Source organism: Pristis pectinata, chromosome 17, assembly GCF_009764475.1.
Source record: "Pristis pectinata isolate sPriPec2 chromosome 17, sPriPec2.1.pri, whole genome shotgun sequence".
In the NCBI taxonomy this organism is placed as follows: domain Eukaryota; kingdom Metazoa; phylum Chordata; class Chondrichthyes; order Rhinopristiformes; family Pristidae; genus Pristis; species Pristis pectinata.
In genome coordinates, this window is record NC_067421.1 from 12,892,391 (window position 1) to 13,036,569 (window position 144,179).

Genomic DNA, 144,179 nt, shown 5'->3' on the forward strand with positions numbered 1-144,179 from the left:
GAACGTTTGATGTCTCTGGGCCTGTACTCGATAGCGTTCAGAAGGATAAGGGGGATCTCATTGAAACCTACTGAATACTGGAAGGACTGGATAGAGTGAACGTGGAGGGGATGTTTCCATTAGTAGGAGAGTTGAGGATCTGAGGGCACAGCCTCAGAATAAAGGGATGTCCCTTTGAGATGAGGAGGAATTTCTTCAGCCAGAAGGTGGTGAATCTGTGGAATTCGTTGCTACAGAGCGTGGTTGAGGCCAGGTCATTGTATGCATTTAAGGCAGAGGTTGATAGGTTCTTGATTGGTAAGCAGATTAAGGGTAATGGAGAGCAGGCAGGAGAATGGGTTTGAAAAAAAATTAGTAATGATTGAATGGCAGAGCAGACTCGATGGGCCGAATGGCCTAATTCTGCTCCTATGTCTTATGGTCTTATTATGCCCCCAAGTTTTAGACTTGAATCAGATGAGGCAGCTTCTCAGAATCTTGTATGTCTCAATGAGATCAAGAGGTGATCTGAACTCCAGTAGGTTTCTGCCAATCTTGCTCCATCTCCTCAAGCCAGGAATCAATCGATAGAACCAGTTCTGAAGAAGGGTCTTCAACCTCTTTCTCTTTCCACTGTTGTCACCTGACCTGCAGAGTGTTTCCAGTATTTTCTCATTTTATTATAGAAACTGTGTCACATTCACTCCAGAACATATATATTCTTAGATACAGAGACCAAAACTGCCCATAAATGCATGCAGCAAGACTTAGACAACATTTGAACTTGGCAAATAACATTCACATGACACAAGACAATGACCATCTCCATCGAAAGGGAATCTAATCAACTCTCAACTTTCAATCATATTACCACCAAAATCCTACACCTTCAATGTTTTGTAGCTCATCACTGATGTGACTGCCAACTACATAAATGCTGCAGCTGGGTATCCATCAGTGAGTGACTCATCTCTTGCTTTACCAAAGCCTTTCTATCACATGCAGGACAAGTAAGGAGTGTGGTGGAACTCTCTCTGGATCAGTGCAGCTAAAGCAACACTCAAGGAAACTCAATACAATCCAAGGCAAAACACCCCACATAAATAACATCCAATCAACCACCGTAAAAATCCACGACTTCTAACATTGGTGGCTACAGTGTGACCATCTCCAAACTGCAACATAGCAACACACCAAGCCCTACATCAACAGCACCTTCCAAACCCATGCTGCAAACCCTGTCACCTGCAAGGACTACAGGTGGGAACATTGTCACTTATAGGTCACCCTCTGTGCAACGTGCCACTCTAACATGGAACAAATCGCCATGCATTCAACTTCATGTGTTGAAATTCCTTGAATTCTCTTGGGTTAATGTAGGACTTCAGCAATTCAAAATGGTGTCACAAAAGGGATGGTGCTGACGTGCTGGTCTTGCCAATGACACTCTCATCCAATGAATGAATGAAAAATAACATGCTGTTGAACAGTTTAGGTTATATTTCAATATGAGTTTTGATCATAGGACTGCAGTTTGTCATCCTCTGTACAAACCCAAAGGACTGCATTAATTGTGTCTTCAAGGTGATGGGCAACAGGTTGAAAAGGGCGCATGAAGCTTGAATGCCAGTGTCTCAGTGGAGCAATAAGAGAATTTAAATTTATTATTTAATGCACTAATGTATCACAAAATTATTATAATCTATTGATTTTGTAACAAAAGGCCATTATTATCTCAAGCCTCACTACCTCCATAGCAAATCAAAATCCTTTACTTTTTTTAAAAGTCAAGTTTAGAAGTACTGAACAAAGATGAATGTCATCGATTAATTCAACAATACGTCTATAAATACAATCAGAAATAATTTTAGAGTCCACTCTGTACGGGGGTGAAGAAGGTAAAATGATCAGAGTACAGTGCAAATCTAATACTAAAAACTAAGAAACAACACCATCAGGTCTGACTATACAGGCCGGTGCCCTTCCATCTCAAAGAGAAAAGTCGGATGTGACTTAGTCTACGTCACTGAAGCTTTGGAAGGTTTTGATACAATAAATGCAGGGAAGCTGTTTTGTGATCTGTCTAAAACTGGGGTTCAAAAATACAAGATGGGCAATTTGAAGAAAACCTGACCACACTCAGATTTCCCAGTCCTGATGAAGGGCCCCAGGTCTGAAAAGTGAATTGTTTTCCTTTCTACAGATGCTGCCTGACCTGCTGAGAGTTTGCAGCATTTTTTGTTTTTACTTCAGATTTCCAGCATCTGAAGTTCTTTCATTTTCATTTACGACTTATACAGAGATTTGAATTCAATACTTCGTGAACAGTGTGGAAACTGGATGGAAACTGGAGGAGAATGAGGAGGAGGTCATCCACTGGTCCTGTTGAGGATTCAGAAAGGATTTAAAGCGATGGTTCCAGGGATTTTAGTAATGAGGATAGACTAGAAAATTTCAGTTGGATTCCCCAGAACAGAAAAGGTCGAAGTGTGAATTGCTTGAGGTGTATAAAATCATGACAGTGTTTGATAAGGTGTGGAAGGAAAAACAGCTCCTATGATCAAGAACTAGCAGTTAGCGTAACATTATTACAGCACCAGCAACCCAGGTTCAATTCCAGCCGCTGTCTGTAAGGAGTTTGTACGTTCTCCCCATATCTGCGTGGGTTTCCTCCGGGTGCTCTGGTTTCCTCCCACATTCTAAAGATGTACGGGTTAGGAAGTTGTGGGCATGCTATGTTGGCGCCGGAAGCGTGGCGACACTTGCGGGCTGCCCCCAGAACACTCTACGCAAAAGATGCACTTCACTGTGTGTTTCGATGTACATGTGACTAATAAAGATATCTATCTAGAATAAACAAATTCAAAGTGATTGGCAAAAAATCTAGGGATGGGCACATGGTGACACAGATATTACAGTTGCTGCCTCACAGCTCCAGTGACCTGGCTTCAACCCTGATCTCCGGTGCTGTCTGTGTGGAGTCAGCCTATTTTCCCTGTGACCTTCTGGGTTTCCTGCAGGTGCTCCGGTTTCTCCCACATTCCAGAAATGTGCTGGTCAGTGGGTTAATTGGCTACTGCAAATTGCTCCAAGAATGCAGATGAGCAACAGAATCTTGAGGGAGGGGTTGATGGGAATGTGGGGAAGATAAAATGGGTGAGTGCGGAACTAGTGCAGGAATGGATGCACGTGTATTGGTGCGGACTCAGCCGGCCAGAGGGCCTGCTTCCGTGCTGTATCTCTCTACGGCTCTATGAATTGAGAAAAAAAATATATTTTTGCACAGTTAGTGATTAAGATCTGGAATTCACTGCCTTTTCAGTGTTGTGGCCACAGATTTAATTTTGGCTTTCAAAACAGAATTGCTTAAGGTAAGAAAATAATTGCTAGACACTGGAGAAAGTGCTGGGGATGGAACTGACTAGATTGTACTGAAAAGAACCAGCTCAGGGACAATTAACTTCTGCGGTGCAGTGGGATGAAGTAAAGGGGTGGAAGGGAGATCTGTATGGAACATAAACTCTGGCTTAGACCAGTTGGGTTGAATGACCTGTTTTTGTGTAGTAACTCTGATGTAATTATAAGATCATAAGACCATAAGATACAGTAGCGTAGCGGTTAGCGCGACACTATTACAGCGCCAGCGATCAGGGTTCAATTCCCGTCACTGTCTGTAAGGAGTTTGTACGTTCTCCCGTGTCTGCATGGGTTTCCTCCGGGTGCTCCAGTTTCCCCCCACATTGCAAAGACATAGGGGTAGATTAATTTGGGTTTAAAATGGGCGGTGCGGACTCATTGGGCCGGAAGGGCCTGTTACCACGCTGTAAATAAAATTTTTTTAAAAAATTTAATTTGAAAATATAGGAGCAGAATTAGGCCATTCGGCCCATTGAGTCTGCTCCACCATTCGATTGAGACTGATTTTTCTTTTCAACCCCATTTTCCCCCCTTTTCCCTGTAACCCTTAACCCCCTTAACCTATCAGGAACCCATAAATCCCTGCCTTAAATAGACTCAATGACTTGGTCTCCACAGCCCTCCATAACAAAAAAATCCACAGATTCACCACCCGCTGGCTGAAGATATTCCTCTTCATCTCAGTTCTAAAGGGATGTCCGTTTATTCTGAAGCTGTGCCCTCAGATCCTAGACTCTCTTACTGATGGAAACATCCTAATTCTGTGCAAGTAGCTTTACTTTTAAATCAATAGTAGCACAACAGGGGCATGCAAATGCTTTCAACTTGCTTGAGACAAGCTGAGATTCTTCTTTTAGGAAATGCACATTACTAAACCTGGCCTCATAATTATTCTCAAACTGAATCACGATCCTCTCCCCAATTCCATTAAAATAGGAACCATGCAAAGAGAGGAGATAGCTTTCATCTACTGGTCTGGATCAGTTCTGACTTCATGTCCAAGTGCTGAAAAGGACAAGTTGTTCTCACATCGAAATGATGTCTTGGCAATAAGGAATTGTTATGTTGCATAGAATGACAAAGAAATATTCACTGACTACCATAATGCCATATGTCATGGGGTAGATATACCAGTGCCTCTGTTTCTCTTTAAGTAGAAATCTGTCTCCTTGCACTGACAGATGATGCACCAGAGGGAGGCAAAGCATGTTCCAGACACCTGCAATTCAAGCACCCTAGGAGCCGGAGTTGTCATTGTTTATAACTGCTATAAACTGGGCGTTCTGACCACCCTCGGGGGGCCAGGTAGGCACAGCAACCACAGATGCCGATAAAAGGAACAAGTTACTAAATTACAGTTTACATCAAAATGCAAATTATTACATGATGCAAACTTGGTGCTGTGAGTGTTTGTTTAACGGGACGAGCCCGTATACTTGTAATAGGCCTTCCTCAGGGCAGGTATAAACTAAGATATTTGTGTCAGAAAATGGATTCAAGTTCTTTTTCAAGGACTCCAGTTTCCTCCAGTTGCAGCAGCCAGAGCAGCAGAGGGGAGGAGCTAGCAGCTGTTTATTTAAAGTTGTGTCTGATTGGCTAAGTGTTTGGCTACTCAGCCAATAAAAGGAAGGTAGGGTAAAGTAGGGTGGCTGCTTTGAAGTGGTTCAGTGATACTAGAGAAACAAAGGACTGCAGATGCTGGAATCTAGATGGAAAACCTGATGATGTTGGAGGAACTCAGCAGGCCAGGCAGTGTGGGTCTTTGAGGCTTTGGTGTGAAGAGGTGGAGGCTAAGGTGAGGTTCTGGGAAGTTCTTTCTTTGTTATTGCATAGTTGGAGCAGTGGGAATGATGGTCAGGGCAGTGGTGTGTTCCTCTTGCAGGATGGGAGTTAGGGAGTCCTCCTGTGTCCCTGATGACTACACCTGTGAGAAGTGCATCTGGCTGCAGCTCCTTGCAGACTGTTAGGGAACTGGAGCTGGATGAGCTTGGGATCATTTGGGGAAACTGAGGAGATGATAGACAGGAGTTACCAGGAGGCAGTCACACCCAGGGTGCAGGTAGCTGGGTACAGGTCAGCAGAGGACAGGAGGCAGTCACACCCAAGGTGCAGGTAGCTGGGTACAGGTCAGCAGAGGACAGGAGGCAGCCACACCCAGGGTGCAGGTAGCTGGGTACAGGTCAGCAGAGGACAGGAGGCAGCCACACCCAGGGTGCAGGTAGCTGGGTACAGGTCAGCAGAGGACAGGAGGCAGCCACACCCAGGGTGCAGGTAGCTGGGTACAGGTCAGCAGAGGACAGGAGGCAGCCACACCCAGGGTGCAGGTAGCTGGGTACAGGTCAGCAGAGGACAGGAGGCAGCCACACCCAGGGTGCAGGTAGCTGGGTACAGGTCAGCAGAGGACAGGAGGCAGCCACACCCAGGGTGCAGGTAGCTGGGTACAGGTCAGCAGAGGACAGGAGGCAGCCACACCCAGGGTGCAGGTAGCTGGGTACAGGTCAGCAGAGGACAGGAGGCAGCCACACCCAGGGTGCAGGTAGCTGGGTACAGGTCAGCAGAGGACAGGAGGCAGCCACACCCAGGGTGCAGGTAGCTGGGTACAGGTCAGCAGAGGACAGGAGGCAGCCACACCCAGGGTGCAGGTAGCTGGGTACAGGTCAGCAGAGGACAGGAGGCAGCCACACCCAGGGTGCAGGTAGCTGGGTACAGGTCAGCAGAGGACAGGAGGCAGCCACACCCAGGGTGCAGGTAGCTGGGTACAGGTCAGCAGAGGACAGGAGGCAGCCACACCCAGGGTGCAGGTAGCTGGGTACAGGTCAGCAGAGGGAAAAGGAATGGGCAGTCAGTCAGTGCAGGATATCTTGTGGTAGTTCCCCTCAATATTATTTGGGATACTGGTGGGGGGGGGGTCTGACCTACCAGGGGAAAGCCACAGTGGCATTGATTTGGGCTCTGGTTCAGAAGGGAAGGGGGAGAGGAGGAGTGCAGTAGTGATAGGAGTTTCACTGATTAGGGGACCAGAGGAGATTCTTTGGATGAGAATGACTCCTGGTTGGCATGTTGCCTCCCAGGTGCTGAGGTCAGATGTCTTGGATTGAGTCCACAGCTTTCTTAAGGGGGAGGGTGAGCAGCCAGAATGTGTGATGCACATTGGTACCAATGACATAGATAGGAAAAGGGATGACAGGGAGTTAGGTAGGAAGCTGAAAAGCAGGACCTCAAGGGTAGTAATCTCTGGATTGCTGCCTGTGCCAGTGAGGGTAAGAATAGGAAGATATGGCAGGTGAATGTGTGGCTGAGGAGTTGGTGCAGGGGGCAGGGTTTCAGATTTGAGGATCACTGGGATCTCTTGTGGAAAGAATGACCTGTACAAAAGGGATGGGTTACACCTGAACTCGAGAGGGACCAATGTACTTGCGGGTAGGTTAGGGAGGGTTTAAACTCTGATGGGGATGGGAACCAGAGTGTTAAGTCAGATGATGGAGCAGTTGGTGTGAAGGTAGATACATGGTGCAGAGAGACTGAGGAGGGATAGGCAGTGGATAGGGCATAAGTGCAGTCAGTTGGATGGGTTGAATTGTCTACTTTAATGTGAGAAGTATTAAGCATAAGGGTGATGAACTTAGAGTATGGATCACTATATGGAATTATGATGTGACCATTAGAGACTTGGCTGCTGCAAGGGCAGGATTGGCTGCTTGATGTTCTGGGGTTCAGATTTTTTAAAGGGATAGGGAGGGAGGTAAGAGTGGGGGGAGTGGCATTGCTAATCAGGGATAGTCTCTCAGCTGCAGGAAGGGAGGATGTTTTGGAGGGATTGTCTACTGAGTCAGTGTGGGTGGAAGTCAGAAACAGGAAGGGAGCAATCACTCTATTGGGAGTATTCTATAGGCCACCCCATAGCCAATGGGATACTGAGGGGCAGATTTTGGAAAACTGCAAAAATAACAGGGTTGTGACTTCAACTTCCTTTGTATTGATTGGCACAAAAGGTTGGTGCAAAAGGTTTAGATGGGGCAGATTTTGTTAGGTGTCCTGACACAGTATGTGGACAGGCTCTCTAGAGGAGAGGCTGCACTGGATCTAGTACTAGACAATGAACCTGGCCAGGTGACAGGCCTCTTGGTGGGCAAGCATTTTGGAGACTGTAACCACAACTCCCTGACCTTTAGCATAGCCATGGATAAGGGTAGGAGCAGACGATATGGGAAAGTTTCTGATTGTGGGGGGGACTAATTGTGCTGGTATTAGGCAGGAGCTTGGGACCATAAATTGGGAACAGATGCACTCAGGGAAATGTACAGCAGAAGAAAGTGTGTATGAGAAAAAAGCCTGACCTTGATGTCACTTCCATCCACTCCTGGAAGTTGGTTTGCACAAACACTATCCCACAAAAGACAGTTGGAATGCCTGAAGGGGGGCAGGTGTGCAGAAGGCAGTCCTTATTTCACCTGCTGAACATTGAATGAACTCTTGTCATCTTGTTGCCCCGGTAGGTGAATGATGATGGATTCTGCCAATCTCTAAGACACGAACCACAAGTTAAGCATGATCATTAAATGTCTCCCCCAGACAAAGCCCCAAGACCCAGACTGAACCAGTGACTGTTCCTTCCTGGAATCTCTGTCTGGGGACACCCACCCATCCAGGTAAGTCAAGAAATCTCAGTGGAACTGGGATCACTTCACTAGGGATCAGCTACCAATGCATGGGTTAGGAGATCACTTGCCTTCAGCTGCCCAGCAATTGACCAGTATGTGGGCAAGGAGTCAGTGGGCAGTGAGAAGTTTCTGAGTTGTACAACACGGAAGCAGGTCCTTTGGTCCAACATGTCCATGCCAAGCAAGTACATCCATCCATGGTAATCCCACATGTGGCCCATATCCCTGTAAACTTCTCTCCATGTACCTGTCCAAATGTCTTTGTGATTGTACCCACCTCTCCCACCACCTCTGGCAGCTCATTCCATATACACATTGCCCTCTGTGGGGGGGGTGGAAAAACTTGCCCCTCAGATTCCCTTTAAATCTTTCCTTTTTCACCTTAAACCTATGCCCTCAAGTTTTAGACTCCCCTACCCTGGAGAAAAGACTGTGACCATGCACACACTATCTATTCTTATAGCTTCATAAACCTCTTTCAGCTCACCCCTCAGCCTCCTTTGCTCCAGGGAAAACAGTCCCAGCCTATTCAATGTCTCCTTATAACTCAAGCCTTCCAGTCTAAGCAACATTCCTGTGAATCTTTTCTGCACCCCTTTCCTATAGCTTGGCAACAAGAACTACACACTGTTTTCCAAGTACAGCCTAACCAATGATTTGTACAATGTAACATGACATCCCAATTACTATACTCAATCCTTCAGCTGATGAAAGTGAGCTTACCAAACACTTTCTTTGCTACTGTCTACCTGTGTCATTGCTTTCAGGGAACTATGTACTTGTACCCTATGGTCTTGCTGTTCATTAACACTCCCCAGGGCCCTGTCTCTCCCCAGTGTCCTGACCTGGTTCAACTTCCCAAAATCCATCACCTTACAGTTGTTTGAGTTAAATTCCATCAATCATTCCCATCCACTATCCTAGTTGATCTAAATCCTGCTGTAACCTTAGAACTTTCTTCACTGTTCACTATATCGCCAATTTTGGCATCATCTGCAAACTTACTAATTGTGCCTCCTACATTCTCTTCCAACTCATTAATATGCATGATGAACAACAGGGGACCACCACCAATCCCTGCAGCATACAATCTGTTGCTGGTTTTCAATAAAAAAAACATCCCTCCATTGTCGCTCCCTGCCTCCTACCACCAAGCTAATTTTGTATCCCGTTTTCTATCTCACCCTGGATCCCAGCCTTTTGGATCAGCTTAGCATGCGGGACCTTGTCAAAAGCCTTGCTGAAGTCCATGTAGACAACGTCCACCACCCCGCTCTCATCAACCTCCTCAAGAGACTCATCAAATTTGTGAGCTGTGATCTCCCATGAACAAAGCCATGCTGACTATCCCTAGTCAGTCCAGTTTCATTGACTTGGCCAAAGGTTGGCAACTCTACTGATCACACCTGAAGGAGAAAAGTAAATTCCAGCAGTGTCTGCTGGGTAGTAGGTCACACAATCTGGCCCGATACTGAGCAGCAGTCCGCAAGGCGCACAGCTGTGCGGAAAGCAGAGACGCTGCCTCATAGCTTCAGTGACCTGGTTCAATCCTGAACTCTGGTGCTCTGTGTGGAGTGAGCACGTTCTCCTGGTGACGTGGGTTTCCATCAGGTGCACTGGTTTTCTCCCACATCCCAAAAAATGTGTGGAATAGCCAGTTAACTGACCACTAAATAACCCCTGGAGATAGAATCTGGGTGAAATTGGTGGGAATGTGTGGAGGATAAAATGGGATTTGGGTAAATAGGTGCTTGATAGTCAATGTGGCTTGGTGATCACTTAAGATATTGCTGATGTTTAGACCAACAATGTGAAGATGACCTGCAGAAAGTGTATTTTGTGCAGAGATCATTGTCTAAGCAAGGTGTCATGGATCAAAGAATTTATATCAAAGAATGGAACTTGCGGGGTCAGGGAATCATTGACTGTAGTGTTATAGTCAACACAGCAGCAAGTCATAGCATTTTGTGTATCACCTGGGCTGTCGCAGCTCATTATTGATATACCATATTCGTGTTTAAGCTTTGTAATGTGGAGGGGGTGATTAGGTTTGCACAGGGGACTTGCAAGATCATAATGAAAATCTTTTATTATAGAGTTCCTTGTATACCATTGCAGCCAGTGCCAGCCTCCTTCATTCAGCTGGGAGATGATGCTGTGCAGGGCTCTCCACCTGATTGGAACAGGAAGAGGAGGCAGTTACTGTCCAGGCTTCTTCCCCCTTGGGCCATCTGGCACCCGCTCTCCGTGTTCTTCTGTGAGCAGTGGGAAGGACAAGGTTAAAGTGACCATCTGACTTTGCTGCACACTGAGGCATCCCCACACTGATGTAGGCACAGGCACATCTCCTCCCCCTCAGTCATCAGATTTCTAAACAGCCCATGAACACTACCTCATTATTCCTTTTTGCACTATATATTTTGTAATTTATAGTTTTTGTCTTTGCACTACTGCTGCCACAAAACAGCAAGTTTCATGTCATTTAAGACTGATAATAAACCTGATTCTGATCAAATCTCACCCCCCCAGAACAGCGGAGTTTTACACAATGATCCTGGTATTTGGTGTGGCCGTTGTATCTACATCAAGTTGGTGTGGTTGGAGAATGTACAGGAAAGAGATGCCAGGGAGGGAGAGGAACCAGGATGGCACATCCTTCAGGATATGTCCATCCAGGCAGAGCCACAGCTGGCTGGAGGACTGTCCTTCCACAGTCTTCAAACACTGGATGAAAGGCAAGAAGTTATTTTACTTGCTATGATTAGTATGCACTGCTTTAAAAAGGGAGTGCAAGTAATATTTGAAGTTGACAAAGGATGGATTGATTTCAGTGGTGGAAGGGCTGAAGGAGGTGGGTGTGAAAACAACATTCCAGAGAACACACAGGGGTTGACTCAGAATCTCCACTAATGTGTGGATATTACAAGGGATCCAAGTTATAAGAAGGGGAAAGGCTGGAGCCTCCAGTTCACTGCCCCCGCCTCCCATCAGAACTGTGGGTGCATACATAAATGTTCTGCAGACATATTTGATGCTCATGGCTACAGTTGGAAGCATGTTTTCTCACTGCTGCCAGCCATTTTGAGGGTATTGGTATTGGTTTATTATTGTCACTTGCACTGAGGTACAGTGAAAAACTTGTCTTACAAACCGATCTTACAGGTCAATTCATTACACAGTGCAGTTACTTCAAGTTAGTACAGAGTGCATTGATGTAGTACAGGTTAAAAAAAAATAACAGTACAAAATGTCACAGCTACAGAGAAAGTGCAGTGCAATAAGGTGCAAGGTCACAACAAGGTAGATCGTGAGGTTACAGTCCATCTCATTGTATAAGGGAACTGTTCAATAGTCTTATCACAGTGGGGTTGAAGCTGTCCTTAAGTCTGGTGGTACGTGCCCTCAGGCACCTGTATCTTCTACCCGATGGAAGAGTAGAGAAGAGAGAATGTCCTGGGTGGGTGGGGTCTTCAATTATGCTGGCTGCTTCACCAAGACAACGAGGTAAAGACAGAGTCCAAGGAGGGGAGGCTGGTGTCCGTGATGCGCTGGGCTGTGTCCACAACTCTCTGCAGCTTCTTGCGGTCTTGGGCAGAGCAGTTGCCATACCAGGCCATGATACATCTTGATAGGATGCTTTCTATGGTGCATCGGTAAAAGTTGGTGAGAGTCAAAGGGGACAAACCAAATTTCTTCAGCCTCCTGAGGAAGTAGAGGCGCTGGTGAGCTTTCTTGGCCAAGGCATCCACCTGGTTTGTCCAGGACAGGTTGTTGGTGATGTTCACTCCCAGGAACTTGAAGCTGTCAACCCTCTCGACCTCAGCACCATTGACGTAGACAGGTGTATGTACACCGCCTCCTTTCCTGAAGTCAATGACCAGCTCTTTAGTTTTGTTGACATTGAGGGAAAGGTTGTTGTCATGACACCATTCCACTAAGCTCTCTATCTCCTTCCTGTACTCCAGTTCATCACTGTTTGAGATATGGCCTACAATGGTAGTATCATCTGCAAACTTGTAGATGGAGTTAGAGCAGAATCTGGCCACACAGTCATGAGTGTATAGGGAGTAGAGGGCTGAGGACACAGCCTTGAGGTGCACCAGTGTTGAGAATAATCGTGCCGGAGGAATTGCTGCCTATCCTCACTGATTGCGGTCTGTTTGTTAGAAAGTCAAGGATCCAGTTACAGAGGGAGGTGTTGAGTCCTAGGTCTCGGAGTTTAGTGACGAGCTTGCTTGGGATTATTGTATTGAAGGCAGAGCTGTAGTCAATAAATAAATCAGTGGAGGGCGAGAATAAGAGCTTATGGTGCAAGGAAAAGGTGAAGAAATAGGAGACAGGATGGAATAGAGAACAGAAGGGAGAATGGGTCACTGTGTGTGGGAAGAGAGGGGGGGGGAAAGACCAATATCGCCCTACACAAGTCCTCATTTTGGGAAATGGTAAGTATTTAAATACCAAACATGGTGGTTGTTTGTTTTCTTGATACAAATCACCTTTTTCCATTCTATAATATCTGCTCAGGAATGTTTTGCAAGATCCCATTCACCCCAATGCTTTCCAAATGTACCTGGTCAACATTCATTTCAAATCATCCAAACTTTTTTCTGCAAATCCATGTCTATGGTTTTTTAAAAAATTCTCTTCCATTGAGAGAAAGTGTCACAAATTAATTTTTTCGTTGGAAAGAACCTAACCTTAGTTACTGATGTACTATAATATTGTTGCATTGGTGTTTTTGTATGGAGATGTCATTTTCTTAACAAATATTCCTTGATTTCACACTGTTCATTTAAGCATCAATAATGTTGGCTTTAGTTGCAACCTTTCCAAAAATTGTGATTTAAATGATACAATGTTAAAATTAGTTCAATAGGCACTTCAAATATTTATTGATGCAAGCACTGGGAATATTGATACATGTAGCAGGCTCTTTAAAGCCTATTCTGACAGGTAATTGGTTTGAGTTAAGGTGGCAAAGTTGAAAAATTACATCTTCAATTTCACAATGCAAGCATGCTTCACTGCAATCAGTTAATTACTACAAGACCACATTTCATTCATAAATTATCTACAGGTGCAACACTACTAGGGGCTCCTGCCCATTCACTTGTGTTTTCTGATTTATAATTCAGTGATTTTGAAGAAGCTTCTGTGTGTTTAACCTGGGGTAGACTCAAGCATGTTTAACTTAATTTATATAATTCAAAAAGTACAAATACTATTTAGTTTTATTGGTATTATACTGTGCCTATACAGTTCACCATATAAATTACCTTGTATTGATATGTTTGTAGAGAATCAATTACTGCCTTTCAATACCAAATTTTGATTGTCATGAAGCAATCTGTTTTCCTGCCATTATAGATTCTCCAAGCATTCCTAAAAGTATCTCAATCTCAGATCAATGTTAAAGGGTCCAATTGAATTGACTGTCTGGTGGTTTCCAAACTACTCGATTACAGCTGCTTGCAGATAGTATGCCATGGATTTGCACAGCCCCATCACAAGTTCATGACAAGCTTAGTGTCTGATGCTGGCACTTTGTGCTGGATTCCCAGTGCTGCAGTGTCCATCTATATAATCCTACACCAAGTTGTTCTCATTGATCAGACTCAAACATTCCCTTAGCTGCTGACTAATTTCATGAATATGCACATTTGTCTGTCTAAGACAACTAATACATTCTGAAAAATAAGTTTTCAAGTGGTTCTGTTTCTTTGGAAATAGTAAATATTTAAATATATCTTCACTAAGTTCATTTGGTTTCTTGATTCAAATCCATTTCATAGTCTGTGTAGGAACATTTGGTGAGATTGCCCTTGCCCTAATACTTTCAGTGTGAACCTGCTCATTTGTTTCACTTCTTCTCAAATCCTTCTCCATTTAGGATAATAATTAAGTGTTTCATGGTGTTCATTAATGACTGGTTACTGTATATATTCCATTAGTTTATATATGGGCACTGTGAGAGAATATTCAATGAAATGACAATTATAACATGCATATGTAGAGCAATACAATATGGGTAGCTGTAGAAAATTGCCAACATAGAGAAATTGGTTTATGGATAGTTGTCAGGAACGGAACCCTTGCATAACCCAGGGACTACCTGTATTTTGTCAAGATATTTCTTGTATAGGTTTAAACACTGAATTCAGTTTTCTGAATTTCTGGTTCTGCTGATCAATTTTCTGAATTAATCTGCAGATTCTGCAGCATATGATCTGGATTATCAACCAATCCTACTTCTGCCATCAGTTCCCTGCCCAGTGATTGAGACAACAAATCAGTTGCCTTATCAAACATTACAGGATGTCAGTGAACAGTCACACATTTGAATATCATGGAAATACAAAACAAAATCTACAGATGCTGTGAATTTGAAATAAAACTAAAACAAATGCTGGAAACACTCAGCAGGTCAGACAGTATCTGTGCAGAGGGAAACTGAGCTAGTGTTCAGGTCATAAACAATCTCTCTCCTTCTAACTCTCAGATGCTAACTGACCAGATATTATGCATCAGTATTTAACTGAACATCATTTTCCTGTACTAACCCTATCAACATCTGCCATGAGTATACGCAACAAATGAGCCTCCACAGAACTTTGATACAGAATTCCAAAGATTCACCACCCACTAGGTGAAGAAATTTCTTCTCTCCTCAGTCCTGAATGCTCAAATCCTTATTTTAAGATTGCGACCCTTGGTTATTTATGTTATGGCAGGCTTTAAGATCTTTTCATTGATTTATCTTCACTTGGTTTGCTTGAGCCCATGGAAATTTCACTTGTGAAACTCCTTGGAAATTTCCAGAAAGGTCTTTCCTTTTGTTTCTGGAAGGAAGATTCCAATAAATAATGCAAAGAGGAGGCTAAAAGAGAGGAATGGCACATAACAGAAACTGCCCAGTCCCTCCTGAAAGAGAGAAAGACAGAGTGAGTGCAGCAGAACAGACTTTCACAACTGAATCAAAGCTATTTTGTCATTTACTATTTTTATTCCTCCCAGTCTCACCCTTTTACTTACTTGTTTTTTGGGATCTGGGCATTGCAAGAAGGCGACTTACTACCCATCTCTAACTGCCCTTGAGGGGCAGCACGGTAGCATAGCAGTTAGCATAATGCTATTACAGCACCAGTGATTGGGGTTCAATTCCCACTGCTGTCTGTAAGGAGTTTGTACATCCTCCCACATTCTAAAGACACATGTGTTAGTAGGTTAATGTGGGCGTAATCGGGCCTGTTACCATGCTGTAAAGTAAAATTTTACAGAAAGTGGTAAGCTGCCTTCTTGAACCACCGCAGTCCTTTTGCTGGTGGGGAGAGAGTTCCAGGATTCAGACATTGTCAGGATGGTGTGCAACTTGGAAGGTGGTGGTGTGACTGTGTTTTATACAACCCAGAAACTACTAGGTAATTTATACTGGGACTGAATCCCCTCTACCCGTCAAACAGCACAAGGCTTTCCAAAGAGCACTTTATTTTGAATAAACAGGGACTGATTACAAAAATCCTGCCAAACTCCACAAGAGCTTCTGTATCCCTGCTGATCTTGGTCTGTCTTCAGCAGAGGCTACTGCTTCATGCTCTTGCATCCCCATCAAATGGGATTAGTATAAATGGGTGCTCGATGATCAGCATAGATTCAGTGCACCAAAGGGCCTGTTTCTTTGCTGTGCAACTACTGAATTCACCAATAAGGATGGCACTGTTGTTGAGGAGATTGACTTTTACCTTGCAGAGGTTGGACACTTACTCTTTTAAACATTTCCTCTTACCTCCCCTTGAATCACACACCCACCACCGAACCATTGCTTCATCTGCCCTGGAGCTTTTCCATCCAATGAACTCTAGCGATATAACCACACAGCAGCTACTTCTTTTCTAAGATTCTCAAGCATCAGCCCTGATGGAACCATTGTTTTAGTTTATTCTTGCCTCACTGATTTCTTCCCGTTTTAACTCTATTTTACCCCTCTTCACCCAGTGTCTTCAAACTCATCTGATGTCCTTGGCAGCTTTTGCATTTCTTGGTCCTAAACACTTAACCTTCACTATGATCCTCCAGTCCTTCTACACTGTCATCCACCTCTTTGAACAAAGGGCAGACTAGTTCCCACCTAACCCCATCGTCCTTGGCATGACTGAAACAAAGAGAAACTCAGTATGTCAGGCAGCATCTGTAGAGGTATAAACAATACTTCAAGCCCACCTTTCATCTGCCTGACTGAATTTTTTCCCACATTGACCAGCATTTTACTCAACTCCCAACAATTCCTTCAACTAGAAGATATTGCCAAGGTGGTATGGAAAATGTATCGTTGATTGACTCCAGGAGAAAGGAGCAGGTCTCCTTGTGATATTATAAGGCATGTGGATATGTTTATTTTTTGTGATACAGGGGACATTTTGTTCCAAAACAACTCTGGATCCATTTTTGGGTAAACTTTTACCCCCTGCTGAAATTTGTTCATTTTCAACTTTCCCTCAACATTACACGGCTCACCTACAATTCTACCATTGCCAGCACTTCTCCAGTTTCCTGCAAGGATGGTATTCCATTATCTCACTTCTGTAGCTAAAAAGATCCTCAGTAGCGCTCGTTCTAGTTCTAGTTCCCTCACTTCTGACTTCATCCCTTCCTGTCTCTCCTAGAAGGATATACTTCTGCTTCCTTGTCTAAAATTTCCACCACACCAGCCACACGTCATTCTCTGGCATTTCTTGCACCTCCAGTCTGATGTTACCAAGAAGCAAATAGTCTCATCCTGTCCTTTTAAAATTCCAAATGGATAGCCTAAATTTCCACAGCCCTTCCCACAGCAATAACAAGGAATGTAATATTGTCCCTTCATGCCGTCCAATCCCCAAACACACTTCCCAAGTACAACCTTATTTTATTTAAGATTGGGTGATTACTATGTGGAATACTTCCAGGTGGGTGTGGTGGCACGGTAGTGTAGTGGTTAGCATAACGCTATTACAGTGCCAGCGACCCGGGTTCAATTCCGGCCGCTGTCTGTGAGGAGTTTGTACGTTCTCCCCGTGTCTGCGTGGGTTTCCTCCGGGTGCTCCGGTTCCCTCCCACATTCCAAAGGCGTACGGGTTAGGAAGTTGTGGGCGTGCTATGTTGGCGCCAGAAGCGTGGCAACACTTGTGGGCTGCCCCCAGAACACACGACGCAAAAAAATGCATTTCATTGTGTTTCAATGTACATGTGACTAATAAAGATATCTTGATCCTTCAGTCACCTGTCACTTTTATTCTCCATTCCACTCAAAACTTTCTCTCTGCCTTCAGCTTTGTACACTGTGCTAGAGTTCAACACAAGCTCGAGGAACAGCTTCAATTGCAGAAGTTGAAGCTTTCCAGACTCATTAGCTGGAACTGTTTGACAACTGCAGATAATGATTGCGTTATTCACATTTACCCTTCCTCTGCCCCATTACCCCCCTTGCCTTACACCATCAGCCCTTCTGATCTTTAAACTCACTTGTCTTCCACCTTGCATCTTTCCTCCTTTCTTCCTTCTCTTTTCCAGTATCTTAAAACTTACCACATTCTAATTTTTTTCCAGTCCTGATGAAAACTCATTGACCTGAAACACCAACTGTTCCTCATTCTGCAGTTGCCACTTAACGTGGTTATTTCTAGTGTTTCCTGTTTTCACAATATAGGCTATGGATAGTTAAGCAGTAACGTTATAGAGAAAAAAAAATTAATTTGTCATAATATTCAAAGTTAAAGGTTGTCTACATTCATGATACTTACAACGAGGAATGGGAAAGTTAACCCAACAATTATAAAATTTATCCAGTGAAGAAAGCCATTGATCATGTAGGCTGCAGGCCTTGCAGTCTGGTCAAAGATCTCCATTGGAATGATCCCAGTTACTCCAGCTAAAGATAGAGGAATCATAATGGAGTTACAGTGAACCAAATAGAGCATCAGTAACTCCTTGCAATTATTCAAACTCTACTTATCACATGCAGACAAGAATGAACACCATATCACAAGACTTCTCCATCATTAGCAACACCAACTGTTGAGTTGTTAACAACATTATCTGCAGCCTTCTAGGCACAAGTTATGACATTTCTGTATCAGGAAGCTAAGAAATTTCAGTGCGAGGGTCTAGAATACATTTGTTATCAACCCTATATTGGCCAACGAGTTGGAGGAAGGAATGTTCTCAAAGAGTCTATTTACTCAGAAAACAAAATCTATTTAAAGAGCAAAGGAGAGAGAAACCACCGCTACTTCTCCCTGTAAAAGTGGAGTAATTTCACCAGAAAAATAGTGAGTAAAGGACAGGTATATACAAATTATACACAAAATTAATCTGTTACTTACTGTTATGTGGTCACTAAGCTTGATTGATAGGGAGCCTACCCAATGATCTCCACGTTGTAGCATCAATACTTTATGCAAGCATTGAATAAAATTTCCCCAAAGTGCACACCAACAGATCCCAAGTCAAGCAGGGCAAAATGGTAGGTGCCAAATGTCTTGTTTTCCATTAATCTGGTGGCTCTTGATTCAACCCATCAGCTCCCTATTTCTGACCAGAGCACCTTCAGTCACTTTGTCTTTGTATCTGAACTCTACAAGAATAGCTCACTTATATTACAGTTTTGAAGGACTCGCAGTGAGACATTAACTTTTATTGTCCTCAACACCTATTGCATTTTACCAACATTTAGAATTTTCTTTACAGGATGCAATAGTGACTTACCTGGTCCAATTCCAAAGCTTAAGATGGATGCAAAGATGCAAACCACACTTGCATATGGCATCCAGCTAATCTTGTCCTAGTTGGAGACAGATTGCATTAGTTAGACGTGCAGGGCTTATCTCTGCAAGTAAACATTGGACAGATTAGTTCTACCAGTACAACTGAAAAACATACTTAGAGATAAAGTTCATAGCTCTCAAATGAATTCGAGTTTCTTTTCTTGCAACAAATGACTTGCTCAAGCCAGACCCAGGTTTGATTCTGTTTTGAGTTGGTTGAGCCTGCAATAATTGGGAGACGTGCAATAATTAGCCTCATTATGTATAGGTTAGGGACAGAAATTAGCTGCAATTATCTCTCTAGATACCTTTCAGTAATCTGTACTCCAGCTGGCATTTGTTGGCATTGACTGGATACAAGAAAGAGCAGGAACAGACTTCCAGTTCTCTCAAGCCTGGTCTGCTACTCAATAAGATAGTGGTTAACCTAACCTTGACCTTGGTTCCACTCCTCCTACCTGTTCCTTATAAAACCCTATCCACCTCTGCTTTGAATGGATTCAATAACTCCACCTCCACAGCTCTCTGGGGTACAGAATTCCAAAGAAATAACTCACTGAAAGAAGCAATACATTATAATTTTCATCTTAAGTAGGCAATCCCTTCTTCTGAAACAGTAACTCCTGGTTCTAGATTCCACTCCAAGAGGAAATCTCAGCTTCTAGCCTGTCAATCTCCTTCAGAATCTCAGGTTCCAATAAGACTACCTCTCACTCTCCTGAAGCCCAATGTATAACCCAATTTGCTTAGCCTTTGCTCATAAAATAACACTTTAATCCTGGGAATCAATTTAATAAGCCTTCTTTGAACTGCCTCCAATACAAATACATCCTTCTTTAAATAAGGAGACCTACCCAGCACTCCAGGTCTGTTCTCACTAATGCTGTGTACTTGCAGCCCAAGTTCTGACTATTATACTTCATTCCCCGTTACAAAGGCCAACGTTCCATTTGCCTTCCTCACACTTGTTCTAACATGCTTAATGTACATAGATACCAAGAACCCTTCACGTCACTACATTCTGTGGTTACTCTGCATTTAAACAATATTCTGCTTTACTATTCTTCCGACCAAAGTGGACCGCCTTATACTCATTTGCCAAATTTTTGCCTCCTCACTCAGCCTCTCTATATCCCTTTGCAGAGTTTTGTGCCCTCCGCACAACTTGCTTTCCACCAGTACTATCAGAAATTTTGGCTTGTGAAACTATTTCTTGAGCTGCTTTTCCTCCTGCCTGATATCTCCGCAGTATTCACAGGCATGATTGATGCACTTTGGTCAAGGTATGACCCAAGAAGGAGCCAATGGCTTCAAAATACAAGAGGGGAGGGAAAAACAGTGAGGTGAGAGGAAAAAAAACAGAAAATTACCATTATCATTATTTGATGGGAATAACCAGTGAACATGGCTATATCACATTCTTTTATCTATACTTTGGCAGAGGAGTTAACCTGTTCATTGTTAATTAACATCCAGAGGACTTTCACAGGGATGCTCTGCAGGCCAATTCATAATTATCAGTGACAGCACAACAGCACCAATTTGTATTTACATAGCTCCCTTAAGTCAAAAAGCACCTTATTGTTCATAAATGGACACCAGCCCAAAGACCACAAAAGATGTGAATTAAAGGAGAGAACTCCAGACGGCACAGGGGGCAGAAAAGAGATCCACTACCTCACAGGTCCAGTGACCCAGGCTGAATCCTGACATCTGATCTGGTCTGTGTGGAGTTTGCACATTCTTCCTGTGGCTGTCATCCAGATGTTCTGGTTTCCAAAGATATGCAGGTTAATTGGTCAATGTCAATTGCCCTTAGTGTATAGATTAGCAGTAGAATTTGGAGGGGGCAGGGTTCTTGATGGAAATGTGGAGAGAATAAAATGGTTTGGGGTGTGATTAGTGTAAAAATGGATACTTGATGCTCAGCACAACTCAGTGGGCCGAAGGGCCTGTTCTGTGTTGTATCTCCCAATGACCCTAAACAGCATTTTGCGGCCACAAGTTAATGTACATCAATAAGAATGGAAATGAAAAGTGATTGGCTCTTGGTGAGACAAGGGATGCCTAGGGCAGAGTTTAGGAGAAGTCAAACAAACCCAGGCAAGAGAAATGGGGCACAGGTCAAGAGAGCCTTACAGTATTGAGTCTGGAGGTGACAAAGGTTTTGAATGAGAGTTTAACACCAGATGGACTAAGACAAAAGATGCAAGGAAGTAGGTCATCTGACTGAACACAGAACACGGGATTAGATAACTAGCCTGGAATCACCCAAGATGTCACGCTTGTGTACAAGTTCAAACTAAGGCAGTAGTTAGGAAGGGAGATAGTCATTTGAAAAAAAAATACAGATTTTGCTGCTGTGAGCAAAGATAATGGCTTTGGTCTTTCCAATGATTAACTGAAGGAAATCAATGCTCCTCCAAACCTGAATATATCAGCCAAGCAGTCTGAAAAGACAGAGGGAGTGAAGATCTGAGAGGAGGGTTGAGAGAGGAGGTGCAGAGGTGGAGGTTGGTGAACGGAAGGCACAATCGTGGAGTAATGGGAACAAGGGCCAAGGATCTTGGAAGCTACATAGTTTTGGACTGCAGCAATGGATGAGTTATCAAGATCAGACTGCAGCAAGTAGCAAAATTTTGACAAAGTGAGTTTAAGTCACTTACACTCTGATTGCAATGAGTTAGGACTTCTGTCACTGCAAGCAAGAAACAGATTCCTGCACAAACATGCAGGTGTTCCGATCTGCCACAGATGTGAATCAATCCATCAAGTTCACTGTGTTCCAGTGTTTTATTCTTGATGTAATCCAGTTGATTTCTTCCCAATTCCCAGGAAAAACACCAGCCAGTTAAATACTAGATTAAGTAGTACCATTCATTTTAATGAGAGGCAATGCTGCAAAAACCATATAATTTAGTTGTTTTTAAAGTGCTTTCTTACACAAGATGTTTTTATTTACAATAATTGTTTTATTGAATTTTAACAGTTGCAACATGATGATTAACTTTAGTTTTTTCATGTTTTGAAAGTTTATAAATGTCTGAAACATTCAGGCAGCTTGACAACTTCATCAGCAAGTTCAACCTGGGGACATGACTTTTCCAGCTGCTGGGATTTACAATCAGATGGTCCTGTATTTCAGAGAGATCAGGGTGGAGCTGAAGGTCTCTGCTCAAGATAAGAGTGACTTTAGTGGGTTGGTGAACTACCAGAAATTACGAACCATGATAAACAAATTGATTAACTTTCAATCTAAAGCACCTCATGCACAAGTTCTTTTCCTTGCTTTCCTTTTAGGTTAAATATATATTAAGTTTTATCGTCAAAGCTTCACTGTCATTGAATGCAGCTAATTAGAATGACTGAACAAACCAGAGTGCATTAATCTGAAAATCAACTCCAAGTTGCTAAACATTGTGCTGGACAGTAAAAGCCCTATACAGAGGCTGGTTCAATAATGCCTTAATCTTTGTTTTGATGTCATTCCTGCATTTAACCAACTAAAATCCATAAGAACTCTTGTAATGGGAGTTTTGATATTAACTCCATTCACAAGACTCTCCACTTCTGTCCATTTTAATGAAAGAAGACACAACATGGAAGTGGCCTCTGAAATGGGAATCACTACTGAAAATTCACTGTTTCCAACCTGATTCTCCTTTTAACTGTGAAAAAGAGACTGACTCACTTGGAGAGTCAAGGAGATGGTGAACAATATTCCACAGACAACCATCAGACTGTAACCTCCTGCAAGCAGCAGCCTGCGCCCAATTCGGTCAATGAACAGGTTCTAAAAGGGGAGAATCAAATGTTAGAACAAGTCAATAATACATCTGCTGCAAGAAGCACTTTTGGGCAAATCTGTCAGAATCTCATGTGTCATCCATACAGTAGCACAGAGCTTAGCATAAACACAAGTTTACGATTCAGCTGGACCCTATTCCTGAAGTTTGGTGCGATCTGCCATGAATCACACAGGATCTGGTGCTGTCATACAGCGTGGAAACAGGCCATTCTGCCCACCACATCCATGCTGACCAGTGGGCACCCATCCATATTAACCCCATCTTCCAGCACTTGACCTGTAGCTTTCTATGCCTGGGTGATTCAAGTGTCAGAATCATACAGCACCGAAACAGGCCCTTCGGCCCAACTGGTCGATGCTGACCAAGATTCCCCATCCATTTGCCAGCATTTGGCCAATAACCTTCTAAACCTTTCCAATCCCTGTACCTACCCAATTTTCTTTTAAAAGTTGTTATTGTACCTGCCTCAACCATTTCCTCTGGCAGCTCATTCCACATGGATACCAATCTTTGTGTTAAAAAAAAAGTTAAATCTTTCCCCTCTCACCTTAAACCTATACCCTCTAGTTCTTGATTCCCCAACTCTGGGAAAAAGACTGAGTGCATTCACCCTATCTATGCCCCTCATGATTTTATACACCTCTAAGAGCTCCTCTAGACAATTTTCAGATGCTGTCAGTGACTCTGCTTCCACCACTCCCTCAGGCAGTGTACTCAATACTCACTGGGTGAAAAAGATCCCCCTCAGATTCCCTCTAAATCTCTTACCCCTTACCTTAAGCTTAAGTCCTCTAGTTTTATCTACCTCTGATACAGGGAAAGGTTTCCTGCAATCAATCTCTTCTATAACCCTCAATTTTATATACGCCGATCAGGTCTCCTCTTAACCTCCTCCTCTCCAAGGAAAACAGACCCATCCTCTCCGATCTCTCTTCATAACTGAAGGGCTCCATCTCAGGCAACATCCTGGTGAATCTCCTCTGCACCCTCTCTAGCGCTATCTCATCCCTGCTATAGAGTGGTGACCAGAACTGCATGCAGTACTCCAGCTGAGGTCCAACCAATGTTCTAGAAAGTTGGTGCATAACCTCCCTGCTCTCATATTCAATGCCCTGACTAATGAAGGCCAGTACCCCATCTGCCTTCTTAACCATGTTATCTGTCTGTCATCTTCAAGGATCTTTGCACTTATCCACCAAGATCCCTCTGTTCCTCAATACCTTACCATTCGTGGTCTATGTCCTAGCCTAAGACTATCCTCTACACTATCAAGAACTCCACCAATCTTTGCGCTATCTTCAAACCCAGCGATCATGCCTTCTGCACCCAAACCAAAATCATTCACGTATATTATAAATAACAAGACTCCTACCACATGCATCGAATTACAAAAACCCCCATACCATCAGCCTCTACCTCCTTTTGCCAAGTGAATTTTGGATCCAATTTACCAACTTGCCCTGGATCCCATGGGCCCTAACCTTTTGACAAGGTCCCACATGGGAGGTTTGTCCAAAGGCCTTACTGAAGTCCATGTAAACCAAATCTGCTTCACTATCCTCATCAATACACTTTGTCACCTCTTCAAATAATTCAGTCAGATTGGTCAAACAAGATCTGCCTTTGACAAAGACACAGCAACTGTCCCCGATTAGTCCCCGCCCTTCCAAATGATCATTAGTCCTGTGCCACAGAAATGTTTTTCCAGTATCTTCCCTGCTACTGATGTTAGGCTCACGGGTCTGCAATTACCAGGCTTCTTCCTGCTGCCCTTCTTGAAAACAGGGATCACATTTGCTGTCCTCCAGTCACATGGCCAAAGAAGATTTAAAAATTTCAACTGGAGCCCCAGCAATCTCTTCCCTTGCCTCCCATAGTATCCTGGGATAAATCTCATCTGGCCCTGGGGATTTGTCCACCTTTAAGCCCATTAAAGCATTGAGTACCTCCTCTGTATTTATGGAGACTTGCACTAGAATTTCATTTTCCCCTTCGTTGAATCCTCCAACTACAAAGTCTGTTTCCTTTGAGAATACAGACGAAAAGTATTCACTTAGGACCTCACTTGCACCTTCTGGCTCCATACACAGATTGTCCCTAATGGCCCTACTCTTTCCCTGGTTGTTCTTTTGTCCTTGCTTATAAAACACCTTCAGATTTACCAAGACATGACCCATCAATGATGTTTCTTGACCTGACTCTGCCTTCCTCATTTCCTTTTTAAGCACCTCCCTACACTTTTTAGACTCTTGATGGGCCTCTCCTGTCTCTAGTTCTCTATCTGCAATCTGCTTCTTTTCCTCCTCTTTATCCAACCCTTAATGTTCAGGATTCCCTTCATGTAACCCTTGGATTTCACTCTTACAGAAACATATTGGACTTGAATGCTCACCATTTCTCCTTTGAATGCTTCCCATGTGCACATCTTTGCATCATAGACTGATTAGAGATCATCAACCCAGAACCTGAACTGTTTCTCACTCCACAATTACACTAGTTTAGTACAGATAGGCAAGTAACCTATTCAGAGCATGGTGTAGCCTAAATGAACACTGATATCCTTGACAGTGGTTTCACAGCCTAGGCTACAGTGGACCAATGCAGTAACCTATTATACTCTGCTGTAGACTGGATCAATGCAGTAATCTACTCACAGCTCAGGACAGTGTAGTAATCCTTTCATTGCCTGGTATGGAAGAGTATAGTAATCCATTCACAGATTTACCATGTTAGTATAACAACCCGATGTTGTACAGTAATGTTTTCACAACTGCTGCTATTCTCTATTCAGTCACTGTACTGGAATACAAGATCACTAGATAATTATGCATGAAGGCCATTCAGTCCATTTTGATTCATCTATTCGGGCACATAACCCAAAATGTAAATTCAACTGCTTTCTAAATTATTTCCTAATTTTTGGTTTTCTACTCTATAGGGAATTCTATTTCGCAAGTTGAACAATACATGAAAATTTAGTAACTTCAGGCCTAAAATTTAAATACGACCCAACAACCCAACCCACCTTTATGTGTCAGGTTTCAGATCAGGTGTATATTTTGATGCAACATTCGGGTTCAGGATGTGTCAGGTGATGCCTTGTTAGCCTGGCTCAGCACTTTATTCAAGTCATGTTAACTTGCTTTCTATTACCATGTGTGCTCTTGGATCATAGAGAGAAGCAGTGTGTGAGCATTACTTGTCTTCTGCAATTGCCTCTCGGTCAGGTTGGGTATGGAAAAACTAAGTCCCAAGGCCTGGGTTGGCATGGGTCAGACATCCACCTTTAACCGGTTTACACCCAAATTCTATTTTTGCAGTTTAATTTTACGTATTCCTGTGACTTTTGCTGTATCCCTAACAGTTATAAACCCCTGTAAGATCATCTCTCAGTTATCCCTTTCCATAATGAAAAGCCCCAGTCTCTGCAACCTTTCTCATAATAGGATGCAAATAAAACTAAAAGAACCTTAATAGAAAATGAAACATTACGCACACTTGTCAATGCAGTAACTAGCTCACAGCATCCAGTTCCAATAGTGACATATTGGATCTTTTCATCAGGAATTCCCGCAGCACGAAAGACATATACAGCGTAGTAGTACATCTGTTGGGCCAAAAGGAATTAAACTCTGAATCCAGCAAGATACAACCTGGATCTGTTAACACACCAGACTGGGTAAATAATGCACATACACAGAGGAATTGCTGTTCCCATGGAAGTCTACTAACCCTTGACATAAAGTGTGGTTTGCTCTTCCCTGTGATACACAGTGCTATACAATATATACATGCTCTGCTATTTTGAGTGTTTATATTGTTATGTATTTTGTTGTATGCATGTATGTATATTTTATATGTGTATTATGTTTATATTGTTATGTCATTCATATCCTTATCCTTTTGCATTGCCATCTTCAAACACTTGTGCATGTGAATGCCCAGTTGATTTGTTCATGCACCCCTATAATCATAGACAGTACAACACAATACAGGCCCTTCGGCCCACAATGTTGTGCTGACCTTAAAACCTCACCTAAAACTATCTGACCCCTTCCTCCCACATATCCCTCTATTTTAAATTCCTCCATATGTTTATCTAGGAATCTCTTGAATTTGACCAATGTACCTGCCTCCACCACCGCCCCAGGCAGCACATTCCATACCCCAACCACTCTCTGGGTTAAAACCTTCCTCTGATATCTCCCTTGAACTTCCCACCCATTACTTTCAAGCCGTGCCCTCTTGTATTGAGCATTAGTGCCCTGGGAAAGAGGCGCTGGCTGTCCACTCTATCTATTACTCTTAATATTTTGTACACCCCTATCATGTCTCCTCTCATCCTCCTTCTTTCCAAAGAGTAAAGCCCCAGCTCCCTTAGTCTCTCCTCATAATGCACACTCTCTAAACCAGGCAGCATCCTGGCAAATCTCCTCTGCACCCTTTCCAACGCTTCCACATCCTTCCTATAATGAGGCGACCAGACTTGGATACAGTACTCTAAGTGTGGTCTAACCAGAGTTTTGTAGAGCTGCATCATTACCTCGCGGCTCTTAAACTCGATCCCACGACTTATGAATGCTAACATCCCATAAGCTTTCTTAACTACCCTATCCACCTGTGAGGCAATTTTCGGGGATCTGTGGATACGAACCCCCAGATCCCTCTGCTCCTCCACACTACTCAGAATCCTGCCATTAACTTTGTACTCCGCCTTGGAGTTTGTCCTTCCAAAGTGTACCACCTCACATGGTAATATGGTACCATTTGACGTACATCGCCTTTCCACTTCTGTCCTTCCATGAAGCTTTATGAAATGCATTTACAAGGGCAAAGTCCTGCATCCAGCATAGGTTTGAGAAAATGAAGCTTGCATTTAAATGCCATCCATTTGAATAAAGATTTACACAGCCACTATTGTTATTTTACATTTCCAGTGTAAAACTTGCTTTGGACCTCAATCCTACTTACAGCATCATTGCCACATAACTGCACGGCACTGCCCAGCACAAAGGTGATGATCAGCTGCCTTCGGACAGTAGGGTCTCTGAACAGTTCCCATATTCTCTTTGCATTTTGACCTTCAAGTGCAGTTTGCTCTTCCAGCATTTCATCCATTTCTGCAGTCAGGTTGACATCGCCACGCAACCGTTTTAGTGCTGTAAAAAAAAAACAGGGGGTGGTGTTACTGGCAATCAGAGGGCCAATCATAAACTAGCATAGTCTGACAGATTCACCAACAGTTGCTCACTGCACTTCTCTCATTTAGTGAATCTGCGAATGCTTTACATGATAGGCCAAATCATGCTGACCCAGTTGCCTCACCCAGAATGGCCAACTGCTGTCCCCAAATGAGTAGGTGCAGAACGCCTCTACAGCAAGTTCAGCAGCAAAGCAAAACTAACAGCTTCTTGCTAAATTTATTAGCAAGTCATGGAATTCCACATGTGACAGTACACATAGACCTACTGTGGTTTAAATAGCTGAATGATAGCAAGATCCACCTATTGCTATTGAAATCTCCTCTTCCCTACAAAAAACAATCCAAGTTTTGAACATTGCAACTGTACTAGCCTTAAACAGCTTTCCATGGGGAAGAAGGTTCCAGATTTCAATGACACTTTGTATGAAGAACTGTTTCCTGATATCATCCCTAATTCTGGGCTCCCTCTCCAAAGGAAACATTTTGTCCTTATCTTTCTAGTTAACCCTTCAATAACTTTAAACAGTTTGCTTATAAAATGTTAAGGGATGATATAATCAGAAATTTAGACACTTCAGCACTCTTCATAAATTACTTCTGGTAAATACATGTCTCAATATCAGGTGACGATACACAAGAACATAAAGAAATAGGAGGAGTAGGAACCTTGCTCAAATATTCAATACGATCATGGATGATCTATGCTGGTCTCAATGCCTCCTCTATGGCAGTTCCCCATAACCCTCAAGAGGTTGCAAGAGGTCATGGCAGTAAATGCCCTTATCCCCGGTCCAAAGAGTATATAAAGACAAGTCGGTGAGGTGTCAGAGAACTGGCTGGTCCCACTGGACCCATTCGCCAATAAGACAAAGCTTTCAGCAGTAGAAAATGAAAATAGTTTTGTTTTACTGTAGTACAAGTCATGCCTCTATGATCACTGGTTAGTCCAGCTTTCTCTAGGATCCCCTAACCAAAGAAAAATAATGTATATTCTCTTCTCTTAGCATTTCTTACCCTTCATGCACAAGTTCTTGTCCTCCCTGTCGATCAGCAAGTACCTTGGGCTTTCTGGGCACCATGGAAGAGTGGTGAGTTGGATTAAAGCTGGTAATGTGCAGGATGACAGCAGGATGGGCCACAATCCTTCCCTGCCAAGTACCTCACTGCAAGCAGAATTACAAAATGACCGCACTTGCTCAAGAATACAAATAGTGCTACCAACAGTCAATCAACACGGTAGCAGCATGCACAAAGGATCAGCAACAAACAGTTCAGTTCAAAGTGTACAGATCATGTATAGCACAGGCTGCCACCTACAATCAGATAAATGAGTCAAACCATTTACTGTCATTACAGAATTACATACAAAGGAGACACAAAAGACTGCAGATGCTGGAATCTGGAGCAACACACAAGACCAGATGAAGGGTCTCGACCCAAAATGTCAACCGTCCATCTCCCTCCATAGATGCTGCCTGACCCACTGAATTCCTCCAGCATCTCGTGTGTTACATCACATACAAGGGTGTAGTTTATGAAGCAATGTTGAGGCGAGGAGGGGATGACCTTTTCATACAGTTCAATAATTTCAGACAGCCAAGGCAAGGACGTCAAGCAAATTGATTTAGATATTTTTTCTTTGTTAAAGTGATGTTACTTTAGTGATGAGATTATGAATATATCCATTAGCACTTTGGGATGCTCCCAAATTGAAGACTTCCTTATTTTTAAATATGTTGCTTACTCACCTGGAAGATTTTTAGCCTCTGGTATTGAATACCAGGTACATTGTGATAGCATCAATAAGTCTGCTGCAGGTGCTGGGGACTTGTCTATATATGATTTTTAATTCAGTGACAGCACCCACCTCTGGACTTAGGGATGTGAAAAAAAGTTGCCTGTGGTTGGAACTTGGGAGATACATGGTGAAACCTGAAGGGTTGGGAGCTGGCATGTGGCAGGCAGATCCACATCACTACAATAGTTCCTAAAATGGCAGAAATGGGCATTAGAGATGGCTCAGTTGGGACAACAGGCTGATTTGCTGCACCATGAGAAAGGTGGTGATGGGAAGAAGGGGGAGATGTTCACAGAGCTCAGTGAGCACCATCTTGTTGAAGCAAAGCCTGCACTGGCTTGCACTGTCTGCATAAACATTGTGCCCCCACGGAGAAGTCCAGATAAGAGCATCTGTGCCTGTGAACCAACAGTGCACAAGGTCTTCAGTGATTAGCTCTTCTTTGCCTCCTTCCCTATGGTCCCCATGGCAGTTTTGATTGCAGAAAACTAAATACTGAGCTTTTCTTGCACTTTTATTAAGAGTGAAGTAATGTCAAGCAAGCAGTGAGCCTTGAAGTTCTGTGGAACAGCCTGATAAAGATCATAGTTTGTATGTGATTGGTTTACTGTAAGGTGTGTTCTCAGGGAAAACAGCATTAGTAAGAGCTGGTTCTTCTGCAAATAAGCAACAGATGTCACTTTTCAAACCAGTAAAGTTGAAAATTGGTCTGGAAGGAGGCAAAGCACTATTGTTGACATCATTTGGGCCAATTTCACATTAGAACCACGCATCTAAAGCTAATGAAGATCTTAACAGGAAGTCCAGGATTGAATTCCCCAAGTGGAGTTAAGATGCCTGGAAATAATCAGAATTTTGCTTTACTTTCAACCACACGGCACATTTTCAGCTGTGCGAGAACATACTTCTAAGCTTTTGCATAGATACTGCCTGACCTGCTGAGTATTTCCACCATGGGAAACTAGAAGTTGCAGTGCTGAAGTCAATCACAAGCAAGCTTAAATCAATAGTTAAATGCCATAGTACTGACCTAGCATTAGAGGTCCAGATCAGGATTCAAACACTGTTCAGTATAAAATATATAACACATGTAAGTGTAGCAACAATCATGCAGCTGGTAAACTGTGAAATCAAAAGCATTATGAGAATCAAGTTTTAGAGGATGATACACTTTTAATGTTACCTAGACGGGAGTGTAATTATCACTTACATTGACAATACTAACACCAAAAATCAAAGAACCACACTTCATTATGTATCGATATTTAAAAAAAACACAAAAGGGTTTGAGTTGCAACCTCTAAGATAAACAGTAAATAATGGGCATGTTGAAATTATTTACAGTTTTATATTGGATACGTTGTAAACTAGATCATAATGTTCATATTGTAGAATGAGAGGTATCCAGGAGTGTATCAAGGACTGGAATGTTATCAAATGTCAAACAATTGTTAGAGAGCATGATGAGTAGCAAAGCAGGCTTCACTGCGGTTTGGACAGTTCATACATAAACCAAAGAACTTTAGGGTGTAGCTGTAGCCTTCTCAGTTCATAATAAAAAGTTCACATGTTCCAGGGATGCAAAGTGAGAGGATGTCATTTTTGGCGCCTTATGTTTTCAATCAACTTACCTGGCAACAACTTGCATTTAAATAACAATTTTAAATATAATCAAACATCTGGAGCCATTCACTGAAGTTGTTATCAAGCACAGTTTGACACTGAGTACACAAGGAGATGACAGATCAAGCAATCAAAACCTTTGCCATAGTAGTAAGCTGCAAGGAGCATCTTAAAGGAACAGAGAGGAAGAAGGAGAGATGGGAAGGTTTACCGAGCAAATTCTAGAGTTCAGGCTGTAAACACTTGAAAGGAATAAGCACAAATCTCAATGTTTGGTCCCTGGGTATAAATTTTCTTTATAAATGCATTGTGAGCAATAGATTTTATTCAGATTTTGACATTAGCATTTAGATACATTAAAGCAACAACCTCCAGTATCTAAACTATGTACAATATTGTAAATAAGGAAATGATTGAACTTACCCAAGACCTAAAGTCTGTCCGACCACTAATCCCGCTGCAGTGAATGGAGCAAATGACAAGGCCACTGTGCCTCGTACCTCCTTTGGTGCACTCTCACCAAGATACATAGGGTTGATGTTCATTCCCACACCTCAAGAAAAAAGGAAAAGAAAATTGCATGAGGTACAGACACTGAGCCTGATAGAGCTGGGCATTTCTATCTTTTTTTATTTCTAGTTCTCCCCAAGTATAACTTTGCACTGTTTAGTTCCATCCATAAACCTGTTCAACAAAGCACTAGTTTACTGCTTGTGTGTCAGCTTTTGTAAAACATCTCCACTTCTTTTAATCCTTCCTTCCCCCTGCTCCACTAAGACAAGATAATAAGATATTTATTTATTAGTCACACGTACATCGAAACACACAGTGAAATGTGTCTTTGTGTTACTGAGAATGTGCTGGGGGCAGCCTGCAAGTGTTGCCACTCTTCCGGTGTCAACACAACATGCCCACAACTTCCTAACCCGTACGTCTTTGGAATGTGGGAGGAAACCAGAGCACTCAGAGAAAACCCATGCAGACACGGGGTGAATATATGAACTCCTTAAAGACAGCAGCGGGAATTGAACCTGGGTCGCTGGCGCTGTAATAGCATTATGCTAACTGCTACACTACCGTGCCGTCCAAAGTAAGGGAACATGGTTCCTCATAGCAAGTGAGGATACGATAAGTGTCAAAAGCTATTTAACCACATGGAGGGGAAAGAGGTTACAGGCCGGTCCAAATCGGTTTTCCGCTGATGCCTGGAGTGGTCTCATTTCCAGCAGTTTCAGTGATCATGATTGTAACCAATCTCCCCAAAAGAATTTACAAAGAACATAGAACAGTACAGGACAGGAACACGCCCTTCGGTACACAATGCCTGTGCTGAACATGATGCCAAATTAAACTAAATCGCTTCTGCCTGCAACTCATCCCCTTCATTCTGAGGCCAACCGCTCTAGAGGACTTTTAAGTTTGAAAATACCATACACTGTCTTACACCTCACCAGGAAAGAGCAAAGATATGATATCTTTATTAGTCACATGTACATTGAAACAGTGAAATGCATCTTTTTGCATGAAGTGTTCTGGGGGCAGCCCGCAAGTGTCGCCACGCTTCCGGCGCCAGCATAGCATGCCCACAACTTCCTAACCTGTACGTCTTTGGAATGTGGGAGGAAACCAGAGCACCCAGAGGAAACCCATGCAGACACGGAGAGAATGTACAAACTCCTTACAGGCAGTGGCCAGAATTGAACCAGAGTCGCTGAGAAGACTGACAAAGTTAACAGCCAGATGTTTTCTCATATTGCCCTACAACAATAAAGGAAGCCATTTGGCCCACCAAGTCCAGCAATCCCATTCCCTTATTTACTTCTCTGTCACAACTCCATTCACGTCCCCCTGACCCTTCTGCTACCCACCTGCACTGGGGGTAATTTAAAGCAGTAAATTAACCAACATGTCTTTGGGGAATGGGAAGAAATCAGAGCACCCAGGATAAACCTGCACAGTAGAGGAAGAATGTGCAAACACCACACAGACAGCACCAGAGGTCGGGTTTCAACCCGGGTCACTGGAGCAGTAAGGCAGCAGCACCATCTGCTGTGCCATCTAGCCAACCATGACGAAGATATTCTCAAATCAGCTACAGCAGTGTACCCAAATTGTATAAACAAATTAGAGTTGGTTAAATTACCACAACATTTAAGTGAACTTAAGATTTCAATAACTTCCAAGAAGACAGTGGCCTTGGAGCAAGCCCCATCTCATTCCCAGTGCTATACCAGCCTACAACATCAGCGCACCTCCTTTGTAATTACATGATGTGAATGAAAACTTAATACCTCAAAACAAAAAGATACCTGAGCTTATTCCACAAAAGAATCTCCCAATTAAAATCATTTCAAAGGATTGGGCCATCTTGCTCAGCCCCATTAGCAAAGCACCAATGAATACAAAGATATTGCTCAGTAGCAGCGAATTCCTCCTGAGAGAAAAGAAATGGAAATCAGTCAGTAAAATGTGTTGGCGGTGTCACTGTGTTAATTGATTATAGCAGCAAGTTCTACTCAGAGCTAGTTAGCTTTATACTGGAAGTTTACTGGTCCTTTCATCAGAAACAAACTCTTCTGAAGGGTAGTTTGGACTCCCTAACAACCTGAAGGCTAAATGCATTAGTAATGTTGACCCAAAGTAAACCTCAATTTCATTCCAAGATCTGTATTGACTTTGTAACTGCAACCTTTTTAAGTAAAAAGGTTCTACGTTCAAATCCCATTCCATGCACTTGGGATTGGATGGCTCCACCACACCTAAATTAATCCCCAAATGTCTTCAGAAATCCATTCACCAGCCTTTCAAGACAGTAGTAAATCCTGAACTATTTTCTTCAAAGCACCTTTGTTTGATCATAACAATATGAGAAAATGAGCTGGAGTAGGCTACTCAGCCCCAGAAGCCATTCAAAAAATAACGCCTGATCTCATCTGTGCCAGTTCCCCACAGCACTCAATTCCTTGAAGCTTTTTTAAAAAATTATCTACTTCCTCTTTAAATACCTCCAGTGATCCAGCCTCCACAATCCCGAGACTCATCACTCTCAGTGAGAAGTTATTCCTGTGCAGTTTTAAATGACCACCACCACCTAACCTTGTAACTACGTCCCCGTTCAACATTCTCCCGCCAATGGAAACATCACAAACATCTACGTTGTTGTACTTCCTATGATCTGGTATATTTCAATAAGATCACCCCTTATTTTCCTGCACTCCACAGAAAATAGATCCAATTTTATTTGCCGCTTGTGAGAGGATAATCTTCTCATCTCAGGAATTAGCCTAGTAAATCTTTTTTTTGCTCCATCTCTCATGCTAGTATGCGCTTTCTTAAATAACAGGAACAAAACAGTACTCCAGGTGTGGCCTCACCAGTACCCTGTACAATTATAACAATACTTCACCACTTCTAAACACCAACCCTCTTGCAATAAATGCCAACATGCCATTTGCCTTCCCAAGCAGTTGCTGCACCCATCTGCTAAAGCTTTCCCATCCTTCCCAAGCAGTTGCTGCACCCATCTGCTAAAGCTTTCCCATCCTTCCCAAGCAGTTGCTGCACCCATCTGCTAAAGCTTTCCCATCCTTCCCAAGCAGTTGCTGCACCCATCTGCTAAAGCTTTCCCATCCTTCCCAAGCAGTTGCTGCACCCATCTGCTAAAGCTTTCCCATCCTTCCCAAGCAGTTGCTGCACCCATCTGCTAAAGCTTTCCCATCCTTCCCAAGCAGTTGCTGCACCCATCTGCTAAAGCTTTCCCATCCTTCCCAAGCAGTTGCTGCACCCATCTGCTAAAGCTTTCCCATCCTTCCCAAGCAGTTGCTGCACCCATCTGCTAAAGCTTTCCCATCCTTCCCAAGCAGTTGCTGCACCCATCTGCTAAAGCTTTCCCATCCTTCCCAAGCAGTTGCTGCACCCATCTGCTAAAGCTTTCCCATCCTTCCCAAGCAGTTGCTGCACCCATCTGCTAAAGCTTTCCCATCCTTCCCAAGCAGTTGCTGCACCCATCTGCTAAAGCTTTCCCATCCTTCCCAAGCAGTTGCTGCACCCATCTGCTAAAGCTTTCCCATCCTTCCCAAGCAGTTGCTGCACCCATCTGCTAAAGCTTTCCCATCCTTCCCAAGCAGTTGCTGCACCCATCTGCTAAAGCTTTCCCATCCTTCCCAAGCAGTTGCTGCACCCATCTGCTAAAGCTTTCCCATCCTTCCCAAGCAGTTGCTGCACCCATCTGCTAAAGCTTTCCCATCCTTCCCAAGCAGTTGCTGCACCCATCTGCTAAAGCTTTCCCATCCTTCCCAAGCAGTTGCTGCACCCATCTGCTAAAGCTTTCCCATCCTTCCCAAGCAGTTGCTGCACCCATCTGCTAAAGCTTTCCCATCCTTCCCAAGCAGTTGCTGCACCCATCTGCTAAAGCTTTCCCATCCTTCCCAAGCAGTTGCTGCACCCATCTGCTAAAGCTTTCCCATCCTTCCCAAGCAGTTGCTGCACCCATCTGCTAAAGCTTTCCCATCCGTGCACAAGAACATCTAGGTCCTTCAGTACTTCACTCATCTACAGTCTTTCTCAAAACATCAGACAAGATGATATTCCTTCGAGTGGCCCATGGACTAATTTACTCACATGGAAGAGACAAGGATCCATCTCACAGACAAGGATAAAATGAAGGCGCTACAACCAAAGTCGGGTTTGGGAGCGGGGTAGGGTGGGGAATGAGCATTGCATCAATCACATTGTCACAGGCGTGACTGCTGTATTATAGATCACCTGTACAGGTGGAACCATGTCATCGTCCAGCAAGTTATGTTTAAAGTCAATTAGAGTTAGAGAGAACTGAACAGGTGAGTATTACTTAAAGGGAACAATGTGTTAATAGGAAAGGCAGATTAATATCTATTGGATGTGAAACTTCAATGAACTATTAAAGGAAAATTGGAGTTTTATGAGCTTTGACCAGTTTTACCCCACCTGGAAGGTTTCAGATTGGATTCAGAACTTGTATCAGTCACCTATTACAGAAGAAATGTCAAATTTACCAATTAGTTACCTGCAATTGACCTTTCTGGAAAATGAGGAAGGAGCAGAAAGAGGAATATTACTACACCATCCATCCAAGTCCATTAAGGTGACATAAACTCAATACCCAATTGTCAACAGATTTTCAGAAACAACTGCTCATGGAAGAGAAAGATGTAAGGAGAGAAAAACAATGACTAACGTATGGAGGAAAAAGTCAGAGAGGAGCAAACAAATAATATCTTTGTTCCCTACAATCTAGACTCACTCTGAGCCTTAATTTACTGACTGTTGTCTGGGCACAGGCTGGATGGTTACTAGCTCTAAACCACCGAGGCACTTGTGTTTCAATACAATTTGTAACTGTAGTCTGATTCAGTGGTGCTCAGAACTGGCTTGAACTTTCTGACATGCTGTTTAAATACATGGAAGCTGTAACATTCATACCAGCCTCCAGATCACTGGTTTTCAAAGTGTGGACCAAGACCTTTGGGCTCGTTGTGGGATGGTAAAAACGGGTCACTATATCTGCTTCTTCAAATAAATACCAGTCCGCACTTTGCAGATCTTATTGAGTGTTATTGGTGAACCACTTGCTTGAAGTTGGTTAACTTTAACAAGAGTGGAAAAGAGGAGCAGTCTACTAACCCACCCTGAGGAAAGGGGTTGCTTGATATTTTACTGAGGTTGCCTGCCTCAGATCTGTTTCTCAGCGCTAGTCAGCTATCCCAGGCCTCAAAAAACCCATCTAGGGTAAGAATGCAAGAGTCAAGGATGAACAGATGAACACTGTTCAGTGGCCAGGAAGGTTGTGAGTATATGTCCCAGCTCCCAGAGCAAACTTGCTCCCCTTACTCCATCTCTGCATTTCACCACTCCAAAACCTGGACAAACTTGCTCTGAAATTGAACCCATATGTGCCTGTCCTTTATTCACAGACGTATTTTGTAGCAATTTTGAGTGTTTGCGCACATTTTCTGTTCAAATCTCTTCCATCAGGAAATTGGACAGGGCACTTACTGTCATAATTTACCCTAACAGACGTTTCATTTCCCCACCTAATTTTGTAGATCTCATGTCATCAATGTACACAACTCATTTTAATAATTTAACAACAGAAGATGCACAAACAGGCCAGACAATACAACCTTCATAAATAACTCTCAATAAAACAAGGAGTACATTCTGCTTGAAGTACTGAAACCTACAGAGATTACAGTCACTCCTTGTAATATTGTGTTTATATGCAGCCCCTGTTAAAAAGAACTCAGTGCCAGCAGCCCTCTATTAATGGAAGTGAGCAGACCCTCCATCTGTGGTCACAATGCACACTGATTGCTGGGGATTGGTGATGCATGTGCTGCCACCCTCTCTTCCTCATTTTCCACTTCTCCTAAGTTCCTTGATTCTCCTCTACTCCTGCTCTCCATTATCTCCATGGCTTCCTCAGGGAAAAGGAATGGTGTCCAGACACAACCGTGTGGAACGATGCCTCGATACCTTTAAGCCAGCCACAGAACAAAAATTCATAAGTTGCCAAGTTCTTAGTCCATATTCACCAATTAACATTTTGTTATCCCTCACTCTTCTGAATGGGAAGGTCATATACCACTCGCAGCACATAATGGTAGATTTCTCTAGGTAATATTTAACCTTAACATTCCTCTTGTAGTTCATACCTGCCAAAGGTTATGGCCATGGGTCCAGCAATAAGTGCACCGATCAATCCTCCAACAGAGAAGGTAGTTACAATAATAGTCCAGATCAACGTGATTACACCACTTTCCAAACCTCTGCCATAACGCTCAATCCACGTCTCATTGATGAACATTTGGATAAACTGTTATTTTGAGGTAAAGCAAAATACAGATTTAGTGCTGCTTCTGCAAATACGTCTATATACATCCAACTACTTTAAGCTGACTATAGCTCCGGACTCACAGTTGTTGGTGCATTAATGATAGTCAGGTTCAAGCCATACTGGAAGCTACCACCAATACAGGCAGCAAAGATGGTCAGGAGGAGACCCTTGATTTGCAGCTAAAGGAACAAAAATAAAATAGAAAGGATTACTTTCCAGCAAGGCTTATCCCAGTTATATCAACACCTACACTCAGAGTTTCACAAACATTATTGCCAAAACAACACAACAGACCAGGTGATTTGTCCTTCTCCATATTTAATATTCCCAAGTTTGCAAGCGATCAAAATTTTCAGTTTGAAGTGGCCCACTGGCTTATGAAGGATGTAAAGCCACTGATTATATGGCCTGCTTCAGCTTCATCACTCTTACAACTGCACCAGCAATGAGACTTTATCATCATGTTGTACGAGTTTGTGTGGTCAGATACTCTGGGTTACAAATGGCTTGAAATGCAGTCTCCTGCACAATGTTTAAAAATGCTACAATCAGCTGTCATTGCGTTTACAGCTTTGTTTCTTCCAAACAGGTCTAACCTGTGAAACATGATTGCAATCTGTGCTGTGAGCTTGCATTAAAGATTATTTTTGAAAGAGGAAACAGTCCCAACGTTGTCCCGATTTTAAGTTTCCACTCCTGTCTGCTGCAAAGTAACACAGTGCCACAGATTAATTCTGTTAAAATGCATTTAATAGCAGTATACTGCGGGAGAATTCTCCTCAAGCTCTCAAGTAGAGTCTTTATCGGAGGTCTCCGCAGTGCAAAGGAGCAGACAGTGATCATCATGCACACTTAATGAATTCAGCTCCACAAGTTTCGGTCAGGCCTCAGCGATCCCGAGACAGACATCGCACCCATTGTCCAACATAATTGAGTTATAATCAAGAGAGTCAAACACAGGTCTCACCCTCATTGTTTAGGACAAGCTTCCCACTCGTTGTTTATTGCACCCAGCACCCTTATTGTACAGGATAACCGGTCTGCAACCGAAGTTTCGGATACAGTAATTCACACCTATCCATTGAGTCAGCAGCTTGCGTGCTCTTGCTTGCGAGGTATTTTTCCATCAGCTATATGTATAGTTACAGTTTTTTAACCCTTTACTTCCTCACCAATGGATCAAAATGTACAAAATGGTGAGAAATGGTTTACAGTGCATAATTCCTGAAGAAAAGGTGTTCTTAAGTGTTGTCGGATCCGTTTATTTTCAAATCCGCAGGTTCTTTCAGGAGTCCAAGAATGAGCTGAAAACAACTTGGTGTTTCACAAAGTTTTATTGGAAAAGTTTAAAACAAAGAAACAGTCACAGAGCACATGGTACTAGCTTTACTACTGGGAGATGAGCCGAGACAAAAGGAACTAAAGGTGAGCTAGGGCTTGGTTGGGTGGTGGGAGGGAGGAAGAGAACAAGAGAGAGATTAACAAAAAATAACCTTTTATACCAGAGATAAGGAGGTACTCCTTAGCTAACAATAGTCCATTCAGAAAACCTATTAGATACCTGTGGCAAGATCAAATCAACCAATGCCAAAACACGTATTCACCTGATGGATAAACCAATAAACTAAGGAGTGGCCATTCCTTGTACAGCCACTTGAGGTGTATTAAACACCATACCTCAAGTATAGTGTTAAAAAACTACTTAAAACATTCGAATCCAACAGTGTGCATTAAAAAGGAAAGGATTTTGAACTCTGGGGTCTGACCAGGTGGACTGAAATGCCCTGAAAATTTTGATAACTTGAAGGGATAAACCAGGTAGAGGACAATAAACCAGTAATAGGTAAGAAAGCATTCTGAGAGACAGGATTAGAAAGACAGAGTTAATTAAGCCTAGTCAGCATGGTGTTGTTGGTGGGGGGGGTGAGCGGGAGGAGGAAGTTTGACTGAATTTTTTGAAGAGACAACAGAACATACTGATGAGGAACATACAGAACATACTAAACAAGGCCTTCAGTAAGGACTTTGAAAAGGAGTCTAATCCAAAAGGCTAGAGCCCGTGGGATCCAAGGCAAGTTGGCAAACTGGATGCAAGATTGACTGATAATAGGAGGCAGGGGCTGATGGCCTGATGGTGGAGGATTATTTTTTTGTGATTGGAAGCCTCTGACCAGTGGAGGTCCACAGGAATCTGTACTGGGACTCATGTTTGTTATACACAATGATAGGAGGTATAATTAGTAAGTTTGCAGCTGACACAGATATTGGTGGTGTTGTTGATAGTGAGGGGGGGGGGGGGGTCAGATGCTGTAGAACTGATCAACTGGTGAGATGAGCAGAACAATGGCAGATGGAATTTAATCCTGGTAAATGTGAGGTGATGCACTTTTGAGGGCTAGTAAGACTAGACCATGCACAATAAATGGTAGAGCCCCAGGGAGTACTGAGGAACAGATAGACCTTGGTGTACATGTCCAAGGATACCTGAAGGTTGCACCACAGGGGGAGAAGGTGAGGGTGGTATATGGAGTACACTTCATTAGCACAGAACATAAATGCAAGGAGGTTATGATAAAAACTTCACAAAACATTGGTTAGGCCAAAGAAACACTGTTCAGTTGTGGTCATCACACAATAGGAAGGATGTGATTGCACTGGAGAGGGTGCAGAGGTCATCAGGATGTTGCCTTGGATGGAGGATTTCAGTTATGAGAAGGGACTGGATAGGCTGGGTTTGTTTTCCTTGGGATGGAGGAGGCTTGAGGGGAAGACCTGATACAAGTATGCAAAATTATGTGGGGTATACTTAGGGAAGATGATAAGAAACATTTCCCTACAGCAGAGCTGTCTAAAACTAGAGGCATAGGCTTAGAGGAAACCAAGGAAGAATTTTTTCCACCCAGTGTGGTTGGAATCTGGAACATACTGACTATCTGGGTAGTGGAGGCAGATACTCCCACAACAGTTTAAAAGTATCCAGATGAGCCCTTGAATTGCCAAGGCATAAAAGGCTACAGACCAAGTGCTGGTGAATGAAATTAGTGTAGATGGTCAGCATGGACACATTTGGCTGCAGGGCCCATAACTGTGCTGTACCGCCATGACTCAGATGCAAACATCAGTGGCACACATTTATGAGATTGGATCAAATATTGTAAAATCCTCAAAACATCAACAGATCACATCAAAAGGAATAGGGAACTGAACAATGAACACGTAGAATCTTGACAAGAAAACTTGATGATTTTTGCTCATCTTGACTATACAAAGGAAAAAGCAACAGAACTACAAGCCCTCAGTCCCCACCTCACTCAGAACATGACTGAGCAATCGCACCAGTCCATGTGCCAGAGTCAGAAGGTACAGGATTGGACCTCGAGTACTATCATGTGGACTCCTCTATTATGTGGTCTGTGGGTGACAACAAAACCCTCCATCCTGTAGGGAAACAATCACCTTAACTAATAGTAAAAAAATGGTTGCAAAAATGAAAGCAGAATTCATATCATGGCCTGTTAGACTTCTATCCCAATCTTGTATCGTTCTAGTACTTCGCTCAGCAGTATGAAGATGTGAAATACAAAGCAAGGCCCTTATCATCTATATGCAGTTGTTAAATTTAATAGCCCAATGTGAATCTAGAATACATATTATTTAGTAAAACTTTTGCTCCAACTCATTAAAAGCAATGCCACAGGGGATCTACTGATATTTCATGACATTACCAAATATACAAGCATCTTCTACTGGAACAGTCCACTTGACATATTAAACAAGAAGGGGTGCCCCACGCTGTGTCACTCTATCAAATCTTCAGTGGTTGCACTACAGCACAGAGTTGGACTTCGCAATTACAAAACCAGATTATATAGGCAGCTATTACAATTGAAATTGTTGAAGTCATTGTTGAGTTTGAGAAGGCATTATATTGCCTAAGGTGGTTTCTCTGAACTTATGTTGATGTCCATTTTAGGAGAGAGTAGAAGGTCAAGGACAGAGAAATCAGAGTGGGAGTGGGGTAGAGTGTGACATGTAACCAGAAGCTTGGTGTTCACAATGGTGACCTGAACAGGTGTTCCACACCATACATGCCCCAACACAAGTGTGACTACATCATGAGCAGTGAATACAGTACACTAACTTGCAATAAGTCAGATAAGTCACTGTTTCACCCAGGAGGAGTATTTGGGGACTAGTGAGAAGTGAAGGACTAGTGATATGTCCCCTATTCTTGCATGGAAAAAGTAGAGCAAGAAGGGGAGAAGGCCCTAGATGCAATTGGGTAGACCGGGGCACGGTGGACGGAATAGTGCATTTGGATTTCCAATAGGAGAGGGAAAGGGAAAGCTGCTCACATCACATTAACCCTTTCACAATCCAATTCATGTCTACAATTAGCCACAGGACAACCATGTCGGAGTAAGTGTTTTCAGATTCCCATTGAAAAGGTTCCCTAGGCATCGCTCAATAGCTCAAGAATTTCACAGAGAGGCTTTAAAATGAACAGCAGAAACGTTTGGCCCATAATAATTCAAGAGACACTGGTAACTTAGTTTACAAATGGCATTTCTATATATGTTTCCTATTTCTTCTTTCTTCCAAGCATTACTTTAATATTATTCTCTGACATCTCCACTATCAGTAATTTATAGCAATTTCTATCAATAACTGTACAAATAACTTACCAGTTCCATCTATAAACTTTCCTGCAAGATAGAGTGGTAGGAAGTCAAGATCCAAGGAATTGGCAGCATCAAGGCTAAAATAGGTACAAAAGAAGATGAGAAAAGTCAAGCCTCCTTAGTTAATCAAGAGGTGAATGACCTGTTCCATTAAAGACAAAATAGCGATGGTCACTTTGTCACAAACTGTGCACTCTTGAAATAGCACAGAAGCTGATTGATGGCCTTGTTTTACCTTTCATTTAAAAATAGTTTTCCAAGATACATATCTGAACTTGTGATAGATCACAAACACTGTATCCCAACTCCGAAGCAGTGGGATCAACTGCCCTGGAATAACGGCACCTGCAACATTAGCTGAATGTGCATTCTCTACAACGCTTTAACATCCATCCAATGGGTGATAAAGAGGACCAAATATAAAAATAAGAAAACAATCGATATCAAGGTTACAATGGAACCCATAATCAAACTAAATGGATGGGGATTGAAAAGAAAGGTCTCCACTGATAGAGAAATACTAACGTGGGAGGTGGCTGTGGTTGCTTATCCTTCAATATATCACAGGCAGATCCCTCCCCACCATCGGCGCTGCCTCAAGAAGGCAACATCTATCATTACAGATCCCCACCACCTGGGCTGTGCTAGCAACGTTGAGCAGGAGGTACAGAAGCCTGAAGTCCCACACCACCAGGTTCAAGAACAGCTACTTCCCTTCAGCCATTCGGTTCTTGGACCAACCTGCACAACCCTAATCACTACTTCAGTACAGCAACACTATGACCACTTTGCACTACAATGGAAAATTGATTTTTTTAATGTTCTAATTGTGTTCTCTCTTGTATAATGTTGTATAATTTATGTTTAATTTGAGTCTTCCTTGTGAATCCTGCCTATATGATGCTATGTGCCTGTGATGCTGCTGCAAGTAAATTTTTTATTGCATCTGTCCACACATGCATTTGCGCATTTGACAATAAACTTGACTGACTCTGAAATGATATTTTAGCCACAGTTCCTAAGGACATGTCCTGGGCCCAAAGTGTATTTTGCTGCTTCATCAATTGCCTTCTATCCATCATGTCAGGTGTAAGTATTTATTGTTGAATGCACAGTATTTGGTTCCTTTTGCAATTTACCAGACATGTCCAGCCTCAGAATACTACAGAATGTTACAGAGGAGGCCATCTGGCCCATCAAGTCTGTACCAGCCCTATGTAAGAGCAGTCCAGCTTGTCCCAATCCCCACAAGTCTTTCCTTTCAGATATTTAGCCAGTTCCCTCAAATCAAATCTGACTCTGCTGCTACCTGGCAAGTTTTCCAGACACTAACCAGCTGCTGTATGCACAACACCTTTCTCATGTCATATTTGGTTTTTTTTTTGTCAATCACCTCCACTCTCTCTCCAGATTTTTGACTGTACCACCACTGGAGTTTCTCCCTATCTACCCTGCCTCTCTGCTTCATGATTTTAAATACCTTTATCATATCCCCTCACAACTCCTCTGTTCTAAGAAGAACACCACCAGGTTCTTCAGTCTATCCACACAACCAAAGTCCCTCACGCCTGGAATCATTTTAGTAAATCTCTTTAGCACATCCTACTTGTATGTTCCCTCCAGTCACATTCCATCCTGACCTACAAATGCATGCCCAATCCATCATCATTGGATCAAAGTCCTTAAACACCCTTTGCAATAGCACCATGAAGTACTTTCAACCCATGGACTGCAGTGGTTGAAGGTTAAATCACCACCTCTCAAAGACATTAGGAAGAGCCAATTAGAGCTGGACTTTTGTGGAGATTTAATTACCATCAAATACTAACAAAGCATTCATTGTAGATCACTTGGGCTTTTGAAAACTGAGGTTAAGCAAGCCTGAATTGGATATACCTCATCTCCCAGTTGCCACTCCTTTCTCCGCTACATTGACGACTGCACTGGGGCTGCTTCCTGCACCAGTGCTGAGCTCGTCAATTTCTTCAACTTTGCCTCCAACTTCCACCCTGCCCTCAGATTCACTTGGCCCATCTCCGACACCTCTCTCTCCTTTCTGGATCCCTCTATCTCCATCTCCAGAGACAGATTAACCACAGACATCTTCCACAAATCCACTGACTCCCACAGTTACCTTAACTACACCTCTTGCCACCCTGTCACTTGTAAGGATGCCATCCCCTTCTCCCAGTTCCTCCGCCACATCTGTTCCCATGATGAGGCTTTCCATTCCAGGACATCCGAGATGTCCTCCTTTTTCATTAACCAGGGTTTCCCTTCCATCACCATCAATGCTGCCCTTACCCGCATCTCCTCCACTTCCCGCACATCTGCCCTCAGCCCTCCCAGACATAAGTGACAGGGTTCCCCTTGTCCTCACCTACCACCCCACAAGCCTCCACATCCAACAAATCATTCTCTGCAACTTCCACCACGTCCAGCGGGATCCTACCACCAGGCACATCTTCCCCTCACCCCCTCTCTCCGCTTTCCAAAGGGACCACTGTCTCCACGACTCCTTTGTCCACTCGTCCCTCCCCACTGATAACCACCCCCCCTCGGCACTTATCCCTGCAACCATGCTAAGTGTTACACCCGTCCCTACACCTCCTCCCTCACCACCATTCAGGGTCCCAGCCAGTCCTTCCAGGTGAGGCAGCGCTTCACCTGTGAGTCCAAGAGTGTCATTTAGTGCATCCAGTGCTCCGTCCTCTACATTGGTGAGACCCGACACAGATTGGGTGACCGCTTCGTCAAGCGCCTTTGCTTCGTCTGCCGCAACAGCCAGGACCTCGTGGTGGCCAGCCACATCAATTCCACATCCCACTCCCACATTGACACGTCTACCCATGGCCTCCTCTACTGTCACATTTGCTAGACGCAGGTTGGAGGAACAACACCTCATATTCCGATTCCTGACGGCCTCAACATCAATTTCTCTAACTTCCAATAACCCCACCCCTTTGTCTTCCTTTATTCCTGTGGCTCCCTTCCCCCACCTTGATGACCTGCCCATCTCCTCTCCCCCATCCTTTATTCCATGGTCCACTGCCCTCTCCTAACAGATTCCTTCTTCTACAGCTCTTTGCCTCTTCTACCTATCACCTCTCAGTTTATTACATCTTCCCCCCCTCCCACCTACCTTCCCCCCTCACCTGGACTCGCCCGTCACCTGAACTCACCTATCCTCTGCCTGCGTGTGCTCCTCCCCCTCCCCCCTTATTCTGGCTTCTGCCCTCTTACTTTCCAGTCCTGATGAAGGGTCTCGGCCCGAAATGTCAACTGTTTATTTCCCTCCATAGATGCTGCCTGACCTGCTGAGTTCCTCCAGCACCTTGTGTGTATTGCCTTTGTTACAGTTACTTCTGGCTGACGCTGTCTGACCTGTACTATTTCTGGACAACATTGTCTCCAGATCTAACAACTTGGCACCACGAACAGGACAGTTGAGAGGATTAAGGACAGGAAGGATCCCAGACGAGACAAAAAGCTCCAGTGTTCAATTCAACAGGAGGCAAGACCTTCCTCCTTACCTAATCGTCAGAGAAGCACCTACTTCTTGCCTCAATACACTATTTAAAAGAAGTCCAAGAATGAAGTTAAAACCCAGGGATCCTCTCCTCTAGCCTGCTCTACTTTAAGTGAAGCAAAGCATAGTCTATTAGTTTGATGGTTCAGCATAATCTATTCACCTGTGTATGGTCCATTTGAATTTCAATTACACAATTTATTGATTCGGGCTATGGGCCCCCAGTAAGCAAACAATTGTTCGATATACACGTGTAGTAGCAGGAGAATCAAAGCCATGGACAAACTAGGGAAGAAGCCTACTGCAGAAGAAAGGGGAACTGAACCTCCAGTTGTTACGTGTGAACTGATGACAGAGGGTTTGGGTTCTTATCTACAAAGTATTCCAACTGGATAAGACTAGTGAAGAAATCAGAATGAAAAAAACCAACAGTGCCGAGTCCAATGGAATTTGGCTGCTGGATGATATTAAAAGGGCACGGGGTAAGGTTGAGAGAATGCTGAGGGGGGAGAAGAAAACTAGACGGACGTTAGCAGTCTTATCACAATTAAGAAAGAGAACGTGTTCAGTTACAAAGTACGCACAATAAAGACAGTGAAAAATCTAAAGAGCAAACCCGTGCATTAACTGAACAAGTGAGAAAACAAAAGCAGGTGCGATAGATAAGAATTGAGCTGTGCGAGGCTCAGAGACAAACTGAGACAGTGTGGAGAGCACAGTGAGGTCCTCAGAGGGGTGGTCCTGTCACTGATCCTCCGCCTATAATCGGACAATAATCCAAAGCAGCGCCTCGATCTGACGTTAGAGGAATTGCAGAATGGACATGACATGGATGCTCCAGTGACCTCTAGTGATTCAAGTGATGATGACAATGATGAGAAAATAGGACTGGCAGCCAAGCCTCCACTAGCTCCATTAAAGACCAAGCAAGTGAAACTGTGCAGGAGTGAAGACAGATTCTATGAAAGAAGACAAATGTTTTCTCACAAACCTGCTGAACCTGAGAAGATTGATAGATGGTCCAAAGAGGTCCCACATCCTTAAAAAAAAACGAGGGTTCAAAGACCTGGACTGAACTTCTGCGTATTAGGACTATATACACAACCTGCACCCACATGATGGCATCCAAATTCTGGCCACTATGTTATCTCCTCATCAAATCAGACAGTTGACGCATAAAGTTAATACCAACGTAGGAGAGGATAAGCAAAATCTAAAAGGTGGTTGGAATGCCATTAAGATGTGGTTGCATGAACAAATCCCAACACCAACAGACCAGAGATAGGTAGTCAGCTGCAAGCAGATGTATACTGAGGACATCCCTGAATATGAGGACATCCCTGAATATGAGGAATGCTTCAGAACAGTATAGTTGAGCCACTCAGGAGTTCCAACAATAAATGAAGGTAACACGGAAGGATCTGACTATGGTCCACTGAAGTCAACCTCTATGGATGGCCTGAAGCCAGATGTTACCACAATGGTTAGGTTAACAAAATCAAAATGGAATGAACCCGACATTTCATACAGCCAGTTAGTGGATATTGCAAAACAAGTGGAACATGGAAGTTCGAGTAAGAGCACTTCAGGTGGGACTACCCATTGACCAATGACAGAAGTGAGACCAAGTTCCTAAAGGAGCATGTCATTATTGTGGTAAAATGGGACATTGGGCTAGAAGTGGTATGGGCCAGAAAACAAGGTGGTCAATGAAAACAGGCTCAACCATCCGCTCCACCAATGTAGGAAGACCCTGACCTGAGAGCACACTTTCAACAGCTGACTATTGATCAACAAAGGCAACTTTTGGACGTAATTCTCACAGTCTCAAAGTCAAAAAAAATTGACTAACTTCTTCCCTGCAGTCCTTGATCAACCTAATCAAAAAATGGCCAGTTGGTACAAGAATTAATGGACGTTATACAATGGCCATCAGAAGTGGCTATATTGAAATGTAAAGGCCATTCCAAAATGGACACAGTTGGAAGCTGTGGAAATGCATTAGTGGACGAGGCAGCACAGGAAGGAAAGAAAGAAATCGAAGTCCATTTCAGATGGCGACAGGACGAGCAATGTCATTACCCAGAGTTATTGACCTCAGAGGCGCTGATATACACATTATGACAGACAGCCTAGCTGACTATTGTGTGAAACTAACCCAAGCTGTTCAGTCTGTCTCTCAACAGGTTTCCGCCACCTGGAGCGATCCAGCAGAAGGAGGACACACCTTGATTCCTGGTGAGTGGGTCCTGATCGAGAAACCACACAAGGAGCCATTGGGTGCTTGGTGGGAAGGACCCTATCAGGTGCTGCTGATTACTAATTCAGCAGTAAAGGTTGAAGGAAAAAGTAAGTGGCTACATGCTAGCCACTATCAGCGAGCTACGGTGGCGCCAAGTGAAGATGGAGACAGCAAGCACTGAGGTTGATGCGCCAAGTAACCTATGACTCAGTGCCCACGCTGCTGGGCAGCAGTGAATAAATCACTAACCAGCCAGAAGAGGTCGAATGAGGTCACCAACCACTGGATTGATTAAGTCTTATACTCAAAACTGGTACCACAAGTTTTTCTACCTCTGAATTTTCAGATGTATTGATTCAAAAATTGTATTTAGAATCAATGGGGAGACTGTTGCATTAGGGTCCAGTTTGTTGTTTTGTTGTGTTTTTCCTTGTAGTTTTAGCTTCCTTTATGCTTGCATAATCACCTGTTTGTCTGTAAACTTTTGGTAACTTGTAGTATATTGGTTCTGTATTCCTGTAGTTTCTTTATCTGCAAAGCTGAAGTGTGAATCAGTCACTGTTCACAAGTTTCTTATCTGGGACCAGTCTGGGTTTTGCAGGATAAAAAGGGAACACGTGCTCACATTACAGTTCCAGTGTTGCTCCTCTGCCTAGCTTGCCAGTGCAGGTGAACCCTGTCTGACCTGTACTATGATGAACAGCTAATAAAACAGCTGTAACCATAAGATTTGCACCTCATTCTTGACCTCTGAATAACCTTCTGGACAACATCTCCAGATCTAACAATAATAACGCAGTATGAATGTTGCAGTACTTTCATATCTAATTACTCAATAGCCACTGTCTTTCAATGGATGTGACTTTAAATTGCGACGTTGCAACATTAAGTATGTTGGAAAGTCACTTAAAATGAATAACATGTCAACGTTAATTGGTATATTAATAGGCAAAGCTCCCCATCCCACATCTTGCCATCTGTCTACGATAAACAGGGCCACATTAACAATTAAAAAAAGGCAGTACTTGGTGAGTGCAAAATGAAGTGTTCTGTTCTTATTTTATCACTAATTAGAAATAAAAATAGGAAATGCATGGAACCACAAAAGGCATTGCAAAATAAATTATTAACATGCTACAAAAATGGTGCAGTTGTTATTGAATTTGAGGAGATTTCTTATTTCCTGCAGCATTTTATGTAAATATTTCAACACTTGTGTTTGAGTAATGAATCTTAGCATTTATAACCATCCCAAAGCCCTCCAGTTATGCAGATTAGATTTAGTTACTCAATGCCCTTGAACTTTTGTCACATTTAACTTTCCCTTCCCATGCACAGACTCGCATGCTCCTCCATGTTAAAACCGCCACCTAAACTTTCCCCCAATCCATCATCCCACTGTGTTTCTTGTTACAAGGAATTTTATGCTTGTAACGGCACAGTAGGAGACCTTTTGGCCCATTGGGCCCATGCTGGCTCTCGGGGGAGCAATCCCAGTAGTCCCATTCTCCCTCCTTATTTCCCAGGACCCCTGCAACCTATTCCCTCTCACACACACTCATCAATTCCACTCTGATGCTTTATGCCATTAACTGACACTAAACAGCGAGCTGACAGTAGCCATGTGCTGTCTGTGCGGAGTTACACATTTGTCACCACAAGGCTCCAGTTTTCTCCCATTAAACCACCATCAAGTGGGAGGAAACTGAAGCACTCAGAGGAACCTCTTGTGGTGACAAGAAAAGGTGCAACTCTGCACAGACAGCACCTGAGAATCAAACTCTGGTCCCTGGAACCGTGGGGCAGTAACATTAACTGCCACTCCACCATGCAAGCGTTCTTCACTGATACATGTGAATAATTTCCAATTGTGAGAATTTTGATGAGAAGGAGGTGTTCAGTTTGGCAGAAACCAAACTACCCGCCACATGAATAAGGTAAAAAGAACCAAAATGACATAACATGAGTGAACCGAACAGAGAAACAAATACAGCAGGTTTTTCCTGTATATATAAAATAGAAATGTAAAATACAATAGCAACCTTCATTTGTTTTATTGTAAACATCATAACAATTCCTAGTGCTTCACAGAACTTATCAAACACTGAGCCATAACAATATAACAGGAGAGGTGACCAAACACCTTTAATAGCATTTCAATCGAGCAGTGGTGGTCAGGTAGAGAAGGAATGCCAGAGCACAGGGCCCAATACAGCATGTATTACAAGCCGGAACTAGAAGGGTACAAATATCCAATGGTTGAAGAGTGGATAGTGGGAGCAGAAAAACCATACAGAAATTTGAAATCAAGGATGAGAATTTAAAACAAAAATCAAGATGTTACTGGACCAGGAGTCAATTTAAGTGGGACACAAACTCGGTGCAAGTTAGGTTTATGGGCAGCACGTTTTGGACGAGGTCAAGATTATGGAAGGTAGGCTGGCCAGGAGAGTTCTGGAGCAGTCAGGGTTGAGGGTTTCAATGAGCTGAATATATAGGCAGAGGTGATTGATCTTGCAGAGGTGGGAGCAGGTGGCCATAGTGATTGAGCAGATATATGGCCAGCTCAGCTCAGGGTCAATAATGGTGCCAAGACAGTAAATGACCCGACTTTGCCACAGAGAACGATCAGGGAAAGGTACAGCTCTGTGATTGGTAAATAGAATTTATGGCCCTTTCCTCACAACCTTGGGATTTTATTTCCTTTTCAAGTAAACATCAACTACCTTTTGAAGGTTATTAAATTTAGTTCCATGACCCTTGGCATTGCAGCACATTGTAAAATGATTATCTCTGAACATATCTATCTTTAGAAACAAGATACAATAGATATAAATGTTCCTTGCCAATAGCCTCCACGTATACACTGATGCAAAAATATATTTTAAAACAAGTGATTTATATATATCCTCAATTGAAATAAATTTCATGACAGCTCGTTTCCTCTTCCACGATTGTCAAATGTAGGTACTGCCAACTAAAATACTGACATTCCAGTTTGATTAATCTATTGGAAATGGAACAGTGACCGGAATGTTTGGTCACAGGCTGCTCTCATTTGTCAATATCCTCACTGAGCAATTTACATTTGTAGCTTGTGTCAAGTGCAAAGAAAATTACTTCTTCCCTGTAAATGAACCCACATCCAAGTTAAATGTATGCACTCGGATTAACACAACCTAGGGGTTTGTTATATGCTTTGCAATGTACATCGCAATATGAGAATCTCCTTGTAAGTTAGCATGGCAAGTCCAGAAAACTCCAGAACACACAGCTGTTAGTATTTGTAGCATTCCTTACATGAATTTAGATGCAGTCTACTCAAAAGGATGCTTTTAAGGCATATTTTTAAAATTAAATTAAACCATTGTCAGGACTTGCAAACTTGTAACATTCATAGCAGCACTTAAAAGCTGGATTACCATTAAATTCAAACAGCATGGAATTCAGAAAGTTTCATATTAAAAATTGGGATCAATCATCATTAAATAAAATGGGAGGTGTTTGGAATGTGCACTAACCTTGAGCTTTGTTCGGTCTGCAATTATTAGATTCCTTGAATTCCAGTACTTAAACATGGCAAATCTGGTTCAGCTCCACTGCCAAATCTAAACAAGATTGAACAACCAACTGTGAATCTTTAAACAAAGTTAACTTTTTCCTTTAAAATCAGTGCTCAATTAGATTTTGAGTTGACAATCTATAAACTGCAGTCATGCTCCACATGCATTATATGGGGGCAATGATTCAACCTGACACCAACACCACAATGCTGGAAAGACTCAGCAAGCCAGGCAGCATCCGTGGAGAAAAGCAGGCAGTCAACGTTTCAGGTCAGGACCCTTCTTCAGGGCTGGAGATAAGAAAAGGGGAAACCCAATATATAGGGGGGAAAAGCAGAGCAGTGATAGGTGGCCAAAAGAGGGGAGGTGGGGTGGGCACAGGGTGGTGATAGGTCGATGCAGGTAAGAGATAGTGATGGGCAGGTGCGGGGGAGGAGGGGAGAGCAGATCCACCGGGGGATGGGTCAGAGGTAAGGAGGAAAAGGAAAAAAAAGGTTAAAAAAATGATCGGTGAAGAAAGAAGCGAACCATGGTGGGGGGGGGGGGACGTCGGAGGGGGGACATCACGGGGGGATGTCGCGGAGGGGAATGTTGCGGGGGGATTTCAAACAGCTTTTTAATGTAAATGATCTTTGAATTTTTCTAATGGTTTGTTAAATAAAAACAAACAATTTAAAATCCTTCCAAAATTTTTTTATAAACTTCTCAAGTAACTTTGTGCAATGGAGGAACTCGGCAGGTCAGGCAGCATCAGGGAGGGAATGGAATAATCGCTGGTTTGGGCTGAGACCAAGGACTGGAGAAAAAAAGAGCAGAAGCCAGAATAAAAGGTCGGAGGAGAGGGGAGGGGGTGAAAACAGAGAGGGGTAGGAAAACGCGAAAGGGACAGGGAAAGGAGGGGAGGGGGTGAAAACGGGGAGGGGAAAACAAAAGGGAAGGGAGGGGAGGGGAGGGGAGGGAGGAGGGGAAACGGAGGGGGGAAGGGGGGGGAGGGGAGGGGAGGGAGGAGGGGAAACGGAGGGGGGAAGGGAGGTTGTTAAGGAGGGGAGGAGGGAAATGAAGGGGGGGAGGGGAGGGGAGGGGGTGAAAACAGAGGGGAAGGGAGTGGAGGGGTGGAAAGAGGGGAGGGGAAAACAGAGGGGGGTGGGGTGGGGGAGGAGGGGAAGGAGGGGGGAGGGAGAAGGGGGAGGGAAGAGAGGGGAGTGAGGGAAGAGAGGGGGGAAGGTGGAAGGGGCGGAGGGGAGGGGGGAGGGAAGAGGGGGGAGGGAAGAGGGGGGAGGGAAGAGGGGGGGAGGGAAGAGGGGGGGAGGGAAGAGGGGGGAGTGAGGGAAGAGGGGGGAGTGAGGGAAGAGGGGGGAGTGAGGGAAGAGGGGGGAGGGAAGGGGGAGGGAAGAGGGGGGAGGGAAGAGGGGGGGAGGGAAGAGGGGGGGAGGGAAGAGGGGGGGAGGGAAGAGGGGGGGAGGGAAGAGGGGGGGAGGGAAGAGGGGGGAGTGAGGGAAGAGGGGGGAGTGAGGGAAGAGGGGGGAGTGAGGGAAGAGGGGGGAGGGAAGGGGGAGGGAAGAGGGGGGAGGGAAGAGGGGGGAGGGAAGAGGGGGGAGGGAAGAGGGGGAGGGAAGAGGGGGGAGGGAAGGTGGGAGGGAAGAGAGGGGAGTGAGGGAAGAGAGGGGGGAAGGGGGAAGAGGGGAGGGGAGGGAAGGGGGGGAAGGAAGGGGGAGGGACGCGAGGGGAGTGAGGGGGGAGGGGAGGGAGGGGGGAGGGAAGAGGGGGGGGAGGGACTAGGGGGGAGTGGGGGGAGGGGAGGGACGAGGGGGAGGGGGGAGGGAAGAGGGGGGTGAGGGAAGAGGGGTGAGGGAAGAGGGGGGGAGGGAAGAGGGGGGGAGGGAAGAGGGGGGGAGGGAAGAGGGGGGGGAGGGAAGAGGGGGGGAGGGAAGGGGGGGGGAGGGCAGGGGGGGGAGGGGAGGGGGGGAGGGAAGGGGGGGGCGGCAGGAGGGGGGGAGGGAAGAGGGGGGGAGGGAAGGGGGGGAGGGAAGAGGGGGGGGGGAGGGAAGAGGGGGGGAGGGAAGGGGGGAGGGAAGAGGGGGGAGGGAAGGGGGGGAGGGAAGAGGGGGGGAGGGAAGAGGGGGGAGTGAGGGAAGAGAGGGGAGTGAGGGGAGGGGAGGGAAGGGGGAGGGAAGAGGGGGGAGGGAAGAGGGGGGAGGGAAGAGGGGGGAGGGAAGAGGGGGGAGGGAAGAGGGGGGAGGGAAGAGGGGGGAGGGAAGAGGGGGGAGGGAAGAGGGGGAGGGAAGAGGGGGAGGGAAGAGGGGGAGGGAAGAGGGGGAGGGAAGAGGGGGAGGGAAGAGAGGGGGGAAGAAAGGGGGGAAGAAAGGGGGGAAGAGGGGAGGGAAGGGGGAGGGAGGGGGGAGGGGGAGGGAGGGGGAGGGAGGGGGGAGGGAAGGGGGAGGGAAGGATGAGGGAGGGGGAGGGAAGGGGGGGAGGGAAGAGGGGGGAGGGAAGAGGGGGGAGGGAAGAGGGGGGAGGGAAGAGGGGGGAGGGAAGCGGGGGGAGGGAAGCGGGGGGAGGGAAGCGGGGGCGGAGGGAAGGGGGGGCGGAGGGAAGGGGGGGCGGAGGAAAGAGGAGGGAAGGGGAGGGCAGAGGGGGGAGGGAAGAGAGGGGGGAAGGGGGAGGGAAGAGAGGGGGGAAGGGGGAGGGAAGAGAGGGGGGAAGGGGAGGGAAGAGAGGGGGAAGGGGGAGGGAAGAGAGGGGGGAAGGGGGAGGGAAGGGGAGGGGGGAAGGGGGAGGGAGGGGGAGGGGGAAGGGGGAGGGAAGGGGAGGGGGGAAGGGGGAGGGAAGGGGAGGGGGGAAGGGGGAGGGAAGGGGAGGGGGGAAGGGGGAGGGAAGGGGAGGGAAGGGGAGGGGGGAAGGGGGAGGGAAGGGGAGGGGGAAGGGGGAGGGAAGGGGAGGGGGAAGGGGGAGGGAAGGGGAGGGGGGAAGGGGGAGGGAAGGGGAGGGGGGAAGGGGGAGGGAAGGGGAGGGGGGAAGGGGAGGGAAGGGGAGGGGGGAAGGGGGAGGGAAGGGGAGGGAAGAGAGGGGGGAAGGGGAAAGAGGGGAGGGGAGGGAAGGGGGAGGGAAGAGGGGGAGGGAAGGGGGGGAGGGAAGAGGGGGGGGAAGAGGGGGGGGGAAGAGGGGGGGGGAAGAGGGGGGGGGAAGAGGGGTGGGAAGAGGGGGGAGGGAAGAGGGGGGAGGGAAGAGGGGGGAGGGAAGAGGGGGGAGGGAAGAGGGGGGAGGGAAGGGGGGGAGGGAAGGGGGGGAGGGAAGGGGGGGAGGGAAGGGGGGGGAGGGAAGGGGGGAGGGAAGGGGGGGGAGGGAAGGGGGGGGAGGGAAGGGGGGGGAGGGAAGGGGGGGGAGGGAAGGTGGGGGAGGGAAGGGGGGGGAGGGAAGGGGGGGAGGGAAGGGGGGGAGGGAAGGGGGGGGAGGGAAGAGGGGGGAGGGAAGATGGGGGAGGGAAGAGGGGGGAGGGAAGAGGGGGGAGGGAAGAGGGGGGAGGGAAGAGGGGGGAGGGAAGAGAGGGGGAGGGAAGAGAGGGGGAGGGAAGAGAGGGGGGAGGGGGGAGGGGGGAGGGAAGAGAGGGGGGAGGGGGGAGGGGGGAGGGGGGAGGGAAGAGAGGGGGGAGGGGAGGGGGGAGGGAGAGGGGGGAGGAAGAGGGGGGAGGGAGAGGGGGGAGGGGAGAGGGGAGAGGGGGGAGTGGGGAGGGGGGAAGTGGGAAGAGAGGGGGGAAGGGGGAAGAGAGGGGGGAAGGGGGAAGAGAGGGGGGAAGGGGAAGAGGGGAGGGGAGGGGAGAGGGGAGGGGAGGGGAGAGGGGAGGGGAGGGGAGAGGGGAGGGGAGGGGAGAGGGGGGAGGGGAGAGGGGAGAGAGGGGGGAGGGGAGAGAGGGGGAGGGGAGAGAGCGGGGAGGGGAGGGGAGAGGGGAGGGGAGGGGAGGGGAGAGGGGGGAGGGGAGAGGGGGGAGGGGAGAGGGGGGGAGGGGAGAGAGGGGGGAGGGGAGAGAGGGGGGAGGGGAGAGAGGGGGGAGGGGAGAGAGCGGGGAGGGGATGAGAGCGGGGAGGGGAGAGAGCGGGGAGGGGAGAGAGGGGGGAGGGAGAGAGGGGGAGGGGAGAGAGGGGGGAGGGGGGAGGGGGGAGGGGAGAGGGGGGAGGGGGGAGGGGGGAGGGGGGAGGGGGGAGGGGGGAGGGGGGAAGTGGGAAGAGAGGGGGGAAGTGGGAAGAGAGGGGGGAAGGGGGAAGAGAGGGGGGAAGGGGGAAGAGGGGAGGGGAGGGAAGAGGAGGGAAGGGGAGGGCAGAGGGGGGAGGGAAGAGAGGGGGAAGGGGGAAGAGGGGAGGGGAGGGAAGAGGGGGAGGGAAGTGGGGGGGAGGGAAGAGGGGGGAGGGAAGAGGGGGAGGGAAGAGGAGGGAAGGGGAAGGAAGAAGGGGGGAGGGAGGCAAAGGGGGAAGGGGAAAGGGGGAAGGGGAGTCAAAAGGAGGAAAGGGGGGAATGAGGGGGAGGGGAGGGGAGGGGAGGGGAGGGGAGGGGAGGTGAGGGGAGGGGAGGGGAGGGGAGGGGAGGGGAATCGAATCAGAAGGGGTTGTTTACCAAAGTTAGAAAAATCGATGTTGATTCCGTCAGGGTGGAGACTCCCAAGATGGAACATGAAGTGTTGTTCCTCTAATTTGTGTCTCTGGTAAAATTGCCTTCGTTTATTACGTGTCTAAAAGCTTTATTTCTGAAGTCTTTTTTTGTAAATATTTCTTAAAATTTAAATACAGCTTACTTCCTGGAGCAGTTCTGGCCTGCCAGAGGGTCTGTTTCAGCCCAATAGAAGGTGTTTTGCTGCCTCCCTGGGTGGTCCAGACTTGACTGCCCCACCTGATGTCACACAAACACAGGAATCAGAGAGACCACGCCACCCCTCAGGATAGGATCACCACTGATCTGATCCAACTGTTACCTCAACTCCACATTCCCATCTGCAGGCTGATGGGAAGGGGAGGGAACACAGGACACTGCAGGTGCTGGAATCGGAAGCAACAACCAATCTGCCGGAGGAACTCTGCAGCTCGAGCAGCAACTGCGGAGGCAGAGGTACAGTAGATGGAGACCCCGCATCAGGACACGGGCTGTTTCCCCTGGCATCGAGTCGGCAGGTTTCTGTTGGCAGGGTCACCGCCTCTGCTTCAAGACCTCTTCCATTGCGGTCTCCCTGGGACTTCTGTCTGTGTGACCACAGTTTGCACACCTGTGCTGCTTATATGATGCTATGTGCCTGTGATGCTGCTGCAAGTAAGCTTTCCATTGCACCTGTGCACACATGTACTTGTGAATGCTGCTTTTATGATGCTATGTATAAGATATCTTTATTAGTTGCATGTACACCGAAACACACAGTGAAATGCATCTTTTTTGCATAGAGTGCTCTGGGGGCAGCCCACAAGTGTCACCACGCTTCCGGCGCCAACAAAGCACGCCCACAACCTCCTAACCCGTACATCTTTGGAACGTGGGAGGAAACCGGAGCACCCGGAGGAAACCCATGCAGACACGGGGAGAACGTACAAACTCCTTACAGACAGCGGCCAGAATTGAACCCGGGTCACTGGCGCTGTAAAGTGTTACACTAACCGCTGCACTACCGTGCCTGCCTGTGATGCTGCTGCAAATAAGTTTTTCATTGCACCTGTACATACATGTGCTTGTGAATGCTGCTTATCTGATGCTATGTGCCTGTGATGCTGCTGCAAGTTTTTCATTGCACCGGTGCACACATGTACTTGTGCAGATGACAATGACTTTCATCTTGAACCATTCTGGTGTTCTTGCGCTGTATTTATTGCTGCACTACCACACTTACAATTTACACTGTGTGCATCACACGAACGAGGAATATCATTGCACCCTGGTGAATAAGATTAAAATGAAACCATCTGAATCTCTCCCCGTGGCCCTTCCCCATCACGGACACACGGGAGGGCTCAGCCGGTGTGGGCCCCCACCCCCTCGGTACCTGCCCTCCATGCTCAACCATCAGTGCAGTCAGCAAACCCACCGGCATTCCCGACCGATCCTTCACTCGGCGCCTCCGTGCTGTTATTTCTCCAGGTGACTTCCCCCCGCATCAGGTACGGGCCGGGACCCCCGACCGCCCTGGACGCACTCGCTTTCCCACCGGCTCCTCCGGGCGGCAGGGGGCGGTGAACGGGCGTCCGCCGCGATCCTCCGGGCGGCAGGGGGCGGTGAACGGGCGTCCGCCGCGATCCTCCGGGCGGCGGGGGGGCGGTGAACGGGCGTCCGCCGCGATCCTCCGGGCGGCAGGGGGCGGTGAACGGGCGTCCGCCGCGATCCTCCGGTCGGCAGGGGGCGGTGAACGGGCGTCCGCCGCGATCCTCCGGGCGGCAGGGGGCGGTGAACGGGCGTCCGCCGCGATCCTCCGGTCGGCAGGGGGCGGTAGGGGGCGGCGGGGTGATGAAGGGGCGGCCGCCGCGACCCTCCGGGCGGCAGGGGGCGGTGAACGGGCGGCCGCCGCGACCCTCCGGGCGGCGGGGGAGACAGCGATGTGAAGCAGAGGAAGCGGCACGTTTGCTGTCGGTCAGACCAGCAGAATCACGCCGGTTGACCGCGATTTGCCGGCTGGCGGTCGGGCCGCGGAGTTCACGGGGAGAAGGGGGGAGGGGTCTAACACTGACGTCACAGGCTGGGGCGGGGCCTAACGCTGACGTCACCTCCACGGTGGGATCGGGGGGGGGGGGGGTGTCATCGGGGAGGTTCTGTTTATTGGGAGGACCAGCGGCGAGGTGAATGAATGTGCCTGTGGCTCCCTGCACGATCCTGTGGGGTGATTGACCACGTACTGTAGGTTCCCTATCCCTCCTCCTCCACTGGACAGCTCGGCCACCCACGGTGCAATGGACTTTGCATGTGCACAAACAGTGAACATCCATTTCAGATTGCAGGAGATTACCCTCCGTGTGGTACTGGGGATTTCTCAGTCTGTCCACCAAATTGACGCTCAGATTATTAACAACTGCAACCCTTTCTGAAGGTACCAGAATCAAATTTGCAGAGTGGAAACATTTTTTTATTGTTGAACTAAATGGTTACATTTTGTGATTATTTTGCGTCATCAGTGTCTTCCTCAAGAAATCCTGAAGCATCAGCTTCCTACCATCGACTGGAACATGAAACCCAGCAGCAAAATGGAAAATATTTTAATATTCACTTTTGAGGGTAACTTGCAATTTCCCTGCCTCGATAAACGCACTCAGTAAATCTTCTTTCCCATACAAGTGAGGAAAAGCAGATGTTAAAGAGAAATGCTGGGCCAGTTCACAGAGGATGTTACATGATGGTACTAATGCAGGTAAGTGTTCGGTGCTGATGATGTTATTTTTTTTCTCTTTCAGCTTTCAGGAACTTGCTGATAGTTGTTCCAGTTGAACCTTAAAGTTGCGTTTGTGAAACATCCGAGAAATTTCCAGAAAGGTCTTCCCTTTTGTTTCTGGCAGGTGAAATCCAATGAAAATAGCCGCAAGGAAGCTAAATGAAAGAAACGGCACACAACAGAAACTGCCCAGACCCTCCTGAAAGACAGAAAGGCAGAGTCAGTGGACTTTTGATGGTGTACTGTTGCCATTATTTATCTACCTTGCAATGTCTATGTTTTCAAGTAACCTTTCTTGCTTTTCATTCTATCACAATACTTCCATTTGTTGATTCCTCAGCTGTCTCCTTAAAATGTTACATATTTAACCTTGTTCCACATCTCCTTAAAGGTCATTAGCTTGAAACGTTAACAGTTTTCACTCTCCACAGGTGCTGCCTGACCTGCTGGGGACATGGAGCACTCTTTATTTTAAGTTCTTCTTCAAGTACACCTTCAAAGCCATAATGGCAGCTGACAGAGCTTCACTCACAAGTTGGTTAACATCTGCTTGTTGTGCAATGGAAGCTTAGATATCAACCGTAGCATACTCCATTCAGTCTGGGTCTGCAGGTGTTGATCTTTAACTGGCTGCCATTTCCATTTCTGGAAAATCTGGCTCCACGCTCTGCACAAAGCCATATACAAGGTTGGACCTGGATCTTCTGCTCCTTTACACTGCATGCATGCTTTATGGTATTTCATTGTGCAGATCAATCAGGCGTCTTCTGTAGGCTATCCCATCAAAGTCTCAACAATCCTCTACAGCAGAACCTGTGTGTGTGACCCCGCCCTCTGCAGAGCTGCCATCTGGGCTAACCTTTCCCCTGACTTCTGACCAGTTAACGGCCAATGATTTCACTTGTGCTGATTCCCACCTCTAAACAAGTCTCTACAATGTGCAAGGTGCCAGTATCTGAGCTAGTGACTGAGAATGTTAGATTGAGTGACAAATTGCCGTGTGTACTCTCTTGGTGTTGAACTGTCATCTGGCCAGGTGGTGTTTTTGGTGAATTGAAGGAAGAAAGGCACGAGGTGTGGGATTATGGATACAAATGCTTATGTGGGGAAATTAAACTCTCCACGTTAGATGTGTGAAATTAATAGAAAACGTTAAATTGCTTTGTTCTCTGTAATTCCCAACCATTGATGGAAATTTATGATCCATAAGGATATGGTGAACTAATGAAGCTGGTTCCATGGACTTACAGAAGACAAAACTGTTCACGGACTCTAATAGCTTCAGCCCACATGACAAGATGACAACAAAGGACCATAGGACAGGTAGCCAGTCATTAAGCACCTCACAGCCAATCAGAACTGATTAGGTGCCCACAGTCATGGGGAGTTAGGGTAAGGAGCTGGAGATGTGCGCAATGGTACTGTAGTCAGAATTGCATTAAGCCAACTCAGGAAAGTATTTTCTGTCCAGACTGACTAGTTGAGAAACATTTGTGCACGGCTAGAATAATTGAAATGATTTGAATGTAAAATAATGATTTGTAATTATGGTAAAAAAATTGAGAGTGTGGAAGGTATAACATCATACCTCAATGAATCTACTTGCTTAAGGGGTCCTGGTTGCCTGTCTTGTAAATCACAAAATAAAATTTGTCTAAGGATCAGAAAGAAGGAAGAATAGTTTCACACCTTGCATCCACGGACGGGAGGCTGGAGGAGGGGATGGTTAATTTTTAAGCCACTGGGAAGAGATTGTGCGATGAGGCAGTAGTGAGGAGGAGGAATGGATACAGTGGTCTCGGTACCAGCACTCCAGCAGTGCTGAGCACTCTGTCCCCCACAAGGGAGGAAAGCTCATACACCTCTGTGGGCAATGATCATGTGTGACCCTCTGCAAGAGAGAGGGAACCTAGTGAATGTTTTGTGTGTGGCGTGCAGGTCATGGTTGAATTGCTCGCATTACAACACATGGGTGTGAAGCCAGTGGTAGTGGTGTTTGAAGGTGAAGTAGTGCATGTGAACTTTAGATACATCCTGACTGATAGAAACTGTTGGCAGGTGAAAGCATGGTGCACAAGGCAGTGTATCCAAATGGTGGTGTGGTCGACGAGGATGACATTTGACTGTGTATTCACTGACTGACCATGCGTATGTGGTCACTGTACATGCTGTAGCACCTCATCTATATCCTTGGGCTCATCTCCTATCGCACACGTCTGTCTCCTGCCACTCCCACTTCAGCTTGTGCTTGGGCAGTTACATAGAGGGTGTTTCTCCTCCTCACATGGTGAGGAGGAGAAACACCCTCCAGTCAACAAACCTGAGTGCCTATTAAAATCGAAGCAAAGTTTACAACATAGAGGGAGACCATTTAGCCCATCATGCCTGTGCTAGTGAAGAAAGAGCTACCCAGCTTGATCCCACTTCCAGCACTTAATGGGTAGACCTGCAGGCTATTGTTCTTCACGTACCAACCATGCACTTTTTAAATGTAGTGAGGGTTCCTGCCTCTACCATACTTTCAGGTGGTGAGTTCCAGACCCCGACCACCTTCTGGGGGAATTTCATTTTCCTCCTCTTCTCCATAATGTCTGTTGTCAGGAAGGAAAGGGGTCATTTTGAAATCAGGAAAAGCCTATCTTACCCCTAAGCTATAGAATCTCCTACAACTCTTGCTGTCTTGAACTTTCTCACTGTCCAGCTGAGCCACTGTGCTAATGTCTTGGCTCTGGCAGGATTCCCTGGGGAATCCTCTTTCCCCATCACCACATACCGATTAGAGAGCAAGATATCCTCACCAGTGTCTGGAACTGTCTGCCTTCTCTGTTTCTGCTTCTCTGTCAATTGTCCATTTTCTCTCTGCCTGCTCCCTCTTCAGCCTCCTGAAACACACTATCCATGAAATGCTGTGCCTCCCAGATGGACTACAGTAATGTCAGCAGCTGCTCAAACTCCAAGAACCCACCTCAGCCAGTACTATTAATCTTGTGCATTTAGTCTCCCTGATTTTCCTGGTGTTCCCTCAGTTCCTCTCCTTCTCTGCAAAATAAACCTGTTTGATTTCTCTTTTTTTCTGATTAAACCACCTGAAATGTTAACTTTGTTTCTCTCTCCACAGATGCTGCCTGACCTGAGGATTTCTAGCATTTTCTGTTTCAATTGTGATTTCTACAATTCGCAGCTTTTTGATCTACAACTAACCTAAGGTTCCCTGATTTCATTTCAGACAATGATACATTGATGATTTGTTCCAAGAATGGGCATAAGTCCATCCTCTGTGTTTCTTGTTTCATTTGGTCACAGTAGAATGGTGACAGGGTGAATCTTCAATGCTCCAAGGTGTGAGTGAGCATAGATGCAAGATGCATATCTCAGCTGTGACTATGAGTAGTTTCTTGATGAAAAAACAAGAAGATGCTGGAGGAACTCAGCAGGCCAGGCAGCATCCGTGGAGAAAAACAGATGGTCAATGTTTCTGGTCAGGATCCTTCTTCAGGACTGAAGATAGGAAAAGGGGAAGTATATAGGGGGGAGGGGGAACAGAGCAGTGAGAGGTGGACAAAAGAGGGGATGTGGGGTGGGCACGAGGTGATAGGTAGATGCAGGTGAGAGATGGTGATAGGCAGATGCTGGGGAGGGGAGAGCAGATTCACTGGGGGAGGGGAGAGCAGATCCACTGGGGGACGGGTCAAAGGTGTGGAGGCAGGCGGCATGGGGGGAGGGGAGGAGAGGAGAGGAAAAGGAGAGAGGACAAAATGGTGAGGAGAAAAAGAGAGGCTGGAAAAGGGAAGAAAAGAAGTGGCAAGGTGGGCGAATTGGATTATTTAAAGTGGGAGAATTTGGCTGCAAGGTTCCAAGACAGGAAATGAGGTGCTGTTCCTCCAGTTTGCGTTTGGACTTCCCTGGAAGCAGAGGAGGCCGAGGACTGACATCAGTGATGGAGTGGGAGGGGGAGTTCAAGTGACTGGCAACGGGGAGATGCAGATCGCAGTTCCGGACAGAGTTTAGGTGTTCTACGAAACGGTCACCTAGTCTGCGTTTGGTCTCGCCAGTGTAGAAGAGGCCACACTAGCTGCATGACCTGCTGAGTTCCTCCAGCATCTTGTTATTTTTTTTCATCTAGATTCCAGCATCTGCAGTCCTTTGTTTCTCTGGTAGTTTGGTGATGTCCAAACGAAGGAGAGATTGGCCATCATTAAAACACGTGACTTCATTAACACCTCCTAGAGGGTGATTCAAGGACATGGCTTGTAGGTGTACCCGAGGACAGTTGTGGTGAGGGGGAGGCAGAAAAGTCCAAAATGGTGAATAATTATTAAGGATATTACCAAGAAACTTCCAAAAAAAATTTGTGCTTCAACCCAGAGTATTTTGCAACATACATATAGTCTGTGCCACAATATGCAGTTAAACTTTGTTTGCATTCAGGACACTTACAACAAGGAATGGAAAAGTCATCCCAACGATAATGAGGTTTATCCAGAACAGGGAGCCGTTGATCATGTAGGCTGCAGGCCGGGCAGTCTGGTCAAAGATCTCCATCGGTATGATTGCAGTCACTCCAGCTGAAGCATAGAAGAGGAAAATAATTTACAGCTTGATATTGGAATATAATGAAACATTCTTCATGAACAGGCAGCAGGGAAGAGTAGAGTCCTTGCAAACCATGTCCATATAGCTGAATATGTATTGGATGTGGAGCTGTATCAAATGGGGAGGGTATTACAGTTCTGAAGTTACATGGGCTGGACTGGCAGATGCAGCAAAATCCTGGGTATGGGGCCTGTAGGGATTTGGGAATCATCAGAGGGTAAGCAAATCTATTTGGGGATACACAATTGCAAAAGCCATTCACGTACATGTTTAACTTCCAACTGTTCCATGCCCCCACTGATTTAATGAAGCTCACCTTAAGCTCTAAGGACCCATTTCACTTCTCTGAATCCAGCACTTTTCACCTCTCCAGCAAACAGAGCTCATCAATTTCAGTTAGTAACTCGGCTATTTATAATCCCACTTGAACCATTTTTTATTCTTGGCCCATTTTAGGCATTTAATCTTTCTGCCATCCTCACTATCATAGACTTTTTTTGTCATTTCATTCCTTTCTGTACCTATGTTTACCCATGTTTAATACTTGTCTTATCTCTTTTTCCAGTTATGATGAAAGACATCAGCCTGAAATATTAATTCTGTTTCTTTGTCTCTTCCTCTAAACAGATGCTGCCTGATCCAATGACCAGCTCCAGCATTTTTTTAGTTTTTATTTCAGGTAGATTGTAAATGCTGTGTTCTTTTTTGCTTCAATGAGGAATTGTCTTTCTGTGTCATAAAAATGTTTCGTGGTAGCTACCTGGGCCAATTCCAAAACTTAAGATCGACGCAAAGATGCAGGCCATGCTGAAGAATGGAATCCAACTGATCTTGTCCTAGGTCAGCAGAGAGGGTGAATCAATTAGACATATAAGGCACAGTCCGTTATCTTAACTTTGCCTAATTACAATATCTTGTCAGTGTTAGGCTAAATTGGTACCCACCTCTCAGTTGGAAAACTGTGCTTCAGCTGCCATTTCATGTCAAGAAGGCAAACCAGGCCACTACATTGCAGCGCAGTATTGAGGGAATGCTCCATTATCACTTCGAGTCCAAAAATCCAAACATTCATGGATGCAGGTTTTTAACTTGGATGTAAAATTACCAATGTAAATTGGCAATCTGATATAAAAAAAGTCTCATTTTTATTTTCCCTTGAAGCATTTTTCTTATATTTTTCACCTAATTTAATCCAGCACCTCGCATGCAACATCTTCTGCCGAGAACAAATCACAAATTTGGATTTCCTTGTTCCTTGGGCTGTGGATTCAAAAAGTCTATGCCTTGCTCAGCGTTGCATAAATCCATCAATCTTTTGGTTTGGCAATGTCTGTTCACTTTTACACACAGCGATAAGTGTTTCTATTTACGTCTTTATTGTAGCAAGGCACTCCCCAAAAGCATTAAGAAACAAAAGAAATTGACTCCAAATGATTGAAGGAAGTACTAAGGCAGGAGATGAAACGTTTGGTCAAAGGGCATCTCAATGGAAGGCAGAGAGACAAGAAGGTTTAGGGAGCTCGTTCCATATACAGCCCACCCTCTGAAAGAAATGCCAGTTGTGGATCAGTTAAATTTAGAGTTGAGCTAAGGGGCCAAATTAGAGGAGCACAGATTTCTGAGAGGTTTACTGGGCTGTGAAAGATTACAGAGAGAGTAGGGGGGGAATCAAGGTCATGTAAGGATTTGAAAGCAAGGATGAGAATTTTAGAATGTATATAAAGCTTAACTCAATGCCACCGTAGGTCAGCAAACACAAGGGTGATGGGTGAGTGACACGGTGGGAATACAATATTGGCAGTGCAGTTTTTAATGACCTCAAGATTACAGAGAATAGAAGAAAAAGGGTCAAACAGGGATGTGTTGCAATAATTGAGTCTACAGTTCAAAAGACTTGAATGAGAGCCTTATCAGCAACTTGAAGTGAATCAGTGGAATAAAGGTCAAGAGGAGGCCACTCAATCTATCAGACCAATCCTTTTGAGTATTTAATCCCTCCCATTCTAGTTTTTAATTTCACCTCCCCAATAACTATCGTTCTGCCACCTCACAGGGAAATAAGACCCTTTGATCGGGTGGAGCCTTAACCTACCTGCCCAAGAGCACTAACAGGATGCAGGGGTCCCCATAGTTGGGAACGCTTAAAATGAGCCCTTTGTACATGAACACACCAGATAAATGTGTTCCAGTAAGTGGAATCTTAACCAGAAAATAGATTAAGTCCAATCTGACTTGTCCCTTTTACCTGTGAGGAAGAGGCTGTGACTCACCTGAAGAGTCAAGGAGATGGTGAACAATATTCCAAAGGCAGCCATCAGACTATAGCCTCCCATAAGCAGCAGCCTGCGCCCAATCCGGTCAATGAACAGGCTCTAATGGAGGAAAATCAATGTCATCATTGGATTCTGCTGGAAGTGATCATACTTTGAAGACATGTAGTCCAGACCAAGGCACCAATGTGCAAGGAATGCACAAGGGGGAACTGAAAGATGTAAAACTACAGTCATTATAGGAGGTCCCATAACTCAGAGGATGGACAGCAACTTCTTAAAGCTTTTTAGAAGGTGTTTCCCACTTAAGAACTTGTGTGTCCAGTTGCAACACCTAAAGCAGCAGAGGGGAGGAACCAGCAGCTTTTTTAAAAGTTGTTTTTTGTAGGCATAAAAAGGAAGCAGGCTCCAGCACAGCAGCCATTTTAGAGCGGGCATTTTTGAGAGTGGCCGTGTTTGAGCTGTGAGTGCTGTGGTTGAACATATGTGCTGAGGCTGTGGTTCAGGAGGCTTCAGTGAGAGGAGGCTGAGCAGGTAAATGCAGGTAAGGTTTTCCTTAGAATTAATTTCTGTTTTAGAGCAGCTGGGATGTCAGGGCAGTGGTATGCTCCTCCTGCAGGATGTGGGAGATCAGGGAGACTGCCAGTGTCCCTGGTGACTTCACCCGTAGGAATTGCGCCCAGCTGCAGCTCCTGATTGACCGTGTGAAGGAACTGGAGCTGGAGTTGGACATACTTAGGATTTTCCAGGATGCGCAGAGCATCATTGACAAGAGTCTTAGTGAGGTGGTCACACATGAAGTGCAGGCACCAGATAGTTGGGTGACCACCAGGAAAGGTAGAGAGAGCAGGCTGTGCAGGGTTCCCCTGTGGCCATTCCTCTCAGCAACAGTATACCCCTTTCTATACTGCTGGGAGGCATGACCTATCAGGGCACAGCAGCAGCATCCAGATCAGTGGCACTGTGGCCGGCTCTGAGGCTCAGCAGGGAAAGGTAAAGTCAGGCAGAGCAATAGTGATAGGAGACTCGATAGGGGGACAGACAGGATGGTGTTTTGCCTCCCAGGTGCCAGGGTCAAGGATATATCTGAGCAGCTGCAAAATATTATCAAGGGTTGGGGGGGAACAGCCAGAGGCTGCAGTGCACACTGGCACCAACGACATAGGGAGAAAGAGGTCCTGCACAGAGAGTATAAGGAGTTGGGAAAGACACTGAAGAGCAGGACCTCGAAGGTAGTAATCTTTGGAATACTCCCGGTGCCACGTGCTAGTCATAGCAGGAATAAAAATATAGAACAGATGAATGTGTGGCTGAGGAACTGGTGCAGGGGACAGCGTTTCAGTTTCTTGGATCATTGGAGCCTCTTCTGGGGCAGAGCTGGCCTGTACAGGAGGGACGGGTTGCACCTTACCTGGCGGGGAACCAATATCCTGTCCAGGAGGTTCACTACTGCTACTCGACAGAGTTTAAACGAGTTTGGCAGGGGGGTGGGAACCAGAGCATCAGGTCAGCAACTGGAGGAATTGAGAGGAAGGTAGGTGTCGTGACCAGTGAGACTGTAAGGAAGGACGGGCAGGAGCAAGGTAATAGACTCGATGGGACTGACAGGTTGACGTGTGTTTACTTTAATGCTAGGAGTATTAGAGGTAAGGGTGATGAACTTAGATGTTGTGGCCATTACAGAGACTTGGTTGAGAGAGGGACAGGAATGGATGCTTAATGTTCCAGGGTTTTGATGTTATAGAAAAGATAAAGAAGGAGGTAAAGTGGGGGGGAGTTGCGCTGTTAATTAGGGACAGTGTCACAGCTGCACTCAGTGGGGACATAATGGAGGGCTCATCCACTGAGTCTATATGGCTAGAACTCAAAAAATAAGAAAGGTGCAATCACTCTGATGGGATTATACTACAGACCCCCCCCCCCCCCCCCCCCCCCCCACCAATAGCCACCGGGACATTGAGGAACAGATGAACAGATATGCAGGCAGATTAGGGAAAGGTGTAAAAGCAACAGGGTTGTCGTTGTGGATGAGTTCAACTTCCCATATAGACAGGGACCTCCTTAGTGCCAGAGGTTTAGATGGGTCAGAATTTGTTAGGCACATCCAGGAGGGTTTCTTAAATCAGTGTGTAGATAATCCAACGAGAGGAGGGGCCGTACTGGACCTGGTGTTGGGTAATGAGCCTGGCCGGGTGACTGACCTTTCAGTGGGAGAACACTTAGGGATCAGTGACCACAACTCCTTAGGTTTTAAGATAGCTGTAGACAAGGATGAGTATGAAACTTGTGGGAAAGTATTAAATTGGAGCAGAGCAAAGTACAACCAGGGAGAGTTAATTGGGAACAGGTGTTTTTGGGCAAGTCCACATCTGACATGCGGAGGGTGTTTAAAGACCAACTGCACAGAGTACAGGACAGGGATGTTCCAGTAAGAAGGAAGGACAAGGATGGCAAGGTGAGGGAACTTTGGATGTCAAGCGAGGTGGTGAATTTAGTCAAGAAGATAAAGGAAGCATATGTAAGGTTTAGGAAGCTAAAATCAAACGGAGCCGTTGAGGATTATAAAGAAGCCAGAAAAGAACTCAAGAAGGGAATTAGGAAAGGTGGGGGGTGGGTGGGGGCATCATGAAAAGTCTTTGGCAAGGACAATTAAAGAGAATCTATGATTAAAGGAGGTATTCTATACCTGCATCAAGAGCAAGAGGATAACCAGGGAGCAGGTAGGACCACTTAAGGATAAAGGAGGGAACGTGTGCTTGGAGAGGGAGGATGTGGAAGAGGTCCTAAATGAGTACTTTGCATCAGTTTTTACCAAGGAGGACGACGTGGAGGATAAGGAAATCAGTGTGGAGCATGCTAATAGGCTAGGGCATTTCGAGATAAAGGAGGAGGTAATGTTGGGTCTCTTAAAGAGTATTAAGGTGGATAAGTCCCCAGGACCTGATGGGATAATCCCCAGGTTATTGAGAGAGGCAAGAAATGAGATTGCTGGGGCGTTGACCAAGATCTTCTTGTCCTCTCTAGCCACAGGCAAGGTCTCAGAGGGCTGGCGAGAAGCTAATTTTGTTCCATTATTCAAGAAGGGAAATGGATAATCCTGGAAACTATAAACAGTTAAGTCTCATGTCAGTGGTAGGGAAGCTATTGGAGAGGATTTTTTAGGGATAGGATTTATGAGCATTTGGAAAGCCATGGCCTAATTACAAAGTCAGCATGGCTTTGTGCAGGGCAAGTTATGTCTTACTAACTTGAATTAGTTTTTTGAGGAGATTTCAAAGGTGATTGATGAAGGTAGAGTTGTGGATGTTGTCTAGATGGATTGTAGTAAGGAGTTTGACAAGGTCCCTCATGGGAGGTTCATCTAGAAGATGAAGATGCATGGGATCCAGGGTGAATTAGCCATTTGGATACAGAATTGCCTTGCCCATAGAAGACAGAGGGTAGTGGTCTATGGGACTTATCCTGGCTGGAAGTCCGTAACTTGTGGTGTTCCGCAGGGATCTGTACTGGGACCTCTGCTGTTTGTGATATATATGATTGACCTGGACGAAAATGTAGATGGGTGAGTTAGTAAGTTAGCAGATGATACAAAGGTCTGTGCTGTTATGGATTGTGTAGAGGATTGCCAAAGGATAGAGCAGGATATAGATAAGTTGCAGATATGAACATAGAACACTACAGCGCAGTACAGGCCCTTCAGCCCACATGGGCAGAGAAATAGCAGATGGAGTTTAACTCAGCCAAATGTGAAGTGTTGCACTTTGGGAGACCAAATGTAAAGGGATAGTACACTGTTAATGGCAAGACCCTTGCAGTGTTGATGTACAGAGGGATCTTGGGGTCCAAGTCCATAGCTCACTGAAAGTGGCTGCACAGGTTGATGGGGTAGTAATGATATGGCGGCACGGTAGCGTAGCGGTCAGCGCGACGCTATTACAGTGCCAGCGATTGGGGTTCAATTCCCGTCACTGTCTGTAAGGAGTTTGTACATTCTCCCGTGTCTGAGTGGGTTTCCTCCGGGTGCTCCGGTTTCCTCCCACATTCTAAAAGACGTACGGGTAGGTTAATTTGGGGGTTTAAAATGGGCGGCGCAGACTCGTTGGGCCGGAAGGGCCTGTTACCACGCTGTAAATAAAATTTTTTAAAAATTTAAAGAAAGCATATGGCATGCTTGCCTTTGTTAGTCGAGGCACTGTGTAGCAGAGAAGGTTGATATACAGAATGCCATGGATGTTGTCTGTAAGGATTTTAAGAATTTGTTCAATAATGCGCCATGTAAGACCAAAACAGGTTCATGAAGTAGGATGCAGGAAATATTCACCAATGTCAACTTGGTTAAAATCAAATTATGGATAGAAAAGAGTGAGTTGTGGTAAATGGTTGTGATTCAAACCAGAGGATGGTAGACTGATGTGTCCCAAAGGTCAGTGCTCGGACACCTTTTATTTGATTATATTTGAGTTTGATATCGGAATGCAGAGTGAAATTTCAAACAGAGGATGCCAATGGATTGCAACAAAACATGAATGGGCTCATTGAATTGGTCTTTAGATACAGATGGAATTTTATACGGAATAGTTTGAGTGATACATTTTGGCAGGCAGAATAGGGAGAAGTAATATAGTGTGAACAGCACAGTTCTAACTTGGGCATTCATGTGCACAGATCTTTGAAGGTGCAAGGATATATTAGTAGAGTAGTTAGCAAAGCATACGAGATTTTGGGCTTTATATCTGGAGTTTATTAAATACAAGAACGGGTGGAAATTCTTCTGAAGTACAAAAGCATGGTGATGCTGAAAATCTGAAATAAAAGCTGAAGGTGCTGGAAATACTCAGCAGGTCTGAGGAGAGAGAGAAACAGTGTTAATGTTTCAGATTTAAGTGAGAAATCAAACAAGTTTTGTTGTAGAGGAGGGGGAGGTGTTGGAGATAACAAGGGAAACATCTGTAATCAGGTGGAGAGCAGGGGAGACGGAACAAGATAAGTGGTGAGAGAGGATGGTAAAGGCTTGGTAATCACAGAAGATGTGTCTAGAGGTGGGACTTGTAAGGAAAGATGAATGAAAATACCCATTTTGTTTTAGTTGTTCAGAGGAATTTCTCGACCACAATGTTTCATTTAATAGGAACTTTTGACTTCCTTCAAGGCAAGGTGCAGTGCACAGGCTGGGATGAGTCATGCTCTTAATTGCTGCAGTGTTCTCTAAATGCAGATTTTTGATGCAAATAACTTTAATGTGCACCACTCACCAGCTTTTTAAATCTGTAATCCAACACCCAATGTTGATGTTATCCTACATGTATCTAACCTCTGCACTATTCTTCAGGAAACATGGATCAACCTGTGTATTTTGTTTGTGATTCTAAGGGGGAGACTGACTGACATATTTCACTGTTATAGAACACTGACTGAAACTTAACCGAGATGAAAGAAAGACAGCCAACACTGGTGCACTTCAGTCCTTCTGCAAATAATGTCAAAAAAACATGAGAGTTAGAAATTAAAATTAATAGAAAATATCATTACCTAACAGCAGAATTGTGAAAAAATAGATTCACGGTGAAACAACTCAAAGCAGTACGTACACTTGTCAATGAGGTGGTGAATTCACAGAACCCAGTTCCAATAGTGACATACTGGATCTTTTCATCAGGAATTCCCGCAGCACGAAACACATATACAGCGTAGTAATACATCTGTTTGGAAAAAAGGAATTAAACTCTGAATCCGGCAAAGTGGACAGAATAATGCACTGGACATGCAGTAAATACATGTAATACGTATACAATTTACAGTGCAACTATGAAACACTGGAGTCAGTTATTCCATTATTTGACTCTAGAACTTACAGTGCCTGATATCTTCTGCATAGTGCTGGTTGTTTATCTAAATGAGTGGATGCTCTGTACAGTGTCACTGACTGATGCAGGGTGTCTCTAAAGGCAATGCTCATGGACACAGCAGTTGGTTTTTTATTTGCAGAGATGATTTCAGTAATGGAGTAAAGGGTTTGGGGTGAGCAGTATGAAATGGCATAAGAAACAAAATCAGGATCAGTCCATCCAGTCCCCCGTGTCTCTCAGCATTGAGTAAGATCACGGCTGATCTTTTTTCTTTTGCTTGCACAAATCTGAATATCTATCGATCCCTGCCTTGAATGTCCTCAGTGACCAAGCCTCCACTGCCCTGAGTATAGAATTATAAAGATTTAATATGCTCATTTCATAGGAAAAGGAAGGAGGGGAATAAATGAGATGAGGCTTAGAAATACATTGTTTACTGGTTAAATTCCTGTTCAATACTCTAGCAGCCCAGATTAATGATCTGCAGATACTTATACAGAACAGATGTTCCCTCTGGTTGGAGAACCCAGAACCACACGGCACAGTCTGATGAAATGCTGTGGAGAGGAAATTTTTTCATCCAGAAACTGGTGAATCTGTGGAATGCTCCACCACAGGAGCAGCATCAAGAAGTATATCCACCTCCTTGAATATATTTAACACAAGAGGGGTGGGGGTTTGGGGGGAAGGGGGGTTGGCGGGAAGTGGGAACGTTAAGGACGTCAGTGATCAGCCGTGATCATGTTCAATAGTGGTGCTTGAAGGGCTGAATGGCCTACTCCTGCTCCTATTTTCTATGTATCTGTGTTAAAGACCTATCATAGCAGCTGGGAAAGCTGCTGCACAGCCCTCTTTCTTCCCTGTAACCTGCAACTTATTCTCTCTCGCATGTGGCTAGGGGTAATTAACAGTGACCAATTAACCTACCAGCACTTTGTTGGGTTGTGGGATGAAATCAGAGCATAAAGGGGAAGACCCATCCAGTCACAGAGAAGATGCACAAACTCCACACAGACAGCACCCGAGGTTAGGATTGAACCCAGGTTGCCAGAGGTGTAAGGCAGCAGCACCAAATGCAGTGGTTAACTTTTAAGAGCTAAGCTTCCTGTGGATCTCAATCCTACTTACAGCATCATTCCCACATAACTGAAAGGCACTGCCCAGCACGAAGGTGATGATCATCTGCCATCGGACAGTGTGGTCAGGGAACAGCTCCCAAATTCTCTTTGCCCTTTGACCTTCAAGCACAGTTTGCTCTTCCAGTATTTCATCCATTTCTGCAGTGATGTTGTCTTTGCCATGCAATCTTCCCAGCGCTGCGCAAGCGGAAAGGGTGACGTTATTGGTTACCAGTTGGATACCGATTTAACTCCACCTCTCCACCACAGCTTTGATTAGCTCAATCTCATTTGCTGTCTGAAATGTGTTCATTAGTGGACAACCCTCTCAAAACTCCCTCCAGGATGACTGGAAGAATGAGCAATGGGCATCCAGAGCAACCAAGCTACTGGATGCACTAGAGTGTTGAGAGAGTATGACAGACATAACGTTCAGTGTGGAGTATTGTTTGAGGTGTGTGTATTTCTCTAAGCAGGAGCTCACTGATTGCAACCACAACTGCAACCTCTAGGCAGGGCGAGGAATGCATTGCCAATGTCATCAAAGTTAAATGTGGTCATGAACTGTTATGTGCCTGGAGATGGTTCTTTGTTTGTCATCACTGTGCCGTAAGTCACATTATTGAAGAGAGAGAACCACATTTCATTTTCTTGTGCCAGGTACCAACAAGCTGAGAGGACATACAACTTTTCAAGGTTCCCAGGCCTCTCTATGACAAAAGCATGCACTTCACTTCGTGGGCACTCAGTGTCAACTCTTCCATGTAGCAGAAACAAAAGGAATTCCACCCCCACCCCTCCACCTTCTCCTTAATATCCAGCTGGTCTGTCTCCAAAGGCAGGAAATTGTACTGGTTAATCCCCAGTCTCGTGAGAGCAGTTGCTATATGACACCCCACAGTGCCTTCAGCACACAAGGATACAATCTGTGTGGCAAAGTCTATCCGTCCAGTTTATGATTTATGGCTCCACTATGCAGATAGCATACAGATAGTGTGAGCCATATTGCCACAGGCACCTGCCAAGCTGAAACAATGCTTCTGTTGCCTGATCTGCTCTGGAGAAGCCCTGCCATACACAGTGGAACAGCTGGCCAGATTTATAGTGGTCTGTAGAACCTCACTGTGTCCCAGCCATGAGGTACAACAGTAAAGATCTGAATAACTGAAGCTTGAGGAACAATAGGAGAAGGAAGATGAGAGAGAGGCAGAAGGGAGGCTACCAGGTGGCTCCTTCTGCCATGGCAGTCCTTGATGGTGATACTGGTAACTGCAATCCCAATTCCTGACTCAACACTTCCATACCTAACCTGCCCCATCACTGATCGTAATGTAACGCCACCATAAAGGACCAAATTTCCAAACAAAATCATCATGATTTACGTGGCAGGGGCAGGATATGAAGGCTCTCCTCCCATGGAGCCAATGCGGCTTCATTGGACAATGCTTTAGCAGCTCCTGTAATCTGCCTGAGGACAAATTACTGGACTGTTGTGACCTAGTCTGAACTCCTTTGAACATGAATCCACAGCCCTGAAACGGCAGCCTGAGTTTGTACCGTAGCATCTTCCTCTCAAGAAGCCATCAACACACTATTGAATTATTGTTGCCACAAGGTACTGCAGATGCTGGAATCTGGAGCAACAATCTGCTGGAGAAACTCAGCAGGTCGAGCAGCGTCTGTGGGTGGGGAGAAGGAATTGCCAACATTTTGGGTTGAAACCCTGCTTCAGGACTTACTGTTGCAGTATTATATGGATCAAAGTGGATTGTGATTTCTATAATCCTTTCACTTTAACTCCAATACAAAGGGGAAAAGATACACAACTTCCTATGGTTGATTTTTTTTTGCCTTTGATAGATATCCCTTGATGTTGGTCATAAGGATTTGAGGTTGTATTACAGCAGGACAGATGGCAAGGAAGAGCACATTTCAACAGCAGGAAGTTAAGAGTGGGCAAGAGCTGTATTTGGAGAAATTTGGTGAATTTTTCGATTGATTTCTGGAGAGCAAGGAGCATCTTCCTTACGAGTTGCAGGTAGACAATTAAAGTTGTACATTTGTCCTGTTCATGAGATATAGTTATAATGTAAATAAATCTGGAGCAAGTACAATGCCCGAGAGAGAGCAGTTCACCGTTATCAGGTGGCTTAGTGCTGAGAATGAAACAAAATCACAAGCCAACCTCAATTCTTCATGTAACCTTACGGGTTTGGAAGTGAACAAACTCAGAGCTCAGCACAGCTTATTCCAAAGGCTGCGCCAAACCCGTTCTGCAGCCTTCAACAATTGTTACAACCCAGGCAGCAGTCAATCACATACAGCAGCCTTAAAGTAACAGTCACTATTATACTGCCATTGCTAAATAAACTGTAACCCGGGAAAAGAAGGTGGCCTATGTAATTGGGGTTGGTCTACAAGGCCAGGATGAGACAAGATTAATTATCCAAGGATGCTCTTAGTGACTTCAGCTGGAACTATGAATCCACGAAGGTCAGTGGAAACCAAACAGCCTGCTGCCTGGTGAGGTCTCCACATGAAGAATCAATGAGGCTTAGAGACACCTGCTGATCCACCCAGATGCAGATGCAGGGGGAGGGGCAAATGGGATTGAGGATGGGGATGGGAGTATGAATGAAGAATGAGGATACAGGGAAGGGATGGAGTGAAGACAGAGGAAGGAGAAAGGGGTGGGGATGGAGAGGGGATAGAAGTGAGGGCGGAGGGAGGGAGGTGAAGGGAGAGAGGAGGGACGGTGGGAGGGAATGTGAATGGGGATCCCATTAATGGAATAGAGAAACTGGGAATAGTTTTGCATTTACCTGAGTGCATTGACTGCCTCTGAATCCACCGGAGTCTTTCTTTCTTGCTTTCTCCCAGCCAACAAGAAAAGGTATTCTCTCTCCTGGGCACCACTTACCCTTTATGCACGAGTTCTTGTCCTTCCTGTCAATCAGCAGATACCTGGGGCTCTCTGGGCACCATGGAAGCGTGGTGAGCTGGATCAGGGCTGGAAAAGCACAGGACGCCAGCAGTAGAGGCCACAGTTCATCATTGCCCAGAACCTCTCTGCAGTTAATATCACAACATGGTTTCACTTTCATATACCTCGTCCCATGAACATAGTCAATGAGCAGTCACAGCAAAGCGTTAAGAACTGGCAGTGTGTGGATTCTGAAATGTAACAATATTGGAATGTGGTCCCTGCCAGTGATACACAGTGAACTACTTACAAACTTACAGTGATGTGAAAGGTATAAATTATCCAAGCATTATTACTTTATACTTTAACAATTATCATTTAAGTCAATCTACAGACTACCTCTTGCCCTACTATGGACTTTTCTCTGATTGTGTTTTTTTTTGCATTAATGTCTTGTTTTGTACAGTCTTTTCTTCACTGTCTTGTATAATTTATGTATACAGTATGTTCTATGTGTTGTCTGTACCTACGTGCCTGTGATTCTACTGCAACGGGTTTCTCATTGTACCTGTACCTCACCGTACTTGTGCACATGACAATAGACTCAACTTGACAACTTGGCCTTCAGGCCTCCTGGCATCAAGGACAAGAGTGTTGCCAAGCATAAGATACTGTGAGGATATGACGGGATATGCGATAAGTGTAGCATTTTTTCCTTAGTTAACACCACCATATAAATGCTGGCAAATTATTGGTGATGGGGAAGATGATTGCATTCAGAGGAATGTGGGTCCATGTGGGGAGGGGAATGGGTGATGATTATTAAGTGTACACATCCAGGGTTGTGGGGACCAAAAGAATAAATTCACAAATAATTTAAGGGCAGGTCCACAAGTTACACAGGGCCAGTAAATAGGAGGGTGTTGTTGGTGGAGGGGTGGGAGAGCCACAAGTACTGTGTGTGGGGGGGGGGGGTGGTATCAGGGTGTGAGGATATGGGATCAGATGACTGGAGTTCTGGGATTGGAACATGGGTGGGTGCAGGCACAGGGGAATGGGTTGCAGTGGTGGCGACAGAGCCAAAGTAATCCCAGGTTCATGGGGTGCGCTCCTATTGGCTGCTCTGTAGGGATGGGGATTTTGGGATGAGCCCAAGGTGTTGTGGTCCAGGTGTGACAGCTCCAAGGGAATTCAGGTCAATGGTTGAGTCCAAGGTGCTGTCAGGTGTGTACCAGGGGTGAAGCATTATGGGTGTGGAGCAGTGGGGGACAGGGCCAAGTGTGCGTTACCTTGGGAGTGGGCATATGGGATAGAAGAGCCAGTTGATGGTGCCAGCCCTTGCAGTGTCTATGGGGTGGGTCCTGGGAGTTAGGGAGAGGGACTTGAAGAACAGCCCAGAGCCAGGAGAGTTGAGGTGTTTGAGGCAAGGGAAGGGCAGACACAAGGGAGGATAGGCCCAGGAAATGTGGAGCAAAATTGCCTATCCAAACATCCTGGGAATATGGAACAATAGAGGCAGGACTGGGCTTTGTGTGGGGGGAGGGTGGTATTGGGGTCTCAGATGGCAAAGGTGGAGGGCCAGTTATTGGGGTTTAGTGATCAAGATGGCAGCAATGGGAGGGGTGGGCACGATGAGGAGGGCACATCAACTTTAATATCTATTTTACAAGTGTAATCTTCGTGTAGTGTTTTACAGGCTTTACGCACACAAAATGCTGGAGGAACTCAGCAGGTCGAGACCTGAAACGTCGACTGTTTATTTCCCTCCATGGATGCTGCCTGACCCACTGAATTCCTCCAGCACTTTGTGTGTGTTGCTCCAGATTCCAGCATCTGCAGAATTTCGTGTGTCTCAATTACAGGTTTTATTCTGGTCCCACCTCTCGGGCACTTTTCTTTCAAAAATAACCATCATAATTTTGTCTCCTGTGTCTTTATATGATTGTCCAGTCTGAAACATCTACCCGATACCCAAAAATGGAGGTAATGTAAAATCCAAGGGCGTACCTCAGTCCTATGGTCTGCCCCAACACCAATCCTGCTGCAGTAAATGGAGCAAATGACAGGGCCACTATGCCACGTATCTCCTTTGGAGCACTTTCACCCAGGTACATGGGGTTAATGTTGAATCCCACACCTCAAGAGCAAAAGGGAATAAAGTTACACTTTACTCATACTCTCATTGAATGTTTATCACACTGCACTTGTCACATTATACATTCAACTTGTAAATTGTTGTTCATGGCATTTGGTGAGTCACTAATATTGTTGCTTCATTTTCAGTATTGGATCATAGAACATCACACCATAGAAAGAGGCCACACAGTCCATTGTGTCCATATGATCCGTGAGTCCCATGCTCTTTCCCTGAGGCTGGGCAGAATTTTCCTTTTTCAGGTATTTCTCAATGTCTGCCGTGTATTCCTGCCATCTCGTGGAAGAGAAAAGTCTCCAACCCCTCACTCCTTACACTCATAGAGATGCCAGCCACCCTTGCATCCATCAATCAAAGTAAATTGTGTTGGCTTGACCATATACTCGGAAGAAGGTTGGCCACATCCCCAAAGGTATGCTGTAAGGTTAGGCAGTTGAAGCAAAAAGATCTGTGGGACCACCCCAAAGTTCAGTTTTAAGACTGTTTGTAAAGGAAATAGGAAACTCTCTACATTGATTCTGACAAAGGAGAAACCGCTGTTCATGGCAACAGAGAACAGAGACGTTGGTTGTTAATAAAGATGAAAGATTAGCTAAGGCTGATTACTGGAGTAGGGTTGCTAGTCTTTTGTGGATTTCGGGGTTTCTTTCTCTGCTCTTCAAGACTATGCAGATTTATGTAATTACCTGGGAATATTTTAAGGGATGAGATCCTGCTGTATCAATGCCCTCTCGTGGATGAGTGAACATCGAAGAAAATAACCCTATGCACAAAGCAATACATTTTAAACTGCTGAATCATGCATGTTACTTCTATTCTATATTTGCATACATTCAAGAGTGCTGTAACAAGTGGGATATTATTTTGGGCAGGGTGTATTTCAAGCAGGGTGGTGTTCTGACTGGACAAAGCCAGAATGGTAACTTATATTTTATGCCATTTTCCAAGGCCAATTCCTACTCCCTACTTTGAAAGAAAATAGATACCTGAATTTATTCCAGAAAAGAATCTTCCAATTATGATCACCTCAAAGGATTTGGCTGTTCTGCTCAGACCCATCAGCAAAGCACCAATGAGCACAAAAGCATTGCTCAGCAGCAGCGAATTCCTCCTATGCAGAAATAAAATGATAATAGTCAGAAAATATCATGCAATACCTTCATAATATTGTAATCACAAGATCCAATCTGGCCTGGATTTAAACATATGAAGCTCAGAACCGTGTTCCAAACAGATTTATATGAGAATAAGTGTACTGTATAGTATAACCAACAAGGAGACAATAGACCACAGAGTGTACTTGCACCTCTCCTTACATTAAACACACAAAGCCAATTTCATGTAGAGACAGTCTTATTAAGAGCAGGAATTAATTGTTACTGAAACTAGTGTTTGTGCTCGGTGTTAGAAATGAAAGTTTGGTGAATATCTCTGTGTCAAATATTCAAACCTCTCAGAGTCTGCAGAATTAGAAAAGGCTGCTTTTTCATTGGAAGATTTAACTCAATCAGGCAATAGAACAACAGCCAGATTAACCTCTGACTCCAGAAATTAAAATTCAATCAGATTTCAGGTTATTAGAATTCCAAACTTCAGGTGGTTGAAAGAGTGGGGCAGAAAGTTATAAGATAAGATAAGATATATTCATTAGTCACATGTACATCGAAGCACACAGTTAAATGCACCTTTTGCGCAGAGTGTTCTGGGGGCAGCCCGCAAGTGTCGCCACACTTCCAGCGCCAACACAGCATGCCCACAACTTCCTAACCCGTACGTCTTTGGAATATGGGAGGAAACCGGAGCACCCGGAGGAAACCCACACAGATACAGAGAGAACATTCAAACTCCTGACAGACAGCGGCCAGAATTGAAACCGGGTCACTGGCGCTGTAATAGCGTTACGCTAACCGCTACACTTCCGTGCCTGCCCTAGAGGAGGGGATCGAGACAGGATGGATGGATAGAGGGAGTCGATGGGAGAGGGAGGAAGGAATAGCTGGAGGAAGAGCATGGAGAAGGCTGGGGATGTGCATGCAGGAAGGAAGATGAGGGGTTAGAGGGAGAGTATGAAGAGAGAGTAATGGGCGGAGAAATCAAAGGAATTGAGATAAAGAATGGCAGCACAGTGGAAAAGGAGAATTTGGAGGGGGGGAGAGAGTGAAGAAAGTAAGGAGGACAGGGACAGGGTTGAGGGGAGCATGGGGTAAAGATGGAGGAAGGAGGATGAAGGATAGAGTCAGGATGAATGGAGGAGAGAACAGAGTGAGGAGATATCATGGTGGTGGAAAGATGTGGGAGAAAAATTGAATCTTTCTGTGTTTGGGACTTGAAATTACAAATAAGCTCAACAACTCTTAATCCCTGATAACAACAAATGAAAATGGACATATCTGGTTATCAGAATTCAACCACCACATCCTTTCCACGATTCATACCTTCCAAATGTTATGGCCATGGGTCCAGCAATAAGAGCCCCAACCACTCCTCCAACAGAAAAACTGGTGACAGTAATGGTCCAGACCAGTGTGATGACCCAGCTCTCCACCTGTGTGTTGAAGCGCTCATTCAAGGTCTCATTGATGAACCTTTGGACAAGCTGTCATTTTGAGGTAAAAATATAGATTTAATTTTGGTTTTACAGATTTGGAGACAACCAACCTTTTCTAGTTGACCATAACTGTGGACTCACAATTGTTGGTGCATTAATGATTGTCAGGTTAAAGCCATACTGGAAGGTACCACCGATAGAGGCAGCAAAGATGGTCAGGAGGAGAACCCTAATCTTCAGCTAAAGGAACCAAAAGAAAATAAAAAGGATTATTTTCCATAGGGATCATTGATTTTGAAAAGGCTTTAACAAGAGCAGACACTTATACAAGGTTTTCACACCCTTATGAATGACATCACAGCCTACAATGGACAGATGCAACTGAGAAAGTCAATCACTTTTCTGTTTTGTTTGGCAACTTTACTTTCATCTGAATTTTATATTAATTGTTTGGTGCTCTTCATGTGTGATTTACTTCTGCATTATGGTATTCTTTTCAACACTGCTTATTTCAATATTGTATCTTTCAGCTGATTTTTATTCTCAGAAACCAGAGGGTGCAGGAAGTAAATTGCATTGATGGGATGGGTAAGGATATTTCAGTTGTATGAAATCATGGGTGTCACTTGAAATGGAACTTCAAATTGACATCAACAGCATATTTACTCCCCAAGAGCTGGTCAATGAAAGAAGGCTTTAACTGAAACATCAGTCACCAAAATGTCATGCAGAAACTTTAACAAATACAATAAGGCACTTTAAGAGTAACTATGGAATGACCCAGCCTCTTCTCTGTAGCCTTGCAAATTTTTCCACACTGTATATTTATCCAGTTCCCTCTTGTAGGCTGGAATGGAACCTGCCTCCATCACATCTGCAGGAAGTGCAATCCAGATTCCAATGTTTTTCCTCATTTTTCTATTAATTCTGTTCCCTTTAGTTTACACTGTTACCTGCAAAAGCAATTGTTAAAAAAAATCTGCCGTTTCTTGAAATCTACATAGAACCATAGAACACTACAGCACAGAAAAACAGGCCATTTGGCCCTTCTAGTCTGTGCCGAAACATTATCCTGCTAGTCCCATTTACCTGCACCCAGTCCATAACCCTCCAGACCACTCCCATCCATGTATCTATCCAATTTATTCTTAAAACTTAAGAGTGAGCCTGCATTTACTACATCAGATGGCAGCCCGTTCCACACTCCCACCACTCTTTGAGTGAAGAAGTTCCCTCTAATGTTCTCCTAAACCTTTCCCCTTTCACCCTAAAGCTATGTCCTCTCGTACTTATCTCTCCTAATCAAGGTGGAAAGAGCCTATTCGCATTAACTCTGTCTATACCCCTCATAATTTTGTAAACCTCTATCAAATCTCCCCTCATTCTTCTGCGCTCCAAAGAATAAAGTCCTAACCTGTTCAATCTTTCCCTGTAACTCAACTCCTGAAGACCCGGCAACATTCTTGTAAATCTCCTCTGCACTCTTTCAATCTTACTGATATCCTTCCTATAGTTAGGTGACCAGAACTGCACGCAATACTCCAAATTTGGCCTCACCAATGTCTTATACAACCTCACCATAACATCCCAACTCCTGTACTCAATACTTTGATTTATGAATGCCAGGATGCCAAAAGCATTACAGTAAAACTAAAAGTGCTCAAATTATGCCACAGGTCAGGCAGAGTCTGTGGAGAGAGAAACAGTGTTAATGTTAACAGAGTTGATGCTTTTAAGTTGTAAAAGGAAGTTTGCAGAAGGAAAATAACCAGTTCATGTCGGCTCTGAGACTGTTACATTGGGGCATAAGTTCCAATGGTCTGCTGACAGTTACTGCTAGCAGCCTTTTTTTTCCCTCAGGAAATAACCAAGCAAGCTTATGCACCCGTTCAACTTCCAATCTGCCACCCTTTATTTAGCAGGAGCCTCCACTGTGATGCCAAAATTGTCATTCATCTCAACATCTCAATGGAATCACATAGTCTTGTTTCGGAGGACAGCCTTCACTGCCAGTGATTCAATCAGTGCCACGCGTACATAAGTGAGCTCAGCAGGAGAAAGCTGTTTATTCATGTTGGTCGTTTGCCTTCAATGCTGAGCTCTTTCAGTCATTGATCTGCTTTCCCACAAAGAAATGTACCAACTTTCTTCCAGCGTGTCTTCCAATCCGACACCAAACCACTGTATCAAAGCTCACAGCTTAGGTTGCCAAGTTTCCTCTCATCTAGCTACTCTCAACGCAACGATTTGCATTAATATAGTTTTTTCAGCTTAGTTAATACATCCGAGTATTTCCAATGGGATCTGTTCTTTAGATTCCTGGAATTTCTGGGTTTTTTTTCAGAATCAGCAGTCCAAATGTAACTTTGCTCTGTCTTAACTTATTTTCCTGAAATCCTGGATCCTTTTATTCTGGGATCACTGATTCTTGAAGAAGCCCATATTAGAACTGACCAGCAAGTTAGGTGAAATCTTCCTTGATTGGAAATGGGAAAGTAAATCAAAAAGAAACAAACTTCATTTAAATCCACATACATTCGGGGATAACTAAAACCCCAGGCTTCAGGGAGCTATGAATGATGGCTGACTCGGGCTGGGAACATATTGCACCCACTTCCAGCAGAGATTTTGTTGATTCACTTAAATATTTGATGCAACTTCAACTGAAAGAGGGGATATTTCAGATCTTACCAACTTGCTCAGCATTTGTGGTGTCCAAGTCTTCAGTCTGTAAGGTACTTTAGTAGTCGCAGGTTTCTGTGTGTTACTTCCAAACTTACTCAGTAAGAAATATCCACATGAATGATGGCTTTTCACAGACAATTAATCCGTGGTAAATTTATACATGAGAGATGCCAACTCATTGATGGAGTTCATTATTGCAGCTTTGGACTGTATGCCCTCAGAAAGCTAACATCATCAATCACTGACAGACCACGTTTACAAACAAGCCAACAAAAATAAATCTGACGCAGCACCTGACGCATACTTTCAGAATCAGCAGTCCAAATGTAACTTTGTTCTGTCTTAACTTATTTTCCTGAAATCCTGGATCCTTTTATTCTGGGATCACTGATTCTTGAAGAAGCCCATATTAGAATTGACCAGCAAGTTAGTTATGACTGAAGGTATCATATTCATATTCAAAGGTATCATATGAACACCTCATATTCCGCCTTGGGAGTCTCCAACCTGACGGCCTCAACATGGATTCCTCTAACTTCTGATAACCCCACCCCTTCTTTTTCTCTCCCCCCCCCCAACTCCTTTGTCTTCCCCTATTCCCATGGCTCCTTTCTCCTACCTTGATGACCTGCCCATCTCCTCTCCTCCCCTCCTCAATCCTTTAATCCACGGTCCACTGCCCTCTCCTACTGGATTCCTTCTTCTTCAGCCCTTTGCCCCTTCTACCTCTCAGCTTATTACATCATCCCTCCTCTCCCCCACCCACCTACCTTCCCCCTCTCACCCAGACTTGCCGATCACCTGAACTCATCTCTCCCCTGCCTGCATATACTGCTCTCCCTCCCCCCACCTTCTTATTCTGAATCCTACCCTCTTCCTTTCCAGTCCTGATGAAGAGTCTCGGCCCGAAACTTCGACTGTTTATTTCCCTCCATGGATGCTGCCCGACCTGCTGAGTTTCTCCAGCACCTTTTTTGTCTTGCTCCAGATTCCAGCATCTGCAGAATTTCTTGACTGAAGGTCTCCAGGACCTGCTGTTAGTCAGGAGGATCGACCCAGAAAATCTAAATGACCTTTTGCATCATAAAATCAGCCAAGCCGCATCCTAGTGGCTGGCATCAATGCAGCAGCTGTTGGGTACCTGTAACTGTTGGAATGGTGGGTTTCTGTCAATTGTTCTCATCGTCTGAAGAATGGGCAAGTGGCCTGGGAATGAATGATTCAAAGTACTCAAAGTATTCACGGGGTATAAGTTCTAGGTGACCTCTCTGTAAGTTATTCCTCATTCCTTTCATACATGTATTATGCTGTTTTAACATTTATTGACAGAAAACACAACACTTTTCGAATCTCCACTGTCAGTTATTGACAGAAAACCCTACCAACTGTTGCAAGTAACTTCCCATCTCTTCCTATATACTTCTGAGACAGTGAATGTCCAAGGATATTTGAATAGGAGAGTGGAACAAGTGATCAAGCATCCTTATTCAAGCAAGAGTTGAATTACCTGTTCCATAAAGGCAAAAAAGCAGATCAGTATTGGTTTATTATTGTCACATTTACCGAGATCTAGTGAAAAGCTTTTGTTTGCGTGCCAGCCAGTCAGATCATTCCATACATAAGCGGAAGCAGCATTTTTGGAGGTGGCTGCGAGCAAAAGAAATGTTGAACAGAAGACTAGTAGCTCGGAAGGATATTAAAAAAGAACTTACATTTATATACAAATCTTTCATAACTTTGGGGTATTCCAAAGGACTCTACAGCCACTGGTGGACTTGTGAAACATAGTCAAAGAGGAAACAGGGTAACTCATTTCTGCACGTGAGAATGACCAAATAATCTGTTTTTATTGTTGATTGGGAGATGAACATTAATCACCTCAAAAGAGTGCTCTTCTCCTCAAAATAGTGATAAAAGATTATTTCCACCTGAGAGGAAGTCACTTTAGCACCCTTCTGAAAGACAGTGGTGCTCACTCAGCACTGCAGGAGCATCAGCCTAGACTTTTGTGCTGTTAGTGTTGAACCAGAGAACCATAGAACAATAGAGCACAATACAGGCCCTTCAGCCCACCATGTTGTGCCGACCTTCAACCCACACCTAAGACTATCTAACCCCTTCCTGCCACATATCCCTCTATTTTAAATTCCTCCATATGCTTATCTAACAATCTCTTGAACTTGACCAACATATCAGCCTCCACCACCACCCCAGGCAGCACATTCCACGGACCAACCACTCTCTGGTTCCTCTGATATCTCCCTTGAACTTCCAAAACCTTGAACCCACAATCTTCTGTCAGAGGAGAGAGTGTGATGATTGACACCACAGCGAAGCCCTGCAGCTTCTCAATGAATCATTCTGTTCGATGCGACATTAAGGCCCATGGCAGAGAGGTTCAGACCATCTACTTCCAATGTTAATAATAAATCACAACTACATTTTTTTAGCATTAATCACTAAATTGGATGTCACAGGTGTGGTACAGGTGTATGCGAGAAGTATGCAGAGTAGACAACTAGTCTTTGTGCAGTACTGATTTGTTGCTTGGAGATGCAAGAGATTCTGAAGATGCTGCAATCTGGAGCAACACACACAAAATGCTGGAGGAACTCAGCAGGTCAGGCAGCATCTATGGAGGGGAAATAAGCAGTTGGCGTTTCGTGTTGAGACCCCTCATTAGGACTGATCTCAACCCGAAATGTTGACTGCTTATTTCCCTCCATAGATGCTGCCTGACCTGCTGGGTTCCTCCAGCATCTTGTGTGTGTTGCTCCTGATTTTTTGCTTGTTCCAAACCAGCTAGTGCCATTTGTTAATTATACGTTGAAACCTGGCATTTGTCTGTTGGGAGAAATCTCCCACTTGCATCATTGGCTTTAAAGCCTTAAAATTTAAAAGTCTCCTTGAAGTGTGTATGATTGTGTTACGTGTGTTTAACCCTTGAGATAAAGTTACATTGTGTGTTCTCAACTAACTTAAACTGGGTGAATCTTCCCTGAGTTTCGAAAATGTGGGATGAGATTTGGCAACTTCTGAGATCCTATGGTTCACAGAGCAAGTGAGAGTGAGGGAGGAAGAGAGAGATAGTGATAGGAGTAAAGGATGTTGTAAATCAGAAATGAAAGCTCGTTGTCTATGTTCTCACTCTCTAACTGCCCCCATTCACTCATTAACCCGATAACCATTTTACAGCTTATTCCCAAGGTCACCCAGTTAGGGACATCACCATTCCCCACCCTCCCTGCAAATTAACGAGCCTCTTTCATCTCCCTCCCAGCCCTGACAGAAGGGTCTTTCACCTGAAAAGTTACCTCTGTTGCTCTTCCCACAGATGTGGCCCAGCCTGCTGAGAATCTCCAGCATTTTATATTTGAGAAAAGGGTGTGAGTGTTTGTTAACCCTGGGAGGGAGGTTGGATTTAACTCCATACTCTAGGGAATCAGCTGTGACTGGGAAAAATCCTACTAATTTTGTCTATAATAAAGTTGCAGAGTTTTTGAAGAAGCACAAGCCTGGACTGTTTTTACTCCTGTTTTAATGATGTTCTTCCTTTCCTCTGTTAGCTGTCTGAATTAATATTGGTAGAAGTAAGGACTTCAATTCCACAGTAATACAATTCAGGTTAAAATGGTGAAATACAGAAGGATTTCCAACAGAAATTTCCAGTATTAAAGTTACAGGGTCATACAGAATGGAAACTGGCCCTTCGGCCCAACTCCTCCATGCTGTCCTGTCTGAATGTCTTTTAAACATCGTAGTTGTACCCACCTTTACAACTTCCTCTGGCAGCTGGTGTGTTAAATTTACTCCTCAGGTCCCCTTTTAAATTAGTCCCTTCTCACCTTAAGCCTATACCCTCCGGTTTCAGACTCCCCTGCCCTGGGGAAAAAACTGTGACCATCCACCTTATCTATTCACCTCATGATATTGTAAACCTCCTTATGATCACCCCTAAGCCAGATACACTCCAGGGAAAACAGTCCCAGCCTATCCAGTCTCTCCTTATAGCTCAAGCTCTCCAGTTCCAGTAACGTCCTCGTGGATTTTTTCTGCATCTTTTCCAGTTTATTGATATCCTTCCTGGACTCAGGTGACCAGAACCGCACACGGTATTCCAAGTGCAGTCTCTCCACTGTCGTGTACAGCTATAACATGACTTCCCAGCAATGCCCTGACCGATGCATACTAAATGCCTTCTTCACCACCCTGTCTACCTGTGTCTCCACTTTCAGGGAAATATGTACCTGTACCCCTAGGTCTCTCTGTTCTGCAACACTTTTCAAGATCCTTTCTTTTACTGTGCAAGTCCTGCCCTGGTTTAACTTACCAAATTGAAACACATTGCACTTATCTGAGTTAAATTCCATTTGCCATTCTCTGGCCCACTTCCCAAGTTGGTCTAGATCTCCTTGTAAACTTAGGTAATCCTCTTCACTGTCCACTACACCACCAATTTTGGTGTCATCCACAAATTTAGTAACATGACAAACAACAGTGGACCCAGCACGGATCCCTGTAGCACACCACTGGTCACAGGCCTCCATTCTGAAAAACAACCCTCCACTACCACCCTCTACCTCCCTCCTCCAAACTGATTTTGAATCCAGTTGGCCAACTCACCCTGGATTCCATGTCATCTTACCTTCCAGACCAGCCTACCATGCAGGACCTTGTCAAAAACCTTGCTAAAGTCCATGTAGACAACATCTACTGCCCTGTCCTTGGCAATCCTCCAGGTCACCTCTTCAAAAATTTCAATCAAATTCATGAGATGCAACTCCCCATGCATAAAGCCATGCTGACTATCCCTTATCAATCCTTGCCTTTCCAAATGCTGGTCAGTCCTGTCCCTCCCCTCCAGTGCTTTTTGACTACTGATGTTAGGCTCACCACTTGTCCTTGCAGCCTTTCTTGAATAAAGGCACAACATTAACCACCCTCCAGTCTTCTGGTACCTCACCTGTGACTAAGGAAGATACAAATGTCTCTGCCAAGGCCCCTGCAATTTCTTCCCTAGCTTCCCACAATGTCCTCGGATACATTTCGTCAAACCCCAGGGATTTATCCACCTTAATATGCTTTAAAAATGCCAGCACCTCTCATAATGTGGATACGTTCCAAGACTTCACTATTCATATCCCTTCTCCACAGAAAATACAAATAAGAAATATTCATTTAAGATCTCGCGCATCCCTTTTAGCTCCACACATAGATGACCACCTTGATCCTTAAGGGGGGCCTATTCTCTCCCTAATTACCCTTTTGCTCTTGTAGAATCTCTGAAGATTCTCTTTTACCTTATCTGCCAGAGCTCTCTCATGGTCGTGCTTATCTACTCCTTGCATATGTTGCTCTTCAAGCTGCTCTTCTGGATCAGGAGTTCTTTAAAAAAAATAGGTTATTTTAATTTGGTTACAGTTAAGAACAGCCTTTACCTCAAAATGCAAATGCAGAGATCTGGTTATGAATAGTTTTTGACTTTTAGAATGCAAATAGGTGGTATTGCTGGTAACAATTGGAGCATTTACTAAAACGTGTAATTCAAATTACTGAGCTTTGTCAAATAGCAGTAATCAGTATATTAGGCTGGCTTGTGAGCAAAAGTTAAATTATAATGGAATAATGAACACAGGAGATCTGGAGGAGTTATTAGAGTTCTGCGGGTGGGGGTGGCACTTTCACATTCAGCTGCCTGCTTCACCTCTGCTCCCAACCTTGAACCTCAGGTAAAGGGGTCAAACACGTAATGGAAAAAGGAGACATATCTGTCTCAAAAGGGTGGGTTTTTTAACATAAGGCCTGCATCACAGAATGAAAACTGTAGTGATGGTGGAGCCACATTTTCTTCTATGTTCCAGAGATAAAACAACCTTTTGGTATCAAAGAGCATTGGCATGGAAGGATGGAGAGAGGGTGACCCTTCTATTGACAATTCTGACTTGGTAGCGGCCCCAATACAAGCAGAAATAAAAGGGGCGAACTGTTCCCAAAAATTTCTGGAGACAATGACCAGGAAGACATATCAAGAGGTATGGAGCAAGTCCTTTATAGCCACCCAGATAATTACTACCGCAAAGCCTCCTGTTGACAGCTCAAAGGATCCGTGTGGTCAGAGCAGAACTGAAGGACCACATTCAAGACAAGTTGGTGCATATGATCCTCAATTCTAATCAGATCAAGTTACCTGATCGGTGCCCCTTGCCCATGAAAATAGATGCCCCATCCATGACTGACAGTACCAAACGGGTGGACTGGGACCAGGCAGGTGAGAATATGGGTGAAAGATAGAAGGACACAATGTAAACAGTAACTAGCCAGATGTGGCAAGAGCTTCTGAATGATGCGGCCACCACACTTAACTCAGGCACCTCTCCAGTTCATATGGGCATGTAGGGTTAGATCTGGACCCTAGGATAACTGCAGAAGAGAGGCCAAAATTAGAAGGAAAGTTGAATCTTACTCAGGATAAATAACACAGGGGAGGGAGGACTCAGTTACCTTGTTCAATGGGTCGATCCCCTGAATGTGTGGCACTTCTGCATCAGACGGTCTGGGTAGCCCCAGAGCAAATGGGATGTACCAGAGAGGGATATGTTTTTATGCAAGTGTAACTTAACAGATCACCAGCCTGCGGATTGGACTGGGATCACCCAGACTGATGGAAGTCACTAAAAGACAACACTCTACAGCACAGGCAACATATAGGAAACATTCACTACAAAGTATTGCCTCCATCAGATTTTAGAAGTCCTGGTACTGGGAGTTGTTTGATACACGTGAGCTGAGTCAGGTTTGTTTCAACCCCAGAAGGCAGGTACTTGGAATTTGAAAGATTTATTTCCCCTCCTAAAATATATCCCATTGTGAACGTGTAGTTACACTGAACAATCTTCACACCCAAAATATCAGTGAAGTCATCCACTGTAACACTGAAATTATATTTAAGCAACTGGATTGCAATTGAGAAATTGTGATGTGGTAAGATTAAAATTTGTTTCAAACACAGGCAGCGGAGAGGAAAGGGGAAGTGAGTGCACATACAGTTTGTTCAGGACAGGAGGGCTTGGCTTCTGTAGTTTAGGACAGTGATGTTTTACCTTAAAGGTAAGAGCTCTGAGCCACAGAGTTACTGCAGGCAGGAGGGGTGTGCTGGTCAGTCACTGGAGGTCGTGGCTCATGTACATTGTAGGTCGACCCTGGTGGTGGGTGAACACAAGAGGTCAGCCCATGGGTGGGGGTGGGGTGGGGGGAGAGAGAAAGGGATAGGTCTCTTGGAGTCAACTGTTACATTAAGTTACTGTAATATGTTAATCTCACATGAAGCTATTTCACCACAGGATAAACAATTCTCTTTATTTTGTTGCCTAAAGTTCCCTCCTCACGACTTCCACACGGCTGGTGGAGAATCAGTTCCTGGAAGGGGGTGGTCCACAGTGTGAGGGTGAATCATGGACGGGGGGGTCCGCACTTCAGTCTACACATGGAAAGGCAATGTGGCTGTTTGCACTCAAAAGCCGAGACAAGATTGGAGGAAGCACACGGGAATGACAGGGAGAAGGGAGTTCTCTGAGAGTCAGTGTGTACCCGAACAAAGTGATCTGAACCGGGGAAAACTGATCGGAAGGTGAGGGCAGGTCACTGGACAAGAGGCAGATGATTTAAAGTCTGTCTATTGGGTACTGCAACAGCCAAACAAGGTGTGTGGGTGCTGGTTTGGCAGGACACTCATAGAAGGTCAAGTAAGTGCGTGCGTGTGTGTGTGCGTGCGTGCGTGCGTGCGCGCGTGCGTGCGTGCATGCAGTAGGGGGTGTGGGTGTCTCTAACAGAATGTAGAATAGACTGGAGAGATAAATATAATGCATAATTCTTTGCTGTGCATGTCTGTGCCTGTGTATTGACACCAAGACACCAGCTGGTGAGGACACTGGTTGAACAGGACACCAAGGGAGCCTCAGTTGTCATTGTCATTAATGAAGAAAGTCGATGTGTGTGACTAGTAAAGGTAAAGGTACAAAAAGGGATCTGGTTTGGGAGACAGGGCCAATTACAGGGCAGATCCTGGACTTGATTCAGATCCCCAGCAGGTAACACGCTTACCATGGAGGGTAGCACACATGGCACCGAGTGACACACCAGTAACAGGGGACACTGACAGTGTGGGGGATGTCTGACCTACTGAATAGGAAGCATGATGGGTGTCATGAGTTGACACAGGGATCCTGATTGGAGACTGTCATGAGCTGAATCGAGGAGGGCATAAGCTCAAGGAGAGATTGACATGTTACAATATGGAGAGGATTTGCTGAAAGTGAGCTGGCGACTGTGGCCCTTGATATGCGTCCTAGACGGATTATAAAATCAGGGGTTAGAAAGTCAGAAAGCTTCGAAGTCACTGAAGATTTTAACAATTTGAAATGTTTGAATATAGGTGTCTGTGTGATCAATAACCTCCAGCATTCCTTGGTTTCAAAAGTCTGCTTGAAGTATGTAGGATTGTGTTCTGTGTGTTTAACCTTTGAGAGAAATTCACATTGTGTGCTCTGAACTGATTTAAAGTGGGTGAGTGACCCATGAATTTCAGAAGTGTCACACAAGGTTCAGCAACTTTCAAGGTTCTGTGATTCAGTGAGAGCAAGGGGGAGAGAGAGAGAGAGATACAGAGAATTAGAGAGAGAGAGAGAGAGAAAGAGAGAGAAAGATTCAGAGAATTAAGGAGAGAGAGATTCAGAGAATTAGAGAGAGAGAAAAAGAAAGAGAGAGAGAGATTCAGAGAATTATGGAGAGAGAGAGATTCAGAGAATTAGAGAGAGAAAGAGAGAGAGAAAGAGAGTTAGGGAGAGAGAGAGAGATTCAGAGAATTAGAGAGAGAGAGAAAGAAAGAGAGAGAGAGATTCAGAGAATTAGGGAGAGAGAGAGAGGAGGGCAAAGGAAGGAAAGGCTTTTGGTGCTTGTTAAGTCTGGGAGGGAGATTGAATTAACTCATGTTTGATGGAATAGGTTGCGACCCAGGGAAAATTGCTGGTTATTTTATCTGACACAACGTTTCCGGGTTCTTTAACAAGTTAAGCATGGTGTGTTTCACGCCTGTTTTAACTACGTTCTTCCTTTCCTTTGTTAGTTCTCAGAATTACTGTTGAAGGAAGAAAGGACCTGAACTCAGTCGTGTATAATTCAGGGGAATGTGGTAAAACACACAAGGGTTTCGAATACACGGCTCAGGGGATGAAACATACCAAAACATAGGTTTGGTAATTTTGGCAAAAGGTTTGGGACAATTTGGAAGAATCCCAAATGTCGTCTTCCTCAATGAGAATGTATTTATCTCATTCTTCTCACAGCTGAACCAAACATAAATCTTTGATTTTGCTGTTCAGCCTGTTCTTCTGGATCAGGAGTTCTTTTGCCATAAAAAACTAGGTCGTTTTAATTTGGTTACAATTAGGAGGTGCATTTGCCTGAAAAAATGTAGATGCACAGGTCTACTTACATATCACTTTTGACTCATGGAACCCAAATAAGTGATATCCCTAGTAACAACTGGAAGTTACTAAAACACTGTCATTTGAATTGCTGAGCTTGTCAAATAGCAGTAATCAGTAGATTGGGCTGGCTTGTGAACAAAAGATTATAATGGAATTAAGAAGATGAACAACAGAGCTGAGGGGAGTTGCCGGAGCCCCTGGGGTGGATTTAAAGTCCCGCTGCCTGTTTTATCCCTGCTCCCAAGTAGAAACCTTGAACCTCACCCAAACGGGATCAAACATATAATGGGAGGTCAGGACACAGGTGTCTGAAAAGGGAATGGTGTGAGATCTGTGAGCCCAAGGCTGCATCACAGAATAGGAACTGTGCTGATTGAAGAACCACATGTTCTTCTGCGCACTACAGATGAAGGAATTTTGTGGATATAAAGGGGAAGTGACACTGAAAATAAGAAAGCTCTAATTTAACTTACAAGTTTGCAGGTGACACCACTGTAGTGGGCTGGATCTCAAACAATGACAAGACGGATAACAGGAAAGAGCCAGAGAGTTTAGTGTCATGGTGGCAAGACAGCAATCTATCCCTCATTGTCAGTAAAATGAAGGAGCTGGTCATAGACTTCAGGAAGCAGTGTTCATGCCTCTATCTGTATCAATAGAAAGGGAGGTGGTACCAATACAAGCATAAATAAAAAGAGGGAGCCCCTCCCATCGGTAAATTGCGATTAGCACCAACAAAACCCTCTTAGCCATTCAGATAACTACCTCCTCAATCCCCTCCCGCAGACTGTCAAAGGAACCATGAACAGAACTGAAACTGACTCCACGATAACCTGTCATCCTCCATGATAACCATGATCACCTCGAGGTTGTTTCAGTCTGAATATCTCTTGATATCTCTTTATCAGCTGAAGCAGGTGTCCCTGATCCTCAATGTAACATAGACAGGGTTACTCCATTGGTGACCCTGCTCCCATCCATGACTGACAGTCCCATACAGGGGTACTGGGACCAGACGGGAGAGGATATGGATAAAGGGTGTAAGTAAGCAGCACCTGGACAGCCAGGCCGGATATGACGAGACCTCTGAATGACGGGGCCACCATATTTAATACCAGTCAACAATATGGATCAGCTAGGGTTAGATTAGACCCTCAGGAATAACCATAGCTGGGCGGCCAAACTATGGAGAAATGGTTATCAGGAAGAGGTTGCGTTCATGACAGCACACCTGCAGGGTACGGTGAAGCACCTAGAGCAAGATGCTGTCCCTACCAACATCATAATTGGGGAAACCAGAGACATAGCCCACAAAGCAGCGCATGTACAGTTGCCAATTAACTGCAATGAGCAGCAAATACATCAAGATCAACTCATGTCAAACACGATGACTAGTGAGGTGTACCCTGTCTGACACTGCAAATTTACAAAACACTGGAGCGCAGTGTGCAGTCGTGGTCACCACACTGTTGGAAGGATGTGGTTGTACTGGAGAGAATGCAGAGGAAATTCACCAGGACGTTGCCCGGATTGGAAGACTTTAGTTATGGGGAGAGATTGGATAGGCTGGGCTTGTTTCTCCTGGGGCGAAGGAGGCTGTGGGGTGACCTGAGAGAAGTATATAAGATTTTAGGAGTCATAGATAAGATAGGTAGTCAGAATATGTCTCCCATGGTGAGAGCATCAAAAACAAGAGGGCATAGTTTAAGGTGGGAGGGAAATTTAAAGGGGATCTGAGGGGAAAGTTTTTTACGCAGAGAGTGGTTGATATCTGGAACTTGCTGCCAGAGGATGTGGTGGGGTCAGATACAGTCATTAGATCACGAGATATTTAGATGAGCAAGGCAGAGAAGAATACAGACCTAGTGCAGGTAAGTGGGATTAGATTAGTGGGGCAGAAAAGTTGGCAGGGAAATGGTGAGCTTAAGGGTCTGTTTTTGTACAACTCTGTGATGGCGGGTCAGTGGGATGACCCTGTACTGCCCGGATCCAATAGACACACATCACACTGATTTCCTCACAGCTGGGGTAGGACTCAGTCACCAGCTTCAATAGGTTGATCTCCTACGTTTGTGGTGCTTCTAAATCAGACAGGCTGGGTATCCCCAGACCTAACAGGACTTATCTGTTTTGATGCCCAGGTGACCTAACAGATCACCAGCCTGCCAGGTGGATTGGAATCAGCCAGCCTGGAGTTGCACTGTGGAAGTCTCCAAGGGACGGCACTCTGGAATACAGGGAACATCTCGGGAACATTCACAACACTGTCGAAACAGGGAGATTGTGTCCTAAGATGGTTCCCAGAAGCTTTTAGAATTGCTGCCATGTATGGTGTGAGTTTACCTTGGTTCAACCCCAGAAAGCCAGTGCTGGGACGTTGAAGGGTTTCATTTCTTCATCTTCACCTTATAGCAGGAGGGATAGAGAGAAAAGGAAGGTTGTCCTGGTGTCAGTGTGGTTCAGGTATGAAGTTCTAACATTAAGTTTACAGTAATCTCTCAACCTCCGGTAAAGGTATTTCACTTGGAAGAAGGAATTCTGGTTTCCTCATTGTTCATTAAAAATCCCTCACCAGGACTTCTACACAACCACATTAATTCAATTACCATCCCACTCTGGGAGACCCCATTCCTACGAGGCTCAAGATGTCAATCAACAGTAATCCACATCAAAACCTCAAGTGCCAGAAACCTTGAAAAGATAAGTTGAGGGACAATTGAATAAACTGTAAATCACCCCTGCATGATTTTTACATCAACATCTCTGGTCTCCAAGTAACTTTAATCCACAGCAAACCAGAGTATTCTTCAGGATCCAGTCAAGTACCCATTTTGTGAATAAGGAACCAAGCAGGCAAAAGATAAGGGTGGAGAGAGAAGGATGGCTTAGATTTCAGTGTGTCCTTTCTCCTGGTCTGATCCCCTATCTGTACCCTACAGAGGGTGAAGTCCCCTCCTTTTATGACACCAGTATTAGGACCACTAACCTCATTGGTACAACAATCCTCATGTAACATTTTTTTTACAATAAAAATTAGAGAATCCTGGAGGTCTGAATCTAACTCCACCCATTACAAATTGTTGACTGGAGAGGTGCCTGTATTAAATATGCTGCCTACGCCATTCAGACATCTTGTCACATCTGGCCCTGCTGTCCAGCTGCTGTTTACACTGTGTCTTTTCCCCCTTCACCCATATCCCTGTTGGCTGGTTCCAGTACCCCCCAGGAGGACTATCAGCCCTGGCTGGGGGCAGCTGTTTTGTGGGCAAAGGGCACCAATCGGGTAACTTGATCTTGTAACCTTGAGGATCACAAGCAGCAGCATATTGTGAGAAAGAAATATTCAGATTGGAGCAATCACAAGGTGTTGAAAGTCCCCGTAAGGGGATGGACAGGTTCGGTTCTGCTCCGGTTCAGTTGACCGATCTGCGAGGGCTTTGAGGGTGCCGTCACCTGGCTGGCTGTGAGGACCTTGCTCCAACGATACTCCCTGGCAGTGCTCGTTGGGTGTGGCCTCCTCTACGTCAGTGAGACCCGACGCAAACTGGGTGACCGCTTCGTCGAGCACCTTCGCTCTGCCTGCCACAAAACCCAGGATTTCCCAGTGGCCAGCCACCTCAATTCCACATCCCAGTCCCACACTGACATGTGTATCCATGGCCTCCTCTACTGCCACGTTGAGGCCAGACGCATGTTGGAGGAACAGCACCTCATATTCCGCCTTGGTTGTCTCCAACCTGACGGCCTCAACATTTGATTTCTCTAACCTCTGCTAACCCCTCCCCTTTTACACCCCCCACCTTTTGTTTCCCCTCATTCCTGTAGCCCCCTCAGCCCTTCACCCACCCTCATGACCCGCCCATCTATTCCCCCACCTCCTTCCCTTTATTCCATGGTCCACTGCCCTCTCCTACCGGATTCCTTCTTCTTCAGCCCTTCGTCTCTTCTACCTGTCACCCCTCAGCTTCATACATTCCCCCTCTCACCTGAACTCACCTCTCACCTGCCTTCGTGTGCTCCTCCCCCTCCCCGACCTTCTTATTCTGGCTTCTACCTTCTTCTTTTCCAGTCCTGATGAAGGAACTCGGCTGAAACTTCGACTGTTTATTTCCCTCCATGGATGCTGCCTGACCTGCTGAGTTCCTCCAGCACTTTTTGTGTATCACTCAATGTGTTCATGTGCTTACGAGTTTTTTTTGAGTTTGTAAGACAAATATTTCCCTTCCAGATTGTGTTGTGCATTTTATTTCCAGGAACTCGAAATATCATTGAACTCCATACCTAATCTGTTAATGTAATCAATAATCTCATTTACATTCAACACCCCTTCTCCTGTTCTCACAGTCTAATGTTATCTGTGCCACTCGGGAAGCTAAAGACCTTCATCACTTCAATCTTCCTCCCAGTGAAAGCAAGTTCTGGTTTGTGAATTTCCTCCCATAACCTCAGAAATTAAAATCTGGAATTATCTGTGTCCATTTTCCTCTGATCCTCACCAAAATATTGATGTGGCAGCTCTTGGGAACCCCATTGAAAAGCCAGGTTCAAATCCTATCGGGATGCTGTTCGTTCCCTCAGCCCTGGCTTTCTTTAAAGCCTCACTTGTGGAACTTGAGCAAAACTCCGATCTGTTCCAAGTGATTCAATCCTCTGGGTGGCCCACAACATTTGTTTAGTTATTTCTTTTTCAGGTTGTTTCTAGTGAATACCGTACTTCTAAACCCAATGATAATTATACTCAGTGATCATTTTCAATGACATCGCCGGTGGCACTGTTAACACTGAGGTGGTGGACGTGTATCTTCTACAATCTATTAAAGTTGATCTGAGAGCATTCAAACAAGCCTGGTGTCGCACTTCTTGTATCTCACTCTTGTGACCTCAGGAGCAGCCAATGAAGGTAGGATGTGGGTTCCATTTCTGTACAGTCCCATGTCCCACAGCAAACAGAGACAATGTGAGATGGTCAGGCTGGTTAATGCAGTGAGTTTGGTGTCTGCCCACTTGGTGTAAGCCAGACATCAACATCTTCCCAGTTTCCAGGCAGGGACCCCACTCCTGAGGTCTGCACACTGTTCCCAAATTCCCAGTAAAATTCTCAAACTAAGCCTTTATTCATGTGCTCCCCTCCCATGTCCTGGCCAGAGGGGAGGGTGGAGCCAGGAGCATTTCCTGGTGCTGGGCTGTGGCCCAATGGCACTAGGAAGGGGGCCCAGGTGTGGAGGTCACTGAGGAAAGCTCACACTCCGTGGGTGACCACACAGTGGCTCCACTGTGGACCACAACCCCACACAGGTCGATAGAGGAATCCCACACGTGCACTGGTGTCTTGTGAAAATTCCTGGCAGATAGTTCTACATAGTTTATTCTCACTGGAGCGTAGGAGGCTGAGGGCCAACTTTGTGGATGTTTATCAAATTATCAGGGACATAGATGGGAAAGATGGTCAGAATCTGTCTCCCAGGGTAAGGGAGTCTGGAACTGGAGGGCACGGCTTTAAGGTGAGAGGGGAGAAGTTTAAAGGACATCTGAAGGGTAGGTTTTTCACACAAAGGGTGGTGGGTAGAGGGAAAGAGCTGCCAGAGAAGGTGATAGAGGGAGATACAATTACAGTGATTGAAAGGTATTCGGACAGGAAGGGCTGGTGGGATACAGGTGTAATGCAGGCAAATGTGATTGGCCTGGACAGGCATCACGGTCAGCATGGAGGTGATGGGCCAAAGGGCCTGTTACCGTGCTGTACAGTTCTATCACTTTGTGATTCCACGTTTAGCATTTTTCTTTAAAGCAAAGTCTCTGATGAGAAATAACATAATGCCCAGGTCAGGAGGGGAGTGGAGGGAGGGAGTACAAACAGTGTCAGATCAAAGGGAGAGCTGCAGCTTCTGTGGTTTATGACAGTGAAGTTTTAACGACATCTCTGAGCCACAGAGTTACTGCAGGCAGGAGGGGTGAGCTGGTCAGTCACTGGAGGTCATGACGCATGTACGTTGTAGAGGGACCCCTAGAGATGCTAGTGGGTGAACACAAGGGTCAGGTCATGGGGAGGAGGGGGGTGGAGATAAAAGGAGGGGTCTCTTGGAGTCAGCTGTTACATTTAGTTACTGTAATATATTAATCTCACATGGAGGTATTTCGCCACAGGATAAGCAATTCTCTTTATTTTATTGCCTAAAATTCCCTCCTCACAACTTCCACACGGCTGGTGGGGATTCAGTTCCCAACCCACTGTAAATGTAGAGGGCAGGGTGACCACAATCTCACAGGATTGCTGATCCAGCCAGGAGAGAGACAGGCCGACAGTGACAGGACAGTTGAGGTGTGATTGGATGATCCAGTGGTGAGGGGTATTGCTGGTAACGTACCTCTCTAGGAGGGGTGCATACAGGTTTATTATTGTCACTTGTATCGAGGTACACTGATAAAAGTATCTTGCATACCATTCATACAGATCAATTCATTGCACAGTGCATTGAGGTAGTACAGGATAAAAACAATAACAGAATACAGAGTAAAGTGTCACAGCTACAGGAAAGTGCATTGCAGGTGCAAGGTCACAACAAGGTAGATTGTGAGGTCAAGAGTCCATCTCATCGTATAAGGGAACCGGTCAATAGTCTTATCACTGTGGGATAGAAGCTGTCCTTGAGCCTGGTGGTACTTACCCTCAGGCTCCTGTATCTTCTGCCAGATGGGAAAGGAGAGAAGAGAGAATGATCCTGGTGGGTGGGGTCTTTGATTATGTTGGCTGCTTCACCAAGGCAGTGAAAAGTATAAGCAGAATCCATGGAGGGGAGGCTGGTTTCTGTGATGCACTGGGCTGTGTCAACAACTCTCTGCAGCTTCTTGCAGTCCCGGGCAGAGCAGTTGCCTACCAAGCCATGATGCATCCAGGTAGGATGCTTTCTATGGTGCATTGATAAAAGTTGGGTGAGTGTCAAAGGGGACATGCCAAATTTTTTTAGCCTCCTGAAGAAATAGATGCACTGGTGAGCTTTCTTGGCCGTGGCATCTACGTGATTGGACCAGGACTGGCTATTGGTTATGTTCATTGCAAGGAACTTGAAGCCCTCAACCCTGCCAGGGTTCCAGGTTATCCTGGAAGGGGATGGTCCACAGTGTGAGGGTGAATGATGGACAGGGGCGCCCACACTTCAGTCTCCACATGGAAAGGCAATGTGGCCGTTTGCACTCAAATGCAGAGAATCGGTGTGTAACCAAACAAAGTGACCTGAACCGGGGGAAACTGACCAGAAGACGATGGCAGGTCACTGGACAAGAGGCAGATGATTTGAAAACTATCAGGTACGGCCAGAGCAGAACAGGAAGGAAAGGAGCAGTCAGTAAACGAGTGGTGTGCACATCGGTGTGTGTGTGTGTGTGTGTGTGTGTTTGCACATGTGTGTGTCTGTGTCTGTGTGTCACTGCTAGTGTGGATGAGAGTGTATATGAGTCACATGTGTGAGTGTCTCTCTCAGAATGGAGAGAATGGAGAAGGGGGGAGATACATGTAGTGGGTAATTATTTGGTGAGTGGGTCTGTTCCTGTGCATTGATACCACAGCAACATCAGCTGGTGAGGGCACAGGTCGAACTGGACAAGGGAGCCTCGGATGTCATTGAGCAGGACTCGTCATTAATGAGGAAATTGTATGTGTGTGTCTAATAAAGGTAAAGGTAGAAAAAGAGATCTGGTTTGGAAGACGGTGCCAATTACAGGGCAGATCCTGGAACTGATTCAGATGCCCAGCAGGAAACGTGCTGAGGAGAAGTTGCACTACTAATCACGGAGAATGTCACAGTTGCTCTCTGAGAGGACGGAGTGGAGGGCTCATCCACTGAGGCAATGTGGGTAGAGCTCAAAAATAAGAAAGGCGCAATCACAGTACACAATTGCAATCAAAGTTTGCAATCAAAGGTGCAATCAAAGTAGACAGTTAATGGCAGGAATCATAACAGCATTGAGGTACAGAGGGAACTTAGGCCACACGTGGGCCCTGAAAGTGGCCACACATGTAGATATTGGGATAAAGAAGGCATATGGCATGGTTGCCTCCACTGGTCAGGGCAATGTGAATGAGAGTCCGGAAGTCATGCTGCAGCTCTATGAACTTTGGTTTGGCAGCTCTTGGAGTATTGTGTGCAGTTCAGGTCGCCCGTTGCAGAAAGGATGTGGAGGCTTTGGAAATGGTACAGAAGACGTTTACCAGGATGCTGCCTGGATGAGAGGGTATTAGCTATAAGGAGTAGTTGGACAAACATGGGTCATTTTCTCTGGAGCATCAGAGGCTGAGAGGACACCTGATAGAAGTTTATAAAATTGTGAGAGACGTAGATAGGGTAGACAGCCTGAATCTCTTATCCAGGGCTGAAATGACAGATACTCGAGGGCATAGAACATAGAGCATAGAACAGTACAGCACAGCACGGGCCCTTCGGCCAATGATGTTGTGCCAAACTATATGGTTTAGGGCGTTAGGGGGAAGTTTAAAGAGATGTGTGGGGCAAGTTTTTTACCCAGAGGGTGATAGGTGTCTGGAACGTGCTACCAGGGTGGTAGTGGGACCAAATGATAGTGGTGTTCAAGAGGCTTTTAGATAGCAACATGAATATGCAGGGCATGGCGGGACAGGGATCACGTGCAGGTCACATTATGTTTTCTGAACTGATGTAAAGTGGGTGAGTGATCCATGAGTTTCAAAAAAAGTTGCACAAGGTCTGGCGACTTTCAGCATCCTGTGATTCAGTGAGAGGGGGGCTGTGAGGGAAGAGACAGATAAGGAGGGAGAGGGAGAGAGAGAAAGGGAGACTGAATTCACTCCGTGATTGATGGAATAGGCTGTGACACAGGGAAAATTACTGTTTTTTTATTTTACACAAAGTTGCCGTGTTCTTGAAGAAGTTAAGCATGGATGTGTTTCACCCCTGTTTTAACGATGTTCTTCCCGTTCTTTGTTAGTTCTCTGAATTACTGTTGGAGGAAGAAAGGACCTGAACTCAGTCGTGTACCATTCAGGGGAATGTGGTAAAGCACACAAGGGTTTCCAATACACGGCTCAGGGGATTAAATATTGGCAAAAGGGTTGGGACAATTCGGAGGAATCTCAAATGCCACCTTCCTCAAAAAGAAGGTGTTTATCTTCTCCTTCCAAGAGTTGAACCTAATGTAAATCTTTGATTTTTCCACTCAAACTGCTCTTCTGGATCAGGAATCCTTTTGAAAAAGTTTTTGCCCTTTTGAAAAGGTCCTCTTGAAAAAAAAACTGGGTTATTTTAATTTGGTTACAGTTATGAAAGGCCCTTGTCCTAGAAAATGCAAATGCACAGATCTGGTAATAATTCGCTTTTGACTCATGGAATCCAAACAAGTGATATCACTTGTAACAACTGGAGCAGTTACTAAAACTGCAAAATTTGAATTGCTGAGTTTATCAAATAGCAGTAATCAGTAGAGGGGGCTGGCTTGTGAGCAATAGATTATAATGGAGCAACGAGGGCGAACAAGGGAGCTGTGGGGAGTTGTTGGAGGCCCTGGGGTGGATTTAAAGTCCCGCTGCCTGTTTTATCCCTGCTCCCAAGTAGAAGCCTTGAACCTCACCCAAATGGGGTCAAACATATAATGGGACGTCGGCACACGAGTGTCTGAAAAGGGAATGGTGTGAGGTCTGTGAGCCCAAGGTTGCATCACAGAATGGGAACTGTACTGAATAAAGAGCCACAGTTTCTTCAGTGTATTACAGATGAAGGAATGTTGTGAGTAGGAAGGGGAAGTGACACGGAAGGATGGAGAGGGAGGTACCACAACCACATTAATTCAATTCCCATCCCGCTGTGGGAGTCCCCAAACCTACAGGGCCCAATGTGTCAGACAACAGGAATCCACCTCAGAACCAGTGAACAGGCTGCAGTGCATCCGTGAGACTCCCATCCAGGATGGGGGAGCAGCTTCCGATCACCTTGATGGACTGCATCAGCGTAACAAAAATATTTTAAATTTCATTCCTTATTCTTTCCTGATTCAGCAGCAAGAGGTACTTGCAAACAAAGGAGGAACTGTACACGTGTTAAAGTTTAGAGAAAATACTTTATTAGACTTTTATAAAGAATAAAATACAGAAAGGAAAAAGAATACAAAATGCAGAAGGGAGCACAATAATACCCATCAACCAATCAATGAACTGATCGAGATAATGCCGGAGGGAACCTCAGGTGTCCGACGCCCTTTCACGCAGCCTCTCTCTGCGTCTTACCACCAGTCACGACCCAGCCTAAGAGAAGGTCCCGACTTGCACAAAGAAAACCCCTCAAAAACATACCTTTTACCCCAGTATTTTTCCATTCCTTCATGATAGCAGCCTGTAACTTCTTATCACTCACAACCTTTGGCCTAAGCACCTAACTTAGAAACAGAGACAACAGGTCTGTAAAGGGGAAAACGTTCTTCCCCGGTATCTGATCTCAAGGATGTGCGTCAGTACTCCCGTAAGTTCTCAACACATTCCCACAATCCGAGCTGACACCATTTTGTGTTACACACTGCTGCACATACTAAGGAGGAATCAGAAATGAGTTTTGGCTAATTTAACTCTTTCCTTACACTCCACCTTGATTCCTCATTGGTACGTCATAATGAAAAGAAAAAGAGTAAAACACTGCATTAAATACAAATCGATTACAATATAAATGTGAAACAGTGGGGTTATTATAATGTGGATTCCATATGGGTAATAAATCACACGATGTAGGGGAGGCCTGGTGCTGCAGTCGCCTGACCTCTCGCTGAAGGTAGTAATCTGAAGTAAACTGCACTACAAGCACAATTAGTATTACAGTTACAACGAGATGCGACAAGATGCTAAGGCAGGGATGTGTCTGGACGTTTGTCCCTCAATTCCAAAACTTATCCCAAAAGCCTGCACTGCTTGTCCCTGCAGCACATTCATCCCAATTATGTTTACAAGTAACGCAGCTCTCAGTACTTGGTCTTCCATCAGCGGTCCCTCCCCAATAAGCCAACCGAACCGTTGTTTCCCGTACCCGTAACCCCTCCATCTGCACCAGCGGCCCCCAGTTCCAGTCAGGGCTTCCACCTATAACTGAGTGTTCAGCACCCGTGTCCAAAACAGCATTAACCCATTGCTCGTTTCCACCATAATGTGATAATCATATAAGGTCTTGGGTCCCACTGATGTGGTTGGTTGACCTGTCACATCCAGACCTGTGGAGTCCACCTGTAGGTTCTGCCAGAGCCCCTCCAAGTGTGACAGGTTAACCAACCCCACCTTTGTGCCTTTGCCTGGGCTGTGCTGACAACAGAAACTCTCTGTATCCCAACTCGTCCCTGACCACCACCACTGCTGGAGACACGGGATCATTCTGTGCCTCCTGTGGTGCATTAACAGGGGCTGCCTGATGCCCGTCCCTTCCCATTTCCCCACCTCTTTCCCACTCCTCCTTCCCTGTAAATCAATGTATTTCTACAACATTATTCCATTAACTTCTGTCACATCCCTTGACACACTAACAAGTGGAACATAGAACACAGAACAGCACAGCACAGTACAGGTCCTTCAGCCCACAATGTCCTGCCGACCCTATATATAACTACTCCGTGATCAATCTCACCCTTCCCTCCTACGCGGCCCAGAACCCTCCATTTTTCTTACATCCATCTGCCTAAGAGTCTCACAAATGTCTCTATTGTATCAGCCTCTACCACCACCCCCAGCAGTGGGTTCCAGGCACCCACCACTCTCTGTGTGAAAAATCTACCTCTGACATCTCCCCTAAACGCTTCTCCACTCACCTTAAATGGATATCATCTGGTATTGGCCACTGCAGCCCTGGGAAAAATGGTGCTGGCTGTCCACTCTGTCTATGCCTCTTATACTCTTATACACCTCTATCAAGTCACTTGTCATCCTCCGTTGCTCCAAAGAGAAAAACCCCAGCTCACTCAACCTTTCCTCATAAGACATGTTCTCTAATGCAGGCAGCATCCAGGTAACTCTCCTCTGCACCCTCTCCAAAGCTTCCACATCTTTCCTATACTGAGGTAACCAGAACTGACTGCAATACTCTAAGTGTGGTCTAACCAGAGTTTTATAGAACTGCAACATTGTGTCCTGGCTCTTGAATTACTGCTGGTTCTTGCTCCTCCGCGACCATGTTCACACACAGAACCACCCACTCCTTCCCACCCTGCTCTATACTCCCCCCTCTGGTTCACCCCTCCCTTGTTCTACTCCGTCTGTGAGCAGCTACAACACCGTGAGTCATTCTGCTGTTAAATCCCCGTGATGAACACCCACCACACCTGCTGGGCTCGTGCATCCCCACTGTGCCAACTCCACGAGGTAATCGTGCACGACCCCTAAAGCCCACCCATGGTCCGCGTTTACATTTAACAGTTGACTCTTTTTGTGCTCTAATGCCTCCATCAGAGCCGTCAGTTCTGCCACCTGGGCTCAGCGTCCACTCAGCCTCTCCCAGCACCATTTCCTCTCCTGTAGCTGTCTCTGCCGTCCGTGAATTCCCCTCTCTGTATCACCGGGGTCATCAGTGAAAACCACGTCTCCCTCTCCTCCCACACGGTGCTTCACCTGTGCCGGTGTCCTCTCCCCATTCCACCTCCTCCTGACACTAATGTGTTTCCCACTGCACTGGGATAACACTGTGGGCTTAACTCTGATGACCTGTATTATCCTAACAGATTTATCTGGGGGAGTGAGGGTTTCCTCCCTGGTGGCCCTGTGACTGTCTGTGACCACCCTCGGCTTCCTGGTGTCCTAGGGTGTGGAGCCTGGGTTGTGATGCAGAAGGTTGCTCAGTACAATGGGAGATTTATGTGCAGACTGGTTTGCAATGGGTCTCCTTATGTCCCTGTGGGTCTGCACAGCTGCAACATTGGATTCTCCTCCATCATTGTTTCAATAAAGTAGTGAGGGGCAAGTTGTGTCCAGTAACTCGAGGGAGTGTGAGGAGATGGGAGCACATTGTATTACAGTGTGGGGAGTCCGTTGGTCCAATCCCCTGAATATTCTCTGGAGCACGGAGATGGGAGAAGGAGAATTGGTGAGGATCGCAGAAATATTCATTACTTGCATCTTTGAAACTCAACAGGTTGTGTTTTAGTACAAGTTCCAATTGTTATTCATCAGAGCCCCTCATTTACATTCAATGAGATAAAAACTGTCACTAAACAGATGTGTGCATTTGCAGTTAATGAGATCAGAGCTGTTCTTAAGCAGAACTGGGGATTTACATTTTATGAAAGTTCACTGTAATCTAATTATCAGGACCTGCACATGACTTTTTGGACTTCAGGTCCATTCTCTGAATGTTCTAATATAGATAACAAACAAATGAAAAGAAACATGTTCTTATAATGGAAGCAAAAATCATGAACCATGCTGGAACTTTACGCCAGGAAACATTCCAGATAGAAGAAGAACTTTAAAAAACTTAGTTTTTCAGTGAAATGAAATTAACATGTCAAAGAAAAAGGAAAAGAGATAAAGGCTGAGTCTCACACAACGCTCACAGTCACGTAGCAAGGCCTGCAAAGTTATTTCAGAAAAACCAACCCAAGGTTTCCCCTGTTCACTCAATATTCACTTCAATACCTGACCCCTTTTTGCAATGCTCTTTATGTATTTATGTATCTTAACCTCAGAAATGTTTCGGAATGCTGGAGGCTACTGATCCCACACACTCATCCAGACACTCCAGTTCAAACAAAACTCCAATGGTTTCCATGCTTTACAATTTTTTAATCTTTGGTTTTGAAACATCTTCAGGGAGCTTGCAGGGCGGGTCCCACAATGACTCCCCTCATTTTCAGAGGGGATCACCAAATCCTCTCCATAATGTTACACCAGTTGTCGAGAGTTGGTGCCATGACAATTCCAATGCATCACCTCCTGCCATGGTCCCTGTTCGGTGTCCATGCTTCAATGGCAGTAGGCAGGAGGTAACTGCTCTACTGGCATGGGATCTAATTCCATTCCGGGACCTTCCCAGTAAGGTCCCCGTCTCCTGAACCTGGGGTTCTCCTTCTGGCTTTACTTCCATTAGACACACTCACACCCACAAACACCCTCACACACCCACACACCCACACACCCGCACACACACATGCACCCACATGCACACACGCACGCACACACACCCACACACCCACACACACGCACATACACCCACGCACACACACCCACACACACACACGCACACACACACACATGCACACACACGCACACACACACCCACACACACACCCACAAACTCACACACACACAAGCACACACACACACGCACACCCACACACACACCCACACACACACACGCACGCACACACATGCACACACACGCACACACACACACCCACACACGCACACACACACCCACACACATACACGCACACACACACGCACACACACCCGCACACCCACACCCACACGCACACACATTAACACACACACACTCACAAACACGCACACACACCCACACACACAAGCACAAACACACTGAGTCACAGACCCATTTGCACACACAATCACACGCACTCACACACACACAGAGACACACTGTCACACACACTCCCGTGCACACATGCGCACATACTGTTGCGTACACGCACATGCACACTCACACAGACGCACTCATACAAACACATATACACAAGCACAGTCACACATGCACTTGCGCACACACTCACACACACACACACACACACACTCTCCCTCACACACACACAAACACAAGCACACATTAATACACACACACACATACAAACACGCACACACACTCACATGCACACACACTCACACTATCTCTCTCACACACACAACTGGCTGTGACACTCCTGCCAAATGAGGAACCACAATCTCTTAGAGTCGGCACCTGACCTCGCACCGTGCTGAGCTGGCTGCCCTCATCGGTCTCAGGTTGGCCTGATGGGTCTCTCTACAAACGGCTGTGTCCCATGGTGCTTCACATGTGTCATATTCCCACACTGACGACCACGGAGATTCATGCTTAAGGTCAGAATTTAAATACAACAATCATGGTCTAGACTGAAGGCTGGCATTTTATGGTTGATCATTCCTAGTGTCTCCCCTACTAAACCATGTCTGCAAACTACATCTCCCTGCCCCAACACCTTCTCTGAAGGATATTAGTCAACTGGGCAGGTTTCTACCACATAATCCTTTCGAAGTCATTGTTACTAATGGCGAACTGTTTTATCTTCCTTAGAAATCCAGATTAGAAACTAATTGATAAACAGCAGCTCTGGTGAGATTTGAATTAACATCTCTTGGACCATTAATCCCAGGTTCAGATTTATGAACCCAGTAATTTAACCACTGCACCATCACTAAGTCCATTTAGTTCTCCTCGAAATGATCCCTGACATCCAAGGGGTTCTAGAAATGGGATCTCCCATTTATGTTTCGTCTGGTTGTGCTGAAGTCATGTGTTTTGGGGCTTCAGTGACCTGCAGGTGAGATACAAGGGAGATTGTAAACTGTAGAACGACTCTCTCATGAAGGGATCAGGAGTTTACATCGTGGAGGCATTGAGGAAATTAGAGGGGAAAATGTATTTTGAGAGAAGGAAGGTAACAGGGGAGACTTCTGTAGGAGGAGTTAAGAATTTAAATGAAAAGAAAGACTTTAATCCTGCAGCATGTGAACAATTACAGATGCAGTGTGAACTGAAACAGATATTTTCAAGCTTGTTGAGCCCAAATAAGCCCAAATTGAATGACTATGTATTGGTGTTACACCAATGATTACTGCTGCCAATGGTCTGGTGACAATTTCCAACACCGGAAGATAAAAGCAGGGCTGTTGTTCCTTGATGGAAGATCCTTGTTAAAGTTTACTTTTCTTGTCCTCTTCCAGTGCTGGTATCAGCCTGGAAGCTTTCAGGATCGGCTTGTCATCTCCAACCCAGCCAAGCTGAGGCCAGCTGTATCAACAGGAGAGTTTGTCTTTATCTTATCCATGTTATCAGCCCCCATGACATGACCTAGTGATTGAACCTCCAAATTTATTGAGGCTAATTATAAAAAACATGAGTGAGCTTTCGGAGAGTGTCATTTCCAGGACAGGGCAGAGCAAACGAAGATGTTGGGACTGCTTGTTGTACTTCTACTCTCAGGTAAGGAGTCTCTCCTCGAGTGAGCCTTGCTTTACATGTTGGTTGCTTCATCTTCCAACCTGTTTCTTTCTGCCTGTTCCTCTTTCCTCTGATGTAGCTGCTGCTGCTGACAGCACTTCCATTGAGTCCAGAAACCTCTGGGAATTTTGCAAAATGATTAAGTGCACGACCCCAGGCAGCAAACCATTTCGAACATTCAACAACTAAGGCTGTTACTGTGGACTTGGTGGGTCAGTGGATGAACTAGACAGGTACATTGACAGGAAGGTCTCTATGGAGCCAGTTACCATGCAGTGCAGGCCAGAGCTTGTTTTGACACAGAGAATTGTTCTCATCCGTTTACAGAGGCAGCAGGATTGAATCTTCACTGAGGATTGTTCAATTTTCACATTTAAAATTTCCTAATATATTTTCCCACACAAATGTGAAAGATACATTTTGGGTGCCTTTATTCTGCTTGCAACTGATATCTCCATGTCCTGGTGTTTGGAGAGAGTTATGGTGCCTGCTGTGGCCACATGAATACAGGTCATGTGTCCTGGAAAAGATTGGACCGAACAATTGTTGAAGATGTTTTTAACTGTTTGCCTTTAGTTGCCTTTGTCACAACTCAGACTTGAGTTAAACCTCTATTGGGTTAGAACATGGCCACATATTCCTTTTCGGGTTGGTACCTCATTCAGTCCAGGAATGGGTTCCATTGAGTCGGTGATGTGGTCTTTGTCCGGGAATTAGTTGCATCATATTTTAAACAAGATGCATTGCTCGAGCATCTCCAGTGGTGGTTTCTGAGCTGGGAGCCGAGATCTCGGCACGCCTTCCGTCCTGCAGTGATCCCTTGGGACGGTTCACAGATTGGGGCAGCAGGGTGTTGGGGACAATGATATTTGCCGGTGCTAGGAGCCAGTCGATGTTTGTTGACTTCAGTGCTCCAGTAATGCTATGCCAGATAGGAGAGGAGGGAACCAGTTGGTCCATCAAGCAGTTGCATATTGTTGTAAGGTGACCCTACAGGAAAATGTAAAAACAGAGAAAATTAACATTGCTCAACTTGTGGTGTCTGCTGTGGCCACTTGACTTGCATGAAGTCCTCTCCACATCCCTGCCTGTGTCCCATCAGTTCCTGGTTCCAAGCAGCCACATCTCACAGTCCATAGAAACCTGCTCAGGTTGGCTCAGCTCAGATCACCTCCTGACTCTTACGCTGCACAGGACGTGTGTGGAGCAGGAAGCTGTCGCTAAGCGTGTTCTGTGATTATAGACCATGTGTTTGCTACTAAATATAATCTATCATATTGCAGGTGCTGTCAGACCCATGACTACTGTTACGAGAAAGCTACGAAGTAACTTAAGTGCTCATTTTTCCATAACCCTAAAGTAACGTACTACAAATACACCTGCTCAAAAGCGGGGACTATTGAATGCAGCAGTGAGTATGATCAGAGGGCGCCTCAATGTATTATTTTGATTCTTGTACTGGATGTGGATGCTGGTGGCCTGGCCAGCACTTATCACTCACTGCTCAGTGCCTGGGAGAAGGTGGTGGTGAGCCGCCTTCTGGAACTACTGTGGCCTTCCTGGTGATGGTTCTCCCACAATGCTGCTGAGTTCGGAGCTCCAGGATTTGGACCCAGTGATGATGAAGGAACGGGTTATACTTCCATGTCTGGATGGTGTATGATTTGGAGGGACCCACAGGTGATGCTGGTCCTTTGGCTTCTGGGTGGTAAAGGTTATAGGTTTGGGAAGTGCAGTTGAGGTAGACTGGCAAGTGCATTCCATGGATAGCGCAGTGTGCTGATGGCGGATGTCCACGGTGATGGAAAGTGTTCCAATCAAATTAATTCCTTCATCCTAAAAGCTGCCTAGCTCCTTCAGTATTTTGGGAGCTGCACTCATCCAGACACTGAAGGGTATCATATTCCTAACGTGTGCCTTGTAGATGGTGGAAAGGCTTTGGGGAGTAAGAAGGGAATCACTCATTGAAGGATGTTTAACATCTGACCTGCTCTTGTAACCACTGTGTTAATGCTTCTAATTTAGTTAATGGTCAGTGGTCGTCCCAGAATGTTGATGGTGGGGGACAAAGTGCTGGTCGACACCTTGAATGTAAAGGGCATGTGATTATTCTTTTTGTTTTGGAGATGGTCACTGTCTGACACTTGTGTGCTGTGAATGTTACGCACCAGCTAAGAGTCTGGGCGTGGATATTGCCGAGGTCTTGTGCAGAGACCAAATTCTAAACTGAGCATCAGAAAGTAGGTCATTGATGAACAAGTGCCACTTGAGAGAACTGTCACCGACCCCTTCCATCACCAGAACAGTAGCCATTTGGCTCCTAGACCTTGCTCCACAATTTCTCAAGATCTCGGCTTATCTTCTACCTCAACGCCTTTCCTGTCCCATTTCCATATCCCCGGATTCCTCTCATACCCCAAGTTCAATCAGTTTCAGTTTTGAGTGAAATCAGAGTGAGCGTCCACAGCCCTCCGGGTCGGGAAACTCTCTGTGTTTCAGATCTAAATGGCCTTTACCTTCTTTTGGGACTGTGACCCCCGGTTCTAGTCCCCACTGGGACAGGACACACCCTCTCCATCTGTCCTGTGATTCCTTCCGTGGTTTTGAATTCCAATCTGCAGAAGATGGATTCAAGTGAAAGAAAGAAGGAATCTTCCTGCTGCCCTTCACCTCAGGACATAACAAAGCATTTTACTGCTGATAGTTGGGGGATAAGTGTTGCCCACAACGTCAGAGGGATCTCCCCAGCTCTTCTGTAACACACAGTCTTCGCCATGGTGAGATAAAAAATGTGCTCAGTTTACCCTCTTGGGAGAAAGGGAACACCTCAGTCAGATCAGCTCTCCCTCAGGACCACACTGGAACATCAGTCCTGCAGCTTGTGGCAATATCACTGCAGTGGGACTGAAACTTCTGACTCAGGGGCAAGAGCCAAGGCTGCAATTTGGGACCAGATCAGTGGTGAAGGGTCAACGATCGCCAGGGACTCTTCAAGAAACCTGTCCAAAATTATCTAGCAATCACTGTGATGTAGACCTTCATAGGGTTTGTTGTTCTGATGTCCGTTCATGTCTGGCATCAGTTTAAAAGGATCCATGACTTCCAGAAATGATGAGCTTGTCACAAGGAAATAAAAAGTACAAATTACAATTCATATTTTAAACAGTTTACAGAACATTGAAATGAAGATAAGAACAATGCACATACTATTTAGATGGAAACAAAAATATCAAAGGATATTAAAATTTAGAAAATACCTTTCTTTCCTTCAGAATTTAAGGGCAATATATTTAAACTCATACATTATTTCCAATATGTTTCTTTCCAGCTGGAAATGGCAAATGTCAGAAGTTTGTCTGTGAATGTGATCGCAATGCAGCCATTTGCTTCTCTAAAGCGAAATACAATCCTGAAAATAAAGGCATCAAGAAATCTTGCTGCAAGTAGGAGCTCGATGTTTCCGTGAGTTCACGAGTTTCCTTAACTTTGTGTGACAAATACTGTCCTTCCAGACTGTTTGCTGCATTTTATTTCCAGGAAATCTAAACATCATTGAACTCCATACCTGCTCTGTTAATGTAATCAATAATCTCATTTACATCCAACACCCCTTCTCCTGTTCTCACAGTCTAACGTTATCTGTGCCACTCGGGAAGCTAAAGACCTTCATCACTTCAGTCTTCCTCCCAGTGAAAGAAAGTTCTGGTTTGTGAATTTCCTCCCATAACCTCAGAAATTAAAATCTGGAATTATCTGTGTCAATTTTCCTCTGATCTTTTCCAAAATATCAATGTGGCAGCTCTTGGGAACCCCATTGAAAAGCCAGGTTTAAATCCTATTGGGATGTTGTTCGTTCCCTCAGCCCTGGCTTTCGTTAAAGCCTCACTTGTGCAACTTGAGCAAAAATCCGATCTGTTCCAAGTGATTCAATCCTTTGGGTGGCCCACAACATTTCTGTAGCTACTTCTTCACAGTGTTGTTTCTAGTTAAAGCCGTACTTCTAAACCCAAAAATGATTGTACTCAAAGGTCATTTTCAATGACATCGCCGGTTGCACTGTTAACACTAAAGTGATGGATGTGTATCTTCTATAATCTATTAGAGTTGATCTGAGAGAATTCAAACACGCTTGATGTCACACTTCTTGTATCTCACTCTTGTCTCACACCACAAATACCACAGCAAGGAAACCAAAGGGTGAGAAAAACGGGCTGTGACTTCTCTTGCAGTCTTTCCATTCCACAGACCAAACGGGCAGGATGCCCAACAGAACCTTCACCCACCTCTCCCCAACCTTCCCCCTTCCAATGGGCAACTATGTCAGGCTGCTTAATGCAGTGAGTCTGGTGTCTGCCCAGTTGGAGAAGGCCAAACATCACCATCTTCCCAGTGTCCAGGTAGGGACCCCAGTCCTGAGGTCGGCACACCGTTCCCAAATTCCCAGTAAAATGAAGCAGATGTCTCAGACTAAAGCCTTTATTCATCTGGTCCCTGCCCATATCCTGGCCAGAGGTGAGGTTGGACCCAGGATTCTTCCCTGGTGCTGGGCTGTAGCCCGACAGCACTGGGAAGGGGGCCCAGGTGTGGCGGTCATGGAGGAGAGCCCACGCTCAGTGGGTGACCACGCAGTAGCTCCACTGTGGACCACAACCCCACACAGGGTGGTAGAGGAATCCCACATGTGCATTGGTGTCTTGGCGAAAATTCCTGGCGGATAGTTCTACACAGTTTATTCTCACTCGAGCGTAGGAGGTTGAAGGCCGACCTTGTGGATGTTTATAAAATTATCAGGGACATAGATGGGAAAGATGGTCAGAATCTGTCTCCCAGGGTAAGGGAGTCTGGAACTGGAGGGCACGGCTTTAAGGTGAGAGGGGAGAAGTTTAAAGGACATCTGAGGGGTAGGTTTTCCACACAAAGGGTGGTGGGTAGAGGGAAAGAGCTGCCAGAGCAGGTGAGAGAGGCAGATACAATTACAGTGACTAAAAGGCATTCAGACAGGAAGGGCTGGTGGGATACAGGTGTAATGCAGGCAAATGTGATTGGCATGGACAGGCATCATGGTCAGCATGGAGGTGATGGGCCAAAGGGCCTGTTACTGTGCTGTACAGTTCTATCACTTTGTGACTCCATGTTTAGCATTTTTTCTTTAAAGCAAAGCCTCTGATGAGAAATAACATAATACCCAGGCCAGGAGGGGAGTGGAGGGAGGGTGTACAAACAGTGTCAGATCAAAGGGAGAGCTGCAGCTTCTGTGGTTTATGACAGTGAAGTTTTACCAACATCTCTGAGCCACAGAGTTACTGCAGGCAGGAGGGTGAGCTGGTCAGTCACTGGAGGTCATGGCTCATGTAGATTGTAGAGGGATCCCCAGTGACAGTGGTGGGTGAACACAGGGGTCAGCTCATGGAGGGGGTAGAATAAGGGAGGGGTCTCTTGGAGTCAGCTGTTACATCTCTGACCACCACCACTGCTGGAGACACGGGATCATTCTGTGCCTCCTGTGGTTCATTACCAGGGTCTGTCTGATGCCCGTCCCTTCCCGTTTCCCACCTCCTTCCCACTCCTCCTTCCCTGTACATCAATGTATTTCTACAACGTTATTCCATTAACTTCTGTCACTTCCCTTGACACACTAACAAGTGGAACATTGAACACAGAACAGCACAGCACAGTACAGGCCCTTCAGCCCACGATGCCCTGCCGACCCTATATATAACTACTCCATGATCATTCTACCCCTTCCCTCCTACACACCCATAACTCTCCATTTTTCTTACATGCATATGCCCAAGAGTTTCTTAAATTTCCTTATTGTATCAGCCTCTACCACCACGCCCGGCAGTGTGTTCCAGGCACCCACCACTGTCTGTGTGAAAAATCTACCTCTGACATCTCCCCCAAACACTTCTCCACTCACCTGAAATGGATGTCGCCTGGTATTGGCCACTGCAGCCCTGGGAAAAACGTGCTGGCTGTCCACTCTGTCTACGCCTCTCTGCCCTATGGTCCCCCCTCTGGTTCACCCCTCCCTTGTTCTACCCCATCTGTGGGCAGCTACAACACCGTGAATCGTTCTGCTGTTAAATCCCCGTGATGAACACCCACCACACCTGCTGGGCTCGTGCATCTTCACTGTGCCCACTCCACGAGGTAATCGTGCACAACCCCAAAGCCCACACATGGTCTGCGTTTACATCTAATGGTTGACACTTTCTGTGCTCTAATGCCTCCATCAGAGCCATCAGTTCTGCCACCAGCACACACCCAGCCTCTCCCAGCACCATTTCCTCTCCTGTAGCTGTCTCTGCCGTCCGTGAATTCCCCTCTCTGTATCACCGGGGTCATCAATGAAAACGACGTCTCCCTCTCCTCCCACACGGTGCTTCACCTGTGCCGGTGTCCTCTCCCCATTCCACCTCTTCCTGACACTAATATGTTTCCCACTGCACTGGGATAACACTGTGGGTTTAACTCTGATGACTCATATTAGCCTAACAGATTTATAAGGGGAACGTGGGTTTCCTCCCTGGTGGCCCTGTGACTGTCTGTGACCAGCCCCAACCTCCCAGTGTCCTAGGGAGTGGAGTATCTGTTGTCACACAGAAGGTTGCTCAGTACAATGGGAGATTTATGTGAAGACTGGTATGCAACGGGTCTCTTTATGCCCCTGTGGGTCTGCACAGCTGCAACATTTTAATCTCATCCTTCATAGTTTCAATAAAGTTGTGAGGGGAAAGTTGTGTCCAGTAACTCGAGGGAGTGTGCAGAGATGGGGGCACATTGTATTACAGTGTGGGGAATCCATTAGTCCAGTCCCCTGAATATTCTCTGGAGAATGGAGTTTGGGGAAGGAGGATTGGTGAGGATCGTAGAAATATTCATTACTTGCATCTCTGAAACTCATTAGGTTGTATTTTAGTACAAGTTCCAATTGTTATTCGCCAGAGCCCCTCATTTACATTCAATGAGATAGGAACTGTCGCTAAGCAGATGTGTGCATTTGCAGATAATGAGATCAGAGCTGTTCTTAAGCAGAACTAAGGATTTGCAATTTATGAGAAATTTGCTGTAAGCAAATAATCAGGACCTGCACATGACCTTTTTGAATTCAGGTCCCTTAATCTAAATGTATTAATATAGATATCGAACAAATGCAAAGAGATGTTCTTACAATTGGGGCAGAAATCAAATTGACATCATTATCCCATTTCAGTCACCTACACACACTCTGCACCGGCAAGTGTCCCGACTGTCCGGTGCGATGTTGTTGCCACCCTCCTGTGGCAGTAGGCAGTAGGTAACTGCTTTACTGGCATGGGATCTAATTCCATTCCGGGACCTGCCCAGTGAATTCCCCATCTCCTGAACCTGGGGTTATCCTTCTAGCTTTGCTTCAACTGAACACAGACACACACACTCAGACACACACACACAGACACACACACAGACACAGACACAGACACACACACACACACACACACACACACACACGCACAGGCACACAGACAAAAAAGAACTGAGTGATATACCCATTCGCATGCACAGTCACACAAACACACATTCACAGAAACACACTGTCACACACACACACACACACACACACACACACACACACACACACACACACACACACACACACACACACAAAACCAGCTGCGACACTCCTGCCCAATGAGGAACCACGACCCCTTGGAGTCGCCACCAGACTTCCCACCGTGCTGAGCTGGCTGGCCCTCTTTGGTCTCAGGTTGACCTGATGGGTCTCTCTACAAATGGCCATATCCCATGGTGTTTCATGTATGTGTCACATTCCCACACTGACGACCACAGATATTCATGTTTAAGGTCAGAATTTAAATACAACAATCATGGTCTAGACTGAAGGCTGGCATTTTATGGTTGATCATTCCTAGTGTCTCCCCTACTAAACCATGTCTGCAAACTACATCTCCCTGCCCCAACACCTTCTCTGAAGGATATTAGTCAACCGGGCAGGTTTCTGCAACATAATCCTTTCGTGGTCATTATTACCAATGGCGAACTGTTTTGTCTTCCTTGAAAATCCAGATTAGAACCTAATTGATAAACAGCAGCTCTGGTGAGATTTGAATTAACATCTCTTGGACCATTAATCCCAGGTTCAGATTTACGAACCCAGTAATTTAACCACTGCACCATCACCAAGCCCACTTTACTCTCCTCGAAATGATCCCTGACATCCAAGGGGTGCTAGAAATGGGATCTCCCATTTATGTTTCGTCTGGTTGTGCTGAAGTCATGTGTTTTGGGGCTTCAGTGACCTGCAGGTGAGATACAAGGGAGAATGTAAACTGTAGAACGACTCTCTCGTGAAGGAATCAGGAGTTTACGTCGTGGAGGCATTGAGGAAATGAGAGGGGAAAATGTATTTTGTGAGAAGGAAGGTAACAGGGGAGACTTCTGTAGGAGGAGTTAAGAATTTAAATGCAAAGGAAGACTTTAATCCTGCAGCATGTGAACAATTACAGATGCAGTGTGAACCGAAACAGATATTTTCAAGTGTATTGAACCCAAATAAGTCCAAATTGAATGTCTATGTATTGGTGTTACACCAATGATTACTGCTGCTAATAGTCTGGTGACAATTTCCAACACCGGAACATAAAACCAGGGCTGTTGTTCCTTGATGGAAGATCCTTGTTAAATTTTACTTTGCTTGTCCTCTCCGCCTGCTGGTATCAGCCTGGAAGCTGTCAGGGTCGGCTTGTTATCTCCAACCCAGCCAAACTGAGGCCAGCTGTATCAACAGGAGAGTTTGTCTTTATCTTATCCATGTTATCAGCCCCCATGACATGACCGAGTGATTGAACCTCAATATTTATCGAGGCTAATTATAAAAAGCATGAGTGAGCTTTCGGAGAGTGTCATATCCAGGACAGAGCAGAGCAAACGAAGATGTTGGGACTGCTTGTTGTACTTCTACTCTCAGGTAAGGAGTCTCTCCTCGAGTGAGCCTTGCATTACATGTTGGTTGCTTCATCTTCTAACCTGTTTGTTTCTGGCTGTTCCTCTTTCCCCGATGTAGCTGCTGCTGAGAGCGCTTCCATTGAGTCCAGGAACCTTATACAGTTCAGTGACATGATTTCATGCGTCAACCCAGGCTACAGTCCACTTCTCAGATTCAACAACTACGGATGCTACTGTGGACCCGGTGGGTCTGGGACACCAGTGGATGAACTAGACAGGTAGGTTCATTGAAAAGTCTCTGCGGAGCCAGTTACCGTCCAATGCAGGACACGGCTAGTTTTGTCCCAAAGAATTGTTCTCATCCATTTACAGAGGCAGCAGGAGAATATTCACTGAGGCTTTAAAGTATCCCAATGTATCTTCTACTGCACTGTGGAATATATTTTTCTGACTGTCTGATGGTGGTAGCGACTGATCTCTTGATATCCCGGGGTTCGGAGCAAGTTATGGTGCCTGCTGTGGCCACATGAATACCAGCCATGTGTCCTGGAAAAGATTTGACCGGACAATTGTTGGAGATGTTTTTAACCATTTGCTTTTAGTTGCTTCTGTCACAACTCAGACTTGAGTTAAATTTCTAATGGGTTAGAACATGGCCGCATATTCCTTTTCGGATTGGTACCTCATTCAGTCCAGGAATGGGTTCCATTGAGTCGGTGATGTGGTCTTTGTCCGGGAATTAGTTGCATCATATTTTAAACATGCTGCATTGCCCGAGCCTCTCCAGTGGTGGTTTCTGAGATGGGAGCCGAGAGCTCAACACGCCTTCCGTCCTGCAGTGATCCCTTGGGACGGTTTACAGATTGGGGCAGCAAGGGATGAAGGTTTCCCTGCTGAGGGCTGGGGACAATGATATTTGCCGGTGCTGGGAGCCAGTCACTGTCTGTTGACTTCAGTGCTCCAGTAATGCTACGCCGGCTAGTGTTTGGTTTGCAGTGTCTATCTGTCTGTACAGGACCTCAGTCCTCTGTGGTGGAACACAGCAAGACCAAAGCAGCTGCTCCCAGGGTTTGTCCTCCTGGGGGATTCTGCAGAAGGTTCGATTGTGTCAACACAAGTGAAAACCATGCCCCAGCAATGACCTTAATAAGGAGAGTGGAAGAGAAGAAGAGGGAGGGAACCAGCTGGTCCATCCAGCTGTTGTCTATTGTTCTAAGGTGACCCTACAGGAAAAGGTAAAAACAGAGAAAATTAATATTGCTCATCTTATGGTGTCTTCTGTGGCCACGTGACTTGCAGGAAGTCCTCTCCACATCCCTGCCTGTCTCCCAGCAGTTCCTGGTTCCAAGTTCAGTGAGTCTCCTAAACACCTCCCCAGCTCCAATGTTGATAGAAACCTGCTCAGGTTTGCTCAGCTCAGATCACGTCCTGACTCTTCTGCTGCACGGGACGTGTGTGGAGCTGGAAGCTGTCATTAACGGTGTTCTGTTGATTATAGACCATGTGTTTTCTACTAACTGTAATCTATCATATTGCAGGTGCTGTCAGACCCATGATTACTGTTACGAGAAAGCTGAGAATGAACTTAAGTGTAATCTTGTAAAGGCACCCAAAATGATAGCCTACCAATACACCTGCTCAAAAACGGGAACTATTGAATGCAGCAGTGAGTATGATCAGAGGGTGCCTCAATGTATTATTTTTCTTCTTGTACTGGACGTGGGTGCTGGTGGCCTGGCCAGCATTTACCGCTCATCCCTGAGTGCCTGGGAGGAGTTGGTGGTAAGCTGCCTTCTGGAACCACTGTAACCTTCCCGGTGATGGAAAAATGTTGATGGTGGGGACAAAGTGCTGGTTGTGACCTTGAATGTCACGGGCAGGTGATTAATCTTTTTGTTTTGGAGATGATCATTGTCTGAGATTTGTGCAGTGTGAATGTTACTCACCAGTGGAAAGTCTGTGCCTGGATATTGCCACAGTCTTGTGCAGAGAGCAAATTCCAAACTGAGCACTAGTAGGTAGGTCATTGATGAACAAGTGCCACTTGAGAGAACTGTCGCCGACACCTTCCGTCACCAGAACATAAATGGGAGAAGAAGCCAGTTGGCTCCAAGATCTTGCTCCACGCTTTCTCAAGATCTGGGCTTATCTTCCACCTCAACGCCTTTCCTGTCCCATTTCCATATCCCCGGATTCCTCTCATACCCCAAGTTCAATCAATTTCAGTGTGGAGTGAAATCAGCGTGACCGTCCATAGCCCTCATGGACGGGAACTTCTCCGTGTTTCAGACCTAAGTGGCTTATCCCTTATCTTGGGACTGTGGCCCCCGGTTCTAGTCCCCACTGGGACAAGACACACCCTCTCCATCTGTCCTGTGATTCCTTCCGTGGTTTTGAATTCCAATCTGCAGAAGATGGATTCAGGTGAAAGAAAGAAGGAATCTTCCTGCTGTCCTTCACCTCAGGACATAAAGCATTTTACAGCCGGCAGAGGAAATACAGTGACCAGTCCCTACACAGCAGAATCCCAGTGGAATCATGACCAGATCAATTATCTAAACTGGTGGTTGGGGGATAAGTGTTGCCCACAACATCAAAGCGATCTCCACAGCTCTTCTGTAACACACAGTCTTCTCCACTGTGAGATCAAAAATGTGCTCAGTTTAACCTCTTGGGAGAAAGGGAACACCTCAGTCAGGTCAGCTCTCCCTCAGGACCACACTGGAACATCAGCCCTGCAGCTTGTGGCAACATCACTGCAGTGGGACTGAAACTTCTGACTCAGGGGCAAGAGCCAAGGCTGCAACTTGGGACCAGATCAGTGGTGAAGGGTCGACGATCGCCAGGGACTCTTCAAGAAACTTGGCCACAATCATTTAGCAATCACTGTGGTCTAGACCTTCTTAGGGTTTGTTGTTCTGATGTCAGTTCATGTCTGGCATCAGTTTAAAAGGATCCATGACTTCCAGAAACGATGAGCTTGTCACAAGGAAATAAAAAGTACAAATTACAATTCATATATTAAACAGTTTACAGAACATTGAAATGAAGATAAGAACAATGCACATACTATTTAGACGGAAACCAAAATATCAAAGGATATTAAAATATAAAAAGTACCTTTCTTTCCTTCAGAATTTAAGGGCAATATATTTAAACTCATACATTATTTCCAATATGTTTCTTTCCAGCTGGAAATGGCAAATGTCAGAAGTTTGTCTGTGAATGTGATCGCAATGCAGCCATTTGCTTCTCTAAAGCGAAATACAATCCTGAGAATAAAGGCATCAATAAATCTCGCTGCAAGTAGGAGCTCGATGTTTCCATGTGTTTACGAGTTTCCCTGACTTTGTGTGACAAATGCTATCCTTCCAGAATGTTTTGTGCATTTGATTTGCAGGAACTCTAAACATCATTGAACTCCATACCTAATCTGTTAATGTAATCAATAATCTCATTTACATCCAACACCCCTTCTCCTGTTCTCACAGTCTAACGTTATCTGTGCCACTCGGGAAGCTAAAGACCTTCATCACTTCAATCTTCCTCCCAGTGAAAGCAAGTTCTGGTTTGTGAATTTCCTCCCATAACCTCAGAAATTAAAATCTGGAATTATCTGTGTCCATTTTCCTCTGATCCTCACCAAAATATTGATGTGGCAGCTCTTGGGAACCCCATTGAAAAGCCAGGCTACAATCCTATTGGGATGCTGTTCGTTCCCTCAGCCCTGGCTTTCTTTAAAGCCTCACTTGTGGAACTTGAGCAAAAATCTGATCTGTTCCAAGTGATTCAATCCTTTGGGTGGCACACAACATTTCTGTAGTTACTTCTTCACAGTGTTGTTTCTAGTTAAAGCCGTACCTCTAAACCCAAAAATGATTGTACTCAAAGGTTGTTTTCAATGACATCGCCGGTGGCACTGTTAACACTAAGGTGGTGGATGTGTATCTTCTATAATCTATTAAAGTTGATCTGAGAGCATTCAAACACGCCTGGTGTCACACTTCTTGTATCTCACTCTTGTCTCACACCACAAATACCACAGCAAGGAAACCAAAAGGTGAGAAGAACGGGCTGGGACTTCTCTTGCAGTCTTTCCATTCCACAGACAAAACGGGCAGGATGCCCAACAGAACCTTCACCCACCTCCCCCAACCCTCCCCCTTCCAATGGGCAACTATGTCAGGCTGCTTAATGCAGTGAGTCTGATGTCTGCCCAGTTGGAGAAGGCCAAACATCAACATCTTCCCAGTTTACAGGCAGGGACCCCACTCCTGAGGTCGGCACACCGTTCCCAAATTCCCAGTAAAATGAAGCAGGTGCCTCAAACTAACGCCTTTATTCATGTGGTCCCTGCCCACATCCTGGCCAGAGGTGAGGTTGGACCCAGGAGCCTTCCCTGGTGCTGGGCTGTGGCCCGACGGCACTGGGAAGGGGGCCCAGGGGTGGCGGTCACGGAGGAAAGCCCAAGCTCCGTGGGTGACCACACAGTGGCTCCACAGTGGACCACAACCTCACACAGGATGGTAGAGGAATCGCACACGTGCACTGGTGTCTTGTGAAAATTCCTGGCAGATAGTTCTACACAGTTTATTCTCACTGGAGCATAGGAGGCTGAGGGCCGACCTTATAGATGTTTATAAAATTATCAGGGACATAGATGGGAAAGATGGTCAGAATCTGTCTCCCAGGGTAAGGGAGTCTAGAACTGGAGGACACGGCTTTAAGGTGAGAGGGGAGAAGTTTAAAGGACATCTGAGGGGTAGGTTTTCCACACAAAGGGTGGTGGGTAGAGGGAAAGAGCTGCCAGAGAAGGTGATAGAGGGAGATACAATTACGGTGATTGAAAGGTATTCGGACAGGAAGGGCTGGTGGGATACAGGTGTAATGCAGGCAAATGTGATTGGCATGGACAGGCATCACGGTCAGCATGGAGGTGATGGGCCAAAGGGCCTGTTACCGTGCTGTACAGTTCTATCACTTTGTAACTCCATGTTTAGCATTTTTTCTTTAAAGCAAAGCCTCTGATGAGGCTTAAGACATAATACCCAGGCCAGGAGGGGAGTGGAGGGAGGGAGTACAAACAGTGTCAGATCAAAGGGAGAGCTGCAGCTTCTGTGGTTTATGACAGTGAAGTTTTAACGACATCTCTGAGCCACAGAGTTACTGCAGGCAGGAGGGTGAGCTGGTCAGTCACTGGAGGTCGTGGCTCGTGTACATTGTAGATGGACCCCTGGAGACAGTGGTGGGTGAACACAGGGGTCAGCTCATGGAGGGGGTAGAGAAAGCGAGGAGTCTCTTGGAGTCAGCTGTTACATCTCTGACCACCACCACTGCTGGAGACACGGGATCATTCTGTGCCTCCTATGGTGCATTAACAGGGTCTGTCTTATGCCCGTCCCTTCCCATTTCTCCACCTCTTTCCCACTCCTCCTTCCCTGTACATCCATGTATTTCTACAATGTTTTTCCATTAACTTCTGTCACTTCCCTTGACACACTAACAAGTAGAACATCGAACACAGAACAGCACAGCACAGTACAGGCCCTTCAGCCCACAATGTCCTGCCGACCCTATATACTGTATACCTACTCCATGATCAATCTAACCCTTCCCTCCTACACAGCCCAGAACCCTCCATTTTTCTTACATCCATGTGCCTAAGAGTCTCTCAAATTTCCTTATTGTATCAACCACACCACCACCCCTGGCAGTGCGTTCCAGGCACCCACCACTGTCTGTGTGAAAAATCTACCTCTGACATCTCCCCTAAACTCTTCTCCACTCACCTTAAATGGATGTCGCCTGGTATTGGCCACTGCAGCCCTGGGAAAAATGTGCTGGCTGTCCACTCTGTCTATGCCTCTCTGCTCTATACTCCCCCCTCTGGTTCACCCCTCCCTTATTCTACCCCATCTGTGGGCAGCTACAACACCGTGAGTCATTCTGCTGTTAAATCCCCGTGATGAACACCCACCACACCTGCTGGGCTCGTGCATCCCCACTGTGCCAACTCCACGAGGTAATCGTGCACAACCCCTCAAGCCCACACATGATCCACGTTTACATTTAACGGTTGACTCTTTCTGTGCTCTAATGCCTCCATCAGAGCCGTCAGTTCTGCCACCTGGGCTCGGCATCCACCCAGCCTCTCCCAGCACCGTTTCCTCTCCCGTAGCTGTTTCTGCCGTCCGTGAATTCCCCTCTCTGTATCACCGGGGTCATCAGGAGTCTCCCTCTCCTCCCACACGGTGCTTCACCTGTGCCGGTGTCCTCTCCCCATTCCACCTCCTCCTGACACTAATGTGTTTCCCACTGCACTGGGATAACACAGTGGGCTTAACTCTGATGACTTGTATTATCCTAACAGATTTATCTGGGGGACTGAGGGTTTCCCCACTGGTGGCCCTGTGACTGTCTGTGAACAGCCCCAGCCTCCCTGTGTCCTAGGGTGTGGAGTATCTGTTGTCACAGAAGGTTGCTCAGTACAATGGGAATTTATGTGGAGACTGGTATGCAACGGGTCTCTTTATGCCCCTGTGGGTCTGCACAGCTGCACCATTGTAATTTCCTCCTTCAATGTTCCAATAAAGTTGTGAGGGGCAAGTTGTGTCCAGTAACTTGAGGGAGAGTGCAGAGATGGGGGCACATTGTATTTCAGTGTTGGGAGTCTATTGGTCCAGTCCCCTGAATATTCTCTGGAGAGTGGAGTATGGGGAAGGATGATTGGTGATGGTCGCAGAAATATTCATTACTTGCATCTTTGAAACTCATTACGTTGTATTTTAATTCAAGTTCCAATTGCTATTTGTCAGAGCCCCTCATTTACATTCAATGAGATACGAACCGTCGTTAAGCAGATGTGTACATTTGCAGTTCATGAGATCAGAGCTGTTCTTAAGCAGAACTGAGGATTTGCATTTCATGAGAAATTCACTGTAAACTAATTATCAGGACCTTTTGGAATTCAGGTCCATTCTTCGAAATGTATTAATATAGATATCGAACAAATGAAAAAAGACAGTTTTGTAATGGGGGCAGAAATCAAATTGACGTGAAAGATGAAGGAATAGGGATAAAGGCTGAGCCTCACACAACGCTCACAGTCACGTAGCAAAGCCTGCAAAGTTATTCCAGAAAAACCAACCCAGGGTTTCCCCTGTTCACTGAATATTCACTTCAATGCCTGACTCCTTTTCGCAATGCTTTCTCTCTCTCTCTTCTCTCTCCCTCTCACTCCCTCTCTCTCTCTCTTTCTCTCATTTATATACAAATATACATATATTTATGTTTCTTAACCTCTTAAATGTTTCGGAGTGCCGGATCCCACACACTCATCTCGACTCTCCAATTCAAACAAAACTCCAATGGTCTCCATGCTTTACAATTTTCTAATCTCTGATTTTGAAACATCTTCCAGGAGCTTGCAGGGCAGGTCCCACAGTGACTCCCCTCACTTTCTCCGTAACGTGACACCAATTATCGAGAGTTGGTGCCATGACAATTCCAAGGCATCACCTCCTGCAATGGTCCCTGTTCGGTGTCCATGTTTCAATGGTTGAGACCCATCTTGATCCCATTTCGGTCACCTACTCACACTCCTTCACCGGCAAGTATCCCTACTGTCCAGTGCGACATGGTTGCCCCCCTCCTGGGGCAGTAGGCAGTAGGTAACTGCTTTACTGGCATGGGATCTAATTCCATTCTGGGACCTGTCCAGTAAATTCTCCATCTCCTCAACCTGGAGTTCTCCTCTAGCTTTGTGTTGGAGCTGTTAGAAAATATAAGGACAGATAAGTCCCCGGGGCCTGACAGAATGTTCCCCAGGCTGCTCTGCAAGGCAAGAGAGGAGATTGCTGAACCGTTGGCTCGGATCTTTGAGTCCTCGTTGTCCACGGGAATGGTACCGGAGGATTGGAAGGTGGCAAATGTTGTCCCCTTATCGAAAAAAGGTAGTAGGAACAGTCCAGGGAATTATAGACCAGTGAGCCATACGTCTGTGGTGGGCAAGCTGTTGGAAGGATTCTTAGAGATAGGATCTGTGGGCATTTGGAGAATCATGGCCTGATCAGGGACAGCCAGCATGGCTTTGTGAAGGGCAGATCATGTCTCACAAGCCTGATAGGGTTCTTTGAGGAAGTGACCAGGCAGATTGATGAGTATAGTGCAGTAGATATGGTCTACATGGATTTTAGTAAGGTGTTTGAGAAGGTTGCACCTGGTAGGCTTCTTCAGAAGGTCAAAGGACATGGGATCCAGGGAGGCTTGGCTGTGTGGATTCAGAATTGGCTTGCCTGTAGAAAGCAGAGGGTTGTGGTGGAGGGAGTGCATTCAGATTGGAGGGCTGTGACTAACGGTGTCCCACAAGGATCGGTTCTGGGACCTCTACTTTTTGTGATTTTTATTAATGACTTGGATGGGGGGGTAGAAGGGTGGGTTAGCAAGTTTGCAGACGACACAAAGGTCGGTGGTGGTGGGGATAGTGTGGAGGACTGTCGAAGATTGCAGGGGCACATTGATAAGATGCAGAGCTGGGCTGAGAAGTGGCAGTTGGAGTTCAATCCGAGAAGTGTGAGGTGGTACACTTTGGAAGGACAAACTCCAAAGCGGAGTACAAAGTGAATGGCAGGATTCTGGGTAGTGTGGAGGAGCAGAGGGATCTGGGGGTTCATGTCCACAGATCCCTGAAAGTTGCCTCACAGGTGGATAGGGTAGTAAATAAAGCTTATGGGATGTTAGCTTTCATAAGTCGTGGGATCGAGTTTAAGAGCCATGAGGTAATGATGCAGCTCTATAAAACTCTGGTTAGACCACATTTGGAGTACTGTGTCCAGTTCTGGTTGCCTCATTATAGGAAGGATGTGGAAGCATTGGAAAGGGTGCAGAGGAGATTTACCAGGATGCTGCCTGGTTTGGAGAGTGTGCATTATGAGGAGAGACTAAGGGAGCTGGGGCTTTACTCTTTGGAGAGAAGGAGGATGAGAGGAGACATGATAGAGGTATACAAATTATTAAGAGGAATAGATAGAGTGGACAGCCAGCGCCTCTTTCCCAGGGCAACAATGCTCAATACAAGAGGGCAAGGCTTGAAAGTAATCGGTGGGAAATTCAAGGGAGATATCAGAGGAAGGTTTTTTTACCCAGAGAGTGGTTGGGGCATGGAATGCGCTGTCTGGGGCGGTGGTGGAGGCAGATACATTGGTCAAATTCAAGAGATTACTAGATCAGCATATCGAGGAATTTAAAATAGAGGGATATGTGGGGGGAAGGGGTTAGATAGTCTTAGGTGAGGTTTAAAGGTCGGCACGACAATGTGGGCCGAAGGTCCTGTATTGTGCTGTACTGTTCTATGATTCTATGATTCTAGTTTGGCTTCCATTGGACACACACACACACACACACACACACACACACACACACACACACTGACACCTACACACACACTCACATGCACACACACACATTCACACTTACACACACACTCTCGCATATACACACTCACACACACTCACACACACACTCACACATCCACTCAAACTCACACACAGTGACACACATACTGTACACTCATACTCACAGACACATCAACACACACACACACGCACACACACACGCACGCGCGCACACACACACACACACACACACACACACACAAAACCGGCTGTGACACTCCTGCCAACTGAGAAAAAACAATCCCTTGGATTTGGCATGTGACCTCCCACCGTGCTGAGCTGGCTGCCCTCATCGGTCTCAGGTTGGCCTGATGGGTCTCTCTACAAATGGCCATATCCCATGGTGCTTCACATGTGTGTCATATTCCCACACTGACGACCATAGATATTCAAGTTTAAGGTCAGATTTTAAATATAACAATCATGGTCTAGACTGAAGGCTGGCATTTTATGGTTGATCATTCCTAGTGTCTCCCCTACTAAACCATGTCTGCAAACTACATCTCCCTGCCCCAACACCTTCTCTGAAGGATATTAGTCAACCGGGCAGGTTTCTACCACATAATCCTTTCGTGGTCATTATTACCAATGGCGAACTGTTTTGTCTTCCTTAAAAATCCAGATTACAAACTAATTGATAAACAGCAGCTATAGTGAGATTTGAATTAACATCTCTTGGACCATTAATCCCAGGTTCAGATTTACGAACCCAGTAACTTAACCACTGCACCATCACCAAGCCCACTTTATTCTCCTCGAAATGATCACTGACATCCAAGGGGTGCAAGGAATGGGATCTCCCATTTACGTTTTGTCTGGTTGTGCTGAAGTGATGCGTTTTGGGGCTTCATTGACCTGCAGGTGAGATACAAGGGAGATTGTAAACTGTAGAACGACTCTCTCATGAAGGGATCAGGAGTTTACGTCGTGGAGGGATTGAGGAAATGAGAGGGAAAAATGTATTTTGTGAGAAGGAAGGTAACAGGGGAGACTTCTGTAGGAGGAGTTAAGAATTTAAATGCAAAGAAAGACTTTAATCCTGCAGCATGTGAACAATTACAGATGCAGTGTGAACCGAAACAGATATTTTCAAGCGTGTTGAGCCCAAATAAGCCCAAATTGAATGACTATGTATTGGTGTTACACCAATGATTACTGCTGCCAATGGTCTGGTGACAATTTCCAACACCGGAACATAAAACCAGGGCTGTTGTTCCTTGATGAAAGATCCTTGTTAAAGTTTGCTTTGCGATATTTAACCAAGCAGCACTCCTGCAGTGTTCTCTCTCCAAGGGCTGGAGTACACTTCCACATCCAGCAGCCCATCTTGGCCTCCTTTGTGGAAGCCCAGGCTGACTTGTGGCTATTTGACTGTGGACAGCGTCACAGCCAAGGTGATGCTTGTCCTCTCCCCGTGCTGGTATCAGCCTGGAAGCTGTCAGGATCGGCTTGTTATCTCCAACTCACACACTCACACACATACACACTCACACACACACTCACACACACACACTCACACATACACATTCACACTCACACATACACTCACACTCACACACAGTGACACACATACTGTGCAATCACACTCACAGACACATCAACACACACACACACACACACACACACACACAACCGGCTGTGACACTCCTGCCAAAGGAGTGCTGCACTCCTGCCAAGCTGAGGCCAACTGTATCAACAGGAGAGTTTATCTTTATCTTATCCATTTATCCACGTTATCAGCCCCCATGACATGACTTAGAGATTGAACCTCAATATTTATCGAGGCTAATTATAAAAAGCATGAGTGAGCTTTCGGACAAGTGTCATTTCCAGGACAGAGCAGAGCAAACGAAGATGTTGGGACTGCTTGTTGTGCTTCTACTCTCAGGTAAGGAGTCTCTCCTCGAGTGAGCCTTGCTTTACACGTTGGTTGCTTCATGTTCTAACCTGTTTCTTTCTGAATGTTCCTCTTTCCCCTGATGTAGCTGCTGCTGCTGAGAGCACTTCCATTGAGTCCAGGAACCTCTGGGAATTTCGCAAAATGATTAAGTGCACGATCCCAGGCAGCAAACCACTCCGAACATTCAACAACTACGGCTGTTACTGTGGGTATGGTGGGTCTGGGACACCGGTGGATGAACTAGACAGGTACATTGACAGGAAGGTCTCTATGGAGTCAGTTACCATGCAGTGCAGGCCAGAGCTTGTTTTGACCCAGAGAATTGTTCTCATCAATTTACAGAGGCAATAGGATTGTTCAATTTTCACATTTAAAGTTTCCTAATATATTTTCCCACACACTGTGAAATATACATCTTGGGTGTCTTTATTCTGCTTGCAACTGATATCTCCATGTCCTGGGGTTTGGTGGGAGGTTATGGTGCCTGCTGTGGCCACATGAATACCAGTTGTGTGTCCTGGAAAAGATTGGATCGGACAATTATTGGAGATTTTTTTAACTGTTTGCCTTTAGTTGCCTTTGTCACGACTCAGACTTGAGTTAAACTTCTATTGGGTTAGAACATGGCCACGTATTCCTTCTCGGGTTGGTACCTCATTCAGTCCAGGAATGGGTTCCATTGAGTCGGTGATGTGGTCTTTGTCCGGGAATTAGTTGCATCATATTTTAAATAAGCTCCATTGCTCGAGCATCTCCAGTGGTGGTTTCTGAGCTGGGAGCCGAGATCTCGGCACGCCTTCCGTCCTGCAGTGACCCCTTGGGACGGTTGACAGATTGGGGCAGCAGGGGCTGAAGGTTTCCCTGCTGAGGGCTGGGGACAATGATATTTGCTGGTGCTGGGAGCCAGTCACTGTCTGTTGACTTCAGTGCTCCAGTAACGCTACGCCGGGTAGGAGAGGAGGGAACCAGCTGGTCTATCAAGCTGTTGCCTATTGTTGTGAGGTGACCCTACAGGAAAAGGTAAAAACAGAGAAAATTAACATTGCTCAACTTGTGGAGTCTGCTGTGGCCACGTGACTTGCAGGAAGTGCCTTCCACATCCCTGCCTGTATCCCAGCAGCTCCCGGTTCCAAGCAGCCACATGTCACAGTGAGTCCCCTAAACACCTCCCCAAATCCGATGTCGATGGAAACCTGCTCAGGTTAGCTCAGCTCAGATCACCTCCTGAATTTTCCACTGTATGGGACGTGTGTGGAGCAGGAAGCTGTCGCTAAGCGTGTTCTGTGATTATAGACCATGTGTTTTCTACTAAATATAATCTATCATATTGCAGGTGCTGTCAGACCCATGACTACTGTTACGAGAAAGCTAAGAAGGAACTTAAGTGCACAGTTTTGCATAACCCCAAAGTAACGTACTACAAATACACTTGCTCAAAAGCCGGGACAATTGAGTGCAGCGGTGAGTATGATCAGACGGCACCTCAATATATCATTTTGATTCTTGTACTGGATGTGGATGCTGGTGGCCTGGCCAGCATTTATCACTCACTGCTCAGTGCCTGGGAGAAGGTGGTGGTGAGCCGCCTTCTGGAACCACTGTGGCCTTCCTGGTGATAGGTCTCCCACAATGCTGCTGCGTTGGGAGCTCCAGGATTTGGACCCAGTGATGATGAAGGAATGGGTTATATTTCCATGTCTGGATGGTGTGTGATTTGGAGGGACCCACAGGTGATGCTGGTCCTTTGGCTTCTGGGTGGTAAAGGTTATAGGTTTGGGAAGTGCAGTTGAGGTAGACCGGCGAGTGCATTCCATGGATAGCGCAGTGTGCCGATGGCGGATGTCCACGGTGATGGAAAGTGTTCCAGTCAAATTAATTCCTTCGTCCTAAATGCTGCCAAGCTCCTTCAGTATTTTGGGAGATGCACTCATCCAGACACTGAAGGGTATCATATTCCTGACATGTGCCTTGTAGATGGTGGAAAGGCTTTGGGGAGTAAGAAGGGAATCACTCATTGAAGGATGTTTAACATCTGACCTGCTCTTGTAACCACTGTGTTAATGCTTCTAATTCAGTTAATGGTCAGTGGTCGTCCCAGAATGTTGATGGTGGGGACAAAGTGCTGGTCGTCACCTTGAATGTAAAGGGCATGTGATTAATCTTTTTGTTTTGGAGATGGTCATTGTCTGACACGTGTGCTGTGAATATTACGCACCAGCTAAGAGTCTGGGCGTGGATATTGCCGAGGTCTTGTGCAGAGACCAAATTCTAAACTGAGCATCAGAAGGTAGGTCATTGATAAACAAGTGCCACTTGAGAGAACTGTTGCCGACACCTTCCGTCACCAGAACAGTAGCCATTTGGCTCCTAGACCTTGCTCCACAATTTCTCAAGATCTCGGCTTATCTTCTACCTCAACGCCTTTCCTGTCCCATTTCCATATCCCCGGATTCCTCTCATACCCCAAGTTCAATCAGTTTCAGTTTTGAGTGAAATCAGAGTGAGCGTCCACAGCCCTCCGGGTCGGGAAACAGTCTGTGTTTCAGTTCTAAATGGCCTTTACCTTCTTTTGGGACTGTGACCCCCGGTTCTAGTCCCCACTGGGACAGGACACACCCTCTCCATCTGTCCTGTGATTCCTTCTGTGGTTTTGAATTCCAATCTGCAGAAGATGGATTCAGGTGAAAGAAAGAAGGAATCTTCCTGCTGCCCTTCACCTCAGGACATAACAAAGCATTTTACTGCTGATAGTTGGGGGATAAGTGTTGCCCACAACGTCAGAGGGATCTCCCCAGCTCTTCTGTAACACACAGTCTTCGCCATGGTGAGATAAAAAATGTGCTCAGTTCAACCTCTTGGGAGAAAGGGAACACCTCAGTCAGATCAGCTCTCCCTCAGGACCGCATTGGAACATCAGTCCTGCAGCTTGTGGCAACATCACTGCAGTGGGACTGAAACTTCTGACTCAGGGGCAAGAGCCAAGGCTGCAACTTGGGACCAGATCAGTGGTGAAGGGTCGGTGATCGCCAGGGACTCTTCAAGAAACTTGTCCAGAATCATTTAGTGATCTCTGTGGTGTAGACCTTCATAGGGTTTGTTGTTCTGATGTCAGTTCATGTCTGGCATCAGTTTAAATTGATCCATGACTTCCAGAAATGATGAGCTTGTCGCAAGGAAATAAAAAGTACAAATTACAATTCATATTTTAAACAGTTTACAGAACATTGAAATGAAGATAAGAACAATGCACATACTATTTAGACGGAAACCAAAATATCAAAGGATATTAAAATATAAAAAGTACCTTTCTTTCCTTCAGAATCCAAGGGCAATATATTTAAACTCATACATTATTTCCTTTATGTTTCTTTCCAGGTCGAAATCACAAATGTCAGAAGTTTGTCTGTGAATGTGATCGCAATGCAGCCATTTGCTTCTCTAAAGCTAAATACAATCCTAACAATAAAAACATCAATAAATCTCGCTGCAAGTAGGAGCTCGATGTTTCCGTGTGTTTACGAGATTCATTGAATTTGTATGACAAATACTGTCCTTCCAGACTCTTTGGTGCATTTTATTTCCAGGAATTCTAAACATCATTGAACTCCATACCTAATCTGTTAATGTAATCAATAATCTCATTTACATCCAACACCCCTTCTCCTGTTCTCACAGTCTAACGTTATCTGTGCCACTCGGGAAGCTAAAGACCTTCATCACTTCAATCTTCCTCCCAGTGAAAGCAAGTTCTGGTTTGTGAATTTCCTCCCATAACCTCAGAAATTAAAATCTGGAATTATCTGTGTCCATTTTCCTCTGATCCTCACCAAAATATTGATGTGGCAGCTCTTGGGAACCCCATTGCAAAGCCAGGTTCAAATCCTATTGGGATGTTGTTCATTCCCTCAGCCCTGGCTTTCTTTAAAGCCTCACTTGTGGAACTTGAGCAAAAATCCGATCTGTTCCAAGTGATTTAATCCTTTGGGCGGCCCACAACATTTCTGTAGTTACTTCTTCACAGTGTTGTTTCTAGTTAAAGCCGTACCTCTAAACCCAAAAATGATTCTACTCAAAGGTTGTTTTCAATGACATCGCCGGTGGCACTTTTAACACTAAGGTGGTGGATGTGTGTCTTCTATAATCTATTAAAGTTGATCTGAGAGCATTCAAACATGCCTGGTGTCACACTTCTTGTATCTCACTCTTGTCTCACACCACAAATACCACAGCAAGGAAACCAAAGGGTGAGAAGAACGGGCTGGGACTTCTCTTGCAGTCTTTCCATTCCACAGACAAAACGGGCAGGATGCCCCACAAAACCTTCACCCACCTCCCCCAACCCTCCCCCTTCCAATGGGCAACTATGTCAGGCTGCTTAATGCAGTGAGTCTGATGTCTGCCCAGTTGGAGAAGGCCAAACATCAACATCTTCCCAGTTTCCAGACAGGGACCCCAGTCCTGAGGTCGGCACACCGTTCCCAAATTCCCAGTAAAATGAAGCAGGTGCCTCAAACTAACGCCTTTATTCATGTGGTCCCTGCCCACATCCTGGCCAGAGGTGAGGTTGGACCCAGGAGCCTTCCCTGGTGCTGGGCTGTGGCCCGACGGCACTGGGAAGGGGGCCCAGGGGTGGCGGTCACGGAGGAAAGCCCAAGCTCCGTGGGTGACCACACAGTGGCTCCACAGTGGACCACAACCTCACACAGGATGGTAGAGGAATCGCACACGTGCACTGGTGTCTTGTGAAAATTCCTGGCAGATAGTTCTGCACAGTTTATTCTCACTGGAGCGTAGGAGGCTGAGGGCCGACCTTATAGATGTTTATAAAATTATCAGGGACATAGATGGGAAAGATGGTCAGAATCTGTCTCCCAGGGTAAGGGAGTCTAGAACTGGAGGGCACAGCTTTAAGGTGAGAGGGGAGAAGTTTAAAGGACATCTGAGGGGTAGGTTTTACACACAAAGGGTGGTGGGTAGAGGGAAAGAGCTGCCAGAGAAGGTGATAGAGGGAGATACAATTACGGTGATTGAAAGGTATTCGGACAGGAAGGGCTGGTGGGATACACGTGTAATGCAGGCAAATGTGATTGGCCTGGACAGGCATCACGGTCAGCATGGAGGTGATGGGCCAAAGGGCCTGTTACCGTGCTGTACAGTTCTATCACTTTGTAACTCCATGTTTAGCATTTTTTCTTTAAAGCAAAGCCTCTGATGAGGCTTAAGACATAATACCCAGGCCAGGAGGGGAGTGGAGGGAGGGAGTACAAACAGTGTCAGATCAAAGGGAGAGCTGCAGCTTCTGTGGTTTATGACAGTGAAGTTTTAACGACATCTCTGAGCCACAGAGTTACTGCAGGCAGGAGGGTGAGCTGGTCAGTCACTGGAGGTCGTGGCTCGTGTACATTGTAGATGGACCCCTGGAGACAGTGGTGGGTGAACACAGGGGTCAGCTCATGGAGGGGGTAGAGAAAGCGAGGAGTCTCTTGGAGTCAGCTGTTACATCTCTGACCACCACCACTGCTGGAGACACGGGATCATTCTGTGCCTCCTATGGTGCATTAACAGGGTCTGTCTTATGCCCGTCCCTTCCCATTTCTCCACCTCTTTCCCACTCCTCCTTCCCTGTACATCCATGTATTTCTACAATGTTTTTCCATTAACTTCTGTCACTTCCCTTGACACACTAACAAGTAGAACATCGAACACAGAACAGCACAGCACAGTACAGGCCCTTCAGCCCACAATGTCCTGCCGACCCTATATACTGTATACCTACTCCATGATCAATCTAACCCTTCCCTCCTACACAGCCCAGAACCCTCCATTTTTCTTACATCCATGTGCCTAAGAGTCTCTCAAATTTCCTTATTGTATCAACCACACCACCACCCCTGGCAGTGCGTTCCAGGCACCCACCACTGTCTGTGTGAAAAATCTACCTCTGACATCTCCCCTAAACTCTTCTCCACTCACCTTAAATGGATGTCGCCTGGTATTGGCCACTGCAGCCCTGGGAAAAATGTGCTGGCTGTCCACTCTGTCTATGCCTCTCTGCTCTATACTCCCCCCTCTGGTTCACCCCTCCCTTGTTCTACCCCATCTGTGGGCAGCTACAACACCGTGAATCAGTCTGCTGTTAAATCCCCGTGATGAACACCCACCACACCTGCTGGGCTCGTGCATCCCCACTGTGCCAACTCCACGAGGTAATCGTGCACAACCCCTCAAGCCCACACATGATCCACGTTTACATTTAACGGTTGACTCTTTCTGTGCTCTAATGCCTCCATCAGAGCCGTCAGTTCTGCCACCTGGGCTCGGCATCCACCCAGCCTCTCCCAGCACCGTTTCCTCTCCCGTAGCTGTTTCTGCCGTCCGTGAATTCCCCTCTCTGTATCACCGGGGTCATCAGTGAAAACCACGTCTCCCTCTCCTCCCACACGGTGCTTCACCTGTGCCGGTGTCCTCTCCCCATTCCACCTCCTCCTGACACTAATGTGTTTCCCACTGCACTGGGATAACACAGTGGGCTTAACTCTGATGACTTGTATTATCCTAACAGATTTATCTGGAGGACTGAGGGTTTCCCCACTGGTGGCCCTGTGACTGTCTGTGAACAGCCCCAGCCTCCCTGTGTCCTAGGGTGTGGAGTATCTGTTGTCACAGAAGGTTGCTCAGTACAATGGGAATTTATGTGGAGACTGGTATGCAACGGGTCTCTTTATGCCCCTGTGGGTCTGCACAGCTGCACCATTGTAATTTCCTCCTTCAATGTTCCAATAAAGTTGTGAGGGGCAAGTTGTGTCCAGTAACTTGAGGGAGAGTGCAGAGATGGGGGCACATTGTATTTCAGTGTTGGGAGTCTATTGGTCCAGTCCCCTGAATATTCTCTGGAGAGTGGAGTATGGGGAAGGATGATTGGTGATGGTCGCAGAAATATTCATTACTTGCATCTTTGAAACTCATTACGTTGTATTTTAATTCAAGTTCCAATTGCTATTTGTCAGAGCCCCTCATTTACATTCAATGAGATACGAACCGTCGTTAAGCAGATGTGTACATTTGCAGTTCATGAGATCAGAGCTGTTCTTAAGCAGAACTGAGGATTTGCATTTCATGAGAAATTCACTGTAAACTAATTATCAGGACCTTTTGGAATTCAGGTCCATTCTTCGAAATGTATTAATATAGATATCGAACAAATGAAAAAAGACAGTTTTGTAATGGGGGCAGAAATCAAATTGACGTGAAAGATGAAGGAATAGGGATAAAGGCTGAGCCTCACACAACGCTCACAGTCACGTAGCAAAGCCTGCAAAGTTATTCCAGAAAAACCAACCCAGGGTTTCCCCTGTTCACTGAATATTCACTTCAATGCCTGACTCCTTTTCGCAATGCTTTCTCTCTCTCTCTTCTCTCTCCCTCTCACTCCCTCTCTCTCTCTCTTTCTCTCATTTATATACAAATATACATATATTTATGTTTCTTAACCTCTTAAATGTTTCGGAGTGCCGGATCCCACACACTCATCTCGACTCTCCAATTCAAACAAAACTCCAATGGTCTCCATGCTTTACAATTTTCTAATCTCTGATTTTGAAACATCTTCCAGGAGCTTGCAGGGCAGGTCCCACAGTGACTCCCCTCACTTTCTCCGTAACGTGACACCAATTATCGAGAGTTGGTGCCATGACAATTCCAAGGCATCACCTCCCGCAATGGTCCCTGTTCGGTGTCCATGTTTCAATGGTTGAGACCCAACTTGATCCCATTTCGGTCACCTACTCACACTCCTTCACCGGCAAGTATCCCTACTGTCCAGTGCGACGTGGTTGCCCCCCTCCTGGGGCAGTAGGCAGTAGGTAACTGCTTTACTGGCATGGGATCTAATTCCATTCTGGGACCTGTCCAGTAAATTCTCCATTTCCTCAACCTGGAGTTCTCCTCTAGCTTTGTGTTGGAGCTGTTAGAAAATATAAGGACAGATAAGTCCCCGGGGCCTGACAGAATGTTCCCCAGGCTGCTCTGCAAGGCAAGAGAGGAGATTGCTGAACCGTTGGCTTGGATCCTTGACTCCTCGTTGTCCACGGGAATGGTACCGGAGGATTGGAAGGTGGCAAATGTTGTCCCCTCATCCAAAAAAGGTAGTAGGAATAGTCCAGGGAATTATAGACTAGTGACCTATATGTCTGTGGTGGGCAAGCTGTTGGAAAGGATTCATAGAGATAGGATCTATGGGCATTTGGAGAATCATGGTCTGAACGGGGCCAGCCAGCATGGCTTTGTGAAGGGCAAATCATGTCTCACAAGCCTGGTAGGGTTCTATGAGGAGGTGACCAGGCAGATTGATGAGTGTAGTGCAGTAGATGTGATCTACATGGATTTTAGTAAGGCGTTTGAGAAGGTTGCACCTGGTAGGCTTCTTCAGAAGGTCAGAGGATATGGGATCCAGGGAGGCTTGGCCGTGTGGATTCAGAATTGGCTTGCCTGTAGAAAGCAGAGGGTTGTGGTGGAGGGAGTGCATTCAGATTGGAGGGCTGTGACTAGCGGTGTCCCACAAGGATCAGTTCTGGGACCTCTCCTTTTTGTGATTTTTATTAATGACTTGGATGAGGGGTTAGAAGAGTGGGTTGGCAAGTTTGCAGATGACACAAAGTTTGGTGGTGTTGTGCATAGTGTGGAGCGTTGTTGAAGACGGCAGATGGACATTGATAGGATGCAGAGCTGGGCTGAGAAGTGGCAGATAGAGTTCAATCCAGAGAAGTGTGAGGTGGTACACTTTGGAAGGACAAACTCCAAGGCGGAGTACAAAGTGAATGGCAGGATTCTGGGTAGTGTGGAGGAGCAGAGGGATCTGGGGGTTCATATCCACAGATCCCCAAAAATTGCCTCACAGGTGGATAGGGTAGTTAAGAAAGCTTATGGGATGTTAACATTCATAAGTCGTGGGATCGAGTTTAAGAGCTGAGAGGTGATGATGCAGCTCTACAAAACTCTGGTTAGACCCCACTTGGAGTACTGTGTCCAGTTCTGGTCGCCTCATTATAGGAAGGATGTGGAGGTGTTGGAAAGGGTGCAGAGGAGATTTACCAGGATGCTGCCTGGTTTAGAGAGTGTGCATTATGAGGAGAGACTACGGGAGCTGGGGCTTTACTCTTTGGAGAGAAGGAGGATGAGAGGAGACATGATCGAGGTATAAAAAATTATTAAGAGGAATAGATAGAGTGGACAGCCAGCACCTCTTTCCCAGTGCACTAATGCTCAAACAAGAGGGCGTGGCTTTAAAGTAATGGGTGGGAAGTTCAAGCAAGATATCAGAGGAAGGTTTTTTACCCAGAGAGTGGTTGGGGCATGGAATGCGCTGCCTGGGACGGTGGTGGAGGCAGGTATATTGGTCAAATTCAATAGATTACTAGATAAGCATATGGAGGAATTTAAAATAGAGGGATATGTGGGAGGAAGGGGTTAGATAGTCTTAGATGAGGTTTAAAGGTCGGCACAACATTGTGGGCCGAAGGGCCTGTATTGTGCTGTACTGTTCTATGGTTCTATGATTCTATGATTCTAGCTTTGCTTCCATTGGACACACACACACACACAAATGCGTGTGCATGCTCACACACACACAGACTCACAAACTCACTCACTCACACACACACACATTCACACTCTCACACACACAGACACGCACACACACTCACACACACACATACTGTACAATCAAGCTCACAGACACATCAACGCGCGCACACACACACACACAACCGGCTGTCACACTCCTGCCAAATGAGAAACCACAATCACTTGGAGTCGACACCTGACCTCGCACCGTGCTGAGCTGGCTGCCCTCATCGGTCTCAGGTTGGCCTGATGGGTCTCTCTTCAAACGGCTGTATCCCATGGTGCTTCACATGTGTCATATTCCCACACTGACGACCACAGAGATTCATGCTTAAGGTCAGATTTTAAATACAGCAATCATGGTCTAGACTGAAGGCTGGCATTTTATGGTTGATCATTCCTAGTGTCTCCCTTACTAAACCATGTCTGCAAACTACATCTCCCTGCCCCAACACCTTCTCTGAAGGACATTAGTGAACTGGGCAGGTTTCTACAACATAATCCTTTCAAGGTCATTATTACTAATGGGGAACTGTTTTGTCTTCCTTAAAAATCCAGATTACAAACTAATTGATAAACAGCAACTATGTTGAGATTTGAAGTAACATCTCTTGGACCATTAATCCCAGGTTCAGATTTATGAACCCAGTAATTTAACCACTGCACCAACACCAAACCCACTTTATTCTCCTTGAAATGACCTCTTACATCCAAGGGGTGCTAGAATTGGGATCTCCCATTTACGTATCGTCTGGTTGTGCTGAAGTGATGTGTTTTGGTGTTTTAGTGACCTGTGTTGGTTCAGTAGGTGAGATACAAGGGAGATTGTAAACTGTGGAACGACTCTCTCGTGAGAGGATCAGGAGTTTATGTCGTGGAGGGATTGAGGAAATGAGAGGGGAAAATGTATTTTGAGAGAAGGAAGGTAACAGAGGAGACTTCTGTAGGAGGAGATAAGAATTTAAATGCAAAGAAAGACTTTCATCCTGCAGTGTGTGAACAATTACAGATGCAGTGTGAACTGAAACAGATACTTTCAAGCGTGTTGAGCCCAAATAAGCCCAAATTGAATGACTATGTATTGGTGTTACACCAATGATTACTGCTGCCAATGGTCTGGTGACAATTTCCAACACCAGAACATGAAACCAGGGCTGTTGTTCCTTAATGAAAGATCCTTGTTAAAGTTTACTTTGCGATATTTAACCGTGCAGCTCCTGCAGTGTTCTCTCTCCAAGGGCTGGAGCACACTTCCACATCCAGCAGCCCACTCTCGGCCTCCTTTGTGGAAGCCCAGGCTGACTTGTGGCTATTTGACTGTGGACAGCGTCAAAGCCAAGGTGATGCTTGTCCTCTCCCTGTGCTGGTATCAGCCTGGAAGCTGTCAGGATCGGCTTGTTATCTCCAACCAAGCCAAGCTGAGGCCAGCTGTATCAACAGGAGAGTTTATCTTTATCTTATCCATGTTACCAGCCCCCACGATATGACCTAGGGATTGAACCTCAATATTTATCGAGGTTAATTATAAAGAGCATGAGTGAGCATTCGGGCAAGTGTCATTTCCAGGACAGAGCAGAGCAAACGAAGACGTTGGGACTGCTTGTTGTGCTTCTACTCTCAGGTAAGGAGTCTTTCCTCGAGTGAGCCTTGCTTTACATGTTGGTTGCTTTATCTTCTAACCTGTTTGTTTCTGTCTGTTCCTCTTTCCCCTGATGTAGCTGCTGCTGAGAGCGCTTCCATTCAGTCCAGGAACCTCTGGCAGTTCAGTAACATGATTTGGTGCCTAATGCCTGGCTGCAGTGCATATTGGAGATTTGGTGACTACGGCTGTTACTGTGGACTTGGTGGATCTGGGACACCAGTGGATGAACTAGACCGGTAGGTTCACAGAAAAGTCTCTGAGGAACCAGTTACCATCCAATGCAGGACACGACTAGTTTTGACCCAGAGAATTGTTCTCATCCATTTACAGAGGCAGCAGGAGAATCTTCACTGAGGCTTTAAAGTATCACAATGTATCTTCCACTGCACTGTGGAATATATTTTTCTGACTGTCTGGTGCTGGAAGCGACTGATCTCTTGATATCCTGGGGTTCAGAGCGAGGTTATGGTGCCTGCTGTGGCCACATCAATACCGGTCGTGTGTCCTGGAAAAGATTGGACCGGACAATTGTTGGACATGTTTTTAACTGTTTGCTTTTAGTTGTGGTTGTTGCACCTCAGACTTGATTTAGGTTTCCGCTGATGTGCAACATGGCCGTGTATTCCTTTTTGGGTTGGTACCTCATTCAATCCAAGAATGGGTTCCATTGAGTCGGTGATGTGGTCTTTGTCCGGGAATTAGCTGCATCATATTTTAAACATGCTGCATTGCTCGAGCCTCTCCAGTGATGGTTTCTGAGATGGGAGCCGAGATCTCGACACGCCTTCCGTCCTGCAGTGATCCCTTGGGACGGTTTACAGATTGGGGCAGCAAGGGATGAAGGTTTCCCTGCTGAGGGCTGGGGACAATGATATTTGCCGGTGCTGGGAGCCAGTCACTGTCTGTTGACTTCAGTGCTCCAGTAATGCTACGCCGGCTAGTGTTTGGTTTGCAGTGTCTATCTGTCTGTACAGGACCTCAGTCCTCTGTGGTGGAACACAGCAAGACCAAAGCAGCTGCTTCCAGGGTTTGTCCTCCTGGGGGATTCTGCAGAAGGTTCGATTGTGTCAACACAAGTGAAAACCATGCCCCAGCAACGACCTTAATAAGGAGAGTGGAAGAGAAGAAGAGGGAGGGAACCAGCTGGTCCATCCAGCTGTTGTCTATTGTTCTAAGGTGACCCTACATAATCTACAGGAAAAGGTAAAAACAGAGAAAATTAACATTGCTCATCTTATGGAGTCTGCTGTGGCCACGTGACTTGCAGGAAGTCCTCTCCACATCCCTGCCTGTCTCCCAGCAGTTCCTGGTTCCAAGTTCAGTGAGTCTCCTGAACACCTCCCCAGCTCCAATGTTGATAGAAACCTGCTCAGGTTGGCTCAGCTCAGATCACCTCCTGACTCTTCCACTGCACGGGACGTGTGTGGAGCTGGAAGCTGTCGCTAACAGTGTTCTGTTGATTATAGACCATGTGTTTTCTACTAACTGTAATGTATCGTATTTCAGGTGCTGTCAGACCCATGACAACTGCTATGGGAAAGCTGCGGAGAAACATCAGTGCACAGGCGTTTATTCTCCCTTTATGATATACTACAAATACAGCTGCTCAAAAGCGGGGACTATTCAATGCAGCAGTGAGTACGATCAGAGGGCGCCTCAATGTGTTATTTTTATTCTTGTACTGGATGTGGGTGCTGGTGGCCTGGCCAGCATTTATCGCTCATCCCTCAGTGCCTGGGAGAAGGTGGTGCTGAGTCGCCTTCTGGAACCACCGTGGCCTTCCTGGTGATGGGTCTCCCACAATGCTGCTGAGTTGGGAGCTCCAGGATTTGGACCCAGTGATGATGAAGGAACGGGTTATATTTCCATGTTTGGATGGTGTGTGATTTGGAGGGACCCACAGGTGATGCTGATCCTTTGGCCTCTGGGTGGTAAAGGTTATAGGTTTGGGAAGTGCAGTTGAGGTAGACTGGCGAGTGCATTCCATGGATAGCGCAGTGTGCTGATGGCGGATGTTGACGTAGATGGTTTGCTTTGGCTTATTATTGTCATATGTACTGGGATACAGTGACAAACTTTGTTTTGCATGCCATCCATACAGACAGAGTTCTAATCAACTCAGTACCTTCGTCCTAAATGATGACGAGCTCCTTCCGGGTTTTGGAAGCTGCACTCATCCAGGCGCTGGAGGGTATCACATTCCTGATTTGTGCCTTGTCGCTGGTGGAAAGGCTCTGGGGTGTAAGAAGTGAATCACTCGTTGCAGGATGTTTAACTTCTGACCTGCTCTTGTAACCACTGTGTTTGTTTCCAGTTTAGTCCCTGGGCCGTAGTGATCCCAGAATGTTGATGGTGGGGCCAAAGTGATGGTAATGACCTAACATCAGTGGTGGGAAAGTTACTTGAGGGGATTCTGTGGGGCAGTATCTACCAGCACTTGCATAGGAAGGACTGATAAGGGATGGTCAACACGTCTTCGCACCTGGGAAATCATGTCTCTCAAATTTCATTGAGCTTTTTGAAGATGTAATGAACAATTTGACAAGGGCAAGGCTGTCAATGTTGTCTACATGGTCTTTAGCGGGTTCTTTGACAAGGTCCCACATGGTAGGCTAGTCTGGAAGGTTTGATCACATGGGATCCAGAGTAAGCTATAGATTGGTTACAGAATTGGTTTGGTGGAAGGAGTCAGTGGGTGGTGGTGGAGGGCTGTTGTTCAGATTGGAGGCCTGTGCCCAGTGGTGTGCCACTGGGATTGGTGCTGAGTCCACTGCTGTTTATTATCTATATTAATGATTTGGATGACACCACGATTGGTGGTGTAGTGGACAGTGAAGGTTATCTTACATTACAACAGGACTGGATGAACTGGGGAAGTGGGGCCAACAAATGGCAGATGAAACTTAACTTGGACAAGTGTGATGGAAAGCATTTTGGGAAGTTAAACCAGGGCAGGATGTACACAGTAAGTGGTACGGTGCTGAAAGTTTTGTTGAACAAAGGGACCTCGGGGTACAAGTACATGGTTCCCTGAAAGTGGAGACACAGGTAGACAGGGTGGTGAAGAAGGCATTTGGCATACTTGCCTTCATCAGTCAGGGCACTGAGTACAGGGGTTGGGATGTCATTTTGGAACTGTACCAAGTCACTGGTGAGACCTTACTTGGAGTACTGTGTGCAGTTCTGGTCAAAAGGGTGCAGAAATGAGTCACGAGGATGTTACTTGGCTGGAGAGCTTCAGTTAT

At 45.7% G+C, this 144,179-nt stretch overlaps 5 protein-coding genes and 1 long non-coding RNA gene across 8 annotated transcripts in view; 4 read left to right on the forward strand and 2 right to left on the reverse strand.

The window, feature by feature from the left end:
- The first annotated feature begins 5,066 nt into the window (after positions 1-5,066).
- LOC127579357 (uncharacterized) lies at positions 5,067-10,200 on the forward strand. The gene is made up of 3 exons (XR_007957661.1): positions 5,067-5,191; positions 7,969-8,045; positions 10,154-10,200. It is a non-coding gene; the product is annotated as an uncharacterized LOC127579357 (long non-coding RNA).
- Positions 10,201-12,687: 2,487 nt separating this feature from the next.
- Positions 12,688-58,354, reverse strand: LOC127579356 (solute carrier family 2, facilitated glucose transporter member 11-like). Of its 2 annotated transcripts, XM_052032095.1 has the most exons (14): positions 58,235-58,292; positions 52,138-52,224; positions 42,849-42,922; positions 38,244-38,342; positions 37,982-38,142; positions 33,599-33,723; positions 31,713-31,842; positions 28,883-29,031; positions 27,637-27,824; positions 26,162-26,272; positions 22,548-22,649; positions 18,798-18,873; positions 17,834-17,961; positions 12,688-14,978 (listed from the first exon to the last, which is right to left on the reverse strand). In XM_052032095.1, the coding sequence occupies exons 3-14, from the start codon at positions 42,855-42,857 to the stop codon at positions 14,847-14,849; spliced, it is 1,410 nt and encodes a 469-aa protein (XP_051888055.1). In that variant the 5' UTR covers positions 42,858-42,922; positions 52,138-52,224; positions 58,235-58,292; the 3' UTR covers positions 12,688-14,846. The 2 variants fall into 2 exon arrangements, with proteins under 2 accessions (XP_051888055.1, XP_051888054.1); XM_052032094.1 differs by lacking the exon at positions 42,849-42,922 and having other exon boundaries at positions 58,235-58,354.
- Positions 58,355-59,247: 893 nt separating this feature from the next.
- Positions 59,248-84,911, reverse strand: LOC127579355 (solute carrier family 2, facilitated glucose transporter member 11-like). Of its 2 annotated transcripts, none has more exons than XM_052032091.1 (12): positions 84,846-84,911; positions 81,161-81,259; positions 80,907-81,067; positions 79,458-79,582; positions 78,324-78,453; positions 76,314-76,462; positions 73,404-73,591; positions 72,018-72,128; positions 66,430-66,531; positions 64,920-64,995; positions 64,004-64,131; positions 59,248-59,765 (listed from the first exon to the last, which is right to left on the reverse strand). In XM_052032091.1, exons 1-12 carry the CDS (start codon positions 84,885-84,887, stop codon positions 59,592-59,594), a joined length of 1,485 nt encoding a protein of 494 aa, XP_051888051.1. In that variant the 5' UTR covers positions 84,888-84,911; the 3' UTR covers positions 59,248-59,591. The 2 variants fall into 2 exon arrangements, with proteins under 2 accessions (XP_051888051.1, XP_051888052.1); XM_052032092.1 differs by lacking the exon at positions 84,846-84,911 and adding an exon at positions 83,711-83,805.
- A 24,594-nt stretch (positions 84,912-109,505) lies between these two features.
- On the forward strand, positions 109,506-112,817 carry LOC127579609 (phospholipase A2, minor isoenzyme-like). The gene is given in 4 exon segments (XM_052032499.1): positions 109,506-109,603; positions 110,654-110,695; positions 112,270-112,331; positions 112,699-112,817. Coding segments are annotated over 4 exon segments (321 nt in total).
- Positions 112,818-118,307: 5,490 nt separating this feature from the next.
- Positions 118,308-121,629, forward strand: LOC127579610 (phospholipase A2, minor isoenzyme-like). The gene is made up of 4 exons (XM_052032500.1): positions 118,308-118,341; positions 118,438-118,597; positions 119,858-119,985; positions 121,511-121,629. Exons 1-4 carry the CDS (start codon positions 118,308-118,310, stop codon positions 121,627-121,629), a joined length of 441 nt encoding a protein of 146 aa, XP_051888460.1.
- A 7,942-nt stretch (positions 121,630-129,571) lies between these two features.
- Positions 129,572-144,179, forward strand: part of LOC127579611 (phospholipase A2, minor isoenzyme-like) — a 15,761-nt gene continuing 1,153 nt past the window's right edge. Inside the window, exons 1-3 of the mRNA XM_052032501.1 lie at positions 129,572-129,659; positions 129,757-129,919; positions 131,005-131,132. Coding sequence (XP_051888461.1) covers positions 129,572-129,659; positions 129,757-129,919; positions 131,005-131,132 — 379 coding nt within the window. The remainder of the gene's footprint in view (positions 129,660-129,756; positions 129,920-131,004; positions 131,133-144,179) is intronic.

What these genes read in the sequence shown, in the direction of transcription:
- LOC127579356 (XM_052032094.1), bottom strand. Translation starts at nt 52,194, where the DNA reads ATGTTTAAGTACTGGAATTCAAGGAATCTAATAATTGCAGACCGAACA. An exon ending in CAAGAACTTGTGCATGAAGG is followed by an intron (nt 27,825 to 28,882) that starts GTAAGAAATGCT and finishes TTTTTTTTACAG; the next exon opens with CACTAAAACGGTTGCGTGGC. An exon ending in AGTTATGTGGCAATGATGCT is followed by an intron (nt 26,273 to 27,636) that starts GTAAGTAGGATT and finishes TTGGCCCAACAG; the next exon opens with ATGTACTACTACGCTGTATA.
- LOC127579355 (XM_052032091.1), bottom strand. Translation starts at nt 84,887, where the DNA reads ATGAGAACAATTGACAGAAACCCACCATTCCAACAGTTACAG. An exon ending in ATGGCCATAACATTTGGAAG is followed by an intron (nt 79,583 to 80,906) that starts GTATGAATCGTG and finishes ATTTCTGCATAG; the next exon opens with GAGGAATTCGCTGCTGCTGA. An exon ending in AGTTATGTGGGAATGATGCT is followed by an intron (nt 72,129 to 73,403) that starts GTAAGTAGGATT and finishes TTTTCCAAACAG; the next exon opens with ATGTATTACTACGCTGTATA.
- LOC127579610 (XM_052032500.1), top strand. Translation starts at nt 118,308, where the DNA reads ATGTTGGGACTGCTTGTTGTACTTCTACTCTCAG. An exon ending in CCAGTGGATGAACTAGACAG is followed by an intron (nt 118,598 to 119,857) that starts GTAGGTTCATTG and finishes ATCATATTGCAG; the next exon opens with GTGCTGTCAGACCCATGATT. An exon ending in GGGAACTATTGAATGCAGCA is followed by an intron (nt 119,986 to 121,510) that starts GTGAGTATGATC and finishes GTTTCTTTCCAG; the next exon opens with CTGGAAATGGCAAATGTCAG.